The 144,179-nt window shown below is 35.9% G+C and overlaps 1 protein-coding gene and 1 long non-coding RNA gene across 2 annotated transcripts; one reads left to right on the top strand and one right to left on the bottom strand.

The window, feature by feature from the left end:
- Positions 1-53,242: 53,242 nt before the first annotated feature.
- LOC128225160 (uncharacterized) lies at positions 53,243-56,747 on the bottom strand. The gene is made up of 3 exons (XR_008259616.1): positions 56,605-56,747; positions 54,536-54,738; positions 53,243-53,377 (listed from the first exon to the last, which is right to left on the bottom strand). It is a non-coding gene; the product is annotated as an uncharacterized LOC128225160 (long non-coding RNA).
- Positions 56,748-86,899: 30,152 nt separating this feature from the next.
- LOC128219679 (coagulation factor XI-like) lies at positions 86,900-141,361 on the top strand. Its single transcript, XM_052927579.1, has 4 exons — positions 86,900-87,459; positions 131,330-131,888; positions 133,535-133,665; positions 140,000-141,361. The coding sequence occupies exons 1-4, from the start codon at positions 87,331-87,333 to the stop codon at positions 140,711-140,713; spliced, it is 1,533 nt and encodes a 510-aa protein (XP_052783539.1). The 5' UTR covers positions 86,900-87,330; the 3' UTR covers positions 140,714-141,361.
- Positions 141,362-144,179: the final 2,818 nt, after the last annotated feature.

The raw sequence follows: 144,179 nt of genomic DNA, 5'->3' as shown, positions 1-144,179 counted from the left end.
TGAAACCAGTTTATTTCGACCAGTTTACAAAATCCACAATGGTCTATGTCTTGGCTGGTATCTTACAATCGTGCACAAAACCCCCATCAGGCAGCCCAATCCAGAAATCGTTCCGGATCAAGTACCAGTGAGTCAAGTTAAAACACATTAACACCAAACAAACTTACCTTATCGGATAACGTTAAATGGCCACATATATCATCTTCAGTATCCGGGCCTGGCAGCGAATTGGAATCCTAAGTTCCTTGAAATTTCATTTATCTCGCCAAAGTCTGCAACGCATGTACATATCTTTAATCAGGCCGCTTTTTGAATACAGTGATGTGACATGGTGTAACTGCTCCAGTGACCTAAAGAATAACATGGAATCAATTCAGAACGAAGGTGCAAGAATATTCAGATGAGTTACAAAAATCTGCAATATTGAGCGAATTCTCAAAGAGTAAAACTTGGGTAGAATAACTGAAAGAAGGCGCCAACATAGATTTCTTACATATGTTCAAGATGAAAAATGGCCTTACCCCGTCATATCTCTCTGATCTTATTCAAGCTCATATCAACCAAGCTTGCATGTTGCGTTCTTTGAATGATGTTCATATAGTTCATTGTCGTACCCAATCCTACGGTTCCTCCTTCTTACCCATACTTTTCGGGATTGGAACAATGTTAATCTAAGCATACGAACTGCTTCCACACTCCAGGCTTTTAAAAGTAAACTTCAAAACAGAAGGGTTTAATTGTCAACGTATCTCTTAAGCATCAGAAGCAGAATATGTCAGATACATCATACTCGCCTTCGACCTGGATGCAGCAATCTGTATTTTGAACTTCATCGCAGCAATCTCTTTTAGAATCACCACTATGTATCTGTGGGGCAACCGAAACTCGGACTCACTACTATATCCAGTGTCCGAGATACCAACGAACCAGTCTACTTTACTTCTGACCTGCTCTGCGCATCAACAACCAATAATCTGCTGTACGGCAACGAGCATCATGAAAACAAACTTCTTTCACCCGTGTCAAGAACTTAATTGCTGCAACTTAGGGTGTTGACTTGTATTGTTTTACAGATGTATCCTTGTTGACGGGCTGCCGGCTAATATATTTGAGACAACATTTTTCTACGTTTATAACATTCCCTTTGTTCAAATCAACTCACTAAATACGCATAGCCTTAACTAAATGTTTGTTTATTTTTATCGAATAAATACGTTTTATTTACTTAGTGTTAGTTTCTCATGGTAATCTAGTCCCTAACCTTATGCTATATTACCGAACATTTTTGTAAATGTAAATGACAATCATAGATAATAAAGCACATTTCACAATAGACATAATTAGTGAACGTAACCGTTTCCCAAAACTGAATGCCTGTTTAATCGTATGCGCTAGAACATTTCGTGCTTATAATTGCCACATGGCAATTATTACAAAATTAACGTGTTTTTTTCTTACTCGTTTTACTCCAACGATGAAAACTATATTTCCATGAATACCATCCATTTATCTTTTTTAACAATAAAAACAAAAACATTTCAACGTTCTTGTTTTTAAAAATCTCATAAAGAATTACTTGAAGACATTACGTTACGAACTGAAATATATTTACAGAAAACATGAATTCTTTTTTCTAAATACTTGACACATTATACGTACAGCTATATAAACTTCTCATATGTTTTTTTTTTAAATTGAGATTTAGGGATATTTTGACATCATTACCTGAAATGTTTTTGAATTTATAACAAAATTGCGACAAACAAAGCTTCAAATATGTATCTTCCAAATGCAACATGACCTTTCACAGTGGCTTGCAATGGAATTCAATTATAATACTTAAATTAGAAGTTCATAACCTAAAGGGACCAAACTGCTTTGCTTAAAGAGTGTCATTTTTGGCAAGATATGTATTTCATATGTATTTCATTTCACTATTTCAGGAATAGTATCACTTTTATCACTACATAAATACAATTACCTTGTCCGGTTGATCAAACTAGGTGATCCCAATGAGTTGTCTGCATTCCTGCGAGCACGCAAAATGTCAGAATTTGATAAAAATTGACGAAGAGAAATCAAAGTATGCAAATATGTGTAGAACTGCACCAGGTTCAAGCGAAATACATAAGCAATGGCTTTTTGGCCAAAACGCATTTAAATTACAGACGAACAGCAGCTAAATGACAGACAGTGAAACTGGGAAACCTGAAACATGACTATAGATACGATTGAGCTAGTGTTGTGTGTATTTATGTAAGTAGGACTAATCAAAAGTGAGTTTCATAAGACTGCATATATAACAATGAGTACGGAAGCCCTGGAGGGACATTTTTAGTTTTATTTATTCATTATAATTTATTAATAACTAATTATAATTTGTTATTTATAACTTATTACATATATCTTATTACTTATTCCATTGTACTCTTTATGGCGGGAAATCTCGTAGTGTAGACGGTGCCTGAAGAGGTTAGCAATGAATACGATAGTGACAACTATGGCAGGAGGTTCAACACAGCCAGGAACCCCAATTTATCAAGCTCCGGAGGTTTTGTTACAAAAGAAAAAAGTGGAAATCCCAAGACTGATGTGTGGTCTCTTTGTTGCACCTTGGTAGAAGTATTTTGTGAAATACCTCTTTGGAATTATACTCAACACCCAGAAGCAGACCCTGTAAAGTACATTAAGTAAAGTAAAGAATGAGACTTAAGCCAAGCCAGATGGTTTACAAGGACTTGCTAGTCAAGTGATTACAGCTGTTTGCAGTATGTTATATGAAGGTCTTGGATACCGAGCTTGTGAAACCCCTGAGGCATTGCAGATTGTTAGGGTGTTTTAACAGTAGCAGTGAGAGTGACACATTTTCAATAATGTGGTATCAGTAACTAATTGAATTTTCTGACTTAACAGTTAGCATACTGAAGCAAATTTTCTCAAACACAAAAAAGTGTACATCAGGAAGTTCTAAGGAACATTTACTGTATGAAGTAATGTCTAGGTACTATGCTTGGTAATTTTTTAACTTTGAACATAGAATGTGCATTTTGATGCTATATTTGTTATTAACTCTCATCCAGAGGGACTTTGACTTGTTCTTCATTATAAGGTCTAACAATTAGTTAGTATGCAGCCATTAAGGGAAATACATGTTTTAAAAGCATAACTTGTACTACGGTAATGTATCTCATATTTGTGGGTACCCTGATAAACTTTCACAGACAATGACATTTTACTATTTCTTTGTATCTGAATAAAATTTTCACAGTTATGTGCTAGAAGATTCATTTTTGTGAGCGAGGCATGATAAATGTTTTGAAAATGTTTGTACTTTTAATATGTTCTGTTTTAACCTTTTTCTCTTGCCATAAATAAACAAAGCAGCATGTACATAAATAGCACTTTCAATTTTTGAACATGTTCTTTGTGCTCCAGTTATACATTTTACTAACTCGCCAACATCTGCCGTCATAAATATGGTTAATAACATCTTCATGAAATTCTGTTATATTAACGTCTTAGACAAGCCTCTTGTTTATGGTAAATTTTGGGTATCAAGAGGTGACTGCAATGTTATTGATATGCCCTTTTTTGGATTTAAGAAAAATACTCATATTGATTGTTGTCAATAGCAATATGTGATTTTTCAACAATCAGTCTTATATTTGTATATTAGAGGTCAAGTTTAAAGATCAAACTTTAAGTCCATGCCTAGGCCACATCAAATTGATAATTTGTTCGTCGGATTTGCCGCACCTAGAACTCGAAAAACTAAAAAAAAACTAAAAAAAAAACTTTTTTTTGCGCCCGCACATAATATTTGGCCGCGCGATTTTTTTGTATACTTCTGAATTTCCCCTATTTCTGAATTTCTTTTACTTAAAATTTTAACTTGCAACGTCGACTTTTTAAAGGTTTTTCCATGCTTTACATTCTTCGCGAGCAAACTTTCCTCGTGTCGGGACAAAATCAGGTCCGGGTACCCGCAAAACAGCTGATATTTGTTGACAGTCTTTTTTGTCAGGCATATTTGCAGGACGCACCGTTGTTATTCATTTCCGGTGTTATTTTCAGTTTACTAAATCAGTTTTCGTAATGTACAATACACGTTTTGAGTAAAAATCAGTGTCATAGTCAATGGATTATTCAGTAAACAACCGCAGTTTCACAGCGTTGAAGGCAATACTTATCTATGTGTGTTGATGTAATTCATTGTTTTGCTCTCAAAATTTAGTGCTAAATAATAACACGGACCTATGGTTTATCGGTCCATGATAATAACCATATCAGATTTTGAGTGCAAAACTTATATTCAAATACACGCCGGACACACGACTTACAACCATTGAACATGTTTTCGTGTGCTATTTTTTTAAATTCTAAAATGCATTTCTTAGTATTCATATACTCATTTTATAAGTGTTATTAACAGATAAAAAAGTATGTTTATGTTTAACTTATTGCTACTGAGCTTGTTTCTGTAGCTTTTGCCATAAATATTGTAAATGTTTTAGAAACAGTCTGTATTTACACATACAGTATTATAATAACATTAGTAAAATCAGAAAAAAAACTTTTATAAGCATAATGACTGTTTTATTTTTCTAAATTCTTTGTTCTTATGCACCAGTCAATTGTAGCAACGTCCCCCCCCCCCCAAGTCCAGGGGTATACCGGGGATAGCTGGGGAAATGCGCCGTGTTTTTACCTTCGAGGTTGCCCCGCAGTGCCGGGTGAATGTGGTGTTTTGTTTTTCAGCCAAATATAGAGTGGAATGGGCCTTACCTAGAGTCCCTTGGGTGCATGGGCATTTGGCGCGGGTTTAACGAGCAGTTCGTCCCGGCAGGCCGGGGACTTTGCTCGGGCTTGGCTGGACCGAAAGTCAAAGTCCCCGCTATTCCCCGGACCTGGGTGGGGCCATGGTTACAATTGACTGGTGCATTATCGCTCTTTTTTTCTTTGATCAATTACTGATAAACTGGCCTGTTTTTAACAGGCATTGAAACTATGGAGGCTGTCATGTTATTATTTTTCAAGGCACAGACCTATAAATCATAGGTTCGTGGTCAAGGCGAGGTCTTGAAATGGAAACATCTTTAATCCAACACCTGCACTAAATATAATGGCCAGTGCCACATTTGCAGATTTGTTTGCTACTGCTTCAGCTATATTGTCCCACAGTTCAATTTACAGTGTATATTTTTTTTCCGAAATGTTTTCTGTGTTATTTACATTTTCGATATTCTGCCATGTCAATGTCACTACAATTTTATCGTGTGATTCATGGGGTTCAAATTTAGACTTGACCCAATATTTAGAAATGCCCAAATGATGAATTACTCTTACTTATCTAAAATGTTTTTTGTGATAGTAAGTTAAATCAGTATGGAATGAATAATCAGTATGGAATGAATACAATAGTTGTTCTATTTGGTCTTCAAATAATTGCACATTACTGTGAGCAATGCTGTCTTTACAATAATATCTACATTTAAATAACTGATGCAATGAAAGTTAATAGTAAAGCACTGGAACTAATTGCCATTTGTTAAATATTGAGACCAATTTTCATGTGATACAATCAAAACCTTTTCATTTATAACCGAGAACCTTTTCTTAACATAGCTGTATGATAAATTTGGTAAAAATCATACATTTTTTATTTATTTTTTAATTTTTCGCTTTTCGCTCGCCTCTTAAATTAAAAAAAGTATTTTTATTTTTATTTCGCTCGCTCGCTCCTACTTTTTCTTGGCAAAATCTGTAGAACAAATGATCAATTTGTTGTGGCCCTATTAAAAAGTCTATTATTTCCGACATGCATTTTAAGAAATTTAAACACCTTGGGATACATTTTACCACTAGCACTACGCACGTTTGTCAGTAAATGACCAAGGTCATATTTAAAGCTGCACTCTCACAGATTGACCGTTTCGATAACTTTTTTTTTATTTTTAGCTCGACTATACGAAGAATAAGGAGAGCTATAGTACTCAGCCTGCCGTTGGCGTCGGCGTCAGCGTCACACCTTTGTTAAGGATTGGTTGCAAGTACCAGTCACATTATATCTCAGCAACTACTTGATGAATTGCATTGAAACTTTATACAAGGCTTTCCAACCATCACACCAATTGAAATATGCAAGTTAGATAACTCTATCATGTATTGAATGCCCTTTATTTTTATACTTTGAAATTATGGTTAAAGTTTTGCTTGCAACTACATTAAAGTCCATATTTCAGCAGCCACATGATTAATCACATTGAAATTTTATACAAGGCGTCTCAACCATTACACCAACTGAAATAATTAAGTAAGATAACTCTATCTTGCTTTTAAGGCAAATTATCTCAGTGACCACTTGATGTATTACATTGAAACTTCATGCAAGGCTTCATAACCAATTACACCAACTGAATTTATCAAGTAAGATAACTCTATTTTGCATTTAATGCAAATTATGTGCCTTTTTATTGTATTTTACAGGCACATATTGCATCGTTAATGCATTCATTGCTAAAACAAAGCGGTGTATAGTCTGGCACGCTGTCCAACGACAGCTCTTATTTGTCTTGCAACGAGCCAATTTATAAGTAAATGTCGGGAAACTATTGAAAAATTACTGCTGACCAAAAATCAGATTTACTTTTGAAATTGATGTTTTATGGCTAAAAGCGTTACTTATGCTTTAAGAAAAATATTTTTTTTGGCAGTTTTCCAAACAATTGAGATCTGTTGTGAGATATTTTAATGACTGAATTGAAGGCATTGATGCCAAAATCAGCTGTTTCTGAGACAAAAAAAAGTCAAATCTGTCAATCTGTGAGAGGACAGCTTTAAAGGTCTTAAAAGCATATGCACCATATAATTTCCCTATTTCTATCCACCACTTGTTTTTTATTTGCCCAAACTCTGGTAGCACACACATGTTAAAACTTTGGTTCTTGTTACATTGCAGCATAGTCCTTTCCTTGTCACCTATTTCATATAGTTACCTTCAGTTTTATGCAATTTGTTTTGTTTTTCGTGTACTCATTAAAATTCAGCTTTAGTTGCTGTTAATTTATATAATTATGTTACTTTTTATTTGTGTGTTACTAATTAGAATTAAAACTTTAAACATAATATGCTTTAATTTACCTTTTGATAGTTAAAACATTTACACTATATAAGAGTTTAATTGGCAAGAGAAAGAAGGATGCAAAGTAGCAAGTTTCTGAAACTGAATTAAAGGATGGCTAATAGTAAGAAACACCGACATATGTCATTAAGCTCAGTACTGTCTAGCATGAAAGCTGCAGAATTGCTTTATCATAGTTTTCTTAATTAAACTTACAGTATTGAAAAATTCTCGAAAATACTTTAAATTTTTTATACATAATAGCAAAAATAACAGTATTCTAGATGGAACAATGGTATTATTGGAAACGATGTATGCTCCCCGACGGGGTACATGTTTGGGAAGGGAAATGAACATTTGAACAGAAATACTAACGAGGGAAAAGGTATGATAAATCCCCATGTCCATATTGATAGTAACAGCTGTGTGAAGTTAGCTAAACATACGACATTGGACATTGGACATTCAAAATCGAATGTTGTGCTGGCACGACATTGGACATTCAAAAGTGAAAGTCGTGCTAGCACGACATTGGACATTGGACATTCAGAATCGAATGTTGTGCTAGCACGACATTGGACATTAGACATTCAAAAGTGAAAGTCGTGCTAGCACGACATTGGACATTGGACATTCAAAATCGAATGTTGTGCTGGTACGACATTGGACATTCAAAATCGAATGTTGTGCTGGCACGACATTGGACACTGGACATTCAAAAGTGAAAGTCGTCCTGGCACGACATTGGACATTCAAAATCGAATGTTGTGCTGGCACGACATTGGACATTGGACATTCAAAAGTGAAAGTCGTGCTAGCACGATATTGGACATTGGACATTCAAAAGTGAAAGTCGTGCTAGCACGACATTTGACATTGGACATTCAAAAGTGAAAGTCGTACTAGCACGACATTGGACATTGGACATTCAAAAGTGAAAGTCGTGCTAGCAGGACATTTGACATTGGACATTCAAAAGTGAAAGTCGTGCTAGCACGACATTGGACATTGGACATTCAAAAGTGAAAGTCGTGCTAGCACGACATTTGACAATGGACATTCAAAAGTGAAAGTCGTGCTAGCACGATATTGGACATTGGACATTCAAAAGTGAAAGACGTGCTGGCACGATATTGGACATTGGACATTCGAAATCGAATGTTGTGCTGGCACGACATTGGACATTGGACATTCAAAAGTGAAAGACGTGCTGGTACGATATTGGACATTGGACATTCGAAATCGAATGTTGTGCTGGCACGACATTGGACATTCAAAACCGAATGTTGTGCTAGCACGACATTTGACATTGGACATTCAAAATTGAAAGTCGTGCTGGCACGACATTGGACATTGGACATTCAAAAGTGAAAGTCGTGCTAGCAGCTAGCACATTCAAATCAATATATGACATGTTTTATGAATGAATGTGTGTTTTTTACCGACTTTAAATTAATTTGGATGGCATGCAATTTTCTGATTTTTTGTTTGTTTGAGATATTGTTTTGAATTTTTTTGAAAAGGGTCAGAGATCACCAAGCAATGAACCATTATAAAATTTATTAACACCAAGAGAGCATTGTCATGACGATTCCATCGCAATTTTGAAACTTAAGCATGATTCAGATATATATGATGTCATCTAGTACCATTTATAAACGAAGTGAATATAATTATATTCACAGTATATAATGACATTTGGAAAATATAGACATGCATTGATGATTCCTACAAGTATAAATGTAATCGTCCGTACACCTTTTTTATCTGGTTTTACGTAAACACAAAAAAAATATTGTCAATGAGTCGATAAAGTAACCTATTCCTGCCTGTTGACTTGTTTTTTATCGACTCAGTTAGTCGAACATGCTACGTCGTCTTAATTTGGTAAAGTTTATATGAAATAATTGTGTTCGATAAACCTTTTTGATATTTATAAGTCGACAGTATTACACAAAGCGTTTTATAATCAATCGCATCGACATTAAATAATTCCAAATGACGTCTTCATCACATACGACATAAGTTCTTATAGGTTTTACAGAATATACAATTGATACATGTAAAATGTGACACCAGAGCCATTGGAAATGGCATCTCGGACAGAACTGACAATGGTTGAAATGGTTGAAAGGAAACAAAGCGCAAATAATTATATAAACCCAACAAATGTGCACTTCAGTATGTGTTTATCTACAGAGCTTTAGAATAATTATATTACATTTATGAATGTGTCTGCATTTACATGGGAATATATATGTATATCAATCGAAAGGATTGTTTTAATACAACTCTCAATAACAATGTTGCGGACTTTCAAATACAAGTTTCTTTGTTAAATATGTGTTAGGTACCTCAAAGGTATAATATTGTCGGACATGGATGTGACTTAAGGCAACATACACACAGCTAAACTTGTCAATGCATAAACCATTGGCGATAATGCTACATTTTGATGCATGGGGATCCCATATAATTTTGGTATTATTTTAAAGGGTACTCCTGACAGATAATTAATGAGTAAAAATGACCTATGTCCAACAATTATTATTTGTATACTGGTTGTCGTTTCATTATATTTTTTCTCTTAATATTTACCACTTCCATTGGATGCCTGAATAATATTTGGTCACTATGAATAGACAGATATACGTTATTATAAACCATATTTTAAAAAATAAAAGCCAAGTTGTATGTCGTTATTTAACACAATAATTTGAATGGACAAATTAGAATTGCAGCCTTATCACCAGATTATCACAAGATTCGGATATATATATTTCTGCCACCTCAGAAAAGTAGATTCAAACATTTGTCCATGCGTGAAATTCTTATCTTCCCAACGGGCAAAGATAAACAAGTACCCGTATGAAACTCTTTTTATTGCCTTCACTTTGCTGCATCCAGAACTATTTAAAGAACGATTTGACTATAATCTGAATCACTGCGCGAATATCTATGACAACCAGGAATTGTCATATATCTATGCGCACATTATTTTTACAACGCACAAAAAAGTTCCAGGGATAAAATACATTTTTACATTATTTTGTTTAACTGAGGTGAGAGAAAAAACATCTACCATAGTCGCTCGTGTAAGATAGGTTCATACCAACCCTCGCACATGGTGTTCTGCGGAAACAGGTAAACATCGTTTCCGCAAAAGACCCTACGCTCGGGTTGGGCTGAACCCATCTTGCACTCTCGGCCATGGAAGATACTAATAGGCTACATAATGTGATTCTTGAGAAAAAAAAATAAACTTGAGTGCTTCTACACTTGACAAAAAATAGCGTAAGACGGTGTCCAAGTGTGCAGGTCGTGTGGTTTTGAATGTCCAATGTCCAATGTCGTGCTAGCACAACATTCGATTTTGAATGTCCAATGTCGTACCAGCACAACATTCGATTTTGAATGTCCAATGTCCAATGTCGTGCTAGCACGACTTTCACTTTTGAATATCTAATGTCCAATATCGTACCAGCACAACATTCGATTTTGAATGTCCAATGTCCAATGTCGTGCTAGCACGACTTTCACTTTTGAATGTCCAATGTCCAATGTCGTGCCAGCACAACATTCGATTTTGAATGTCCAATGTCCAATGTCGTGCCAGCACAACATTCGAATTTGAATGTCCAATGTCCAATGTCGTGCTAGCACGACTTTCACTTTTGAATGTCCAATGTCGTGCCAGCACGACTTTCACTTTTGAATGTCCAATGTCGTGCCAGCACAACATTCGATTTTGAATGTCCAATGTCCAATGTCGCGCTAGCACGACTTTCACTTATGAATGTCCAATGTCCAATGTCGTGCCAGCACAACATTCGATTTTGAATGTCCAATGTCCAATGTCGTGCTCCAATGTCCAATGTCGTGCCAGCACAACATTCGATTTTGAATGTCCAATGTCGTGCCAGCACAACATTCGATTTTGAATGTCCAATGTCCAATGTCGTGCCAGCACGACTTTCACTTTTGAATGTCCAATGTCCAATGTCGTGCCAGCACAGCATTCGATTTTGAATGTCCAATGTCCAATGTCGTGCTAGCACGACTTTCACTTTTGAATGTCCAATGTCCAATGTCGTGCCAACACAACATTCGATTTTGAATGTCCAATGTCGTATGTTTAGCTAACTTCACACAGCTGATAGTAACAGCTTCCAATTTAATTTATTGAAATCATGCAAGCGGTTACTGAAAAATAGACCGGACACAAATCGGGGTATGAACGCAATTGGGCTGGTCTAAGTGTGTGGAGTCCGAAGGACTCCACGCTTACTTTGACCAGCCCAATTGCGTTCATACCCCGATAATGACTTCAACCCCACAATTCATTCCTTAAATAGTGTATACATATGTCGTCTCGATGTTTTTACTCTTTAAGAATGAAAAAAAAATATCTTAATTTCATTTAAAAAAAAATTTAGTTATCCTTTCTTACCCATTCTGTATATAGAACAACCCGTCTGTAACCGGAAACATTTTTATCAAATGACGTCACAATAATTTAAATTATTTTAATATTAATATTAATATATAATATGTTAATATTGAATAATTTAAAAGATCAACCACTTAAAATCACTTTCAAACGTAAAATTGAAACACTTATGGCAACAAAACATTTAAAATATAATAAATTAACTCTTTCTATAATGTTGATTTATATTTTACGGGACCTGCTGACACAATACAAACAATAACAAGATTAATAGTTTGCATGTATATTGTTATGCGATGAATTGCGATCCGAACATATCCGAAGATGTTGCGTTCATCGATTGATGAACGCATTTGCCGAAAGGCAGTTCATTTAAGGAATGGAAGTTGAGGTGTAAATATAGATTGTTAAGCTTCCCAGGAATCTTCATTCTAATCATGAGAACGGTTATTGAGAAATAGGCCGAACACAAAGGGTACTTAGGTAATAGAATTAAGAAAAAGAAAGGGCATTTACTCTGTATAATGAGCAAAGCGCACAATGTTTATGATAATCGCACCTTCTCGTTTTAGTGAATTTTTCCATGAAGTTTCATTGAAATCGTGAAAACAGTTTCTGAGATATAGCCCGGACACGAATGATACTATATTAATATTATATAGAATTTGAAAGGGCCATAACTCTGTAAAAAATCGTCGAACCGGAACATACTGACAATAGGCGCATTTCCTTTTGATAGGTGAGCTTCCAATTTAAAAGAAACATAACTCTGTAAAACAAATATAACCGGAACATCCCGACCATATGGGATCTCCTCTTGATGGTAAAGCTTCCCATGATGCATCATTGCAATCATGAAAGTAGTTACTGAGAAATAACCCGGACGCGAATGGTACCATTACTATAATCTCCTATATAGTGTTTAATGGACATGACTCTGTGAAAAATCATCGAACCGGAACATGTTGACGATATGTGCGTCTCCTCTTGATAGTGAAGCTTCCCATTGAGTTTTATTGAAATTATGAAAACTGTTACTGAGAAATAGCCCGGATACGACTGGTACTTAAGTACTATACTATGCTATATAAAAGGCCATTACTATGTGAAAACAATCTAAGAAAAATATTCTTCAGAAGATCACCAGTCTCGACTTAGCATATTTATCACATACAAATATAAGAAGAAAAACGTGAAACGCTGCTAAATGACGAGAGTAGGCTATACAATCGGACGACCAAAAGGTATGGCAAAATAGTCTTGATGCAGCAGTTTTGACTTTTCTTTGCATAGTGCACCAAACCTTTGTACATGAGCGAGACCAAATATCAACTGAAAATCATTTCCAAGCTACAATTTAGGAGCTATTTTATTACATTTCATTGCATTTTGACAGACATTATTTGATGTCTGGATAAAGGTGGAATATTTTTTAAATTGCACATTTTATGCCGTTTTTCCTTTAACCCTATCAGCTAATGTTTCTTTAACCGGGTTGTACAGATGGTTAAGTATCATGCGGTTCAACTTAAATACACATACATTACATTTTTAGCTGCACGATATCGGCTATTTTATAATGCCTGTTCATACAGAGAAATCAAATCGTCATATAATATGAAACCATCGTCTGCGTTACTTGGAATATGAAGGTCTGGTTTTAGACAATAAGCCAGTTCAATGAATTCTGCAGAACAGCTCTGTTTACGAACAGCATACATTTCTTCGCAAAGTTTTAAATCATCATTATCAATCTTTTCCCAAGGTCATTTTCACCATACAGTTCTGGAATGTAATACAAAACATCGGGTTTACCACATGGAAGTGCGTTATAAATCTTCTGTTTGCGTATGTTCTGTAAATACCAGTATTTCCGCTTGCAGAACATCCATAAAGACAAAATCTTACACATTCTACATGAATAAGATTGATTGCATTGAATCTACCACACTCTCGTAAATATTTAAGTTTATTTATCCACCAATGGACACCTTGACGTCTTAGGCTTCCATTTTTTGGTTTGGAGTGCTTTTCCTATACATGGAACTTGATTCCAGCCATGGAGTCTTGGTGGCCAAGACGGAGCAATGGTTGTAAGAAACTGAGATGCGCATTTTCAGTACCACAATCTGCTCTGAGATTCCTCGGGGCGCACTCCATTTTCTCGACTGTTTCCAGATAATAACTTGCAATGCATTTTAGATCCTTGTTACTTGCCCCAACCTCTAGCCACCTTATTCGGCGGCTGTATCCGTCCATTGCTCCGTGAATACATAAACCTAATGGTTTCAGCTTATCATACCCATCTACATGCCAATTTAAATTAGGACCACGCGCACAGTACCGTCTTGTATTCAGCCTATGAGCTTTACTTAAATAAACCCTTCTGGGTCGACTTCTTTCATCAACCTCATAACGTCATTCCTTTTAACTTTTATTTTGTAGTCCTGTGTTAAACGCCGCCTCATACTTCTGTAGCCAATACATTGTCCAATAAGTTGATTTTCTTTCCTAATGAGATCTTCTACGTTTTGTAGTGGTGTATTGACATTTTTTCGACGACGCAAGTTGTTTGTCCTTAATATGCGCTTTAAATGCCGAATACTTATTTTAAGGTTTTGTCGACTACATAAAAGAATAATAATTTCAAAGTACTTAAATCCAGCATAAAAGTACTCTTTAGTTGATTGTTTCGATGGTGCATTGCATCCACTATCCGAAGGCAAATAAGATGGCATTACAGCTCCAGAAGACTCTATTTTCAGCATCAAAACTAGACACGTAGATAAAATAACAACCCTCCAGTGGTTTCACAGCATTGTTCAGTTATCTGCAAATAAAGAAAATACACGGAATTGGTATTCAATAATAGCAAAGGATAATCAGCGTATTGATATTCGTTAACATATATTTTACAGTGCACCTCTAACCTCTTGTGCTATATAACCCCCTTCATTGCACGTTAAAATCCTAATTCAAGCTAATCATGAAAGAACCTCTATCCATTTTAATATAATCATGAAATTTAAATCCTGTAATCAGGGTTGCAAATCATATATACCATTGTATTACTTAAAAACTGCACCCTCACAGATTGACAGTTTTGATTTTTTTTTAATCAGAATCAGCTGATTTTGGCATCAATTCACAATAAACAGATCTTAATTGTTTGGAAAACTGCCAAAATCATCAGTTTTTTTTAAAGCGTTAGTAACGCTTTTAGCCATAAAACATTAAATGTTGAACGAAAACACGAAAAACTGCGATTTGATCTTTTGAAAGGAGTCTTGTATGACTGGTTTCCAAACATTTGCACAAAATTGGACTCATTCCAAAAAAAAAAGTTGTCAAAACGGTCAATCTGTGAGAGTGCAGCTTTTAAGGGTGCTTAATATATGTTGATTTGATTGATTTTGATAGTTCAATGTTAAAAGTAAGACAATTTATTGGTTTTCTTTCATAATATGATATAAAATATGCAATTTCGAGCTTCACAATTCAGGATGGATTGGCAGCTGATTTTTTGTATACATACTCGTTTAAGCTTCTACACTATTGGATGTAAAATACAGCAATTTCTTACAAATACGTCCTTTTAAATGGGAAAATACAATTCTTAAATCAGTAACAAAGCATTTGTTATTCCAAACAATAATTGTTCCTAAACAATTCCTTACCTCTTTACGAATGCACTGTCTGCGCTACGAGATTCCCCGCCATATAGAGTACAATGAAATATGTAATAAGTTATAAGTAATAAGATATAAGTAATAAGTTATAAGTAATAAGTTATAAGTAATAAGATATAAGTAATAAGATATAAGTTATAAGTTATAAGATATAAGTAATAAGTTATAAGTAATAAGTTATAAGTAATAAGATATAAGTAATAAGATATAAGTTATAAGTTATAAGATATAAGTAATAAGTTATAAGTAATAAGATATAAGTAATAAGATATAAGTAATAAGTAATAAGTTATAAGTAATAAGTTATAAGTAATAAGATATAAGTAATAAGTTATAAGTAATAAGATATAAGTTATAAGTTATAAGTAATAAGATATAAGATATAAGATATAAGTAATAAGTTATAAGTAATAAGATATAAGTAATAAGTTATAAGTAATAAGTTATAAGTAATAAGATATAAGTAATAAGTTATAAGTAATAAGATATAAGTAATAAGTTATAAGTAATAAGATATAAGTAATAAGATATAAGTTATAAGTTATAAGATATAAGTAATAAGTTATAAGTAATAAGTTATAAGTAATAAGATATAAGTAATAAGATATAAGTTATAAGATATAAGTTATAAGTTATAAGATATAAGTAATAAGTTATAAGTAATAAGATATAAGTAATAAGATATAAGTAATAAGTAATAAGTTATAAGTAATAAGTTATAAGTAATAAGATATAAGTAATAAGTTATAAGTAATAAGATATCAGTTATAAGTTATAAGTAATAAGATATAAGATATAAGTAATAAGTTATAAGTAATAAGATATAAGTAATAAGTTATAAGTAATAAGTTATAAGTAATAAGATATAAGTAATAAGTTATAAGTAATAAGATATAAGTAATAAGTTATAAGTAATAAGATATAAGATATAAGTAATAAGTTATAAGTAATAAGATATAAGTTATAAGTAATAAGATATAAGTAATAAGATATAAGTAATAAGTTATAAGTAATAAGATATAAGTAATAAGATAACAATGAATTAATAATAACTAAAAAAAATGATTAAATCTTTTATAGGATGTTGTTATTTTGGATAAAACCCTTTTTTTTAAAAAGTAACAATTTTTTCAGCAAATACTTCTATTATCCCACTAAAGCTTAACAAATCATATTGAATGAAAATATGGCATATAATTTCTAAGAACTTTTATGAAAAAACATTAAACTGACCGGACTAAATACGAGGATATTGGCCGGCCTCGGGTAATGGGGTCGGCTCGGACGAGACAAATAGCAACCACAGTTCATAATCAATTTCTGACCAGGATCTCAATGGATCTAAGGCTATTCGGTATCTATTCGGTATCTAAACTGCTTGTCATAGTAGCTTGTCATAGTTTATCCACCCAGTTTTGCAGCGCTTAGCAGCTGTTCTGATGGTATTCATATATTTTAATAAATCTTGTAGGGTTTTTTCAGCATGTGCGGACAAAAATATGCTCGAGAATTTGACAAACGCGTCGGTCCTTGACTCGATTGAAGAAATGTTGCCTTGAGAGACGGGTTTTAGGGTAAGGACGCCCTGGGAAGAAAGTGCTATGCTGTTTTCTGGCGTCTTATTGGGCAGGGGGTCAAGCAAGGAAGATAATTCCGCAAATTGTCCAGCGATAATTTTTGCTTTGACAGGAGCTAGGACAGTATCCCCAAGGGAGGCAGTAATTGCTGGAAGTGGCTGAAAATCTAGCAACTCGTTACCTGATATTGGGGCTCCCTGAGCCACTTCATACGGAAATCCTGGTCCTGGCGTAGGTCCCTCGACCAGGGCCTTGTAACCCGCAAACGTATGTGAAGGCCCGTGGCCTCCCGTTCTGACCGTAGTGGATGACGCTGTTTCCAATGGCAGAGGAGTTGTCGGTGTTGACCTTATTAGTGGTTCCTCGGTAGCCGTCTGTGAAGCCTTCCCGCGTGACTTGGCCGCTAAACGACCCGACCTTTTGGCCTTTGGCGCGGCTGTATTGGATGGCTCCCTTGGTCTTTTCCCTAAGCGCAGCATTGCCGACATCTGTTTTTACTTGTATGGTTTCTCAATGAAAAAAAAAAGATAAACATAAATCAGCAGGAATTTGGGAAATGATTTAATGGAATATTTTAATTATATTATTTATTATATTCTATGACCCTTACGTTTATGAACCTTTTACATTTAGCTTAAAAGTGTTGATGTGGTTCGATAGCCCAACGAGGCGTAGTGTGCAATTCGAAGGATTAGGAATACCGAAATTTTTGATAATTAACGGTTTATATGGCTAACAATATACAGATAATGGTTCGTTTAACGTTTTCATTTACCAATACGGAAGTACTTAATAGAAGATTGATTGCAGAAATTACTAAACAGAATCGATTTTGGGAGGAGGAAAAAATATGTTACCGTTTCAGAGGATTTCAGAAAGGAAAAGGAAGTGACTTCATCCTTTCTTTCAAGACATTATGCGTAGGTCACACACAATTAATAATTGACGTATAGTTAGTAAATGATGCAGCGATAAAACAGGTTACTCAGAGCTGTAACCCTAATTATAAAATTTAATTGAACCAGTAGTATTTAAAAAGTGAGTTTTTTTATTTCGTTGTAAATGCATTGGGATGTTATCATAACCTGAACTACATGTACCAGAATGTCATGGTATTCACTTGGAAAGATTATGGTTCTATGGTGTCAGGGCTAAAAATTAAGTTATATCTGGAATAAAATTGAACTTTTAATATAACATAAACGAATAATTAAAGAAAATGTTTAGAATGGTACACATATTAATCTTCATATTATGTAACAGCGAACTATAAAACAATATAAAAGAAATCAGTTTCTTTTTACCTTGTAATGAACATAACATAATAATATTCTTCTTGTTATTTAATCAATTATGAAAAGATTTACACCTCAACTTTCATTCCTTAAATGAACTGCCTTTTGGCAATTGCGTTTATCAATCGATAAATTTGTTATTTATTTTTATGTATATTTTTAGAATTATTGCTACATGTTTTGTTTTAGTAAATTAATAAATTATTTTATTTCCAGCTTGTTTTTTTTGTCAGTAAAATTTGACGATTTCATTAAAAAAATACAGTCTGTACCAGTGTGCTGTGGTTGTGGCAAGCATGAAGTCGTTCCCCCCGAATGCCATGTATTGACATTTGAACATGAAAACCTTTGAATGATAGCAGCATTTGTAAAAACTTAACAGAGTATTGTGTTATTTGAAACTTATAAGGCAAGGGCTTTATTGATTAACATTATGAATAAACCGATCGCGATTAGAAAAACATTTTTATAACAGGAGTTCTATATTTAGGTACTGTTCCGATTTAGGTTCTGGCACAGAACATAGAAACTTTTGATATTGCTATTGTTTGTATTGTGTCAGCAGATCCTGTAAAATATTAATCAACATTTTAGAAAGTCTTAATTTATTATATTTTAAATGTAATGCTGCCATAAGTGTTTCATTTTACATTAAGAGGTGATTTCAAGTGGTTGATCTTTTCCCGCATTATTGTGTGTGATGTCATTTGAAAAAAATGTTTCCGGTTATAGTCAGGTTGTTCTAATTACGGAATTGGTAAGAAAGGTTTACTGAAAGGTTTTCTTTAATAAAATTTGTTTTAACAATTCTTGAACTAATAATTGGTGTAAATATAAGTAATGAATTGCTGGATTGATGTCATTATCGGGGATATGAACGCAGTTGTGCTGGTCAAAGTACGCGTGGAGTCATTTGGACTGCACACACTTTGGCCAGCCAAATTGCGTTCATACCCCGATAATGACATCAATCCCTCAGTTCATTCCTTAAATTATTACAATAAGAATTTGTTTATATGACAAGTAATATGGAAGGGATTATCCGCCAGTTAATACATGCTGCATTTCTCAATATAAATTGCAATTGCATTCGTCTAAATGACAGGTGCCTTCGTGCAATTGCTTCGTGCCTATTTGTTATTGACAAACGCATTTGTCTATGTATACAACTTAAAGTTGCCTTCACTGTATTGCTTAGTGTTAACGTCTAAACGACAAATGACATGTGTCAAGTTCTTACATTTAAATAACTAAATAACTAAATTGTGTACAAAATTACAACTCAACTATAAATACTAAAAAACTAATAGTATTTATATACTGTAATAAGACAATAGAAAGCTAAATCAATATTCATCAATAGCAGTATGCATTTGTCAATAAGCATATAGACGATAGGCGAATGCATCAAGACGAACGCAACTAAACGAATGTAATTAGAAGGGAACCAGTAAATATTGGTATCCTGCTTCAGCAACATTAAATGGGAATGGAAACCAAATGCTGGTACCCTTCTTATCCACGGGAGAGCACTCTCGCGACTTTTGCTACGGTGGCAGTCAACAGTTTTCGTGCAGGGGCTGTCAAAAATATATATGGAAGAGGCAATGTATAACATAATCTGACCCTAAAATTTTTATACTGCTTGATGCTATTTTCTGCTGATTATTTTTTTCCTGGATGTTTTTATTCGAAATCCAGCAGGATATGGTGTACAGCTAGTGCCTCTGGTTTGTCCAAAATGGCCTACATCTGACTGATTCATTACAAAAACATTCAGCTGGGCACATCTCCACTCTGTAGGAGGGCAATAAATGTGTTAATCATTGGAAAAATAAGCATATGCGTACACAGGCGCATGTAAAATCACGAACTTAGCAGTGCTTTGACACATTAACTAAAATGGCAAGACCTATTTGTATATAATAAATATAAATGACTATTTATACATGTAAGTGACTAAAGAAGTATGATATTAAAAACTGCTAAACTAGAATGAACCTGCAATTCATACACATATACAAGCATGGTCCCATGTTCAATATTACTAACTAAGATACCTGTGTCTGCAACCTGCATCAAACCCAATCAAACTAAATTATTCAACATGTCAGGTCAGCACTTCTTATATTATCTATTTTATATTATTAATCTTATAACAGTCACCATGTCCATTGACCTACTGACCCTCAATTGGGGTCATCTACTGGCCATGGCCAATGTTCATAACAAGTTTGAAGACTCTACAAAATGTAATGCTTCAGTTAGGATAGGAAATGAAAGTGTGACAACGTCGAAGAGTAAAAAGTAATCCCTATATGTCTGCCATGCTTGGCATACGATACAAAAATACTGCAAGTCTCTAGGCTCTTCAATCTAGAACAACATGTGAAGCCTCAATTTATGGCCTTGACATGTGAAGCCTCAATTTAAGGCCCTGCCAGAGGCTAACTACAACTCTCTTCAATATAACTTGTATCATAGTTACCTTGTGATAATTGTGATTGCAGTGTCAGGGTTGAGCTTTTCATCTGGAGTTGTCTTTATAACCAAAGAGCCAAACTTTAAGGCCCTGTCAGAGGCACACTAGAACTGTCTTCAATATAACTTAAATCATAGTTTTTACCTTGCTGACAAATGTTTGCAGTGTCAGTGTGGAGCTCTATTGTCTGGAGTTATCTTTAGAACCAAGGAACCAAAATTAAGACCCTCCTAAGGGCACACTACAACTGCTTCCAATATAACTCATATCATAGTTATACAAGTACAAAAGTTGCTGCAAGATGCAACAATTGGATGTTAGCGCGGGCCAACTATTGGCTATGCAAGTCTTTATGTAGGGTCCGAACGAAGTAAATAAAGTAAGGGCTAACATTGATTGTAGATGTGAAAATAAAACGTAACACAATAACAATTGTACAACTGATGATATATTTATGACAGAAACCGTAATTGTATCAAATAACTTTATTCATGAACTGTATCAATAGACACACATTTATAAAATACAACATGGCCACAGTGGTGGTTTTCTTTTGGAGAGGCTGATATGATAGCTGAAATGTTAAATATGCCAACATGATTTGGTAAATTCTGGGCAAAGTTCGAAACGTTAAGAATTTATACTTTGGTGAAATGTTGACTTTAAACAAGAGTAGCACCAAAGGTTTATCCAAAAAACTAATTAAGGCCATCTGCTTAAAACAATGTTTACTTTTGGCTCATAATTAGCGAAAAAAGTTGACCGGTATAATTAAGTGTTACAAAGCCATTGTTTCTAACTGAAAAACACATAAAACTGTTTGCTTATGTAACAGGTTTCAACACAATTAAAAAATACATTTAACATAAACTAAAAGAAGTTGGTTATCCATGAGCTGAATGAAAGAAATGTGATCATCATTATTAATGTAATTTTCCTTGTTCTGTGGCGTAGATGATTTATAGGCATGCCGGATGGAACAAGAAAGTTGTTCTAAGAAATGTGCGTAGTGTACATGGTAGTGAGTGTGAAAAAAAAACCCACCTTGACGCTGAAATGAACATGCTCTTAAGAATAAAATAAAATAAATAGTGGTTTAAAAGTATGTGGACACAGAGTAATGACTTAGAAAACAGTGATTGAAAAATAATCATATTATAAGCTTTTGTACATACTTAAGAACATATAATATACAGAACATACATAATACACTATCAGTATTTGCATTGTTGGTATTGGTAATAGCCAAAATGACAGAATTGTTTAAATCTAAAGAGAAGATGATACAAGAAGTATTTTTAAGATATTGAAAAGAAATGTATACGGTTGTGAAATGGAAATTAACATTTTTGTCAGCACTCAAGTCACATGTAATAGAAGTATGAACATTTTAAAACAAAAGAAAGGCAATGACACAATAGGAATACAATGATACAACAGGAAGGTAAAGTTTAGGTCAAGACAGTTTTAAGTTTTCCAAAGGAAACAAGTTTTGCATATAAGGATATTTATAAGTAATAACATTATGTAATCAACATGCATTATGCACTTTTAAGGCATAAGATATAAGCAGATGATGAGAAGAATGTGATGCAGGTTGGTAGTGGTATGACTAGGCAGTTGATCACTTAATGTGTATGGAAAAATAACGACGCAAAAGATTTATGAAGATATTGCTGAATATTATAGGTTACAATGAAATGAAGCGAGGAATATGTTTTAATACATGAAAAATGAAGCATTTGTACAAAGTTTGGTGGAAATGTGTTAATGTTATTTCGCCTGTAGAACTTCTCAATTCTTTAAAATATGACATTGAAATATAAGAATAAATACTGCATTGAGTATTATTGAAATGTGAACATATGTACAAACAAGAAAGAACATGAGCAATATGACATTTTATATACATTTTGTATACAACAAAGAGTAATAAGCATGATAACAAAAAATACAGAGTTAGTATGTACACTGGGAATGGTAGAGTTGTACTAAAATGTAATTAACAATAGAAAGAATATTTGTTATAATTTGGTGTAAGTGCGACATATACATTATGACCAATACATGGAATAAGAATGCACACAGACAAATTAATACAATACTAAAATACATGCTGCCACTATTTCACTGAAGTATTCACAATGTACAAGAAGACATGAGCAATGCAAAAGAACAGGTATGAAAGAAAAGAATATAAATGAAAATACAGTATTTGAATGTAACTATTTATAGGGTGATAAATTCTTTTACATGGGGGGGGGGCTTAAAAAGACTCAGTTTCAGTTGTTATGTTGGAATGATTGAAAATAGGTATTAACATTTTGTAACTGTTTAAGTAAGATGTTGAAAATCAGAACATTGTTAAATATATGTACATATAAGACATTAATTTAAACATTAATGGGAATTAAACTTAGCAAAAGCATAGTGATATGCACAGAGCATTATGTCAACATCAGTGTTCAGATAGACAAAACCTTGAGTGAGAAGTCTTATAATACTGTCAAATGTCTCTGATTTTAGGAACATGTTTTGGAAATAATTATTGAAATTGCAGAACATTTAAGAAAACAATGGAAGATAAGTAATCATTATGATGAGGTTATTAAATAATGTAAAGATTCTATAAAGTCATATATGGTGACTTTAAGATATTGGCACTACAGTAACTGAACATATTGACATAATGGTAAAACACAACAATGGCAAAAATGGAAGTTCACTATTTTATAAATATCAAATCTCAAATCCCCCGCCACGGAGTGGGGAGGGGATTATTGGCGGATTATAGAAACACTTCGTCAGTCTGGCTGTAACATTTCGTGTCCGTGCTATAACTTACTTATGCATTGATGGATTACCATAGTACTTGGTACAAATGTTGTCCTCATACTCGTGTCCGTGCTATAAACTCTTCCTGTATATATCAAGTTTGGTCACAGTATGCCAGCCTTAACTGTTAGCCTTAACTGAAACAGTAATCTATTTTAAGCAACAGTGACCTCGACCCTAGGGGGCCAAAAAGCATCCATTAAAGCTCTGCATAAACTTGTCCTATAAACCAAGTTACCATGTCAACCCTTACTTGAGTTATTCAGTACTTACCATATTTCAATTTTGACCTTGACCTAGACCATAACTCTCGGGGTCAAAAACACAATCTCAGGAAAGGTTTCTATAAACTCTTCATATATACCAAATTTGGTACCAATATGAAGAACCTTACTTAAGTAATTCAAAAACAACCCTTTTTCTATTAATAGCAACCTTGACCTTGATAATAGGGGTCTGAAACGCATTCCCCAAAAAAGGTCTCCTTAAACTCTTAGCATATACCAAGTTTGGTCTCTTTATGTCAAACTTAGCTAAATTATTCGATACATAAGGTGACTTTGACGCTGCCCTAACACCAGCCCGCCCGAACAATGACACAGGTCATTCAAATAACTTGTTTTCCCTTTATGAAAATGTGGTTAGGAATATAAAAATGTGCCTTTCAAAAGATATTAATAGAAGAGTTAAAAAGAAAAAAAACATTCAAGGGCAATAATTTGTATTTAGGGCTAACATGAAGTTATGTTCCTTGTTGTAAGATGGTTGTCAATAATTCTGCGAAGTATTAAATGCATTGAATGAAGGTATAGAATTTTTTTTATTAAAATCCCAACTTGCTCTAAAACTTTAACTTGCCCTAAAACGTTAACCTAAGTCAATCAGGGGCCATAACTTGTATTAAGGATAATATGGAGTTATGTAACCTCATTGTGTGATAGTCCTGAACAATTGTGTGAAGTATTAAGTCAATTCAATGAAGGGTATAGAAGTTATCAATAAATATCCCAACCTGCCCTAAAATTTTAACCTAAGTTCCATAGTCTTACCTCATTATGTGATAGAACTGAACAACTGTGTAAAGTATTAAGTCAATTGAATGAAGAGTATTGGACTTATAAGTGAAAATCCCAACTTGTTCTAAAACTTTAACCTGCCCTAAACCTTTAACCTAAGTCAATCAGGGGCTATAACTTAAGTTATTCAAAAACAACCCTTTTTTTTGTTAATAACAACCTTGACCTTGATCATAGGGGCCTGAAACGCATTCCCCAAAAAAGGTCTCCTTAAACTCTTTGCATATACCAAGTTTGGTCTCTTTATGTCAAACCAAGCTAACTTATTCGATACATAAGGTGACTTTGACGCTGCCCTAACACCAGCCTGCACGAACAATGACACAGGTCATTCAAATAACTTGATTTCCCTTTATGAAAATGTGGTTAGGAATATTAAAATGTGCCTTTCAAAAGAAATACAAAGAAGAGTTAAAAAAAATAAAAAATTAAGGGCAATAATTTGTATTTAGGGCTAACATGAAGTTATGTTCCTTGTTGTAAGATGGTTGTCAATAATTCTGCGAAGTATTAAGTGCATTGAATGAAGGTATAGAAGTTTTCTTTATTAAAATCCCAACTTGCTCTAAAACTTTAACTTGCCCTAAAACGTTAACCTAAGTCAATCAGGGGCCATAACTTGTATTAAGGATAATATGGAGTTATGTTACCTCATTGTGTGATAGTCCTGAACAATTGTGTGAAGTATTAAGTCAATTCAATGAAGGGTATAGAAGTTATCAATAAATATCCCAACCTGCCCTAAAATTTTAACCTAAGTTCCATAGTCAATGAGGGGCCATTATTTGTATAAAATATGATATGGAGGTATCTTACCTCATTATGTGATGGAACTGAACAACTGTGTAAAGTATTAAGTCAATTGAATGAAGGATATTGGACTTATAAGTGAAAATCCCAACTTGTTCTAAAACTTTAACCTGCCCTAAACATTTAACTTAAGTCAATCAGGGGCTATAACTTGTATTAAAGATAAAACAGAGTTATGTAACCTCATTGTGTGATGGTCCTGAACAAATGTGTGAAGTATTAAGTTAAATGAACGAATAATATATAATATATTAATAAATATCCCAACCTGCCCTAAAACTTTAACCTAAGTTCGATAGTCAATCAGGGGCCATAATTTGTATAAAGGAGTTATCTCATCTCATTATATGATTGCCCTGAACAACTGTGTGACGTATTAAGTCAATTGAATGAAGGGTATTGGACTTAAAAGTGAAAATCCCAACTTGCCCTAAAACTTTAACCGGAATCCGACGCCAGGGCGAATAGTATAGCCCACCTCATTCTTCAAATAGTTGAGCTAAAAACACAATTGTGTTAATATATTTATAACATGTGTTTTCTGCTCAAAAACAGTAAAACAATGTTATGACACCACCACAAAATATATGTATCACTTTATCGAAAATACTTAAGGCTTGCTATTTCATCAATGTTATGAATCAAGAGTCATTTTCCTTCTTTTTTTAGCCAAAATAACCTTGACATTGATCTTACCTACACTACACACAATATGAATAGCCGTTTATTATATGTTCAAATATTCAAGAATATTTTAGGTAACTGATCAAACAACTTGTATTTCTATATTCCCACTCTTGACCAGTGGTTGTGTACAATTTTGATCAGATTCAACATACTGGTCAGGTTGCGAGAAAAACAAATTGCCTTGTGTTGATTTGATGAAGTGTCAGCCAAAGCGTTGAGGCAGGTTGTTTCGTTAAGAATCAATTGGTCTTTTCACGCTTGCAATGACAAGTTTTCCATTTTCAAACTTTCCTCTAGCGTTTATAGGGAGGAGCTCTGTGAGGTAGAAGTGAAGTGAAGGATCGTCACCGATTGTTTTCAGTTCAGGTATTGTGATGAGGAGTAACTCAACTGTTGAAGATCAAGTTGGAACAGTTTCCGCATTTCATACCTACTGCTGCGTTTGATAACAACCTCAACTGTGCAATAGTAGGCCACTTGTGTAAGGGACTTGCTCTAACATAGAGGACATTTGTCAAGGTCCATTTACTTGTTGCCACACTCTAAAAAAATATGAAAGGAATTTGTTATGATATCATGATAAGTGAATGTAGCACTGAAGACCTGATAACATGAAACATGAGAAATAAAATAACTCTAAACATTAAACTGAGGTGATGTTGTTAGGTTTCAAGGTTGATTTCATAAGCTTTATTCGAAATGTGAATTGACAGGTAATTTGCAATTTGATGTCAATTCTGAATCAGGTTATACAAATCAAAGATTGATACATGAATTGCAGAATAATAATTAAGAACAAGTATTTATATACAAGTAATGATTTCATTCATTTATTCAGCCATTGAGTTAAGCAATTTTGTTAGAAAAAGTGAAAAAAATGTTATTAATTTTAAGGAAGGCTTGTTTATAGGTCATGTATTTTGTGCGAAATAAATATCAAAATGATGTCTAAAAAAAGATTATATTGTGAAATAATGTAAGCCTGTAGAGTTAATTTATTTTAAACATTATATGAAATGGTGAATACTTGTTAATACATTCAATTATTTATTGAAATGCATCGAAACATCCATATGTTTTTGTTGTATTAAAGGTTGAATGTTAATACCAAAAGCAATGCTATTTAAAGTTGCAGTTAAAATCTTAGCAAAAGATTTGCCTAGCTTTAGTTGTGTTACATAACAACACAAAATGCAGAAGGTTTTGGATTTCATGTTTAATATGAATGCTGGCTATTGTTCGGAAACCATAAAGTTAACAGGAAACTAAGAAAGAGAACAAACCTGGTTTTGGGCAGTGGGGCAGCACTGATATTTGTGGGCTGAAGAATACTCATTTCTTGGAACTCCTCAGTCCTGGCCCATTATTGTTGGTGCTGTTTTTTTTGTCATCTTGAAGATGAAGCCCTATCTGTTCAATTTATAACAACTCTTGTGGTAGAAACTGGAATGTAGGATGACAAATATAAATATACATTTTATTGAGACAGAATCCCGTAAAACATGTTTATTATTTTAAACTAATGCACCAGTCAATGTAACTACGGCCCCCAAGGTCCGGGGGTATACCGGGGAAATGGACGATGTTTTTAACTTTCAGGTGGCCCTGCAGTGCCGGGAGAATGGGATGGTTATGTCTTCGCTTTAAATAAAGCGGGGAATGGGCCTAACCTAGGGCCCCTGGGATGCGGGGGCATTTAGCGAGATTTAACCATCTGTTCATCCCCGCAGATGGGATTTTAGCCGGGGTTGGCTGGACCTATGGTCAGGGTCCTCGCTAATCCCCGGACCGGGGGGAGGGCGTGGTTTCAATTGACTGATGCATTAGTCTAAGATAATAACTGGTGCATAATGAAAACGATGCAAAAGTTCAATGACTACAAACAAATCACCTACAACTCGTTACATACAGACTGACATGCAAACTTTGCGCATGCATTACAAAGAGGGGCTTGAAATATCATCCCTACCATTGTGACTCATTGAGTTAGACGCGTAAATGTCCAAATCGAACGTTTTTTGTTGCGGTATTTCACTTCGAATCACCCTCTCGCAATTTTGACATTGACCGCACACTCGCCTATGTCTGAAATGCAAGAAGCGATTTCATTGGACGGCTATCATCCCTGGTTTTAATGACGCAATTTTGAAAAGCCTTCAAAAGTTGTCCAAAATGAAAGTAGAAATACCGCAAAAAAACGTGCTACTGTTTAAATCGTAAGACACGAAACCTGCTTTTAAAATGATAAATATAAAATAACAATAGTTTTTCAGTTCACTACGTAAAAAAGAAAATGATAATACCTTTCCCCAACCGCCAGCGTGTTGACCTCGATATCCCTAGTCTACAGGACGCTTGTGTCTAACCCGTGTCATAACCGGGTAATCAGATAATAGACTGGTTCACCGATTTTCTAAGATTATTGTAAGATACATTCTGCGCATTCGTGGTTTGTTCTTTTATGTAAAAATATTTAAATAAAAAAAGAGAAGTTTTCTCAACAACTTGCATTTATGATATTTTTTCTCTAAAAGAGTTATTTAAAAAAATATCTGGTTTTAATTTGCCATATATTTTCAAAGCTTCACATATTAGAAGATTACCAATCTTTATCTTCTATTGCAAAATCGAACAGGAACTAGTCTAATAGCGAACTGATTCGGAATTATCCGAGAGCGGACGGTAAGAAACGGCGCATGCGCGATCAAAACAATTAAAACGCCTTATGCGCAAGCCCATTGCACCAGGGACACTTCTAAAACCATCAATATATGCGCCGGGCGCCGATGCGCCCGCGCAATAAATACCTTGCTGATGAATGCGCTTGCAGTGTCTGGGTGGAGCTTTTCATCTGGAGTTGTCTTTAGGACCAAGTGAATCCAAATTTTAGGCCCTGCCAGAGGAACACTAGAACTGTCTTCAATATAACTTCTATCATAGTTTTTACCTTGCTGACAAATGTGCTTGCAGTGTCAGGGTGGAGCTCTTTCATCTGGAGTTGTCTTTAGAACCAAGAAACTCAAATTAAGGCCCTGCCAGAGGCTAAATACATCTGTCTCCAATATAACTTATATAATAGGTACCTTGTTGACAAAAGTGCTTGCTGTGTCCGGGTGGAACTCTATTATCTGGAGTTAAGGCCCTACCAGAGGCAAAATAAACTGTCTTCAATATATTTTTATCATAATTACCTTGATGACAAATGTGCTTGTAGTGTCAGGGTTTAGCTCTTTTTATAGTAGTTGTCTTTGGAACCTCTGCCGGGCCTCAAGAGAGCCAAGCATCAAAGCTTGAAGGAGGCACACTACAACTGATTCTGGGAACGCTGACACACAACGATCACCGATGTCAAGGTCACCTGAAAAGAGATAAAAAATGCTTTGAAATCATAGATTTTATCAATTTGCAAATTTTTTAACAAAGGTTTATGCTTTATTGCACTGCACAGCATTCCTATAAGACCACCACAAAATATGTATGCAACAAGTATTTGAAACAGATGGATGGAACAGCACTATGTGCAAGATTTGTTATTGGTAAGAGGAGTTTGATACTTTATGGATTTTTAATATTTTGATTTTTTTTCTGCCGTATTTTATGGTGGACATTCACATTTTGAACAACAATGAAATCAAGAGCAGCCACAGACTGCAATATCCCCTGTGAACTAAGAACAGTATCAACTTTGCCTTATGACAAAAGTATACAATAAAACACAGGACAATAACAAACAATTCTACACCCAGAGTTATGGTTCCTGTGCATTGATATATATCTGTATATGTGACTTTGCCTGTAAAAAGGGGTACAAAGGTGCAAAATTACATTCGGTGATTTAAGTCCAAGAGGCATCAGTGTTATACACAAAAACTCTTCTATTATCAAAATATTCAGAAAATGTAAAACAATAAATAGGTATTGTCGTGTACCTATGCATTTCGTAGCTATGTTCATTATACACCATATAATTTCACTAAAGTACAAATCTTGTAAAAAAAATTGCAACAAATATACACATAATGTTGCCATGGCGACAAAAATACAAACTAGTGTATTTATTGTCTCTGCATATGTTTTTGAATTAGTATTTCTTAAAAAAAATATAAGTTTACCTAATGCAATATTATATTTATATATATATATAATATAACTACTGTAAGAAACAAGTTTTAACCATGGCAACCACAAATATCTATATATTGTTTCATGCATATATCGTGTTTTTTCAATATATTTCCCCGCTAGAGTAAATTTCTGTGGCCTCTTTGCGAAGGGAATATAACTGCGGCATAATCGCTATGTCAAAGTTACCTCCTCTTCGCGCGAGCAGTCCGTCCACTAAAAAAAATTCCACACTTCATGGAAATGGTTGTTGGAATTGAAATTATTTTTAGATAAAACCCTACTTCCATCAACGGATCCTATCATTTTTAACATTTATTGAGGCACAAAACAAGTATTTAAACAAAAGCATTTCGGAAATTAAAAAAAATGTATCGCATAGAAATACAATTCAATGAAACTTGAGCATGTGACATTTTTGTACATTCAAAAACAATTTCAACAGATTTAAATTAAAAGTGATGGACTTATACAAGTGTGTATTCGTAAAAGCAACGGAAGTCTGTGTTTAGTATTTTTCGTAGTGTATATCTAGTCACAGTCGCTCTCAGACTATGGATCTTACGGTATTTATTTTGGGGTGAATTCATGTTCAGTGCAGCCGAAGGATGTTTTGTTGTTGAGACCAAAGGTGCTCGTCACATTGCCTGGATACAGTTATACATTTTTTTTATTTTTTTTTATTTTTAATATTTTTTTTATTATTTATTTTGGTCAAAATAGTGAATATATGTCATTTAAAAAAATATTCCACAATTTTTCATGAAAGAAAATAAGTATAATATATAAATAAATATGTAAGGTAAACATGTGCAAAAAATCATCAATTCCAAACGGACCTAATCAATAGAGCATAGTTCCTAAAATAATTGAGATAATCTAATAATTTTTACTGTTCTGATAAGGTAAGATTCCAATCTACAAGAAAAATATATATTTTATGCTAGTAAGATTGACCTTTACGGCATATTCAAACAAAATGCACCGACCAGAAACTGGAATTCGCCATTACGAAAGAACCTAGTTCTGGCTTCCATAACTTTAATGTTGATATTTATTTTTTGATGTTTACAACACATTAAAGTTATGGCGTAACCCTAGTCATTCTAAAATGCCGTCCAGGCTTTTTTTTTTAATGATGGTTAGCCTGGAACGTCATTCATAACAAAATTCGTAAACATGTAAAAACTGTCTATGAAATGAAATGGTCTTCATTTGTATTCTGTTGCTTAAGACTGCCAATAAATACATTAATTCTTATCAATAACCATATCCATTTTGCAAATTCACAAGCTATTTCTTTAAAAAAGTAATTTAAATACCTGATTTCAGTTGACAGGAGCTTTCTTACTGCCTAAAAGAAAAAAGGTTACACACAACTATACTTTAAGGTTTCAATCTGAAGTAGTATTTTTAGTATGGATTACCTTCCCCTAACACTATCATTATCAGTTACCATACATTTGTACTTAATGAATTTGAAAAACATTTATCGTCACATACAGGATTCAAGATGTATTTACAAACTATTCTATGGGCAATGTGGACAATGCATACTATTACACACATGTATTTAAAATAAGACTAAATATTAAAAAAAAAAACATATCAACGGCATTGTTACACTAAGTGAATCAAAATGTTTTATTGTGTAACCTATTAATCAAAATTTGACTTCAACACGACAATCCAAGTTTACAATTATCAGAGATTTTGCTGACTTATCAATTTATTATGTGTATATATATAGTTTCGCTAGAACATATGTTTCATGATGATATTTATATTAACAAATACCTTATTCCTCACATCAGAAAACCTATACAAAACTCAACTAAAGGGAATCTTCAGGAAATTACTATTTTTAAAGGAATTGATAGAAAAACATAATTACAGAACATTGTTGTTTGCTTTTTTTTCCGACTAGAGTGCGTTTTATCGTCAAGCTTATAAGAAAACAACTAGAGTTAGAATTGTTGTGTGTGTTTTTAAAAGAACTATATTGGTAAACAGAAGTAACACTTATGTGTTTAAGGGGTTAAAACATGACAAAGCCGGGACTCTGCGTGAGAATTGGCCTTCATGCTCTTATAGAATATACCTCGGGTTGTTATGGGACACTTGTGCAATCTTCGCCGACTATACATTTAAAATGTCATCTTATAGAAGGTCATATGCCCAGTTTGTGACATGAACGCGCCAGCGGTTCAAAGAGACGCTATAAAATTTAACAAAGCTTATAAAGGCAAACCGGTAATTTTACCCAGTATTCTAATTTCTGTCATACAAAGTAAAAGCACTCATATAGTATTTATAATGTATGGTCGTTTTTAGACGGGAGGCTAAGTGCTTGGAAAGGGGAAATAAATGTAGAAATGTTTTTATGTCAAAAGATGGCAATCAAAAACCTCCAAATAATTGCAGAATTTCAAACCGTCATGGCAGGTTTTTGTCAACATACATACAAATGGTCGTTCACTCGGGAACACCAGAAAACTTACTCGCCTACTGGTAGGAAAAAGGTAGGGAGGAGAGAGCTCGTACAATCACCAGTTGGTACCTGAGGTTGCTCTTACCACAAGTTTGTGACAAGTAGTACTTAAAAAAGTTTTTTTGTTGTGTGTCAGAATCTGGATGCTTTAAAGAAACCAAACAAAGGAATATTAAGCATACAAAAGTTCAAAGACATCCAAGTGAGGGCAAATGAGGGGTAAATTACAAGAATAGAAAATAATGATACGAACTGAAAAAAATGCCATGCATGCAAATGAAAATTCTTCCCATACTTTGCATGATAACATTCCACAAACTTAATGATATCGCTATTTGATTCATTTTGCAAAAACTAAATGTCCTTGTTCCAATATGCTAACAAAAGTAATAAATGTTTGTAAACACTTCATTCTTAATTTATTTTGAATAATTTACAGGTTTACAATATGTTGCCTTAACAAAACTACTGCCAATGACACTACAGCTCGTACTAAGCTGTACTAAAGTAACTAATAGTCATGTGTAACCTTAAGCAGAGAAAAGAAAATGCATTTGGATATTCTCGGCTACATTCGTTAACAAAAACAATGGTGTTTGGTGAATTTTGATGGTGTTTGAAAATGTATGTTGTTTTAACAATTCGGAACGTGATTATTTTATAATATATAGTGCAATTGATGTAAAAAGGATTAGTTTTAACAGGTAAAATGTTCTTTTTTTGTTTTAATAGACTAAATTGGAATAATTTCAATAAATTTGCGACCAAATTCTGATCGGCATTTTGAACATGTTTACGAATTTTATTATGAATGACGTCCAGGCTAACCATCATTAAAAAAAAAGCCTGGACGGCATTTTAGAATGACTAGGCGTAACCCCCATAGTAAAGTCAACCAGAATCAATTGAGTGTGATGATGCAATGCAATCACATGACAATGATGACGTCGATGGATTCTATTTATAGCATCGGATTCACATTGTTCATTTATTTGAATCCAATTGCAGTAAGGCTGTAAATACCTTTTGATAAGTAAAAACAATTTATTTATTCCAAATTTGTTATTAGTTATTTATTAATTATTCGAAATAGAAAAAATAACAGCAAAATAAACACTAGGTCACATGGGTATTTTCTGAAAATCTTGGTGTCACGTGATTAAATTTGAACACAACTATGACCTAGATAAGGAATGCTTGTAATAGGATTTATTAAAATGCTAAATCAACTATCTTTAAAGCGTTTTTTGGTTTTGAAAATGAGTTTGTGAACTACATTTTACTTCATTAACCTAAGGATACAGCTATTTTGTCTGTACAATGCATACAAGTGAAATAACAGCGTGACATAAAAATGTCACGAATTCTGGTAGGGTTTGGATACGGCGTTCTCTTCAGCGAACACATCCAAAAAGGTAATATATAACGTGTTCGCTGAAGATCTTTAGCTAGAAAGAACCGGGAGGTTGAAAAACAACGGATTTTTCACCCCTAAAACAAGTTAAGATAGACTGACATGCAAACTTTGCGCATGCATTACAAAGAGAAGCTTAAAATATCATTCCTACCGATAAAAACTCGTTGAGTAAGACGCGTATTTATCCAAATAGAACGTTTTTTGTTGCAGTATTTCTACTTTCACTTTGGATAACATTTGAATGTTTTTCCAGTTACGTCATTAAAACAAGGAAAGTCGATGGTAGCCGTCCAATGAAAACGCTTCGTGTATTTAAGTCATAGCCGAGTGCGCGGTCAAGGTCAAAATTGCAAGAAAGTGATTCGAAGTGAAAGTAGAAATACTGCAACAAAAAACTTTCTATTTGGATAAATACGCGTATATATGTATATATATAATGCAAACATGGATGAGTTCACAAACCGTATTCAAATAATGCAGGACATATTCAAGCTTTATTTTACTTTAAGACAGATTTTGAGTTATATACATTGAAACATTTTGTAATGAGAACTTTGTTTGAAGAAATAAAATCAAAGCGCGAGGCGCTGAAAGACTATCTGCGCGCAAATATGTGAGAGTATTTGAACTATGGGAATTGGTGAAGAGCACATACAAAAAAGTGAAAAATGTGCAGACAGCGCTTACAAGTGCCCACACTGGGCGAAGAAACAATCATATCTATATCTTTATGGCGTCTTGTGTCATTTTGTTTTTGTAAATGTCACTTCAATCGTCGTAATCCCCCATCCCCATGTATTTAGTGTTACAATGCATGACCCATTTCAATCGTTTCTAAAGGTTTTTCGTTGCTTTGATTAGATATCATACGATAGGAAAATGCAATACATATATATATATCATTTCCTTTTATTAACATACACGTTTTCTTTAGGGAAAATCGTTTTTACAAACAGCTTCAGCAATAATTCTATTCAAAATGCACAGCTTTATATCAATTCAGTCGACGTATCCCCATGTATTTGAAGTTACAGTAAATGCTCTTTTCAATCGCGTCTAAAGGTTTTTCGGTGCTTTGATTAGATAGCATACGTTAGACAAATTTTATGAACTTACACGTTTTAATTCTTTAAGGAAAATGATTTTATTTTTACGAGCAACTTTAGAAATAATACCTTTTAAAATGCAGAGCTTATCAGATGGTCGTTTTCCCGCGGTGAGGACAAACATGTGGTCAGTTAATGTATTTAGAAACTATGTTTAGAATATAGGTCAGTTAATGAAGTTGAAACTATTTTTAGATTATCGGAACTAGTCAGTTTTTATGAATGAGAATAGGATTGTGCTTTTTAAAGTTTATTGATAAATTTAATGTTATTTATGTTTAATGTAAGTACCTTTGTAGAAACATTTAATACTAGTGCTGTTATGAATGCTTCGTACTCTTTGGATGTTAAACAGGTTTAATCCAAACTACTTTGCTTCACCAAACGTATGCATGACTCACTGTCGTATCAGGGCATGTGTGCTTATATAAATTGAAAGCCTAATGTCTAAAACTATGCCAAGAATACACCGGAACGAAGCTTTTATGCAAAAATGAAAACATCTCATTAGAAATATAAACGCCTAAAATCATAGAATGAATAGTATCTTGTTATTGTGTAGCAGGTAAATTACAATGTATAGTATTTGTTTCTTATATCTTGAAAGTCAAATAAAAAATCACCATTACAAATAAGCGTGCTTCAGGGTCACGTCGGGATTAAACAACAAATCCTACAGGCGATGGGACACTTGCGGTCTGTAATAATTTCTGAAACATCATGGGCTAAACTAGAGCGAATATCAATACTGTATGTTATCTTCCTACCAGAGCCTCCATTATCTTGACCCTCATTAATCTGATAAATAAAACGATCTAAAATAGTTATATTCTGCTAAAAATAAAACGCCGGGATACATAATTACAGCGCGGAAATAGCCGAACAAGCAAAAACTCATACTCGGACTGCAACATGACCAATCCATTTGTATGGTTTTGACGTCATTCTGCTAAACATAGAGCGCATTGAGACAAAAAAATGGGTTAAAACGACATTTGTTCTAGTCATGTTAGTCAGGAAACAATGTAAAATGGGGCAAAATGAACTGAGAAATAAAAAGTGGCATTTTTATTCAAAATTTGAAATTGAAACAATATAAATGCAAGTTAAAAAAGAAGTGACTAGAATTGAGTGTGACATGATAATCAGAATGCAATCAACAATATATGGTTTTGAAACACAGATGTGTCCTTCAAGAATGAAATATGTAACATGAAATACACAGTTTCATTACATATACAGGTACTAATAAAAACCCTGAGAAATAGCAAACTTAAAGTCTTAAAAGGGCTGTACTCCGTATGATAAAATTGCGGGAAAAAGAAAATTGTCGAAAATTGTCATAAACTTGGTATTAATGTATACAATGCATTGAAACTTGCTAACTGAGGTACCACATAGTTTACAATTTATTTAAGGTTAGCAGTTATTTCGTATTTTCCATTAAATTAGCGTGATTGGCTAGTCGGTGTTATCACGTGTTATTACCGAGTTAGGTATATAGCTTAATTATGTCATAAGATCAGAGTAAGCCGTCGTAGCTTAGTGGGTACGACGCGTGATTGCAATTTTGGCGAAGCGGGTTCCAACCCGGTCTCCAACACATTTTTTTTTTACATTTTGGTACCTTTTTTACAATTATGATATCAAAGCGTAACACCTTCTGTTAAATAATTGTCGCGCGATTTGTTACAAAAACACCTTTTTTGGTGCCAATCTGGTGTACAGTCCCTTTGAATGAATAAATTGAAATGGGATAAATGGATGTTAACATATAAACATACTTATATACAACAAAGCACAACACAGTGAAGCAGTCTTTAGAAGAGTCCAATACAAAAGGCAGGATTGGTTTTGAGAAATAAAGATTAAAGTACATTAGTTTTTAAGATGAAGAATTTTAACAACAACATACAAATAGATGATTTCAAAATTTTAAAAGGAAAAACAATTTTACAAAACAAATGTTGGTATTTTTTTAATGTAAATAACATTAACATACAAATGAATGCTTTCAAAGGGTAAAGAAGTAAAACAATTTGTAGGAACAGTTTTATGAAATGAACATTTGTTGCAAATGTGCAAAGTATTTACATTTTATTCTAGCAGTTCGATGATAACAAATGGGAATGATCATGTCAGAATTTTTAAAGCAATAGGAAAGAATTATTAAAAAATCTTATTAATGGAATAAATTTAGTTGTTTCCACAAATCAATGTTATCATTGTGTAACAAAAGTTCAACGCAAACGTTGGTATACAATACAGTGACATTATGAGCATTCATTAATAAACAAAAAAGCATCTTTATACACAGTTTTATACATTGGCAAATAGTTATTCAAAACTAAACAAAATGTTTAAAAAGGACATGTAATAAAATAAATGTGTTAAATGATCATATTCAAAAACACAAAGAAACATGCAACAGCTATTACAGTAAAACATATATCTCACAGGGGAAAATCAATTATTATAATAGTACATGAATGTGTATGTTTGTTCGGTAATTTGACCTTAAAAGGTTTAATTGCTTCTGCAGTATTCAGAAATTAGGAATTAATAGCATGTAAATCAAACCGCTGCCTTCAATCGTCAGATATTATACAAGAGTTTGGCCAAAGTGCTGTTGGAGATCCATACTGAAAAGCAGTTAACAACAGCATGTAAATCAAACTGCGGCCTTCAAAGGTCAGAGATTATACAACAGTTTGGCCAAATTGCTGTTGGAGATCAATACTGAAAATCCTTTAACAATAGCATGTAAATCAAACTGCTGCCTTTAACTGTCAAGACTGGACAACAATTGGCAAAATTTTACTGGTGATAAATATTAAGAAATCAGCAACAATAGCATGTATATCAAATTAACATTTCAAATACTTTATAATGATACTGCATTTTTACAAAAAGAAATGAAACATAATTGTACATAGTAAGCTACATATTTACTGATCGTGTTTAAATTCACACATACAAAGTTAAAAGAAAGTCCATTAAATAACATACATGTATTTAAAAGCAATCTGTGTATTAACGCGCACATCGTGTTAATATTGGTGTCAAAATGCAGAAAGTTTAAAAATGAGGAGTGCAAAAGTTGTTGTGTAAATGGTTGACAAAATAGATTATAATGCACCTGTTCAAAGTTTGTTCAACATGTTCGAAAGTTAAAATACTAAAATGAGCAAAAGTTGGTGTGTCAATAGTCATTATTTAAAGAGTGATTAGCTCCTGTGCAAAGTATTTGTTAGCAAAAATCGAACTTCAAATACAAAGTTGTGCAAAAGTGGTTGAGTCAATAGCCATAACGAGGGATTTGCACTTGTGCAGAGTATTTCTTAGCAAAAAACGAACGTTCAAATACTTAGGTGTGTGCAAAATTTGGTGATTTGCACCTGTGGGAAGTATTTGTAAACAAAAAGCGAAAGTTCAAATACTAACTTAAGGTTTGCAAAAGTTGCAATGTCAATATATAGCCGTAAGAAGTGATTTGCACCTGTGGAAATTGCTCTAACTTCTTCATATTTTGACCAATTTCGATAAAATTTGAAATATAAACTCTTGATGAGGCACTTTCCAATATATATATATACAAAAAAATAAAAAATATTAATTAAAATAAATGAGTTAATTTTATGAGTTTTATGAGTGGATTTCACCTCTCGAAATCTGGATTTCACCTCGATTTCCGATCTATTTATGAAAAATTGCTCTAACTTCTTTATTTTTTTAACAATTTCAATAAAATTTGAAGCATATACCCTTTATGGGGCACAAAATAAATACAACAAAAATAATTTATTCATTAGATTAAATGAGTTATGAATGGATTTCACGTTTTGAGTGATTTCACGAAATCCACTGGATTCCTAAATCACCCCGCACCGCATGCGTAGAATTACTTTGCGCATGCTCAAGAATTGAAAGGAGTTATTGACCTCAGGGCCCTTGTTTATATGCCTCGAAATAGACAATAACATTATTTCGTTACACTTTTTGCCAATAAGGTAAAAGAAAAAAAAAGATAAATAGAAATCACTCCAACAGTAGTCAAAATAATATCATTCTCTAATTCTAAATTTTCAACAACACTTTTCTGTGCATACACTTACAATCGAAAGGCTAAAATCATTCATTTCCGTCTCCAGTGCAATCTCATAAAACCATCACTAACAAGTACAAAAGTTGCTGCAAGATGCAGCAATTGGATGTTAGCGCGGACCAACTATTGGTTATGCAAGTCTTTATGTAGGGTCAGAACGAAGTGAATAAAGTAAGGGCTAACATTGATTGTAGATGTCAGTGAAATAAAGTTGATTAAAAGATGACAGAATTGGGCTGAATATCTGAAATGAAAATAAAACGTAACACAATAACAATTGTACAACTGATGGTATATATATGACAGAAACCATAATTGTATCAAATAACTTTATTCATGAACTTTATCAATATACACACATTTATAAAATACAACATGGCCACAGTGGTGGTTTTCTTTTGGAGTGGCTGATATGATAGCTGAAATGTTAAATATGCCAACATGATTTGGTAAGTTCTGGGCAAGGTTCGAAACGTTAAGAATTAGTATTTTGGTGAAATGTTGACTTTAAACAAGAGTAGCACCAAAGGTTTATAAAAAAAAACTAATTAAGGACATCTGCTTAAAACAATGTTTGCTTTTGGCTAATAATCCGCGAAACAAGTTGACCGGTATAATATTAAGTGTTACAAAGCCACTGTTTCTAACTGAAAAACACATAAAACTGTTTGCTTATGTAGCAGGGTTCAACACAATTAAAAAAAATACATTTAACATAAAATAAAAGAAGTTGGTTATCCATGAGCTGAAAGAAAGACATGTGATCATCATTATTAATGTCATTTTCTTTGTTCTGTGGCGTAGATGATTTATAGGCATGCAAGATGGAACAAGAAAGCTGTTTTAAGAAATGTGCGAAGTGTACATGGTACTAAGTGTGAAAAAAAACCAACCTTGATCCTGAAATGAACACGCTCTTAAGAATAAAATAACATAAATAGTGGTTTAAAAGTATGTGGACACAGAGTAATGACAGAGAAAACAGTGATTGAAAAAATAATCATATTATAAGATTTTGAACATAATTAAGAACATATAATATACAGAACATACATAATACACTATCAGTATTTGAATTGTTGGTATTGGTAATAGCCCAAATGACAGAATTGTTTAAATCTAAAGAGAAGATATTACAAGAAGTATTTTTTAAGATATTGAAAAGAAATGAATAGGGTTCTGAAATGGAAATTAACATTTTTGTCAACACTCAAGTCACATGTAATAGAAGTATGAACATTTTAAAACAAAAGAAAGGCAATGACACAATAGGAATACAATGATACAACAGGAAGGTAAAGTTTAGGTCAAGACAGTTTTAAGTTTCCCAAAGGAAACAAGTTTTGCATATAAGGACATTTATAGGTAATAACATTATGTAATCAACATGCATTATGCACTTTTAAGGCATAAAATATAAGCAGATGATGAGAAGAATGTGATGCAGGTTCATAGTGGTATGACTAGGAAGTTGATCACTTAATGTGTATGGAAATATAATGACGCAAAAGATTTATGAAGAAAGTGCTGAAAATTATAGGTTACAATGAAATGAAGTGAGGAATATGTTTTAATACATGAAAAATGAAGCATTTGTACAAAGTTTGGTGGAAATGTGTTAATGTTATTTCGCCTGTAGAACTTCTCAATTCTTTGAAATATGACATTGAAATATAAGAATAAATACTGCATTGAGTATTATTGAAATGTAAACATATGTACAAACAAGAAAGAACATGAGCAATATGACATTTTATATACATTTTGTATACAACAAAGAGTAATAAGCATGATAACAAAAAAATACAGAGTTAGTATGTATGCTGGGAATGGCAGAGTTGTACTGAAATGTAATAAACAATAGAAAGAATATTTGTTATAATTTGGTGTAAGTGCGACATATACATTATGACCAATACATGGAATAAGAATGCACACAGACAAATTAATACAATACTAAAATACATGCTGCCACTATTTCATAAGCAATGAAATGGAACAGGTATGAAAGAAAAGAATATAAATGAAAATGCATGAAAACCTAGTAATATGTACCTAGTATGCAAATGCATAGAATTTGAATACAACTATTTATAGGGTGATAAATATCTTTTACATGGGGGGGGGTAAAAAGACTCAGTTTCAGTTGTTATGTTGGAATGAATTGGGTTGAAAATAGGTATATTTGTTAAATGATTTACTAACTATTTTGAAAGTTGTCAAACTCAAAACTATAAATGATATGCCTGGAGTTTTATATTATCAGTATAAGCATTGCTGATATGGTTGATAGCCAAAAGGCCATTATTTTTTAAAGTTTGAAAAGCCATAAATCACGAAAATGAAAAACAACAACACACAATAGAATGGTTAAGGGTCATGCAAAAAAAGCAGGGTAAGTTGAGAAGTTGAAACAGGCATACTTTTTTAAGCATTATGAATTCTAATGTTTGTAAATGGAGAGTCAGTGCCTATAAAAGAGACATTGAATGATATATTCATCATAGTTAAAGCTGCACTCTCACAGATTGAACGTTTTGACAACTTTTTCATTTTTTGACTTAGAACGAGCCATATTTTGCGAAAATCCATTGAAACCAGTTATATAAGACTGCTGACAAAAAAAAGATTGCAGATTTTTATACTTAAGTTCAAAAATTGATGTTTTATGCAATTTTCGTAAACTGTTAGTAACAGCTTAAGCCATAAGACATTAATTTTCAAATGGGAATATGAAAATCAGTGATTTGATCTTTTGTCAGTAATCTTAAATCATTTGTTTGCGGATATTTACACAAAATTTGCGCTTTCCAAGACAAACAATAAAAAAAGTTGTACAAATGGTAAATCTGTGAGAGTGCAGCTTTAAGCATAACAGGTAGTAAAGAAGGGTGACATGGCAAAATGACATAGTGATATAAATACAAGTATTTCTTGTAAATTAACATTTTGTAACTGTTTAAGTGAGATGTTGAAAAACAGAACATTGTTAAATATATGTACATATAAGAAATTAATTTAAACATTAATGGGAATTAAACTTAGCAAAAGCAAGGTGATATCTACAGAGCATTATGTCAACATCAGTGTTCAGATAGACAAAACCTTGAATGAGAAGTCTTATAATACTGTCAAATGTCTCTGATTTTAGGAACATGTTTTGTAAATAATTATTGAAATTGCAGAACATTTAAGAAAACAATGAAAGATAAGTAATCATTATGATGAGGTTATTAAATAATGTTACGATTCTGTAAAGTCATATATGGAGACTGTATGATATTGGCACAACTGTTACTTAACATATTGACATAATGGTAAAACACAATGGCAAAAATGGAAGTACACTATTTTATAAATATCAAATCTCAAATCCCCCGCCACGGAGTGGGGAGGGGATTATTGGCGGATTATAGAAACACTTCGTCAGTCTGTCTGTCCGTCTGGCTGTAACATTTGTGTCCGTGCTATAACTTACTTATGCATTGATGAATTATCATATTACTTGGTACAAATGTTGTCCTCATACTCGTGTCCGCGCTATAAACTCTTCCTACATATATCAAGTTTGGTCACAGTATGTCACCCTTAACTGTTAGCCTTAACTGAAACAGTAATCTATTTTCAGTAACATTGACCTCGACCCTAGGGGGGCCAAAAAGCATTCGTTAAAGCTCTGCATAAACTTGTCCTATAAACCAAGTTACCATGTCAACCCTTACTTGAGTTATTCAGTACTTACCATATTTCTATTTTGACCTTGACCTAGACCATAACTCTCGGGGTCAAAAACACAATCTCAGGAAAGGTCTCTATAAACTCTTCCTATATACTATATTTGGTACCAATATGAAGAACCTTACTTAAGTTATTCAAAAACAACCCTTTTTCTATTAATAGCAACCTTGACCTTGATCATAGGGGCCTGAAACGCATTCCCCAAAAAAGGTCTCCTTAAACTCTTTGCATATACCAAGTTTGGTCTCTTTATGTCAAACCTAGCTAACTTATTCGATACATAAGGTGACTTTGACGCTGCCCTAACACCAGCCCGCACGAACAATGACACAGGTCATTCAAATAACTTGATTTCCCTTTATGAAAATGTGGTTAGGAATATAAAAATGTGCCTTTCAAAAGAAATTAAAAAAGGGTTAAAAAAAATAAAAAATAAGGGCAATAATTTGTATTTAGGGCTAACATGAAGTTATGTTCCTTGTTGTAAGATGGTTGTCAATAATTCTGCGAAGTATTAAGTGCATTGAATGAAGGTATAGAATTTTTTTTATTAAAATCCCAACTTGCTCTAAAACTTTAACTTGCCCTAAAACGTTAACCTAAGTCAATCAGGGGCCATAACTTGTATTAAGGATAATATGGAGTTATGTAACCTCATTGTGTGATAGTCCTGAACAATTGTGTGAAGTATTAAGTCAATTCAATGAAGGGTATAGAAGTTATCAATAAATATCCCAACCTGCCCTAAAATTTTAACCTAAGTTCCATAGTCTTACCTCATTATGTGATAGAACTGAACAACTGTGTAAAGTATTAAGTCAATTGAATGAAGAGTATTGGACTTATAAGTGAAAATCCCAACTTGTTCTAAAACTTTAACCTGCCCTAAACCTTTAACCTAAGTCAATCAGGGGCTGTAACTTAAGTTATTCAAAAACAACCCTTTTTCTGTTAATAACAACCTTGACCTTGATCATAGGGGCCTGAAACGCATTCCCCAAAAAAGGTCTCCTTAAACCCTTTGCATATACCAAGTTTGGTCTCTTTATGTCAAACCAAGCTAACTTATTCGATACATAAGGTGACTTTGACAATGCCCTAACACCAGCCCGCACGAACAATGACACAGGTCATTCAAATAACTTGATTTCCCTTTATGAAAATGTGGTTAGGAATATTAAAATGTGCCTTTCAAAAGAAATACAAAGAAGAGTTAAAAAAAATAAAAAATTAAGGGCAATAATTTGTATTTAGGGCTAACATGAAGTTATGTTCCTTGTTGTAAGATGGTTGTCAATAATTCTGCGAAGTATTAAGTGCATTGAATGAAGGTATAGAAGTTTTTTTTATTAAAATCCCAACTTGCTCTAAAACTTTAACTTGCCCTAAAACGTTAACCTAAGTCAATCAGGGGCCATAACTTGTATTAAGGATAATATGGAGTTATGTAACCTCATTGTGTGATAGTCCTGAACAATTGTGTGAAGTATTAAGTCAATTCAATGAAGGGTATAGAAGTTATCAATAAATATCCCAACCTGCCCTAAAATTTTAACCTAAGTTCCATAGTCTTACCTCATTATGTGATAGAACTGAACAACTGTGTAAAGTATTAAGTCAATTGAATGAAGGGTATTGGACTTATAAGTGAAAATCCCAACTTGTTCTAAAACTTAAACCTGCCCTAAACCTTTAACCTAAGTCAATCAGGGGCTATAATTTGTATTAAAGATAATACAGAGTTATGTAACCTCATTGTGTGATGGTCCTGAACAAATGTGTGAAGTATTTAGTTAAATGAAAGAATGGTATAGAAGTTAATAAATATCCCAACCTGCCCTAAAACTTTAACCTAAGTTCGATAGTCAATCATGGGCCATAACTTGTATAATGGAGTTATCTATTCCCATTATATGATTGCCCTGAACAACTGTGTGATGTATTAAGTCAATTGAATGAAGGGTATTGGACTTACATATATATTATCACATTTGTGTTCTTTTAGCTCAACTATTTGAAGAATGAGGTGGGCTATACTATTCGCCCTGGCGTCGGATTCCGGTTAAAGTTTTAGGGCAAGTTGGGATTTTCACTTATAACATGTGTTTTCTCTTTAAAAACAGTAAAACAATGTTATGGCATCACCACAAAATATATGTATCACTTTATCGAAAATACTTGAGGCTTGCTATTTCATCGATGTAATGAATCAAGAGTCATTTTCCTTCTTTTTTTTAGCTAAAATAACATTGACATTGATCTTACCTACACTACACACAATATGAATAGCTTTAACAAATACCCTTTTATTATATGTTCAAATATTCAAGAATATTTTAGGTAACTGATCAAACAACTTGTATTCCTATATTCCCACTCTTGACCAGTGGTTGTGTACAATTTTGATCAGATTCAACATACCGGTCAGGTTGCGAGAAAAACAAATTGCCTTGTGTTGATTTGATGTAGTGTCAGCTAAAGCATTTAGATAGGTTGTTTCGTTAAGAATCAATTGGTCTTTTCACGCTTGCAATGACAAGTTTACCATTTTCAAACTTACCTCTAGCGTTTATAGGGAGGAGCTCTGTGAGGTAGAAGTGAAGTGCAGGATCGTCACCGATTGTTTTTTTCAGTTCAGGTATTGTGATGAGGAGTAACTCAACTGTTGAAGATCAAGTTGGAACAGTTTCCGCATTTCATAACTACTGCTGCATTTGATAACAACCTCAGCTGTGCAATAGTAGGCCACTTGTGTAAGGGACTGGCTCTAACATAGAGGACATTTGTCAAGGTCCATTTTCTTGTTGCCACACTCTAAAAAGATATGAGGAATTTGTTATGATATCATGATAAGTAAATGTAGCACGGAAGACCTGATAACATGAAACATGAGAAATAAAATAACTCTAAACATTAAACTGAGGTTAAGTTGTTTGATTTCATAAGCTTTATTCCAAATGTGAATTGACAGGTTATTTGCAATTTGATGTCAATTTTGAATCAGGTTATACAAATCAAAGATTGATGCATGAATTGCAGAATAATACTAGTCTAAATCTCGTTACATACAGACTGACATGCAAAGTTTGCGCATGCATTACAAAGAGGGGCTTGAAATATCATCCCTACCATTGTGACTCATTGAGTTAGACGCGTAAATGTCCACATCGGACGTTTTTTGTTGCGGTATTTCTCTTCGAATCACCCTCCCGCAATTATGACCTTGACCGCACACTCGCCTATGTCTGAAATGCAAGAAGGGTTTTCATTGGACGGCTACCATCCCTGGTTTTAATGACGCAATTTGGAAAAGCCTTCAAATGCTTCAAATGTCCAAAATGAAAGTAGAAATACCGGAAAAAAAACGTGCTACTGTTTAAATCGATAGACACGAAACCTGTGTGTAAAATGATAATTATAAAAAACAATAGTTTTTCAGTTCACTACGTAAAAAAGAAAATGATAATGTACCTTTCCCCAACCGCCAGCGTGTTGACCTCGATATCCCTAGTCTACTGGACGCTTGCATCTGACCCGTGTCATAACCGGGTAATCAGATAATAGACTGGTTCACCGATTTTCTAAGATTATTGTAAGATACATTCTGCGCATTCGTGGTTTGTTTTTTTATGTAAAAATATTTATATAAAAAAAGAGAAGTTTTCTTAACAACCGTGCATTTATGATATTTTTCTCTAAAACAGTTATTTAAAAAAAATCTCTGGTTTTAATTTGCCATATATTTTCAAAGCTTCACATATTAGAAGATTACCAATCTTTATCTTCTATTGCAAAATCGAACAGGAACTAGTCTAATGGCGAACTGCTTCGGAATTATCCGAGAGCGGACGGTAAGAAACGGCGCATGCGCGATCAAAACAATTAAAACGCCGCATGCGCAAGCCCATTGCACCAGGGACACTTCTAAAACCATCAATATATGCGCCGGGCGCCGATGCGCCCGCGCAATAAAAAGGCTCGCTCTGTGGAACGAGCCTAACGACAACAAACATGTACTTGTGACATACATGTATTTTTTTTAAAGTCAAGGGAAGCAAATCTTATAAAAGATGAAACAAATAGTCCCGGGTTGTCTGTACAGAGTGGAATAAGCAAGGGTTATCATTTCACTGAAGTCAGAGTGAAATGATCAAGTTATCAATCACTAATATTTTTCACTCTTTCATCGGTATGCATGAAATATCACTGTAAAAGGAGAAAAATAAGACCGTCCTTTATTGGGTTAAAGAGTAATTTAAAACTTGCTTGGAATATTTAGGAAAAATCAAATATTAAATATACAGAACTTAGTAATTGGTCAGTTGTAAAATTGTTTATCTAGACCATATAAGTTTTAAAAACAGTAAAAACTAATATACTTTGTACAAGAACATACAGTACTGTTTATATTTTCCTTGTATTTTCTTTACTTTTTTCACCTCTTTTCTTTGTTTATAAATATATATATTTACATATTTATACATTTATATAACTATATGTGTGTTCACCTTGTTAGTTATGTCATACTTGTTTAACATCTGTAATAGAAATAAAAGACAAGGACATACTATAATAATTCAACTTATAGATGATGTTTTGTTTTTAGATGATATCATATTGATATGATTGAAGTTTAATACACCAGTATGTAGAAAATTCCTTATATTTATAAAAGTGTTTTGTGAGGTATGTTCCGGTGGTGTGGAAGTCTCAAACCACAAGGCCTTTGATATGTGTTTGTAGCATCATATGTACGTTGAATGTTAGACTCAAACCACAAGGTCTAGACCTTTGATATGTGTTTGTAGCATCATATGTACGTTGAATGTTAGACTCAAGCCACAAGGCCTAGACCTTTGATATGTGTTTGTAGCATCATATGTACGTTGAATGTTAGACTCAAGCCACAAGGCCTAGAGCTTTGATATGTGTTTGTAGCATCATATGTACGTTGAATGTTAGACTCAAGCCACAAGGCCTAGAGCTTTGATATGTGTTTGTAGCATCATATGTACGTTGAATGTTAGACTCAAGCCACAAGGTCTAGACCTTTGATATGTGTTTGTAGCATCATATGTACGTTGAATGTTAGACCCAAGCCACAAGGCCTAGACCTTTGATATGTGTTTGTAGCATCATATGTACGTTGAATGTTAGACTCAAGCCACAAGGCCTAGAGCTTCTATATGTGTTTGTAGCATCATATGTACGTTGAATGTTAGACTCAAGCCACAAGGCCTAGACCTTTGATATGTGTTTGTAGCATCATATGTACGTTGAATGTTAGACTCAAGCCACAAGGCCTAGAGCTTTGATATGTGTTTGTAGCATCATATGTACGTTGAATGTTAGACTCAAGCCACAAGGCCTAGACCTTTGATATGTGTTTGTAGCATCATATGTACGTTGAATGTTAGACTCAAGCGACAAGGCCTAGACCTTTGATATGTGTTTGTAGCATCATATGTACGTTGAATGTTAGACTCAAGCCACAAGGTCTAGACCTTTGATATGTGTTTGTAGCATCATATGTACGTTGAATGTTAGACTCAAACCACAAGGCCTAGACCTTTGATATGTGTTTGTAGCATCATATGTACGTTGAATGTTAGACTCAAGCCACAAGGCTCAGACCTTTGATATGTGTTTGTAGCATCATGTTCAAGCCACAATGCTCAGACCTTTGATATGTGTTTAGTAGCATCATCTGTACTTTGAACATTCAAATAAAGCCTCTAGGAAAAGATTACCCGACCCCTTGGGACAGACTATGTCTTTGACGCTACAAAGCACGGAAAGGCCCAGAGTTAGGAGGGTTCATTTGTAACATTGTCTAGTGGTAACAATAGTTTAAAACTTTCAATCATGTGAGCAATGGTCACCATGGCATTGTATCTCAATATTACACATACAGTAGTTCAAAACTCATAAGTGCTCGGTTCCTTTTGAAAACCAGCTCGATCCATTCACCAATGTGGGTGGATTATGACCCTTGAAGTGTGTAGCAAGTTTCAAGTTTTATTTTCATCATGGCATATAATATGCATGTGAACAAACATGTCAAACACACAAAAAAGAAACTTTACTAAACAACATCAGTGAAAATATGGAGTAATAAGACACAATGGAATGGTATTGTAATTATGAACAGATCTTTAGTTAATCGGAGTATGGAGTGTGAGTCATCTGAATTTCAGTAAGATGATTTTACAGAACAATGCCAACTTAATTAATTCAGGTGTATTGTTACAGTTCATAAGTTCATCTAATTCAAGAGTTTGGGTGACGAATGTAATAAGAAACAATAAGTTTTTTACGTATAATTGAAAAATGGTTACATTCAAGTAAGAAGTGAAATTCATCACCAATACCATTCTTAGTATGTACTAAGAATAACTGACATAATCTTTGGTTTCTCTCACTGTTCAAATGCCTGCCTTTTTCAATTGGCAAAGAATGGTTTGTGGTCCTAAATTTACAAAGTATTTTACATAGGTTACTAGGTACCAAGTCAAGATAATCTTCAAAACAATGATTACTCTTAAACATTCTATATACAAGACATTTAGAAGAGCTATCAACAGTACTAGTCTAGTTTTGCAAGAATTGGTCATACAGTCTACTTTTAACAATTGACTTAAAATTAACAGGGCTAATGACTGTTTGACTTCTAAAATAATCAGACAAACCAAGTTCGTTTAAGGTATTGCTAACGAAAGATAACCTTATTCAAGTACCTCTAAGGGAGAACACTTTTACCGAAAGTTGTGTTTTAGTGCAGTATTTGTATCCCTTTCCCATTATTCACCGTTTCAGTGTATTGCCTGTTCCAAGAATTTACATGCTTTATATAAGCTACTGTCACTGAGACATATCAGAATAGTTCATCAAATAGATTTCTTACTAAATTTCCTGTCATACATGTTGAACATGCAACGTTTTCAGCTAACCCATACACAATGTTTGCCATGTGAACTTTTGCCTATTATGCACCAGTCAATCGTAACCAAGGTCCCCAGGTCCGAGGAAAATCCCCGTCCTTCGGGGGGCGGACTGCTGGTTAAATCTCCGCCAAATGCCCCCGAACCGCTGGGACCTTAGGTAAGGCCCACTCCTCGCTATTTTTGGCGCTAAGACAAAACCACCGAATTCACCCGGCACTGTGGGGCCACTTGGAAGGTTAAAACACGGCCCATTTCCCCGGATATTCCCGGTATACCCCCCGGACCTGGGGCTCGTGGTTACAATTGATTGGTGCATTTTCCATACATACATGCTATCATCCATCCAGCAGGTCTCACTTTGTTGTTATATCCTACTTAATTTCTTAATCAAACATCAACAACAACCTTTATTGAATTACTACAATTTACTTTATCACGTGACGGTATCAACACAGATGCGACATATATAAATTAATTAACTACATTTCTTACTCACATGTAGTATTGTAAACCCCCTACTGGAACAATGAGAATAACTTTTATTAACGTTGAATTTTAATTATTCATAAGTTTAGATTCAAGACGTCATTCAGGAGTAAAAATTTACATATATTGAAAAAATAAAACAGCACCATATTTGCATTATTTACAGGAGTCGTTTTGTAATTGATTTAGATTTTGAAACACTAGACGGCATTATATAGCGCATATTTTTACAATCAGACATGGTTGTTTTAAATAAACAAAACAGAAAGGACCTCCTACGTATTATACAATCGACTGACATGCTAATCTATGCATGAAAACAAATATAATCAAAGCGCTGAAAGCGCTGCAAGACTGTCGGTGATGTAACTGACGCAAGCAAACACTACCGCAAAGTTCTTTCAAATGAAACGTGATCAAATGATTTTATACAAATGATGAACACTCTTTAAGGTAGATGAAGAAGGATAAATGTGATTATAATAAGCACAAATATATTGGCCCTACTTAATCATGTATCCAATGGCCTACAAGATTCTTAATTCAAATTTCCTAATTTTGAACCGCTTTAAATTAGTTAAATGCATATTCATTATATTAAAATTGCTTCAATTTATGACGTCGCTTATAACAGTTTCAGTAAGCAATTACATTCCTTTCATTTCATTAGGGTCTGTATTTAGGCAAATACAATAAAAACTAAACCCAAGATTCAAGAGACATAATAAAAATATAACTTTAAAATGATGCTCTTTCAAGCCTAAAAATGCCTCCCAGAACTTCTATCAACAGAGTCCACATATCTACAAAATTTGTGCTCGAGTTACTTTCTTTGATATAAAAGTGAAAACAAATCTGCATGGTGCTGTGGCATCATACCATGAAAAAAAACTAATATCTTTAAAATTTGTTTTCTAGTTTGTTTTTATTGTAAGTGTTAATAAATCTGCATGGTGCTAAAGAAAAAAAACTAATGTATTAAATTTCAAACCTGCAGCATTAATTAGCGCCATGTTGTCAAGAATATCTGGACAATTGAATGAAATATGCATGGACCGAAATGACAGCTGGTTTTTCATTGACAAAAGATGCCTTTGAGGCAGTTTTAAGATTATGCTATTCAAAGTATGAGGGTAGTTGGTACAGTTTTCACTCATATTCAGATGATGGCTGATATTTGCTGATAAACATGTATCCTCTTAGCAGCAGGGAATAAGTAAATGACATAGTTTTAATGACCAATATTGGAGATGTGACCTTGACCTCCAAATCCAAAGGGGTCATCTGCTTGTCATCCCAAACCTAAATTTCAAGTTTGAAGGCCATGGTGCAGACTTTGTCGAGTTGTCACACAGGCAAGCTTTTTGCGTTCAATGGTCTGTGACAAATCAATAGGGCTCACCTACTGGTCAGGCCCAACCCCAAAGTCAAGTTGTTCAAGGGCCATGGGTGCAGGCTTTGTCAAGTCATTATTAGTCCAACCTTTTAGCATTCAAGGTCACTGTGACCTTGACTTTTGACCCAATGACCCCTTAAATCAATAGGATCTTCTAATAGTCAGACTTAGCCTCCATGTTGAGTTTGAGGGCCATAGGTACAGGCATTGTCAACTTATCAGTCAGATGTATGGTTTGACACCTTCCTGTTCAAGGTCACTGTGACCTTTGACCATATTACCCCTAAAATCAAAAGGGGTCATCTACTGGTTAAACCAAACTTTCATGTCAAGTTTGACAATAGGTCTAGGAATTGTAGAGTTATCACACGGAAAAGCTTTGGTCTACTGTCAGACAGACGGACGTAGCGGCCAACATGTGCAAAGCAATATACTCCTCTTCTTTGAAAGGGGCATAATAAATTGAAATTTATTAAATATTTTTGTTTATTTTGTTAATTAACTTACACTACATACAACAAGTACCATTTTGATATTTTCGAATGCTCATTTGGGCATGTACATGGGTTTTGATCTGACTATGAACATGAAACTACATAGTGATGTTCCCTCCTATCAATTCTAAATTTAAATAACCATGAGAAAAAAGAATGTGTTCACTGTACCATGAATAAATATGTCAAACAAAATAAATGTCAAGTTATTCAAGATTAATTTAACACTGTTTTTTTGATGATTTCCGTGCATTCCTGACTGCAGGTTTTTCCCATTTTCCCACACAGTTATTTCATGTTGGGTCTTCATTGCTGGACACTATCTCTTTATCTCCACAGAAAACACACTGGTGCAAGTTTCACTGCAACAACTGCACAAAATGTTGTATTATATTCTAACTGAACTCTGCATCAATATTCAATTATTTTTTATTGGATTTAGGAAATGTCTTTGTTTTAAAGGGTTCATATAAATTAATGCATTTTTTTCAATTTAATGCATTATCATGCTGGACTCTTTGACATTGATGGTTAAAACAAAGAAGGCATATGATTTGTGTACAGATTAAACATTATTAATTATAAATGTGTTCTTTAATTAATAGACAAGTGGCAACAATTTCCCCAGTTAAAAAAGCTTACATTTGTATATCTGCAGATTAATCATTTGCATTTCTTTTGCTTTGATCATTTAAGTCAAATGAGTTAGACATGATAATGCATTAAAATAAGAAATATATTTTTGGGCATCAATCTATAGTGTGTGCCTTCAATCTAGAAATAAATTTCTATTCAACAGATGCTAAATTATAAAAAAATATATAAACCAAGATTTTGATTATGACATACCTGCATAGTTAGTGGTCTCCATAACTGCTCAGAAATGCTCCCTATGACAAACTAAGTGCTGGTGTATTGGCTGGGTAATAGTGCTGCTCCAACCAATAGCGCAATTCTTCCTACAGGTGGACCAGCTCCTCAATATGGTTTCTGTCATGGCAGTGATAACAGTATGTAACATGCCCTTTTCTACTTTCCAGAGAATGAATCTTCCAGTCTAAATTACAAATTTAAGAACAAATATATACATATGCACATGTAATGTTGTTAAAAACAAACCATTTAGATGCCACAAAACTATAAGATTTTAGGTGAAAATTGAGCCAAATCAAAACATTTAGTCATTTAAAGCTGCACTCTCACAGATTTACTGTTTTTACAACTTTTGTATTTTTTGTCTAGGAATGACCTATTTTTTTCCTAAAATATCTGCAAACCAGTGATATAAGACTACTGACAAAATATTAGATTGCAGACTTCCATATTTCAGGTCGAAAACAAAGGTTTTATGGCTTAAAGCGTTACTAACGGTTTAAGAAAAATGCATAAAACATTTTGAACTAAAATATAAACATTTTCTGACAAATTTATTGTCAGCAATCTTATATGAATGGTTAACATGCATTTTCACATAAATTGGCCCGTTCCAAGACAAAAAATAAATAAAGTAGTCAAAACATTCAATCTGTAAGAGTGCTGCACTCTCAGTCACAGATTGAAGGTTGACAACTTCTTTTACTTTTTGGCTTGGAATAAGCTAATGAAAAGCAGTATGAAAACTGATGAAATAAGACTGCTGACAAAAGATAAGATCATGTTTTTTTATATTTACATTTGTAACTATTGGTTTTATGGTTAAAAGCATTACTAACGCTTTACTAATAATGAGATTTTTGGCACAGAACATCATCTTTTGACCGTATTAAAATAAGAAAACAGCGTTCCAATATTTTCAGTTGTCTTTTTTGACCGAATTAATATAAGAAAGCAGCGATCCCCTTTTTCCAGTTGTCTGTTATGTCCAGTGTTCAGAAATTCGCATAAAATAATTCATTACAAGACCAAGAAGTAAAAAAAGAGTTGGTAAAACACACAATCTGTGAGAGTGCAGCTTAAACATATGATATGCATTATCAGCCAAGTGCACATCCTGGCTACACAACCAGTACATTCATCAGCTTTACTGATTCAAACCAGGCACATTTATATTGGTAGACTAGCATTTTACCACTCTGTGCTGGCCAGTAAAGTTCTCATTTGAACTAGAATTCAAAATGTATATACCTTTGTTCATTTTTTTGCCAACTCTGTTTCAACTGAACTTCCTAAATGAATGAGAAGTTTCAAAAAATAATTACAATATCTCAGTAAATACCTGCATTTATGTGTTTCTTGTGCAATCTGTCAGCTTTGGTAGGCTCAGGTTTCATTTTGTCCACCTCAATACTTGTAATCTTCTAGTCTGATGTACTGCCATCCAATTTTTAAGTCAGGTCAGGCAGCCATTTCAGCTTTGTTCCAGTTGATTGTATCAAATGATGTTAACAATACTAGCCTTGTATCCAGGCACTTCTCAATCTGAAAGTTTACAAAAGAACATGGCCTGTAATATTTAATACAACAATCATAATTGTTAACTCCTGGATGATGGGTTCTAAAGTAAACCTTTGAGAAAAGATGCTACTGGTATGGTGCTTGAACCCACGACCATGTGAACACTTGCATGGAGATCTGTCAAACTGAGCTAACTGGGTAACTGATTTTTAGGCAGCTCTACAATTGACAGGTGCATTATACATTATAGAGACAATAAATCAAACACTTGAAACACTAGTCCAAATAATATTAACTTAACTGATCTTTTTACAAATTTTGAAATGGCATATCCTTCACATACAATTTTTTTGTTACCAAAAGTGGGTAGCTATTCCGATTGGGATTCCGGGTCAGATAATTATATATATCTAAAATATGAGTTATGTACACAAAAAATAAAAGCTGACGAATTATTATGAGTTTGATGAGTGTTTTTCTTCATTTCATACTGTCAAAACATAATGATATAAACTGTTATACATGAAGATCACCTGCAAGGCTGCGGTGCATAGATTTACATAGATGTAAAATGGTTGTGTTTAAATGCATTAAATGCTTGTTTTGTGAAAAAAATCTTTGCACTTACATGGTAATAACTAAAATACGAATATAAACCTTTAATATCTATTTCAAACATATAATACTTATCTAACTACGATTTCAATATCTTTTAACCCCCACCATGTTTTGCACAAACCCGATTAGACGTAAGGGATTGGAAGAATCCCATATAACACGTCTATTTTTTTAGACTATTGAAGCATATATGTTCTTTTTTGATGGTTGAGACGTTTCAGGTTAAACAACAATTAAAAATGCGAAATAATTTTAGTGAATAATCAACTCTGAATTGAAAGTAACATGAAGATGTTGTAGTAAAGGATTTGCCATATATATATATATATATATATATATATATATATATATATATATATATATATATATATATATATATATATATATATATATATATATACATTGTTTTTTAATCGTAAAAAGAGTCCGTCAACGTACAAATATTTAGACTAAAAGATGTAGATCAGCTAGATGTACCTTCTAGTCCAAATAATTGTACGTTGACAGATTTTTTTACGATTTTTGATACAACAAATCCTTCACGTACAAATTGTTTTGTACGAAAAGTGGGTAGTTATTCCGATCGGGATTCCGGGTTAAAGCATATTGCATCTATAACATATCATAAAAACAAGAAATATTACCAGATAATGTTATTTTATATAAATTCCGTAACCAAAAAGTAATATCAAGCAAATAATTATGAGTTTGATGGTTTTTTCTTCATTTCATTCTGTCAAAACATAACAATATATACATGAAGGGCACCTGCAAGGCTGCGGTTCACAATTTTACAACAATCGGAACATTTCGGCCATCAATTGTAACAACTCGCCATCTTCGGTAAGCTTCGAGATAGTCAATCCCTGTTGGATACTGGCTGAGGTGTTCAGATTGTTCGGCCAAGGCCGAGTTGTTACGATTGTATTATCTCGAAGCTTGTCGGAGGTGGCCGAATTATTACGATTGGGTCAAGTTGTTCCACTTGGCATAATTGTTGTCTGTGTCAGTCAACTTTCCTTTTAATGAAAAGGTGAATAATGTGTTTTAATGCATTAAATGCTTGTTTTTTGCAAAATAGCTTTGCACTTCCATGGTAAAATATGAATATAAATCTTTACTTTATTATCCATTTCAACCGTAAAATACTTCACTTAATACAATTTCAATATTTTTCAAACACCCCCGCTTTTTGCACAAAACCGTTTAGACGTTAGGGATTGGAAGAATCCCGTATAACACGTCTATTATTTCAGATTAATGTACATGTACCTTCGTGTCCGAAATCGATCACTTCCTGGCAGCTCATTTCTGGATTGTCTCCATCTAAATTTAACATTTTTAGACGCATACATTGATGCCATTTTTGCTTCGATTGATGTTAAAGCAATAGCACTAAATACAGGTCGGTTATTTTGTAGAAGAACTTGTTCGAAGTAACATTCAATTTCATTTCCACATAATCGCCGCCATATTGTGTATGACTTTAAAAACTACACCCAAAATAACAATAGGCATAACGTTGACACACTGTGATAGGTATAATCCAAATAATTTACTCAAACAAATACAATAGTTCGATTGCTGCTGAAAAAAATCATTTGAAACATAAAAGCTATTTCACAAACTATTACATGACATGAACTCTTTAACCGCGTATGATTTATTTCTTAATAGCTTTCATTCATAAAATAAGTTCTTTGCCGGGGTTTGCCGGGTCAGTCTTGAATGCCGGGATATGTGTGACGTCACACGGGGTGCAACATGTGGTGTAGCTTACTATTGGATGTAGGGTAAAATGACTTCGTATGTAAATGCTATACTTTCATTATTTTTCATTATTTTGTTCAATAAAACTTACCAAATTGCAACGGTACAACTATACTAAGAGTAACACGCAATGTTTGTCATAAAAAAGGCAATAACGCGTTAAATACACATAAGCAGGTACTCGACGCCCCACATTCACGTAAGTAGTTCTGTTGCTACGCAGGTGGTGTGTATTCATATATTCATGTTCAATATGTCGTGTCAGGCGACTAGTCGCGTTTCTGAAATACCGCTCTCTAAACTACATACTGAAAACCATTTATTTCGCCTCAATGATGTGTAAAAAGTTAATCGTGACAAAATAAGCACGAGGACAAGGGCTTACTATCAATATTTAATTAATGAGATTTGTGGGACACAGTGACTTGTCAGTTTAGGAGGTAAGAGTGCAGCTTTAACCACTCCTAGACATGTTTTTAAGCCTGTCCGAGGTGTTTCCTGGGAATGGGGCACACATCGCAAGGTCTGGCACTACGGTGATCCCAGAAGTGCCATCAGCAGAGTGGGATACGGCCGAATTGCACAAGGTGTTTAGTTTATTCTGTTTATCCTCCATATCTGGAGAGAAGTATAGCTTATACACGTATACGAAATATACAATGCAATACAAAGTGTAGGCATAGAAAAATAATAATACACAGACGTTATGGACACATATAAAGCATAAGGTTATTTACAGTATACACAAACAATACATTGGCTCTGACATTCGACAGGAACAGACGCGTATCGTCTGTTTGGATTAAGTATGTTTATCATTGTGTTGTGGTTACAATGGCAAATATTGTCAATCTAAATTCCTTGCAAAATTTGCCACATTACAAACGCATCAAGTGGTCGTGGGTTCGAACTAAATCCACTCGCTTACATAGGGTGTATCTGGTGTCACTATGTTGTGAATGATGCAAGTATGACAAAAAAGGTAAGTTAATGTTTATGAAATATAGCGCGGATCTAGGATTCCACATAAGAGGAGGGGGTGTAACTAAGTGGCGTAACCTTTTAAAATGTGCTTCTACCTAAGAACAGAAATTAATTTTGGTTTGTAGTGTTGGTATGGGGATGGGGTTACTCCCGTTAAAAAATCCAGCGATTTCTAGACCGAAATTGTTTATTTTAGACATATTTCATTAATTTTAATCTCCTTTATTTCAATAAAAAGTAAACTTGGACGATTTTAGGAGCTTTGGGCGCCGTGTGCGCCCCTCCCTCAGGATCTGCTAGTGAGATCCTTAATGTTTGTTAACTTGTTTAAACTCATAGAGATCACTATTAAAACTAAAACATATAGGGGTGCGCCGTTCGCCCATACTTCCTAGGGGAGATCACTGCGTGAAAGATTGCCAAAAAAAGGTTTGGAGACTTAGTAATGTTTGACCTTTAAATCAGAAAAATATAGTTACTACCCCTTGTTGCACATAGTTCATTTTTCGTGCTGTATCACGTGATAACCGGAAGTCAACTTTTTGAAAAGCATCATGGCTATGAAGAATTTGACCAATTTTTCCCTCCATTACCAATATCGCATGAAATTACAAATTATACGGTAGGTTTCGTTTTTTGGTGCTTCCGTCGGTCCGAAATGTTATTATATAAAGGTGATGACACACACAGCTAAAGAAACAGAAGTGTGTTTTCTCCCCAAAATTACGTTGTTGTTTACACTTCATGTACGTTAGAGGTCATGAACTACTGTTTTTTTTAAATGTTGGAAAATTGTAATGTAATTTTGCATATGGGTGCTTTTCAAAATAATGAGGCAAAAGTGTGACATAGGGGTTGAAAATTCAAACCCAGTATTCATGACGAACATTCAATTGTCTTATAACTTTTTACTAATGTAACGGTGTGGCAATAACAATTTGAAAACAAATAGCAATCTTAAAGAATTGCGTATTTTGAGTATTATATCAGTCGATACAATTTGTACGGTACTGTATTATGCAGCGACTAATCCCTTAGCAAATTTCAACTTCGCCGTTTTTAGCTCACCAGAGAACTAAGTGCTCAAGGTGAACTATTGTGATCAGCGTCCGTCCGTCAGTCCGTCCGTCCGTCAGCCAGTCAGTCAGTCAGTCCGTCAATAATTGCTTAAAAAACTTCTCCTCTGAAACTACCTGGCCAAATTCAATGAAAATTCACAGGAAGCTTCCTTGGGTGACCATCTACAAAAATACAACAAGGTATCACGTTTGATCAACAACAACAAAATGGCCGACTTCCTGTTATGCTTTAAAAAAACATCCCCTCTGAAACAACCACTCCAAATTCAATGAAACTTTACAGGAAGCTTCCTTGGGTGACCATCTATAACAAAACAACAAGGAGTCATGATTGATCAACAACAACAACAACAACAACAACAACAGCAACAACAACAAAATGGCTCACTTCCTGTTATGCTTTAAAAACATCTTCTCTTAAACTACCTGTCTAAATTCAATGAACTTTACAGGAAGCTTCCTTGGGTGACCCTCTACAAAAATTCAACAAGGGGTCATGATTGATCAACAACAACAACCACAACAGCAACAACAACAAAATGGCCAACTTCCTATTTTGCTTTAAAAAGCATCTCCTCTAAAACTACCGGTCCAAATTCAATTAAACTTTAAAGAAAGCTTCCTTGAGTGACCCTCTACAAAAATACAACAAGGGGTCATTATTGATCAACAACAACAACAACAACAACAACAAAGTGGCCAAAATGTTAAAATTTGAAAGTTATGTGAAGTTTACTCTTGAAGCAAGGGCAGCAAGTCTTGCTATATGGTCTCCCTTTTTGTTGGAGATTCCACTACTTTCTATTTTTTAGTAACAAGGGAATAGATCTTAAATTTTATTAAGTCTTCAACATAGTCACTTCTTAGGTAATAATTGTTCTTTTTTAGGTTCATAGATTCAGATAATTATTATACACTTTATTCTTTAGAAGAAATTTCATTTTTACTTAATGATAAATTTAATAATCAGACTTTTCCATTGAACATGTATATTATTGTAAACTTCATGTAAATTATTTTAAGCTACAATCTTATCTTCTGTGTGGAAAGTGAATAAGCCTCCCCTTTGGAAAGTCGTTCGCCACACAGGGATTTCTTAGGTGATGTTGACCTAGATGAAAGAAGCAATGATATATCTAAAATGGCTGAAGCGGGGGGCTAGCGATAGGCCGATACACACCACGTGACCACTGGTCACGGCTATGACCACTGATAAGCAACGCACACACTTCCTGACCACTGGTCACGGCGTGGAACGCTGATAAGCCACGCTTAAGATGTAAAAGGTTCAAAACTAGCTAGGGGAGATTCAGTTCAACCCGCAGATCCATAAAATATTTTATGTCGGCATAAAATTATATTTATGTATTGCTACTAAACAAGTTCAACTAAATGGGAGACGTGAATAATAAACCATAGTGAGTGAAAAGGACATTTATTCAATGTCAAAATTAAATCATAAATAAGAGTTTGACATCCTCGTAACATATTATTCACGAATAGCATATTGGGCGTCGAAACAACCACCATAAGTGTAACAACACGACGCCCAAAGAGAGGAACTTGGCATGGCAATGCGTTGTAGATGCTGTTAAGGATGATTTGCTTATGACAATGGGAACCTTACCGGTGTGAATTCAATTCTATCATTTTACGAAAAAAACAAGTGTTCCTATATAACGTGAAAAATACAACAACGTAATTGAAATAAAACTCAAACAAAACAACAATTAAACAACATACTTGTTACAAAGGCTACGGCATAGGCGCGTTAGATAACATAACAACACTATACATATATGTACAAGTTACAAGCATAAACACGTGAATACAACCATGAATGTAATAAAAAATTGCTAGTAAAATTGAGCGAAATATCATACACAACATAACGGAAATAGGACCTCCGCTTCATAACGGTAGGTAACACTATTAATAAACATATTGAAATATGACCTCAGCTTCGTAACGGTAGGAAAACTTAATAAACATATTGAAATATGACCTCCGCTTCGTAACGGTAGGAAAACTTAATAAACATATTGAAATATGACCTCCGCTTCGTAACGGTAGGAAAACTTAATAAACATATTGAAATATGACCTCAGCTTTGTAACGGTAGGAAAACTTAATAAACATATTGAAATATGACCTCAGCTTCGTAACGGTAGGAAAACTTAATAAACATATTGAAATATGACCTCCGCTTCGTCACGGTAGGCAGCACTGTTAATAAACATATTGAAATATGACCTCCGCTTCGTAACGGTAGGCAGCACTGTTAATAAACATATTGAAATATGACCTCCGCTTCGTAACGGTAGGCAGCACTGTTAATAAACATGCTGATATATGACCTCCGCTTCGTAACGGTAGGCAGCACTGTAAATAAACATATTGAAATATGACCTCCGCTTCGTCACGGTAGGTAACACTTTATAAACATATCATAACGGTAGGTAACAGTGTAAATAAACATATTGAAATAGGACCTCCGCTTCGTCACGGTAGGTAACACTTTATAAACATATTGAACTAGGATCTCCGGTTCATAACGGTAGGAAACACTGTTAATAAACGTATTAAAATATGACCTCCGCTTCATAACGGTAGGTAACACTGTTAATAAGCATATTAAAATATAACCTTATATGCACAGTGCTCTGTTCAGAATTTTAAAAAGGAGAGAGTGCTAAGTCAGAACGGGAAATAGCTAATGTTCAACTGATAATGTGTATGTGTTGTTACTATTTTCAGTACTAATATTTTGCTATAAATACCTATGCGGTTTTGTTAAGTGTCAAAATCATGTATGTTCATTATTTTATTTCTTTCTTCTGAAAATTGACTTGACAATACATGGATTTTTGGTACAATTTACTGCTTCCTAATGGATGTTTCCCCTTGCGAAAAAGTGTTCATTTTCTCCAAAATGTTATGACATTTTCAAAATAATTAAATACGGATCCCGTGAATGAATGAATTTCTTTAAGGGAATAAAAAAGATTAAGCTCTTTTAAGGCATAATGTTTGCATAAAAGGTAAAAACAAGTGTATTAGCTATTTTAGCATGACTTTGTATTTTTCCAAAAGTGAAATGAAATCCCAGTTTAAAAGGAACAGGCTGTAAAGATAATTCGAAAAAAAAACCACTGCAACATGACAAATAAATATCAAATATAGTGAAAACTGTTGTTTTTAAATTTAGTAATCATCAAAAGACAGCCCTGTCAACCTAAAGGGCATGGTGAGGTGTGATAAAAAGGCGGGGGTGGGGGGGCAAAAAGGACAGCAGGGCTCTCCCCCTGCTATTAAAGCCCAGCTGGAGAACTGTATACATGACCCCGATACATACATGCACTGTATTGAGCAACACATGATGGTATATGATTCAACGATGAAGCCTGCGAAATGATTTCGACAAAAAATCTATAAGCATTGCGGTTACTATTGATATTTTATCAGATTTGTCTAAGGTTACCCTTTTCAATATATCAGGATTTGGCCATATACTCTCATCTTGTAAGAAAACAAAGTAAGCATTGTCAAAATGCCATTAACACGGAGTTTGAGTTAGTGTAGAATCTTGAATCCACATTTGAAGCACTTAGAAGCTGAATTCTGGCGTAAACTGGCAAATATTGATTCTAGGCGTTTTCTCCCATCAAGAGTGTTTTGGCATAGATAATTGTGTGTAGCCCATGTCCAACTCGGGAGTTTGATGGCTGTCCATCTGCGAAAAGTCTATACCAAACCTGAAATAATAAATTGAAATATGACTTATACATGTTTTTTATTTAAATATGACTTGGCCTAGAATAGCGGTTGACTGGCTGTTTGAAAAACACTCATTGGTTAATCAATTAAGCCTAATTAAAGATAAGCGAGGAGCAGTACCCGGCATTTGCTATGTACTATCCTATTGTTTTAGCGAGGATTTGAAAAGGCCAGAGTGCTGCAGAAATGGGTGCTACTTCAGGGTAAGACGGAGGTGAGTGGGACTATTAGGAACTTGAACATTATGCATTTGGCAGAAAATGTTTAAATTTGTGTTTTATTGAAGTAATATAAGATTTTAACTGCAAGATATGAAAAGTGTGTGTGTATTTATAATCGTATTATAAGTTTTAGACAATACAAACAAAACGTATGAAAATCTTGAGCATTTAATTCTATTCAGGCAAAAATACCCACGCTGGTCTTCATGAGGACAGAAGAGTGCCACTTCAAAAAGACAGGTGCAGCTCCCTTCCATGTATTCACTCAAGCTTAAACCCAATTCCTAATTAATGCTGTGTCATTCAGAATGGAATGTTTTCCAGATATAAGCATAAATTTATAGTAAGAAATAGATGATTATAATGTATTTGATGAACATTTTACAATGCAAAGGAATAGATAACATGATGGCCGATTTCAAACACAATTCTGCCGATTCCTTGTTGAAATATAAAATGCAGCACTTTTTCCTCAATTTAAACTTATGGTCCTATTTTGATTTTCCCCTGAGGAACCTCGCCGAACCAATAAATCTAGTCAGGAATGTATTCCCTTGACAAACGAAATCTTCATTAAAAGTCAAGGTCAATTTTGAATTTAGGAAGGGACATCGATGTTGCATGTATACCATTTTTTCAATAAAGCGATTAAATTAAGTATTATTCATGGAGTTTGTTGCACAGAAATTGGTACAATTCAGACAATGCATGTATTTGGGGAAAACCGATGGCTAGAAATAAATATTCAAATCGGTCACCATGCAAACACAGTCAATCTCAAGTAACCATGTCGCATGGGAAAAATTGTGGATTTTATCATATGTTTATATTTTTACAAAATAAGACCTACCATTGTCATAAAAAATCAATGAAAGGAGAAAACAAAGTAAAACAAAAAGAGATCATATTTTCTATAAGAATTACACAGGTCCGATGAACTCTAGAGTTCTCTCTGGGGATTTTATTATTCATCGTTTGCATATATCCTTCCTTGTACAAAAATATAATAAAAATAGTTACGATCTCTTACCAAATCCTGAACAGGTGGACTACATTATGAATCTTCCTAGATATCTCTCAACCGCTCCTGTTTGTTGTTGTTTTATCGAATTTTTGGCTTGTTGTCGCCGATGATCTCCTTGTACTTCGACGAATTCATTCGCCGCTATCATTTCATGGTACTACTTCTCATTGTACTTTCACTCTTGCTACTGATTCTCTTTTGTAAACGTTACTTAATGTGGAAAGCTACTTGAGTTTGTTTTCTTTGTTGTTGTTTTTATTACATCCTATTTGTTTTCGTCAAATAGACTGCTAAGGTCTCGACTAAAGCTTCTTTTGCTTCCAAAGAAATGTCCTCAATCTTTCCTGCAATGTCAGCTAATGTGATCACACCACAGTCATTCCAAAACGATTCAGATGCTCTTTCCATCTTCCTTCTAGAGCATTGACGTATGTAGTGGTCCACTGTTTCTTGAAACTGACAAGTGTCACAGTTTCGGTCGTTACTGTTTGTAATCATCGGCGACAAAAAGCCCAATGGTTTTTGAAATGGCTGTGTCCACTCTGAAGCTGGTTAATATTACTAAAAGTATTCCTGTTTCTGTCTCCTATGCATTTCCTCCGTCCTGGTATTGAAAAGATGTCCGGTAGTTTTTCTGCCCTTTCTGAGTGTGTATACTGACTTTCCCATTGTGCTTGGATGTTTCTTTCATTTGCCTTATAACATCTCAGGAGTCCCTTTTCTCTTGAAATGCTTTTTCTCTGTATGTTTGGCTTCTCTGGCAGCTTCCTTGGCCAGGCGGTCTGCTATCACGTTACCAACAACATTATTGTGATCTGGTACCCAGTGTATGGTAATTTTGTTTTCTCTTTCTTCTAGAGTAGCAACTGCAGTTTTTATGTTGAGTATTGTTTCGATTTTGGTCTTTGAAATTTCTTTTGAAAAAGCTGACCTTTAAGCTGATTGAGTGTCGGTGAAGATATGGATGTTTTTTTCTTTCTACAGTGGTCAGTTCACTGGCAAAAGTAAAGGCTGTCTCCAACTATCTCCCCGGCACAGTTAATGCTCAACTCTGAGACATGTATCTTGATCTGTATTGGTGCTGAATTGTAGCCATCCATATATATCTGCACCTGCTCTGTAGGTCTTTGATTGCCTAGTGTCGACCCAACAGTAAACATCAGCATGTCGTCTTTAAATTCTTCAAGTATTTTTTTATGTTTACTACTTGGTTTTCCTTTCTCTGTGAATTCTTCCAATATGATTTTTTCCTTTGTTCGACATAACCCGATGAAGGATTCGCTATACTCAAATACCTTTTCAATGTCGATGAACTCGATCTGGCCCTTGAATTCCCCGAACCTACTCATGAGCATGGATAAACATGCTTTTCTCTCTTGGTTCCTTTGTTGTTCAACCATCTGTTAAAGTCCGCCTATAGTGGATCATAGTGGTCCCTTCTCTGCTATCCGAACTGCTTCCTCTGCCGGTTTTCTTTAAATGTTGATGTTTTGAGGTAGAGTGTTTGTCAGGATTTCAAGTTTCTCTTTACTAGTTGAATGGATGCATCACTTTCCTTCAACATAGCCCCTCTCTAGACCCCTTCTTATGGCTTTAATTTCATTTCTGGTAAAGTTGCAAGTACCTGAGCACCAAAATCCATAACTGGGAGGACTAGTGACCTTTATAACTTCATGTAAGTTGCCTGGCTGCATCCTTAGTTGCCTTCCAAGAATCTATTCAGCGACCTGGGTGCTTTAAAACCAAATGCAGCTCTTTCTTTTACATGCTTTTCAAAACTCATTGCATCATCTATTGTAATACAAAAAAATATTTTCCTTTACAGTTTCAATTTCATGACTGCCTGTCACTAATTTCTCGGTGAGGTTAGATGTATTACCAATCACTAGGGCTCGTTTTTCCTCTGGAGCTATGTTCATGTTCCACTTTTGGCACCAGTTGGTAATACTCTCTCTTTGTGTTTTCATTCGTTTTTTAACCGCTTCATTTGCACTCTCTTGTTATTATCTTTTTTGTTCGGTTTCGAAAGCATAAGATTAGACTGGATTACGCTTAAAGCCTTCATGTAGAGCTGCATTTTGCAAGCATTTTGGAACAGATACAGTAAACCTTGCTTCATGATATCTCCGCCTATTTAAGCATGATGCCAACAACTTTCTCTTCAGGACTTGGTGCACGTTGTATGTTTATTTCCTTTAAAACTGAGTCAACCTCTTCCCATGTTATGTATTTTTGTTCAAATCTGTCATGGGCTACATTTGCTAGGACAGCTTTTTCTCTTCCATCTATCATTTTTATTTCCTTTTCTACCTCAGCAAACCATTGTGGTAAGTTTTCTTTAAAATCTTTGGTTCCACTGTCATATCTCTGTTTCGTCTCAATGAAATGTCTTCATCTGACACTGCAAGAGTATTGTCATGCCTTAGTATTGGTTGCACAGCTGCTCTGTCATTATCTTTCCTTACTCTATTTATTATTTCCCAAAACATTTATGGTTATTTTGAGTTTAATTGGTTAGCAAGGTCCTTTATGTATTTTCTCTGAGCCTGTTCAACTGTTTCTTTAAATTTGTTCCTTGCATTCATCACCTCTTGCTCGTTAGCCGGATAAGCTCTTTTTTATATTTTCTTTTTGCCTTTTTGTTACTCATACCAGCTTCTGTTGGTCACGGCACCAGTATCCTTTGCTGTATGGGCATACCACTTTTGTTTTTATTGTTTTGTCAGTACTCTTCAAAACAGGTTCAATTAATGATTCATAATCGCCATCTGAGCTAGTGTTTGGTAGTCCATGATTGTATGTCTTCATCACATATTTTTCATATTCAGACCAGTTTGTATATTTAAAGTCTCATTTTTAACTGGTTTCCAGATTTATTTACCATTGAATTCAAATGAGATAAGGTTATCGTCTGAGTTCAGGTAAACTTCTTCTTGCACTTTCCAATTTGAAATTTTATTTTGAACAGAAGCTGTGGTGATACGATAGACACTGATGTAATGTATATGGATCCGACAATAAATGAAGACTTTTTTGTGTATAATTCAGCCCAAACTGCCTCAACTTCACATGATCTCAAATCTTTTCTCTCAGATAGTTTTGGTTACTTTTGACTTTTTTCTATCATAAGACTGAATTCACCTCCTTGGTTATTCTTCTTTCAAAAGTAATCCAGTGCCACTTCCTTTTTACTGATTCTTTAATGTTGTTTCCTAGGTGTAACATTTCTGGCAGGTGTAATATTTGTAATTTGTCTATCTGTCCCAGCTGATTTCTGTTTCGGCTGAATCTTCTCTTGTATATGTGTTTTGTCTGATTTGGCACTAACTTTGATAGGGCTGTCAACAGATATAATGTTCGGTGCAGGCACCCTCAGAAAAGAACATTCCAGGAGCAACCAAGAATTGCAGACGTCACACTGGATCCAGTGTTTTTCCGGATAGCGTTTGATTTGTTCGGAAAACTCTACGCTTCTAAAGGTACAACAAATCGTGTTTTGGTTAGTTTCACTCTTTCCAGATACAGGCCTCACAGGCGAGGGCGATTTTTGTGTATTTGTTTTCTTTTTAGTACCTGTCTTTCTTTTTCCAGCCATTTTCCATATCTCAATAGTTGTGTTATATGTTTTACTTTTAAATTGCATAAACGATTTTACCTGAGAAAGTCTGCAAAATGAAACTTTAGCCAGCAAACCAGTATCTCGACCTTGATTTTGTTTAAAAATCGCCGGAAGTCCCGATCAGCTGATTTGGTAACTGTCAAACCCTTTCAAGCCTTTAAGTCCGGTCGACAATTATATCAAACTACTCGTTTGACTTATTCTGAGATTTTCTAATTCAACCATTTGACACACGGATCCGAAAATATTAAAATTCTTGATTTGTTTTTAATTTTCCCGTAAAAGTAAACAACTTTCAGTTAAGAGACGTCAAGCCTTTTGACGCAAAAAATTTAGACCGCAAAGTCGTTTGTGTCGACATTTTTTGGCAAACAGTGGAATTTAGAAATGGCAATGCATGTTTTCAACAATTTGCCTACATCAATAATTAAACATCTCGCTTGTTGTTTCCGCATCCTATAATAATCCATTAATTCATTCTTCTACCTTTGTAAGGCATAATTATTGAATGTCCAGAGTCAAGATCATTTAAAAGAACTTTAGAACCAATTAGTTGAGCTAGCAGCCAATAAGTTCTTGTACCACGAAACTAAAAATGCTGAACGAATAGCAATACAATTTATTTGTTGAAACGCTAATCGTGACGGATGTCAAACCAAACTACTGTTTATACATCATCTTGTATATTTACCAAATTGTTTCAAGCATAATTTTTAGTATTATCATAAATTTTAGTATAAAACAGAATAACATTCAATCATTGCTAGGTGTCGAGAAATGCATTTCATTTTGTCTTAACCCGTTTGTTTTCTTTTTCTTGCGCTATCTCAGTGTACGATTGGTTTCATGATAGGTCCATGATTCCACGTGATAAGTTGTACCAGGAACGTCATAAATGCTTTGTGCGGAAGACAATATTTTGCTAAGAATGAAGACATGAAACAAAGATAACTTTACAATGTCATCACCATTTTAAACGAAGCATAACACAGTCTATAAAGATCACAGAGCCCCGCCTTTGGTGTTTTTTTAGATAGTTTGATAGAGAGTTTAGTTTCTTAAAACACTTCGACAAACACGTCGCCTGATGAAGAACTGTCAAAACATTTTTTTTTTTAAAAAGAGTTTTGTCAACGTGTTTAGGAAACTAGGATTCCCAGACATTATCAAGCTCCGATGTCAAAACGAAAGTGGGCTTTTAAATAAGCGACATAGACTGCTCTTTATTTCATTGAAATGGTGCAAAAAGTAAAGTTATCTTTGTTTTAGTATTCATTCGAAGAAAAATGTTGCTTTCTGACCTAGCATTTATGACGTATTTTTTCGCGTGGTATACACACACTGTATCTGGAACAAAAATCTTTCACTTTATTTCCCCAGATGCTGTGTTAAATGTATTTGGTTTTCTATATTTTGATGCATCTATCTCAACGTAAACACAAACACTTATTGCCTGCTAGTTGCCACGAAGGAGTTACACCACAATCTCCTTCAATATTGTCGTTTTGGTGTCTTTATGTTCATATAATATACAAGATAAGGAGATAAATCCATGTCATCTCAATAACAAAGTCGTAAGGAAGGAAGGACGCACCGTTGTTATTCTTAACCGGTATCCACAAAGGGAAACTTGGTTTACGAATGACGAGCATCGTTGTTCGAGCGGGCCGTTGGGAGGCCGGCGTCAAACTCACATAATAGTATGGAATAATTTTAGTTAAGTTTGACATAAAGTGTCCTATCTTGGTATATAGGAAGAGTTTATGGAGACCCTTCAGTGATTTGCGTTTAGGGTCCCTATGCTCAAGAGTTAATTTAGAAACCTTTTTTATGGGATAGTGTTTGGGGCCCGAGAGTTATGGTCAACGTAAAGGTCACTGTCACAGTAATGTAAACTTCTCAAAATGTATGTACATGCGTGTATACAAACGATTTTCTTAACATTTTTGACATGTTTTAACCCCAAATTTGTTAAAAAATTCATTTGAGGCAAAAAGAAATATGCCATAAAAGCGAGTGAGTAGTTTAACAATAGCGCATATGACGCCAATACGTAATACGATTACAAAAGTTGCAAGTCACATAAACTTTTTAGAAGAGTATCCTATTGCTTTTTTTACAAAGAATTTTCGTGTTTTAACTAAGAAGTAATTTACACTGTCATTTTCATAGAATATTTCAATCGAAAGCTAAATTATATTAATTTGAAGAAAGGTATACAAGTATACGACCATGCTTATTGCATATTGATTGTATCATGAATTCATTAAACGAAATGATCAAAGTATATTGATATGATTGGTGCAAAATATCACTGAAAATCTTAGCAAAAATCTAGATAAAAATAAACAATTTATAAGCATCATATGTTATTCATGAACAACACAAACTATCGGATATGCATAATAAGAAAGCTTAAAATACAACGTCGTCCAAATTATTTATGAAGCATTAATAATTATTCAGAACAGTGTATTAAGAAAAGTCCCATTGTATGAATAACATATTGCCGAAAACGTAAGTCTAAAATATAATTTCAATGAAACAAATCAACCGTATTTAATACTTTAATATTGTTTAAATATTTACTTCACGCTTTATTTGCATCAACATTATGTCAGATAATTAAAACATATATATTGATTGATTTGAAATATTTTTGTTGTCTATTATTTTACAAATGTTCAAGTAAAAAACTTGCACGTCGATGTTTCTATAATGGATTTCACGATTTTGCCAAATGCCGAATTGCTTTTTATAAAATACATCAGGATATATTCGAGTTTATTGCAATATATAACAATTCGGCATTTGGCAAAATTATGGTTATTATGTTTGCAATAATACACTTCACTGGCAATCCATTTTACAGTTAATTAATGATATAATTCAAAAATTTACTAACTACTGCTATTGATACATCGATCCGAGGATGTTTTCGAGAAAAATGGCCGAGGAGTTGTTTTCGAGAAAAATGGCCGTGGAGTTTCGAATGAAGTGTGAGTCAACATAAAACCCACTATGTGGCGTCATTCTCCGCGTGCTTCAATTTGATCTTATTGGGTTAGAATAATGGATGGGATTTTCAGGGAAATAAACAAGACGAACTTTCGTAAGCGTTGCTAAGGCAAGCTAGAAGACAGAAGTATCACTATATATCGTTGCAGCCCTAATTTCTATCAAAGGATGGTAGCCTATAGGTTGTAGTCAGTTGTGCTCAAGGTGCACCGTATCCGTCCAAAACTGACAGACCATGCCAATCCAATTCTTTAAAGTACTGTTCACATCCCATCATGTTTGTATTTCATTGTCAAAATAATGGAAACAAGAGTTTCGAAGGAAGCGATGGATGCTCCCAATACGCACATTTTCTATCAAAAGTCAGAAATTGTATTACAGTAGCTTGATAAAGGTGAATGGTTGCACCATTATTATTTATATATTGGATCTGACACGAATTGTCATTTAATACAAGAATTTATTAAACGAGTTCATGAAATTTGTTATTTTAAAGCGAGCCTTTGGTGAGCATACTTACACATTTCATTGGCAAGTTAAATAAAATATTGTATTAAAGGACAACGAGTATAATATCTTGTTGTATCACATGCGTAAAACGACGTTTTTTGCGAAGATATTACCAATTAAGTTCCACCTTCTTAACCCATTGTTCGACAGCCAAAGTACTCAGAAAAAGAGGAATGTCATCGATGCGCCATAGAAATAGTTTCAAATGAACATGACAAAAATAGCAAGCAATTTTAATTCTGATAAAGCCCTTAACAGTTCACAAAGATAAAAATGTATAGTAAAATATCCAACAGCATAAATAACGAACAATTTTGACAAAAAACATGAATTATACAATTTGATGACGTCACACTGACAGTACATGCATTTACGCGGTTTATGTGACCTACATAGGTCTTTCAAGTTTTACTGTGCGCGGATTTAAAAGTAATTCGCTGTCGCTTTCTACGCCGAATATGCGGTGTTTTCTTTTTGCAAATGGAGTATCACAACATGCAGATGGTGATGGTGAAGCGTTACTCGGTACTTCCTGGATGTTGATGTTGAAAGTTCCACCAATAATTTTTCAGCAAACATGTTGTTCAAGCCGCCATGGAATGTGAACTGAGGAGCTTGTGCTGCGGAATTCGTATTTGTGTTTTTGAAAAACGACAGCTGATTAAACTGGCAAGGAAATGGCATTTGTTGCATATTGCCTGTGTTTGTCAAGATGTTTGAAATGTTCTTGTGATGTTGGTCTCTAATGAGGCTGTAATTGTTGACTAATTGGATATGTATGTGACTAAGTGATCTGCATCTGGTTTGGCGGAACATTGTTCTCAGAAAGTTTCTAAACAAGATGTTATCTGACACTATGATTTGTTAGCAAATTTCAAGAACTCAACATAACCACCCTTGTAAACTAGAAATAGAACTTAAAAGCTTATAATTAAGCTTATTATTGAATCAAATGATCGAAACCCCGACATTGATATATCCCCAAGTATCACCTTACTTGAGAGAAAAATAAATAGTATTTATATATAAACCAAGCCACAGGCGCCCAAATTCGTTCAAAAGTAGATTTCATTGATAAGGGGGAAACTAATTCTAACTATTTCTTAAACCTTGAAAAATCAAGCCAAAGTATCATCAAAATTATTAATGATAGACGGAGCCAGACTACATCAAACTCAAGACATACTTAAAGCTGAAGTTAACTTTTATAAAGATTTGTATACATCAGGGTTTAAAAAAGAACAGCTTTATGAACAGTGTGTAAATGAGGTCGACTAAGAATTTACTTTAGATTTAAAATTAGCTGAAAATCGTGAGGGAGAATTTTCTTATGAAGAATCTACAAAAACACTCAATGATATAAAACCAAACAAGAGTCCTGGACTCTATGGCCTTACAATAGAGTTTTACCAGCAAAAACAAAGTGTTGTTTCTTTAAAATATAAAAAGGGAGATCCTGAAAATCTGGAAAATTGGCGACCTATATCTTTGTTAAATATTGATTATAAGATTGTAGCAAAAATCCTAGCAAAACGTCTACAATCTGTTTGCCTAGTATAATTAGGCAAGATCAACAAGGATACGTAAAAAACAGAAATATATGTTTCAACATCAGGCAAATAGACGATATAATTGATTACACGCATTTATACGTGTATATTATACATTAGATTTTAAAAAGGCATTTGACACAGTTGAGTTTTATTTCCGGTTCGATATTTTGTATAAATTTGGATTTAAACTGTCAATTCTAAAATGGATGAAAACGCTATGTAGTAAAATTACGTAACAAAAAATTCAAATAATGGATGGATCTCAGATTCATTTCAACTACAACGTGGTATACGGCAGGGCTGTCCTCTCTCTGTATTACTCTTTATTAAAGTTGCTGAAGTGCTGTCAACTAAATTGAAATAAATTAAAAACTACGAAGGTATAAATTAACAAGGAAAACATCTAAAAGTTACTCAACTTGCGGACGACACGACTGCTCTTTTAAAGAACCAAAATGAAATACTAACTGTTCTTGATATAATTGATGAATTTGAAAAATATAAAAGACTAGAATAAAATCAGGCAAAAACACAAGGTCTTTGGATTGGCAAATGCAAACGGAACGAAGCGAATAGTAGTTATTATATTAAGTTCACATCGAGTAATGTTAAATCACTTGGTGTATGTTTTGGAAATGATAAAAATGAATGTACGAACTTTAGCTGGAATGAAAAATTAGAAAAATGTACACAATTGATAAATAATTGGAATAAACGAAAACTCACATTTTTGGCAAAAAGTCATAAAGTCTTTATTTTTCCAAAAGTTGTGTATCTAGCTCAAAACATTGTAACACCTGATTCAATAATAAAGATTGTTAATTCCTTTGAAATTCTTTGGAGCAGTAAAAGAGACAAAATTAAACGCACAACAATTATTGAAAACAAATTTGAAGGAGGTTTAGACATGCCCGATTTTGGATACTTTTCTAAAACAATGAAATTAAAATGGATAAACTATCTAACTTATACAGTAAATGCAAACTGGAAAATTATACCATCATTAATAGGTGATCAATTTGGGGAAAAGGTTCTTATATTCCATATGAATGTAAACAGTACAAAATCCCAGCCGAATATAAACAAAATAACTTTGTTTTATAAATAGTTGCTTATATTATGGTTCCAGTTTAAGCAATTGCCAACTTATCAAACTGAAAGGTCAGACACTTACTACAATATTAGAAAAGAAATAATATGGGGTAATAAATTCCTAAAATTTAAAAATAAAAGTCTTCTATTTAAGAAGTGGGTCGATTCAAACATACTTTACATAAATGACATTATACCAAATTCGGGCAACATCGACACAAATTCTATTCTAAAGCATTAATATAATTGGATAGCAGAAGTAAATATATTAAAACAAGCAATATCTAACACTTTGAAAGAAACCTTAAGAACAATTGCATCTACAAGGACTATGGTTAAAACAAAACTTTTAATTTCTAAGCAAATCGAATCAGCAGATATATCAGATATATATTAAACAGTTCTATGAAAAGCCATATATTCATGGTTATTGGGAAAGACGATTACAAGAGCATATTTGCTGGATCTCTTGGTAAATCATAGTTCATAAACCCATCGTGTACAATAAAGTCAAACAATTTAAAAGTTATAACATAATATTATTGCAACAAAATTAAATGTATATACCTTGAAAAATTTTCCTTTATGCATATATTGCAATGAAGTAGAAGATTACGAGCACTTCTTTGTTCCATCTAAGGCATTGTCAACTTTTTGGAATGATATTCAGACAGTCTTTAAAATATGTGGAATAAAGAAACATATTAAAAATAGTAAACACTAGTGCCGGCGTATAAAATTAGTAAAAAAAAAATATAATATTGTTAACATTTTTATAAGTCAGGTTTCTTATTGTATTTACAAGCATTACTATATGTGTGAAAGAAGAACGAAAAAGATTAATATAATTCACCATTTATATAATGTGCGTGAAGTTAGCACCGCAGCACCGCGGTGATATCACCGCAACCACGGTGCTAGCACCGAATCACCGGAATTTTATCAAAGCATATTCATAAGTGTTATTTAAGTAAAGCAGGAGTTTCTCTTGGTCATGGCATAGGCTGCGATTTTAGGCAGGCTCTTGGTTTTTGATACTTTCAGGCTAATACCCTAGTAATTTTTCGTCAAATTTTCAATAATGTGTGAGAAAGGAGACCACTGACACCTATACCAGAGTACAGCCTAGGCATAAACCTAGGTCATGGCATATGTCAATTGACTGCGATTTTAGGTAGGCTCTGGGTTTTTGATACTTTTAGGCTAACACCCTAGGTATCTTCCATCAAAATTTCAATTATGTGTAGCGGCGATACCTTTGAAATGAGAAAGGGGACCACTGACACCTATACCACAGTGAAGCCTAGGAATAAACCTTGGTCATGGCATAGGTCATTGGGCTGCGATTTTAGGCAGGGTCTCCGTTTTTGATCATTTTAGACTTATACCCAATGAATTTTACATCAAATTTTCAATATTTGTTGCGGTGATTCCTTAGAAATGCGAAAGGGAACCTCTCTCACTTATACCGGAGGATAGCCTAGGCATAAACCTAGGTAATGGCATGGGTCAATGGGTGCGATTTTAGGCAACCCTACGTTCAAAGTGTTATAAAATCAGAGCGAATTGATTACACTTTCAACGGAACACAAAGGGTAAGCATGTGATGAAAGTTTTTATAATACCAATGTCATCTACCTATATACCAAGTTTTAATCCCTTTAGAACATTCCAAGCACTGACATTGCCATCTATTCATATAACAAGTTTCATTTTCTCCCGAGTACATTCCAAAATATGGCCAGGATAAACACCTATTTTGGAGAATATCAGGAAAAGGAAAGAAAACTAAATAATTATTAAGGATAGGATTACAATTCTTAAGAATTGCACTTCCTCTTATTTCAATCTATCTACGTACCAAAATCCATTTCAATCCTTTTAGTACTTTGAGTACTTTCCGACAAACACCCATTATCGAAAAGTAGCAGGGTAAGATGAGGTACATAAGGGAATATAACAAAAAAAATAGTCAAATTACAGAGCAAGGTTATGGTTCTTGGGTACTGCACTTCCTCTTATTATTCAAGTTTCATTTCAATCCCTTGATTATTTTCTTAGACATGGACCGGACAATAAGCCATTTTCGAAATATTTCCGGTGGAGAGGAGATAAATAAAAATATGCATGACAGGACTATGGTTCTTGTGCACTGTACTTCTTCTCATTACCATCTATCAATATTTGATGTTTCATATCCATCCCTGATTTGGCCCGGACATAAAAAAATGTTAACGGGACATACCTTAATACAATATGCATGATGTGAATCATGTTTCTTGTGCATTGCACTTTTCCTCATTGTCATCTATCTATATACCAAGTTTTATTTCAATCCCATCAGTAGGTTTGATGTTATTGTAAAACAAGAGTGTGCCAGAATGACGGATGGACAAAGCAGCTACTGTACATGTATCCCCTTCCTTCGGTGAGCGTAACACTAATGATAACGCAGTGTCAAACCGTATTTTGTTAGCGACGAAATTTGTTTATGACTACCCATTTTCGTTAAAACAATGACGGGTCTTGTACTTGAACATATTTTGGTATGATGATTTGCATTTTCATATTGCAAGTCACCTAGAATCTTTGTAATTATCATCAACCATACGCCGTCGTCCGTGTAAACTGTTGCCTACAAATCAAAATCGTTAAAATAGCAATCTTTTTCCTTCATGTTTCTTAACAATTTTGTCAATGTCAGTAATGATAATATACATGTCATAGTTTAAGTTACTAATAATATATGGCGAGTTTTTCTAATTTGTTCCTTAGTCCTTGTATAATCAAAGCACTGAAAATGCTGATGAACGGTGCCATCGTTCGGTCTGCTGCAAGTATAGAACTAAGTCCTTTCTCTTATTAATTCAGGAAATCATCGGGACCCAATCTTGAACTTAGGAGCATCATTTAAACACACTTAGGTGAGGACAATTAGTCAATGCTTCAAACCAAATATCTAAGCTTGATATTTATTTTCAATACATACACATTTTATTGCTGTAGCTTTAAAAAGTTGATGAAAAGGTCACCTGGCAATATCAATTTTAATATTTGTTTGCAGAACTGCATCATGGTCCAAATTTCATACCAGTTGCATGAAATACGCCAAAAGGACACAATCAAGATAACCCAAACACAACATTTACAAATGTTTTCAAAACAGTACACATGGTCCAAAGTTCAATGTTGTACTCAAAATTAAAAAAAAAACGTAGGCCTTAGTTAAGTATGATGAATTGTTTTCCCAACATGGCAAAATTTTAAGATAAAATAATTGCAGTGGCCACAAAAGTAAAAACAAGTAAGTGAAATGCGACAATCATGGTAATCCTACATTTCTACAAGCAGTACATTTTGTCCAATCTGTAAACATATGAAAGAGGGTCAAAAGGTCACAGTAAAGGACATCTGTCTTTCTGAGGACAACATTGATCTTGAAAACTTACTGAACTTTCGTTGCAGTACCTTAGAATAGAAAAGAGGGTCAAACAGTAAAATCAAGGTTAACTAAGCACAATTATGATATTTGTTTTCAAAGTCGTACACATGGTCTAAATTTCATTGTGGTTGCTTCAAAAATAAAATGTATGTCAAAACAAATAACATTCTATGTCATCAAAGCACAACATTGCTTTTTGTTTTGAAAACTGTACTAATAAACTTTCATTGAAGTAGCTTAAAATAGGAAAGTATGTCGAAAGGACAACGTTATCCAAGCACAATTTTGATTTTTGTTTTCGAATAAATGGTCTTAATTTCTAATTTCTAAATTAAATGTGTGTTAAAAGGCCACAGGCTAGGTCATCAAAACACAACATTAATTATTGTTTCAAAACTGTCTAAATTGCTATAGCTCTAAAAAAAATAGTTATGTCAAAAATGTCCCAGTCAGGGTCATCCGAGGACGACATATATAAATATATGCTTGTTTTCAAAACAGTACATATTGACAACATTTCATTGATGTAGCTTTGAAAAAGCATAAATATGTCAAAAGGTCTGGTCTTTCATAGACAACGTTTATATTTTGACCTTATGGGCTCTATATGAATAATCTTAGTTTACGTTTTTTTGTCAAGAAGTGTTGTTTTCTTTTTCCTTTTGGTTGCAACCAAGAGTTCTATTTTGAATTCATTTTTAAAAACCTTGAAAGGGTACCACCCAAGGAACACCCCCCTTGAATTGTATCATACTTGCCCAGGTGGTTGAAAAATCTAGTTCCAAGCAATACACATGAAGCAACCTGCCAGTCAAACTACTCAAACGATACACGGCTGACAAATCAGCTTCAAGATAAGGCGGGGCCTTTCAATTGCCTGTTGCTACCCGCCATGACCTTCTACAACCTGCTCTTATTAACAGTACTCTAATACACTGCTTTTTCATTCAAATGTCACAAATGAAAGTGTGAAAAGTATATTCAGTATGGCTATGATCATTTGTAACTCGTTGCTTGTTATAACAATTTTGCATTTAATTTAATTTAGAAATTAATACATTGCAAAGAAATAACCAGGTTAATATAATAGTATTAATAAATCATTAAACTATTATAAAATGAGTTATTCATTATGGAGTAAAAAAGGAAATCCAGAGTTTTGAGATTTTTCTTAAAACAAATGAATGCACTCTTTGTTAATAAACCTAAATTTAAATTAAAAATAGACAGTTTTTCCATCGCAAAAAATTCAAGTTGTTATTTATCAAAAAGTTCTTTCATTCAAATTTACTTTGGATTTAATAGTCTGCTTCTGCATACTTGTCGGAGCTTACAAATGAGTCTCTTGACATGGTGAAGCCTAATCGCTATAGATTGTTGATGACATACTATGCATAATAGTAACTGGATATAAAGATCACAATAGCTCTGAGCATTTTGAAAGTAACAGCAGGACACAGGAACATCATAGAAAATACATGTACTATTGAGATTGTAATGTATTTCAAAGTATTGAATCATCCATGGTCATTTTATACATATTTAAATGATATACAAATAGGCACCCACATACAATGTAAAAATATGTGCATATTCTAGTTTTGTGTATTATATATATTTACAACCTTGGTGAAAATAGATACAGGGAAGCACGTACAGTCAGCATAAATAAAACTGAGGATATGTTTAATGTATCAGTCAATTGTAACCATGCCCCTCCCCAGGTCCAGGGAATAGCAGGGACATTGACTTTCGGTCCAGCCAACCCCTGCCAAAATCCTCGCCCTGCGGGGACGTACAGATGGTAAAATCACCGCCGAATGCCCCCGCAACCAGGGACCCTAGGTAAGGCCCATTCCCCTCTATATTTTGCGCGAAGACAAAACCACCGCAATCACCCATCACTGCGGTGCCACCAGAAAGGTAAAAACACGGCCCATTTCCCCGGCTATCCCCAGTATTCCACCGGACCTGTGGGGGCCGGGGTTACAATTGACTGGTGCATAATGTCAACATAAATTACAAGAGAGAGAACATGCCAGGGCATTATCATGTAGGAAATGTCAAGATGAAAAATTCTCAAATGTTCATAGAAATTTCTTTAATATAACGACAATGCATTTTAAAGTCTAATTCAAAATTTATACATACACATGTATAACTGATAATATTTAATAAACATATAATTTAAGAAATAAACCTTTAACTACTTCCTAAATAATGCATTCATGGAAAATATTAAATACTGAACTTGCTGAATATGCAATAATTTTAAATGATTGGTGAATGCTAAAAAATACACCTCGATCTATTTTTGATAATTGTACCAAAATCACAGAGGTTTTACTCTTTATGGAAATATGCATACCTGTTTATGAAATTCTATGGCTTAATCTCGATGATCAAAATTCCTAGTTTCAAATGTGGATCAGGAGTCATTACAAAATACACAACAAGTTCAGGAAATGTGTAAATAAGTAAGCCTTTGTCGAGCTTACTAACATATTACCTTGACGAGTTGAATAATACAGTCTATTATATGATGACGAGTGTCGGAATCTTTTTATCAAAATATTCTTCAAGTAAAGACAGCAAAAACAACCAACCTGTTTTACTTCTCTAGTAAAAAAACAGGATACCATAAAGTGATGCTATTCCCTGCACTACATAAGTGTCATGGTCAGTAGGTAACCCGATATGGGATATTCGTGGCAAAGGAAACCATGTTGCGGTGGAGTGAAGCTAGAACCTAAATATGAATTCTTGATCCCCATATATCCAATACTATTTCACCTACTAACCCTGTAACGTATGTATCACGTCGACAACCTGTTTACCTGTTTAAATGTTTTATTTATTCATTACAATATTCATCAAAATCCGAATATAGACGCCATTTTGGTTTAATATAAATATGGAAAATGGAAAAATGTGGTGCCACAGCGTGACCGGTCTTTGACCAACAGCGTTGTGTCATTAATGTTGGAGTCGTGATATTTTTTCTGGCCAATAGAAATAGACCAATGTTAAATTAATATACCTCATGTGTGTTTAGGACATAAAAAATATGTGATGGCCGGATATAAGGTATACAAGTAACAGAAAACATGAACAAAATCTTAATGACAAGACATTATTAAGAATGGGCGGAGTGATTGCAGATAATGAGCCCTTCTTAATCATTAAGCTAATTACTTCAGGTCATCTAACTGACTTAGAATATAACCTCATTGTCTAATACATTGTCAACGTAAAATCTAATGCAGTGATTGTGCATCAGGTGAGTGACAGTAGGCTGAGGTAAAACCAAACTCGAAGAATGAAATTGTTAATGATTAAGTCTAGCACTTTATTTATGCCTATCTGAAATTTCATTTTCTTAAGTGTAGGTTTATTTTTTTTATTGTTAAAGCTGCACTCTCACAGATTAAACGTTTTGACAACTTCTTTATTTTTTTTGTCTTGGAACGAGCCATTTTTTGCAAAAATCCATGGAAACCAGTTATATCAGACTGCTGACAAAAAATCAGATCGCAGAATTTTATATTTCAGTTCAAAAATTAATGTTTGATTAAATTCCTTTAAACCGTTAGTAACGGTTTAAGCTATTAAACATCAATTTTGGAACGGAAATATAAAAATCTCCTTCTGATATTTTGTCAGAAATCTTATATCATTGGTTTGCGCAAAAACAAAAACAAAGAAGTTGTAAAAATGGTCAATCTGTGAGAGTGCAGCTTTAAGGGCTCATTATTTCTTAGTCTTATCCGGTAACTGATAGATGTTCAAAATAAGATTCTTCTTATCCATAAACAGCTATTAAAACAAGTTTTTAAAAAATAGGGTGTTTTGAAAATATCAAAATTGAAGTAAGGAAAAGACTTTTATTTTTGTCAGGTTTTAACTGATATTTCCAAATGCTTTATTTTTTGGAACAGTCTATGCGGTAACTAAGAAATAAGTAAAGTCCAAGATATACATATTGCCACAAAATCAAACAAGCACAATTTTGATCACAAGTCACTCACTTTGCAAGACTGTCAAAACATGGCTATGTTAAAATTTTCCTTCGGATTGAAAAAAAATTCAGAGGCTGTCACACTGAATTACTGACATTCCTTTTTTATATATATTTTTTCATGCTGTCTTCAGAAATAAATTGAAATAACAAATAAGGGTAATGTAACGTTCCACTGTAGGCGGAAGTGCATTCATAGTATGTGGATGTCCTTGATTAAATATGCAAAGTTGCATAACCAGGTCTCCGTGTGGAGGGAGAATATATGTATATAAAAGGGTTAAGCATGCTTTTCTCTGAAGGGATCTGTTGGCCTCGCACATTACAGTAATATGGCTTGTTTTTATCGATCTTTTATAGACATGTATGTACATGTATGATGCTTGATAGGAATACCAATGAGAATGAATTGCCCAAAATTGCAACAGAACAATTTTATAATTGCCAAAAAATGTCAAAATCCTGTCTACATTCTAGTATTTTGATTATTTTTTTCTGTGAATAAGAACTTTTTGGGCTACTTCAACACTGTAAATATATGTTAAGCTATATACATGTATACAATATTGATATCCCCAGCATGCACAATTAAGTTATCTTTTTCAATTGTTAATTTTAACATACAAGAAAATACTGTAAATTACACTTACCTGAAAAATTTCTAGTCAATGATAGAGAATAATAAGTAGCAGATTTCAAATCTAAGCGTTTAAGGCTCACCTGGGGCTTAGCACCGTCCAGATAATACAGCCGGGCTAGCTCCGTGTCCTCATGCCAGGATCATTTATAGTAACTTTATCTTGTTGAAAATGTTAATACTTGACTAGTCCAAATCATGAAACATTCACTTCAGAGTCTTTGACAATTTTTGTTTTGGCGACTCTTCATGTCCACATCCAACTTGTTTTCCTAGCCAAGAATGACATTTCAAGCACAAAGTTTATTTAGTTCAATTAATTGTACATTGAAAGATTTTTGACGGGCGGACTACTCTCACGGTTTGGACAATGTGTACATATATTGTTTAGTAACAACACACCGATTTCATACACATGATATTTAACATATAACAGAACTGTTAAACGTACCCTCGTATTGTCAAGACGACTAACATGTTTCTGTTTTAAACCATAAATAGCATGCATTCTTGATATGAGAAAAATACATTGTATGGATACTTACTTAATTGGCATTATTATGGCACATATTAAAACATTACGGAATTTGATGCGAGACATCTAAGACGTTACTGAATAGATTTAACTGTGCATATGTGTCATTGTATCACTATTCGAATGTGGGTAAAAGTTAGTTTAAACATTCTAATATGTGATTTAAATAAGCAGGGATGACGTTAATGATTAAATATTTACACCTCAACTTCCATTCCTTAAATGAACTGCCTTTCGGCAATTGCGTTCTGACATCAATCGATGAACGCAACATCTTCGGATATGTTCGGATCGTAATTCATTGCATAACAATATACATGAAAGCTATTGATCTTGTTATTGGTTGTATTGTGTCTGCAGGTGACGTAAAATATAGATCAACATTTTTAAAAGTGTTAGTTTATTATATTTTAAATATATTGGTACAAGAAGTGTTTCAATTTAACGTTTTAAAGTGATTTCAAGTGCTTGATCTTTTCCCGCGTTATTGTGACGTCATTTGAAAAATAATGTTCCTTCGGACTCCACACACATTGACCAACCCAATTGCGTTCATACCCCGATAATGACATCAACCCCGCAATTCATTCCTTAAATAGAATATGTATCACCCACCATCCAAATGGCAGCCAATTAGTCATTTCGCATTGCCTGCAGGACAATTTTAAAAGATACGTTCGCTCGCCCTATAATGGCTTCATTATGGCTTAATCAGCGTAATCACCTGCAGGAATCGACTATTTCAGTAATAAACCGACTTGTAGCCTGTGTTTCTCGTCGTTAAAATTTTCGACATGCGTATATGCGTGTGATTATGTAGCATTTTTTCAAGCGATGTGTTTCCATTGACAAGCGGAAATAACCACTGCGTATGACCAGTTACTAGTCTAAATAAAAAAGTCAACAAAAACTTTGGTAAATTTTCGTTATAGCCGTCTCGCTAACATTTCTTTAAAAAAAACATGTTTTTTATCAATAGTTAACTACTGACGAACATCAAAATTTACAATATAGCTTAAGGAAAATTCAAAGAAATGTGTTACTGATAAATATTATCTTTCCAGTCTAAACAGTCTAAAAATGACTGCCCATTGAAAAATGTTAGCATGTATACGGGCCGCGTATAATTATACTCATTTTAAAAACAGTCATCATAAAGTCTTTTATTGAAAGGAAGAAGACATTTTTGTTAAGTATGATATGCTTGTATTGATATGTTGCTGTGGCGTTTCGTATCGTTTTATTTTGTACATTATGTAATTTGGGGAAATTTTCATCAATTGAAATTTAAAGAATTGACTATACTCGAGAATAATTATTTTTCATATTTCTATTCGAAAAAGTTTTAGATGTGCGTGCGTGCGTGCGTGCGTGTGTTTTAGTTACCCTTAAACATGACCGATGCTCATATCTACTGTCTTTGCAAATATCTATTGGAAGACATGTTTTAATTGGGCTCACTTTTCATTACCATTTGTTTCATGGCATTGTTACACGGACATACCATATGCTACAGTCTGCCACAAAGGTGTTTCACTTACCCGAGTATTAGAAAATTGGCTACATTATATTACTTATATTATTTAGAAATTTGTTTTTAATTGTCGGGGCATGAAAAAAGGTCATAATTCGTGTTAGACTCCGGCACTTGACTTATCATGAGATTTACAAAATGTATGTTATGATAAGTTTCATGAATCAGCAAGTTTTTTTATGTGGTCGGTGGTCAATTGCAAATTAAGATATGTTTATTGGTTTATTGTAAGTATTGAGTATTTTGGTTAACCAAACCAAACCAAAAAAATAAAGTTTTATACACTTGGCTGCTATCCTTAAATTGTGACTTTGTCCTTGAACTAAAGCTCCTGGAACATTAGTTTTGCATTTCGTCTTGATTCGTTGAGTATTTGAGACACACACTCCTTTTATCTTGAACGGTGACCATGACCTTCAGTCGGCGAGGCTGAAAATGAGAAATGCTTGTTGTCCGGATGAGGTGAACATTTACCCAGTAAGAAACTTAACTTTCCGGTTATCCTCTTACAAATTATGACTCGACACAAACGGTACCATCACTACACTTGACATGAAGAAAATGTTCAAAAGTGCGCTGTGACCCTGCCATTGAGCCATGGTACTGGGTCGTTCACGCAACACATTCCCTTCATGTGGTTTACTCTTGTGATCAGTTTGGAATCGATCTTTGCATCATAAAGTAATTGACCGGACATGAGTAACGACGGACAGACGGACGGAATCGAGACATCCAATAGTCACCAAAGCAAAATTGATCGTATATGCATAGAGTAGTCCACCTAAATGGCCTTCAACGATTCTTTTGACGATTTCTTTACTATGGCAGACTCGTGACGTCCACCATCCCAGCAAAAAGTAGCAAACGGTCCTTGCGCAGAGATTCCTCGCGGCCACAATTTTGAAATTATCTTTGTTATAAATTCAAATTTCTACGAAAATACTATTGTCTACTATTAAACACAGTTATTCATCTCAGTATGCCAAATAACATGTTCAGATATCATAAAACACTTACATGTGTCGTTTGTTTATCATCTGTAAATCTGGGGGAAATCTGACAGGTTGTGTATAGTTTAGAACGGTATTTGTGACCCAGAATATATTTATGTGAAAATAACGACTCTAATGACAAATTCAATCCAGTTTAGATAACTGTCGGGTATATATTGAACAATTTTGTCATTATCATTTAATATCGATACATAACATTACTATATATTATTTCGCCCGGTGTTAAATGGTAGAGAGTTGTAGCGTTACAGGGATACATAAGAAATGTCAAAATAATAAAAAAAAAGTATCCCTGGTCGCTCATTATTGTAGCTAATGCATAGAGAACACTCATGATTTGCGTCAAACATATATCAAAATGTTTAATGTTAAATGATAACATGTTTATGACCCCGTGTGACACTGTCCACGTGAGACATGAAACTCTGTGTGTGTGTGTGTGTGTGTGTGCGTGTGCGTGTGCGTGTGTGTGCGTGCGTGCGTGCGTGTGTGCGTGCGTGTGTGCGCGCGTGCGTGCGTGTATGTATGTACGTGTGTGTGTGCGTGCGTGTGTGTGTGCACGCGTGCGTGCGTGTATCTGTGTACGTGTGTGTGCGTGCGTGCGTGCGTGTGCATGTGAAATGTTTTAATAAAATTATAATATTTCATTTTTTCCTTTTATCATTTCTTTGCGATTGTAATTCATTCATTGGTAAGTTTTCTATGTTTAAAATAGTCTAAATTGGCTCTTACTTGAATTAACATGTCCAATTCATTTTGTTGGATGAAGTTCGTTTCGCGTATATACCCTGGTAGTAGATTAAATACGACGCTGTCACTTTGAAGTGTAGATTGTACTCAAAAATGCCTATATGCTTTATCCGTGCCAGTACATCGTTTAAATGTCGAAACCAACGTTCCAGGTAAGGTCTAATATGCAATTGAGTATAACTCCATACTTAAGTAATTATTTGGGTATTCCACATATTAAATGACTATTTCAAGTAATTGATACTCAATGGTTTGATTCAATTGAGTATCAGCATACAATCTTAACGTCTTTGCGAAGGAATTCATGAGCATGCATATTCTGTCTTAAGAAGTTTATGTTAATTTGTTTTACAATTACATGACTATACTCACAAAACGAAGCAGGTGAAAGCCTTTAAGCGCTTTAAGCGCTTTGATTATTAACACATGGCAGTGCATCGAGATTCAAAAGTTACAAAGATGGAAAGTAGCGATACAACAATGTTTTGATAATGGTTTGCAATGCTTAAGGTGTTATATCTTATTGATTTAGTTGTTATTGTTAACCTTTCCACCGCATTGTTAATATGTCTGTACTCCTACGCGAGATCGAATACATACTGGTAACGTTTAGCCTAATTTAATTTTCTTATAAGACACGTAACTTTAAAGGAAATGTTGTACAATATTTGGTCTTCGCCAAATGCATTTTGACACAGTTTCGATAACAGTTGGATGTCTAAGACAATGAAATCGTGAGTGCAATATTGCAAACATAGCATTTTCTTAATTAATTGTTATAAACATTGTTATCAGCAATTAGCTCTTACATGTATTTACATGCTCTGTCCTTTAAAAAAAACATTAACAAAATAAACAATACTCATGTATACACGTGATGTCACGGCACCATGTTGTTGAACCATGCTGTGGAAGTTAAATACATTTTTGCAAGCTTGTATCGGAAATATGAAGCAAAGTAAAGCTTATGAATGAAACACAGCGGCTGTATGTATGAAAGCAATGCGAGAGTACAGTGAGTTGTGTAGGAATACCAGCCTTGAAAGGGATTTCATGTATGAAAGTTGATAATATTGCCTTTCAACTAGAATAAGACTTACTTGTTTGATAATGGATTGAGTGTGGTGCTGATGTACGTTCAAATAAGTTGACAGGTCACGAACTTTACAATTGAAATAATGACATTCCTTAACGTATAATTTATGGACTAGTTGTAGTACAGGGAAGAAGGCAATTTACTATCGGTATTGTATGTTTTATTTACAACTGGCTAGCTTTAAAGGAATATAAAGCGTTGCTAAAGTGACTATATATTTATACAATCGGCATAAGATGTGTTTCAAGCTGGTAATTGCATTCGTGTGTGTTTCTTAAAAGTATCATTGGATTTATGATAAGCCAGTTTGACCTAAAGTTGTCTAGATGATGAAGTTAAAGACAGTAAGTGGTAATGTGACCGCGAACTTCTGTACCATCACCCTGTGTCTGCTGGCGGCTATGGTCTCGCTTCTACCTCCCGTGGCACTAGTGTGCCTCACCTCCGACATCAAGGTAATATTCCGACGTCAATTCAGTGTCTTAATTTCCGATTAGTGTAGTTATAAATATTATAAATATAATATATGCACCCGTTGAACTTATATTTGATAAAAAATATATGGAACAACAGCTTTCTGGCCGTTCCGAATCACTGTGCACCGGTACAATCAAGGAAAAGTATAAAGCTGATAACAAATCCTCAGGCCCACAAGGACTCATACACAAACATAAGAGGATACTATAACCTTAAAGCCTTTTGTTGAATCGCGTTACAAACGCTATTCAAAATCGCGGATTTCAAAGACAATAATTGAGCATGTGTTGAAGAGTTCAAGTCGTCAGTATCTTAGTTTTAACACTCCTTATGATTTGCCACACTTTTGTCACATCGAAGTGCATTTTACAAAAAAAGAGCGAGTACATGTACTTTCTTAATACGACTAATACGTAAAATCCCTTATGTGCATGCTTCTTTTATGACAGAACATATTCAAACATTTAAATAACAGACACCTTAATCAAAATAATTCTCTTCTGCACGTTCTAATAAATAGATAAGCTGGTGAACAGGCCAAGTTCGAATTTTATTTTGGCAATAAAAGATTTCAAAATAGGTCAGTTCACGACAGTTGCCGCGAGTTGAAATTCAGTACAAAACATGAACAGCAATAACTTTACCAGTAATCAGCAAGCAATACAATTTCAAATGAAATGAAAATTAAATGTGGTCAACAGACATCAGGATTTAACATGTCAGTGGCTCGATAAAACGAAAAATATCATTGTTCATCGGATACACTAATTACGCCCAAAATGTTCTTTTTACGAAATTAAGTCACGAACGTCAACTCCATTTACGGTCGCTAATTTTATCATGGTGTACAACAGGAATGTCGTCGTGTCATTACGCACGCGAGGTTTGTTCAAAGAAATGCAACTTTTCGCCGGTGAATCCTTTTAGCTTTTTTTCTTGTAACGTGACAGCCTCTCGACCAATGAAAAGAGCAGAAAAAATACACAGCATGATATAATATATTTTGACCTATTCTATAGGTGTAAAATATATATACGAGAACATCTACTTGTCATCCACATAAATGCAATATATTTAAAACACTCACTCTTTGATTTTTTAAATGATTCTATGTGACATAAGCACCTGCAGATATACAAAACCCTTAATCTTCTACCTCTATTTAATTTTTTAGACCGAGCAATGAGGATCATATTTTGTATGCGGAGCGTAAATCGTTGCGGTACATGGGCAGGTATGATAGACTGAATGCTGAGCAAAATATCTGTTAAACCTGTTCTCCGCACTTTCTTAGATATTTCAAAATCTTCACTTACCTGACCTCGAACTTGTTCATGGATGACCTAGATGTTTTAATTGCGCATTTTATACACTAAGAGTAGCTAAACGGAGACCTCTTAGTTTATGTTCGCGAAAATGTCAGTCTGGAAACAGATAATATTGCCTCAGTCAAATATTTTATTTGCAGGCTGCGTATATATTTGGTATAAAACTAATCGCGTGGAAAACAATTTATCATATAGAATGGAGTAGCGTAGTTTGCCTATTTGGACGAGGAGAGTATTGGCAAATGGTATCTACTGTTATAATATATATTATATAAACGACGTAACTGACAACTCGTTGTTGTTTTGAGAGCATTAATTGCATGATAAGTATTTGACAGCAACAAGAACATGTTGATAAAAGGTGGTGGTGTATTTACACGTGATAAGGAATTTTACTTATAATGGAGTAAGTTGCCGTACAGATTTTGTACGTGTTTAACAAACTAGAAATTTTCAGACATTTATATATGAAATGTTCAATTCAATTCAATATTATATTTTATTTCATGCATAAGGGTTAATAACTTGAAAATATTGGTGTATGAAAAACTATCATTTCACTCATGCTTGAGTTAAATGTGAACATTAAATCCCTTTCACTCTGGCTTGTGAAGAATTACTTTTTCATTAATCCGGTGAACAGTTGACAATCATCTTTAAATGGTTTTGTGTTTACTGAAACAAAGTTAGTGTGTATTAATGCGAAATACAGGTTGATTTAAAAACATTGTAATATCTACCGTATCATGCTTCCATGATAGTAACATTACAAACTTATAAATAAAGCCAAATTAAAATTACATTTTTACAAACCTAATATGCTGTATTTATTTTGGTAATCCTCCATTCAGTTTGCATTTTTTGTTCATTAATGATTATTTTCACCAAATGGTTACGTTATTCAGCACTTTTTCTGAGTCGGCTTATCTGTGGAACTATATAATATTATATTCTTCATAACGTCTAGTTCCACAGATAAGCAGGGTTCAGAAAAAAAAGTAATGAATAAGCTGTTTTGTTATATTTTTGAACGCTGCCTTTTATATGTGCGTGAAGTTAGCACCGTAGCAAAGCAACACCGCAGCACCGCGGTGCTATCACCGCAACCACGGTGCTAGCACCGAATCACCGGAATTTTATAAGAAATGTCTAAGCTGCAGAGTAGTATAGGTGTCAGTGGTCTTCTATATCATTTTTAAGATCTCACCCAAATAATCATTTTAAATTTTGATAGAAACTTTCTCGTATGTAAGCTTATAAGAATCAAACACTCAGAACCTGCCTTAAATTGCAGCCTTGTGACCTATGCCATGACCTATCTAAAGGTCTAGGCAACACTTTAAGATGAAAGTGTCCCCTTTCCCATTTTAATGTATCACCTCTATAAACTTATGAAATCTTGATGAACATTTATAGGGTTTTTACATTTAAATATTAAAAACATACAGTTTTGCTAAAACCGTAGACCAATGACCTCTGTCATGACCTAGGTTGAGGCCTAGGCTACTCTGTGGTATAGGTGTCATTGGTCCCCTTTCCCATTTTTATGGTATCAACGCTAAACATAATTGAAATGTTGATGGAAAATGCCTAATTGACCTATGCCATTATTTAGGTTGGGGCCTAGGCTACACTGTGGTATAGGTGTTAGTGGTCCCCTTTCTCATTGTTAAGCTATCACCGCTACACATAATAGAAATTTTGATGAAAAATGCCCAGGGTATTAGCCTAAAAGTATCAAAAACAGAGACCCTGCCTAGAATCGCAGTCGATTGACCTATGCCATGACATAGGTTTATGCCTAGGCTACACTGTGGTATATGAGTCAGTGGTCCCCTTTCTCATTTTTAAGCTATCACCGCTACACATATTTGAAATTTTGATGGAAAATGCATAGGGTATTAGCCTTAAAGTATTAAAAAAAAACCAGAGCCTGCCTAAAATCGCAGCCAATTGCCCTATGCCATGACCTAGGATGAGGCCTAGGCTACACTGTGGTATAGGTGTCAGTGGTCCCCTTTCTCATTTTTAAGGTATCACCGCTACACATAATTGAAATTATCATGGAAAAAGCCTAGGGTATTAACTTAAAAGTATTAAAAACCCAAAGCCTGCCTAAAATCGCCGCTAATTGACCTATGCCATGACCTAGGTTAAGGCCTAGGCTACACTTGGTATAGGTGTAACTGGTCCCCTTTCTCATTTTTAAGGTATCACCGCAACAAATATTGAAAAATTGATGTAAAATTATTATTGTTTAAGCCTAAATGTACCAAAAACCCTTAGCCTGCCTATAATCGCAGCCCATTGACCTATACCATGACCAGGTTAAAGCCTAGACTACACTGTGGTATAGGTGTCAGTGGTCCCCTTTCTCATTTTTAAGGTATCACCGCTACACATAATTGAAACATCAACGATGCCGTTTATTTGTCTAAAACTTTAAATATATCCGGTTTTCTTTTACTTCCAGAACGGGTATGCATCCATTAATTGTGTGGATTTATTAAATAACATAAATGTAATTTGGAAACATGACATCTCAATGGACGTGGGGATATGTTATGGTTATGTACTGTTATGTTTATGCACAGTTATGTTTATGTACCGACTGTTCGTTTAAGAGCAAACTCCACGAAGTGGTTATTTCCCTTCGTGGGAATTTATCTTCAAACAAGAGTGTCTCCTAGTGGGGAAATAAATTAAAACGACGCGAGAAATGTATGAAATAACATTGGAATAAAAATATCATGGCAAAAAATATTCATAACTAAATTTGACAATTTAATGATAAAATAAAATGTTTAATAGTTCAATAACAATAGTAACAATACAATTTGTCTTCGGTGTGCATAATCCCTTTAAAGGTCCATCCTGCAAGGGTTCAAAGGCATGTGATTTTATGAAAACCTATCGTTGGGCTGTTTTCAGCATTTGAAATGATGTTTCACATCCTGTGTCACATATTGAAGTTTATCTCGACATCTAATTTAAGTTCCAAATAAATGAATGTATATCACGTGTGTGTAATTTTTAGTCCTTGCAGTCCAGGATATTTTTCATTCACATTGATACACCTCATTTATTTTATGTCTGTTTTTGAATGGAATCTGTCGCATGTGTTTTGCAAAACAATAGGAAGACATTCACAGCTTCACCATTTTTTTGTAACTTTCACAAAAAAATAACAAAATAAGGTTATGCAAGCATTTACACGAATTAGCATATTCAACCTTAAGATGGCTCCTTTACAGGCATTCGGAACTCCTCGGCCTTTTTATCGAAAACAACCTCGGATGTATGCCGGTACATCAGTTGAAGTAGTTCGTATTTTTTTTAATTATATCATTAATTAAATGTGTGTTTTTTTGGATTGTACTTATTGATCTAAGTTTAAATTGATTGCCAGTGAAATGACTTATTGCAAACATCATTAAGATTCCTACGAGTAGTCATAAAGATTAACTGCTAAATAAAATTACTACGCGATCTACTTGCAGCGGACTTAAAAGTGCCACTTTTTGAGTATGTAAACCGTCCAAATACATCCGAGGTTCTTTTCGATAAAAATGGCCGAGGAGCTCCGAATGCTTTACAGATTGCTGATCGTTAGAAGTGGATCAACTTTCCGAAAGGTTAAACTATTCATATATATATATATATATATATATATATATATATATATATATATATATATATATATATATATATATACCTGATCAATCTTGTCATTATAGGAACGCGACTTTGGTATAAAAAGATGGCAGCGCATGCGCAGCTGACAAATACTTCATCACTTTCAGTTCTGATTATGTTTGCTGAAATATTGGTACATTTTGTCAATATCAACAATATTTTGAATAAATCAGGTATTAATCTTAAGTGGTTTATTGTTGATATAATATATAATGCATTTCATTCATATCTATAAGAGTCCCGTTATTTTACAAAGTCAAATATCCTCTTTGTAAACTAGTGCATGGGTTATAACATTCAGTAGGTTTCCTGCTTGAGTGTGCTTCGTAGTTGAAAGGGAATTCTTATAGATACATACCAACATGCATTATGTAATGGTTGAAGACTTTAAGATTGTTAGTATACATGTACTTACAAAAATAATGATTTGATGAAACCTGAAACTGTAGACCAGTTCGTATTGTACTGCATAAACTGTTAGCAAATTGCGTCAAGACTATGTTTTTCGAATCTTCAATGCCCCCTTTCCCTTAAAAATAACCTTCTATAACCTATGATGCAAAAATAATGTCATCTTAACGGTTTACCAGTTTATCGCGACGACACTTCGTTTCTGGCGGTGACAAGCCCGACTTGAATGGACGGAGGTCTCACGTCCCGGCCTTATTTTTCATACCTTTTAATTTTCATCTACATAAATTAACACATCTTTCCGTCTGTATTCCTTTTTGAGACTTGCATTTTTACCATGCCACGTTTCCTTAATACAAAAATCGATTTTTGTGTTTTACTCATTTCATTTCATTTCATTTTGTATATTTTCTTCCAAAGTTTTTTCGTGACAACTGTTACTTATGCATTTTTCATCAGAGAGAGGTATTTACATGCGTTTTCTTATCCCTTATTCATTATTGTACTTGTTGGTCATATGCGAATATATCAAAATACACATATAGGTGTGTTTAAACCAAATTGTTCGGTGTGACAGTCTTTAAGGTTTTAGTGGTCTACATTGTATTGTGTAAACTACCCAGGGGTTAGTCAATGTTTATATCTACCACTTCATCTGATAAGAATCGATAATGGCTGACTAGCTTAAAGATGCACTATTACTCCCAAATGGGATTTACCATATTTAATACAAATGTTTTAATTTACCAAAAGTATTTATAAAAAGTCGAAAACAATGGTTCTTATGAAGGATACTGTGTTTAATTTGAAAGAAATATGCAGAATACACGGAATTTCTACCTTATGAGATGATATTAGATCACAGTAAATCTTTTAGTATTCACCAGTCATTTAATATTTTTGTGTTTTCAGCTATTAAATACACAGTTATAAATTTGTTATCAGTAATTGATATTTTCCATAAATGCATTATTTAGTAAGTAGTTGAAGGTTTATCACTCAAAATTAATGTTTGTTATACATGTGTATGTATTGATTTTGAATACGAGTGTCACTTTAAATATATGTATTCGAAAACTTCACATTGGACAAAAACAATGTAATTCTTAGCAAGGTTATGTAATTTTTCACTTATATTATCTGGTTATGTTTTAAAAGAGTTGAGTAAAGCTTATCACTAAAAAGACTGATTCTTATTACTAATAGATGTAAATCTACGTCTTTATCTCAGTAAATCTTAGAAATGTTTCATATGTGTTGGGTTTCTTTTTCAATATAAATGTTACGTGACAAAAGACATCGTGTGGTTTTGAATTATGGAATCAAAATACGCTAAAATATTACGATTACGGAAATGCCTTCAGCAAAAAGTCGGCATTGCAAAGGATTTTAAGAATAATGTTTTTTTAGTGTTCTTGGAAAAAAGATAACCGTCCACTCAAAACCGACACTGATGCCAATAAATTCGCTTGTGTATGCATTGCTGCCACCTTGGTAACCAATATTTCGTCGTCTGACAACTCAACTCGGGACTCGACATTCAATTAGCCCAATCCCAGTGTCTAGAAAGGAGAATAACCAATTCCGATAGTTGGCACGTCGCAGACAATTCAATTTAAAGAAAATTCGACGCGAGGAGTACAATCTTTATGTCCTACGTACATTGGACTCAACATCAGACAGACGTACTTAAAGTGTCCATAGAAACAGAACGTAATGTGAATCTGAGCAATAATATCATTGATCATTGTCAAGGTGCAAAATTGTAAGATCTTCTTGACATATAAATCGCATTTAATCCCGATTTCGAGCTTAGAATAAAAAGAAACGGTGAGGTTTGAACGTTCTACTTGTGGATCATTTTATTACGGGTTTTGACCGTTCCGTGGGAAGAACATGCATAACAAACTATCTGTTATCTCTCCGCGTGATTTTGAACTACTCACTGCGTCAGTTCTTCAAATCAAAGAATTAAATCACTTATAACCCCTATGCATGTAAAATTGTATAAAGCTAACTGCGGCACATGTCCGTTTTTCTTCAAACTTTATGAATCACTTGTTTACTTAGATGGTTTCGGTTTCAGACTTTTCAAGAACATACACAGTTTCGGGGGGAAAGCAATAAAGCTAGGTGTAAAATTCATATATCCTAGACTAACCTAGCCTATATGTAAAATACTGCAATCCTAGACAAAAACGTATCAGATATGTAAAAAAATCCTTGGCAAATACCATTGCCTTGCGAAAATCTATCCTATATGTGAAATACAAATATCCTAGAGAAATACACAGCTTATATCTTAAATACATAAATCGTTAACAAAAAGCTAGACTTTATGTAAAAAACATATATCCTAGACCAATACCTAGCCTTTACGTAAATTACATATAACTTAGACAAATACCTAGCCTATAATAAAATACATATATCCTAGACAAATACCTAGCCTATAATAAAATACATATATCCTCGACATCTACCCAGCATAAATCTAATATACATATATTGTAGGCATATACCTTGCCTTTATTTAAAATACATATATTGTACAAATATTCTAGGCATATACCCTGCTATATCTAAAATACATATATTCTAGGCATATACCCTGCTATATCTAAAATACATATATTCTAGGCATATACCCTGCTATATCTAAAATACATATATTCTAGGCATATACCCTGCTATATCTAAAATAAAATACATTTATTCTAGACATATACCGTGCCTAAATCTAAAATACATATATTCTAGATATATACCTTATCTATGTCTAAAGTACATATATTCTAGACATAGACATATATAAGTCATAGCCAGACTATAAAGTAATATGTAAAGTTCATCAAACAGATACATAGGCTATATGTAAAATTACGGCAATCCTAGACAGATACCTAGTCTATGTGTAAAGTACGATAATTCTAGACTTTGTGAAAATCCAGACGTCCTTGACAGCCTATTTTAAAATACAGAAATCAGACAATACCTTGTCTATATGTAAATAGCCGACGTCCTAGACAGATACCTAGAGTTTGTGTAAAAAACGTAAATCCGGGACTAATAACTAGTGTGCAAGTGAAATGCGGAAATCCAAGACCGACAACTAGTGTGTATGTAAAATGCGGAAATCCCAGACCGACAACTAGTGTGTATGTAAAATGCGGAAATCCCAGACAGATAACTAGTGTGTATATAAAATGCGGAAATTCCAGACAAAAAACTTGTGTGGATGTTAAATGCGAAAATCCCAGACAGATAACTATAGTGTGTTTGTCAAATACAGAAATCCTAGACATATAACTAGTGTGTATATAAAATGCGGATATCCCAGACAGATAACTAGCATGGATGTAAAATACAGACCTCCTGGACTGATACCTATCCTTTGTGTAAAGTGCGAAAATCCCAGACAGATACCTAGCCTTTGTGTAAAATACGCAGATCCCAGACAGATGCCTAGCCTTTGTGTAAAATAAGGAAATCCCAGACAGATACCTAGCCTTTGTGTAAAATACGCAGATCCCAGACAGATACCTAGCCTTTGTGTAAAATGCGGAGATCCAAGACAGATACCTAGCCTTTGCGAAATGCAGACATCACAGAGAGATACCTAGCCTTTGTGTAAAATGCAGAAGATCAAAGACAAATACCTAGCCTTTGTGTAAAATGCGGATATCCCTGACAGAAACCTAGCCTTTGTGTAAAGTGCGAAAATCCCAGACAGATACCTAGCATTTGTGTAAAGTGCGGAAATCCCAGACAGATACCTAGCCTTTGTGTAAAGTGCGGAAATCCCAGACAGATACCTAGCCTTTGTGTAAAATACTGAGTTCCCAGACAGATACCTAGCCTTTGTGTAAAATACTGAGATCCCAGACAGATACCTAGCCTTTGTGTAAAATACTGAGATCCCAGACAGATACCTAGCCTTTGTGTAAAATACTGAGATCCCAGACAGATACCTAGCCTTTGTGTAAAATACTGAGATCCCAGACAGATACCTAGCCTTTGTGTAAAATACTGAGTTCCCAGACAGATACCTAGCCTTTGTGTAAAATACTGAGTTCCCAGACAGATACCTAGCCTTTGTGTAAAATACTGAGATCCCAGACAGATACCTAGCCTTTGTGTAAAATACTGAGATCCCAGACAGATACCTAGCCTTTGTGTAAAATACTGAGATCCCAGACAGATACCTAGCCTTTGTGTAAAATACTGAGATCCCAGACATTTACCTAGCCTTTGTGTAAAATACTGAGATCCCAGACAGATACCTAGCCTTTGTGTAAAATACTGAGATCCCAGACAGATACCTAGCCTTTGTGTAAAATACTGAGATCCCAGACAGATACCTAGCCTTTGTGTTAATTACGAAAATCTCAGACAGATAACTAGTATTTATGTGAAATACGGAACTCGCAGACAGATTACTTGTGTGTATGTAAAATACGGAACTCCCAGACAGATTACTAGTGTGTATGTAAAGTACGGAACTCCCAGACAGATAACTAGTGTGTATGTAAAATACAGAAATTTCAGACAGATAACTAGTATTTATGTGAAATACGGAACTCCCAGACAGATAACTAGTGTGTATGTAAAGTACGGAACTCCCAGACAGATAACTAGTGTGTATGTAAAATACGGAACTCCCAGACAGATAACTAGTCTCCCAGACAGATTACTAGTGTGTTTGTAAAATACGGAACTCCCAGACAGATTACTAGTGTGTATGTAAAATACGGAACTCCCAGACAGATAACTAGTGTGTATGTGAAATACAGAAATTCCAGACAGATTACTAGTGTGTATGTAAAATACGGAACTCCCAGATAGATAACTAGTGTGTATGCAAAATACAGAAATCTCAGACAGATTACTAGTGTGTATGTAAAATACGGAACTCCCAGACAGATTACTAGTGTGTATGTGGTAAATACGGAACTCCCAGACAGATTACTAGTGTGTATGTGAAATACAGAAATCTCAGACAGATTACTAGTGTGTATGTAAAATATGGAACTCCCAGACAGATAACTAGTGTGTATGTAAAATACAGAAATCTCAGACAGATTACTAGTGTGGATGTAAAATACGGAACTTCCAGATAGATAACTAGTGTGTATGTAAAATACAGAAATCTCAGACAGATTACTAGTGTGTATGTGAAATACAGAAATCTCAGACAGATTACTAGTGTGTATGTAAAATACAGAACTCCCAGACAGATAACTAGTGTGTATGTAAAATACGGAACTTCCAGATAGATAACTAGTGTGTATGTAAAATACGGAACTTCCAGATAGATAACTAGTGTGTATGTGAAATACAGAAATCTCAGACAGATTACTAGTGTGTATGTGAAATACAGAAATCTCAGACAGATTACTAGTGTGTATGTAAAATACGGAACTTCCAGATAGATAACTAGTGTGTATGTAAAATACAGAAATCTCAGACAGATTACTAGTGTGTATGTAAAATACGGAACTTCCAGACAGATTACTAGTGTGTATGTAAAATACGGAACTTCCAGATAGATAACTAGTGTGTATGTAAAATACGGAACTTCCAGACAGATTACTAGTGTGTATGTAAAATACAGAACTCCCAGACAGATAACTAGTGTGTATGTAAAATACGGAACTTCCAGATAGATAACTAGTGTGTATGTAAAATACGGAACTTTCAGATAGATAACTAGTGTGTATGTAAAATACGGAACTTCCAGATAGATAACTAGTGTGTATGTGAAATACAGAAATCTCAGACAGATTACTAGTGTGTATGTGAAATACAGAAATCTCAGACAGATTACTAGTGTGTATGTAAAATACGGAACTTCTAGACAGATTACTAGTGTGTATGTAAAATACAGAAATCCCAGATAGATAACTAGTGTGTATGTAAAATACGGAACTTCCAGATAGATAACTAGTGTGTATGTGAAATACAGAAATCTCAGACAGATAACTAGTGTGTATGTGAAATACAGAAACCTCAGACAGATTACTAGTGTGTATGTAAAATACGGAACTTCCAGACAGATTACTAGTGTGTATGTAAAATACGGAACTTCCAGATAGATAACTAGTGTGTTTGTAAAATACGGAACTTCCAGATAGATAACTAGTGTGTATGTGAAATACAGAACTCCCAGATAGATAACTAGTGTGTATGTGAAATACAGAACTCCCAGATAGATAACTAGTGTGTATGTAAAATACGGAACTCCCAGATAGATAACTAGTGTGTATGTGAAATACAGAACTCCCAGATAGATAACTAGTGTGTATGTAAAATACGGAACTCCCAGACAGATAACTAGTGTGTATGTAAAATACGGAACTTCCAGATAGATAACTAGTGTGTATGTGAAATACAGAAATCTCAGACAGATTACTAGTGTGTATGTGAAATACAGAAATCTCAGACAGATTACTAGTGTGTATGTAAAATACAGAACTTCCAGATAGATAACTAGTGTGTATGTAAAATACGGAACTTCCAGATAGATAACTAGTGTGTATGTGAAATACAGAACTCCCAGATAGATAACTAGTGTGTATGTGAAATACAGAACTCCCAGATAGATAACTAGTGTGTATGTAAAATACGGAACTTCCAGATAGATAACTAGTGTGTATGTGAAATACAGAACTCCCAGATAGATAACTAGTGTGTATGTAAAATACGGAACTCCCAGACAGATAACTAGTGTGTATGTAAAATACGGAACTTCCAGATAGATAACTAGTGTGTATGTGAAATACAGAAATCTCAGACAGATTACTAGTGTGTATGTGAAATACAGAAATCTCAGACAGATTACTAGTGTGTATGTAAAATACAGAACTCCCAGACAGATTACTAGTGTGTATGTAAAATACGGAACTTCCAGATAGATAACTAGTGTGTATGTAAAATACGGAACTTCCAGATAGATAACTAGTGTGTATGTGAAATACAGAAATCTCAGACAGATTACTAGTGTGTATGTAAAATACAGAAATCTCAGACAGATTACTAGTGTGGATGTAAAATACGGAACTTCCAGATAGATAACTAGTGTGGATGTAAAATACAGAAATCTCAGACAGATTACTAGTGTGTATGTGAAATACAGAAATCTCAGACAGATTACTAGTGTGTATGTGAAATACAGAACTCCCAGACAGATTACTAGTGTGTATGTGAAATACAGAAATCTCAGACAGATTACTAGTGTGTATGTAAAATACGGAACTCCCAGACAGATAACTAGTGTGTATGTAAAATACAGAAATCTCAGACAGATTACTAGTGTGTATGTAAAATACGGAACTCCCAGACAGATAACTAGTGTGTATGTGAAATACGGAACTCCCAGATAGATAACTAGTGTGTATGTGAAATACAGAAATCTCAGACAGATTACTAGTGTGTATGTAAAATACAGAAATCTCAGACAGATTACTAGTGTGTATGTTAAATACGGAACTCTGATGATATGGCATTCGTAGACATTATATAAAATAAAGAAGGCCTTAACAAATAATACCTAGTGTTTATGCAAAACACTGAACTCCTAGAGAAACTAAGAGACTATGTAAAATACAGAAAACTTGGGTAGATACCTAGCCTTTATTTAAAATAACGATGTTTTAGAGATGACTAGCTTATTCGTAAAACACATTAAATAGAAATCTTAGCTTACACCGTTCTACGGCCTAAAATAATGAACCTTATACACTATCGTTTACCATCAGGCTAAGGTGCACCTTTCTGTTTGAAAATGAAATAAATATAACAAAACGTGATTTCTAGAAATCTAGGACTTGTAGCCCGTGGTTTCTATGTGGTTAAGAAGCGTACTCGAAAGTTGGAGCTGAGCCAGCATCCAGCTGCACTAGTATATTTCAACGCATTGAAAATAGACTAAATATTTGAAATATATTAACGTTGCATGTCTCTTATGAAGTAGCAAACTTACTCTGTCATCATTATATCTACCGCAGTTACCAACGCCAAGAACACATCATACTGTTCTTGTTACGTATCCGCACAAACCTCTTTAAAGAACAAATCGAAACAATATAATATAGATTATAGAAATATCAGTCTAGGTTCACGTATTTTTTTTATATTAATGCAATTAATGCACCTACTCTCAACAAGGATCAGTAATGTTGGGGGTCCGGGGTACCTAGGGTACTGTTAATCGGGCTGGCTTGAATTAAGGACGGGGACAAACAATGGCTAGACAAATCGTGTTAAACTGTAACACTGGTACTATTCAGTAAATACACCAAGTATATATTACGTTGTTTCTCTTTAAAACTGTGATACACCGTTTATGTTCATAGTCGTTCCCCTGACATTACTTTATACGCTTGACACCTTAAATTGGCTTTATGACATTCCTTCAGTTTATAATACGTGCAACACAAAGAAAGACACTTTAAGGTGGAACGCGACTATGAATTTTTTTTCGAGTTACTGTCTGAAAATTGGTATACGAATAGAAGAGCATATGCCCAGTTAGGGACTGTTTTTACTTTTTCAATATTCGGAACAGTTTTGAATCTACGAGTTTTCAAAATATGCCACTGACGTCAATTTTGAGACGTCTCTCATATTTTTGCGTTCCAGCTACAATAACCGATATTTTCATCAATTCTTCGTATACAGCTATGAAATTTCAACGTCAAGTGCGTCATGTGAAAACGTTCACGCTCATATATTTTTCTTTCTCTTGTTGAACGTTATTGTTTCTAAATTCGTCTATAACGTCATTTTTCGCGGGAAAAACGGCGTCGTATTTCGCTAAAAAAGTGCGCCTTTCTTTAATTCTAGAAAAAACTGCTCGTTTAATTTTTGATTTTTTTAAATACATGTATTCAATGTTTTATTACAATTCGCCTGATATCAAGAAAAGGGTACCTCACCGATTTCGTTTTTGCGCAGTATCAAATAATCTAACCCCTATACCTGTTTCTTTTTCAATACGTAGTGTATTTAAACGTTTAGCATGACGTTAATCTAATTGTTTTTGTTTATTAAATGGAAAGATTAGAAATCTTAGAGTGTCTGATCAGTTTTATGTTAGGGATATTTGTTATCGTTGTTGTGCAAAATATCTAATTCCACACAAGACGGGCGCTGAATAACCAGCTTTATACATCAATGACTTAAATCTGGCGGCTGTTTTAATGAGAGGCTTTCTTAATTATTAAGCAATCTCATTTGGCGAATTATAATATTTTGATAATACACATCAATAATCTTTCCAGTCACTATGCTATGAGATGTGACTAGTGCGTTGTTGTTTTTTTATATATACATCTACAGTAATAACACAACAATAAACGGTTCTACTACTTTATTAGTTACCAATTTCTTTTATAAGTATTAGTAGATATCTGCAGTTATAAGGCTCTAAACTAAGCAAAAGCATAGTAAATCCAGTGTGTGACACTCATTTCATACACAAAATATAACTAACAAAGCAAACAATGATAATCGACAGAAATCTGCATTGTAATAAGCACAAACGGATCCCGGCAGTAAAGGGGGTGCAGCCCCGCCCCCCTTAAAATCATCCAAGTTTTCTTCTGTATGTCACTATCTGAGAAAATGTAATAGTATACAGATCTATAAAATACAAAATATTATTAACTGATTACAAGATTGTAACTGTTTATTTATTAGTAAAGCGCAAAAATGATTCATTTGTTTGGTGAATGCTAAAGGATTTACTATGGTCTCATATTTCTTTCAAATTAAACTCGGTATTCTTCATAAGAACCATTGTTTTTGATATGTATTTATTCTTAAAGGCATATTAAAACAATAGTATTAGTTGTGGTAAATCGTATTTGTGTTTAATACTTGTGTTTGCACTGATTGCAAATGATCACCTTGAATTGTTTCTATTATCTCATCTTATTAAGGGTTGTTATAGTTCACACAAATGCACTCACATGAATGCACGTATTCGCCCACATACTCGTACATGCAGGCACGCCCATACACACGAACACGCACACACACACACACGCACACGCACACTATGATAAAATATATGTTCCAAATGGCTCAAATGATGATCTTCGAGTTAATGTTTTTAGTGCAGTAAAATGTTTAATTTTGTTAATCAATGCCCCATAACGCGTTATTTTGTTTTCCTGACTTTACCACGCAATCAAAGCTTCTCGTGCGTACAATAAATAATAAATTTTAATGATACGATTTGTTAACCTTTAGGTACAAATTGATGTATTGTTCGGCATTGATCTTATAATTAATGTATTATATTCATGTTTCTTTATGTTTTCGTATAATATTTTAATATGTACCCTTTTGAAATAACATAAATTTATGCTTGCGTTTTCATTCTAAGCATTTATGTGTGTGTGCGTGTGTATGTTCTTTCAGAAGGCCACATTGTAAATAAGTCGTGTGTTATGTTTGTTTATAATATGATGCCTATGTCTTAATGTGTTACCTTCTTTAAATAAAGTTATTATTATTATTATTATTATTATTATTATTATTATTATTATTATTATTATTATTATTATACAAGCAAATTCATGAGACAACTTTCGGCGATGCATTCAATGCCCATGATACAGAAGCCAACACAGTTACCTTATCCCGCACTCAATGACGTCAGTGGTATATTTTGAGGAGTTATAGTTTCAAAACCGTTCCGAATAATGAAAAAGTAAAAGCAGTCCCTAATTGGGCATATGCTCTTCTATTCGTATACCAATTTTCAGACAGTAACTCGAAAAAAAAATCATAGTCGCGTTCCACCTTAAGCGTTTATAAGTTTTATTTTTATTGACGGAGAAATAATGTTTTCAAATAACTCCAACACAATATACCCCTCGATTATCGCGTTAAACTGTAATTATATGTCGCTGCATATAGTTTAAATTATACAGTACAATAAATATTTATTTAAGTCAGACTTAAAACAATAGAATTCTTTAACCTTTATTAATGATATCGTTGAATGTGATTTCTGTGAAACTACCATAAATGTCAACGGGTGGAGTTATGCAATAAGATGTTTTCATGTCTGTAAAGTTTGTGCTACCCCACCTAAGTTTCAAAGTAATCGAGGATATTGATTATATCATATATCACAGGTAAGTCCCATTTTTACCTTAAAAATTCAAATAAATTGTAAAATGTAACTTGTTATTGTTAATGTTAATGATATTTTTAAAAATCAAATAAATGAGTTGGCCTTGGGCCTATCAGTAATGCACTTACTCTCAACAAGTGTCATTAATGCGCCAACTCTCAACAAGGCTCAGTAATGCACCTACTCTCAACAATGGTCAGTAATGCACCTACTCCCAACAAGGGTCAGTAAAAACACCTACTCTCAACAAGGGTCAGTAATGCACCTACTCTCAACAAGGGTCAGTAATGCACCTACTCTCAATGAGGGTCAGTAATGCACCTACTCTCAATGAGGGTCAGTAATGCACCTACTCTCAACAAGGGTCAGTAATGCACTTACTCTCAACAAGGGTCAGTAATGCACCTACTCTCAATGAGGGTCAGTAATGCACCTACTCTCAATGAGGGTCAGTAAAAACAACTACTTTCAACAAGGGTCAGTAATGCACTTACTCTCAACAAGGGTCAGTAATGCACCTACTCTCAATGAGGGTCAGTAAAAACAACTACTCTCAACAAGGGTCAGTAATGCACCTACTCTCAATGAAGGTCAGTAAAAACACCTACTCTCAACAAGGGTCAGTAATGCACCTACTCTCAACAAGGGTCAGTAATGCACCTACTCTCAATGAGGGTCAGTAAAAACAACTACTCTCAACAAGTGTCAGTAATGCACTTACTCTCAACAAGGGTCAGTAATGACACCTACTCTCAACGAGGGTCAGTAAAAACTCCTATTCCCAACAATGGTCAGTAATGCACTTACTCTCAACAAAGGTCAGTAAAAACACCTACTCTCAACAAGGGTCAGTAATGCACCTACTCTCAACAAGGGTCAGTAATGCACCTACTCCCAACAAGGGTCAGTAAAAACACCTACTCTCAACAAGGGTCAGTAATGCACTTACTCTCAACAAGGGTCAGTAATGCACCTGCTCTCAACGAGGGTCAGTAAAAACACGTACTCTCAACAAGGGTCAGTAATGCAATTACTCTCAACAAACGTCAGAAATGCACTTACTCTCAACAAGAGTCAGTAATGCACCTACTCTAAACAAGGGTCATTAATGCACCTACCCTCAACAATTGTCATTAATGCACCTTCTCTCAACAAGGGTCAGTAATGAACCTACTCTCAATGAGGGTCAGTAAAAACAACTACTCTCAACAAGTGTCAGTAATGCACTTACTCTCACAAAGTGTCAGTAATGACACCTACTCTCAACGAGGGTCAGTAAAAACACCTATTCCCAACAATGGTCGGTAATGCACTTACTCTCAACAAAGGTCAGTAAAAACACCTACTCTCAACAAGGGTCAGTAATGCACCTACTCTCAACAAGGGTCAGTAATGCACCTACTCCCAACAAGGGTCAGTAAAAACACGTAATCTCAACAAGGGTCAGTAATGCACCTACTCTCAACAAGGGTCAGTAATGCACCTGCTCTCAACGAGGGTCAGTAAAAACACGTACTCTCAACAAGGTTCAGTAATGCACTTACTCTCAACAAGAGTCAGTAATGCACCTACTCTAAACAAGGGTCATTAATGCACCTACCCTCAACAATTGTCATTAATGCACCTTCTCTCAACAAGGGTCAGTAATGAACCTACTCTGAACAAGGGTCATTAATGCACTTACTCTGAACAAGGGTCATTAATGCACCTTCTCTCAACATGGGTCATAAATGCACCTTCTCTCAATAAAGGCCAGTAAAGCACTTACTCTGAACAAGGGTCAGTAATGCACCTACTCCTTTAAGGGTCAATAATGCAACTACTTTCAACGAGGGTCAGTAATGCGTCTACTCTCAACTAGGGTCATTAATGCACCTACTCTCAACAAGGGTCAGTAATGCACCTACACTCAACAAGGGTCAGTAATGCACCAACTCTCAACAAGGGTCAGTATTGCACCTAGTCTCAACAAGGGTCAGTAATGCGCCTACTCTCAACAAGTGTCAGTAAACCACATACTCTCAACAAGTGTCAGTAAATCACCTACTCTCAACAAGGGTCAGTAAACCACCTACTCTCAACAAGGGTCATTAATGCACCTACTCTCAACAAGGGTCAGTAATGCGCCTACTCTCAACAAGGGTCAGTAATGCACCTACTATCAACAAGGGTCAGTAATGCGCCTACTCTCAACAAGGGTCAGTAATGCACCTACTCTCAACAACGGTAAGTATAACAACTACTTTTAACAAGTGTTAGTAATGCATCTTCTCTCAACAAAGAAAAGTAATGCACCTACTCTCAACAAGTGCCAATTATGCACCTACTTTCAACAAGTGTAAGTAATGCATCTACTCTCAACAAGTGTCCATTATGCACCTACTCTCAACAAGTGTCAGTAATGCACCTTCTCTCAACAAGGATAAGTAATGCATTTACTCTCAACAAGTGTCAATTATGCACCTACTCTCAACAAGTGTAAGTAATGCACCTTCTCTCAACAAGTGTAAGTAATGCATCTACTCTCAACAAGGGTCAATTATGCATCTTCTCTCAACAAGTGTCAGTAATGCACCTTCTCTCAACAAGGATAAGTAATGCATCTACTCTCAACAAGTGTCAATTATGCACCTACTCTCAACAAGTGTAAGCAATGCACCTTCTCTCAACAAGTGTCAGTAAATCACCTACTCTCAACAAGGGTCAGTAATGCACCTACTCTCAACAAGTGTAAGTAATGCACCTACTCTCAACAAGTGTCAGTAATGCACCTACTCTCAACAAGTGTAAGTAATGCACCTACTCTCAACAAGTGTCAGTAATGCACCTACTCTCAACAAGTGTCAGTAATGCACCTTCTCTCAACAACGATAAGTAATGCATCTACTCTCAACAAGTGTCAATTATGCACCTACTCTCAACAAGTGTAAGTAATGCACCTTCTCTCAACAAGTGTAAGTAATGCATCTACTCTCAACAAGGGTCAATTATGCATCTTCTCTCAACAAGGGTCAGTAATGCACCTTCTCTCAACAAGGATAAGTAATGCATCTACTCTCAACAAGTGTCAATAATCAACCTACTCTCAACAAGATTAAGTAATGCACCTTCTCTCAACAAGTGTAAGTAATGCATCTACTCTCAACAAGTGTTAATTATGCACCTACTCTCAACAAGTGTAAATAATGCACCTTCTCTCAACAAGGATAAGTAATGCATCTACTCTCAACAAGTGTCAATTATGCACCTACTCTCAACAAGTGTTAGTAATGCACCTTCTCTCAACAAGGATAAGTAATGCAACTACTCCCAAAAAGGGTCAATTATGCATCTTCTCTCAATATGTGTCAGTAATGCACCTACTCTCAACAAGGGTCAGTAATGCACCTACTCTCCACCAGGGTCAGTAAAACACCTACTATTAACAATGGTCAGTGATACAACTACTCTCAACAAGTGTCAAGTATGCACTTACTCTCACCAGGGATTAGTAATGCACCTACTCTCAACAAGTGTCAATTATGCACCTACTCTCAACAAGTGTCAGTAATGCACCTACTCTCAATAAGGGTCAGTAATGCACCTACTCTCAACAAGGGTCAGTAATACGCCTACTCTCAACAAGGGTCAGTAATGCACCTACTCTCAACAAGGGTCAGTAATGCACCTACTCCCAACAAGGGTCAGTAAAACACCTACTCTTAACAATGATCAGTAAAACAACTACTCTTAACAAGGGTCAGTAATGCACCTACTCTCAACAAGGGTCAGTAAAACACCTTCTCTCAACAAGGGTCAGTAATGCACCTACTCTCAACAACGGTCAGTAAAACACCTACTCTCAACAAGGGTCAGTAATGCCCATACTCTCAACAAGGATCAGTAATGCACCTACTCTCAACAAGGGTCAGTGAAACACCTACTCTTAACAATGGTCAGTGATGCAACTATTCTAAACAAGTGTCAATAATGCACTTACTCTCAACAAGTGTCAGTTATGCACCTACTCTCAATAAGGGTCAGTAATGCACCTACTCTCAACAAGGGTCTGTAATGCGCCTACTCTCAACAAGTTTCAGTAATGCACCTACTCTCATCAAGGGTCATTAATGCACCTACTCTCAACAAGGGTCAGTAATACACATACACTGAACAAGGGCCAGTAATGCAACTACTCTCAACAAGGGTCAGTAATGCACCTTCTCTCAACAAGGGTCAGTAATGCGCCTACTCTTAACAAGTTTCAGTAATGCACCTACTCTCATCAAGATTCAGTAAAACACCTACTCTCAACAAGGGTCAGTAATGCACCTACTCTCAACAAGGGTCAGGAATGCGCCTACTCTCATCAAGAGTCAGTAAAACACCTACTCTCAACAAGGGTCAGTAATGCACCTACTCTCAAAAAGGGTCAGTTATGCGCCTACTTTCAACGCGGGTCAATTATGCACCTTCTCTCAACAAGAGTGAGTAATGCATCTACTCTCATCAAGGGTCAGTAATGCGCCTACTCTCACCACGGGTTAGTAATGCGCCTACTCTCATGAAGGGTCAGTAATGCACCTATTCTTAACAAGGGTCAGTAATGCACGTACTCTCAACAAATGTAAAAAAAGTACCAACTTTCAACAAGTGTCAGAAGTGCACCTACTCTCATTTAGGGTCAGTAATTCACCTACTCTCAACAATGGTCAGTATAACACCTACTCTCAACAAGGTTCAGTAATGCGCCTACTCTTAACAAGGGTCAGTAATGCACCTACTCTTAACGAGGGTCAGTAATGCGCCTACTCTCAACAAGGTTCAGTAATGCACCTACTCTCAACAATGGTTAATTATAAACCTACTCTCAACAACTGTCAGTAATGCACCAAATCTCAACAAGGTCCAATAATACATCTACTCTCAACGAGGGTCAGTAAAACGCCTTCTCTCAACAAGGGTCATTAATGCACCTACTCTCAACAAGGGTCAATAATACATCTACTCTCAACGAGGGTTAGTAAATCGCCTACCCTCAACGAGGGTCAGTAAAAACACTAACCCTCAACAAGGATCAGTAATGCGCCTACTCTCAACGAGGGTCAGTAAAACGCCTACTCTCAACAAGGTTAAGTAAAACACCTACCCTCAACAAGGGTCTGTAATGCGCCTACTCTTAACAAGGGTCATTAATGCACCTACTCTCAACAAGGGTCAATAATACATCTACTCTCAACGAGGGTCAGTAAAACGCCTTCTCTCAACGAGTGTCAGTAAAACGCCTTCTCTCAACGAGGGTCAGTAATGCACCTACTCTCAACAAGGGTCAGTTATGCACCTACTCTCAACAAGTGTCAGTAAACCACCTACTCTCAACAAGGGTCAGTAATGCACCTACTCTCAACAAGGGTCAGTAATGCACCTACTCTCAACAAGGGTCAGTAAAACGCCTTCTCTCAACAAGGGTCAGTAATGCACCTACTCTCAACAAGGGTCAATAATACACCTACTCTCAACAAGGTTCAGTAAAGCGCCTGCTCTCAACGAGCGACAGTAAAACACCTTCCCTCAACAAGGGTCAGTAAAACGCCTTCTCTCAACAAGTGTCAGTAATTCGCCTACTATCAACGAGAGTCATTAAAACACATTCTCTCAACAAGGGTCAGTAAAACGCCTTCTCGCAACAAGGGCCAGTAATGCGCCTACTCTCCACGAGGGTCAGTAAAACACCTTATCTCAACGAGGTTCAGTAAAAACACGTACTCTCAACAAGGGTCAGTAATGCACTTACTCTCAACAAGGGTCAGAAATGCGCTTTCTCTCAACAAGGGTTAGAAATGCACTCACTCTCAACAAGGGTCAGTAATGCACTTACTCTGAACAAGGGTCAGTAATGCACCTACTCTGAACAAAGGTCATTAATGCACCTACCCTTAACAAATGTTATTAATGCACCTTCTCTCAACAAGGGTCAGTAATGCACCTACTCTGAACAAGGGTCATTAATGCACTTACTCTGAACAAGGGTCATTAATGCAGCTTCTCTCAACAAGGGTCATAATTGCACCTTCTCTCAATAAAGGCCAGTAAAGCACTTACTCTGAACAATGGTTAGTAATGCTACTACTCCTTCAAGGTCAATAATGCAACTACTTTCAACGAGGGTCAGTAATGCGCCTACTCTCAACAAGGGTCATTAATGCACCTACTCTCAACAAGGGTCAGTAATGCACCTACTCTCAACAAGGGTCAGTAATGCACCTACTCTCAACAAGGGTCAGTAATGCACCTACTCTCAACAAGTGTCAGTAATGCACCTACTCTCAACAAGTGTCAGTAAACCACCTACTCTCAACAAGTGTTAGTAAACCACCTACTCTCAACAAGTGTCAGTAAACCACCCACTCTCAACAAGTGTCAGTAAACCACCCACTCTCAACAAGGGTCATTAATGCACCTACTCTCAACAAGGGTCAGTAATGCACCTACTCTCAACAAGGGTCAGTAATGCGCCTACTCTCAACAAGTGTCAGTAAACCACCTACTCTCAACAAGTGTCAGTAAACCACCTACTCTCAACAAGTGTTAGTAAACCACCTACTCTCAACAAGGGTCAGTAAACCACCTACTCTCAACAAGTGTCAGTAAACCACCTACTCTCAACAAGTGTCAGTAAACCACCTACTCTCAACAAGTGTCAGTAAACCACCTACTCTCAACAAGTGTCAGTAAATCACCTACTCTCAAAAAGGGTCAGTAAACCACCCACTCTCAACATGGGTCATTAATGCACCTACTCTCAACAGAGGTCAATATTACACCTTCTCTTAACAAGGGTCAGTAATCCACCTACTATCAACAAGGGTCAGTAATGCGCCTACTCTCAACAAGGGTCAGTAATGCACCTACTCTCAACAACGGTAAGTATAACACCTACTTTTAACAAGTGTTAGTAACGCATCTTCTGTCAACAAAGGAAAGTAATGCACCTTCTCTCATCAACTGTCAATTATGCACCTACTTTCAACAAGTGTCAGTAATGCATCTTCTCTCAACAAGTGTCAATTAATTATGCACCTACTCTCAACAAGTGTCAATTATGCACCTACTCTCAACAAGTGTAAGTATTGCATCTTCTCTCAACAAGTGTCAATTAATTATGCACCTACTCTCAACAAGTGTCAGTAATGCACCTTCTCTCAACAAGGATAAGTAATGCATTTTCTCTCATCAAGTGTCAATTATGCACCTACTCTCAACGAGTGTAAGTAATGCACTTTCTCTCAACAAGTGTAAGTAATGCATCTACTCTCAACAAGTGTCAATTATGCACCTACTCTCAACAAGTTTAAGTAATGCACCTTCTCTTAACAAGGATAAATAATGCATCCACTCTCATCAAGTGTCAATTATGCATCTACTCTCAACAAGTGTTAGTAATGCACCTTCTCTCAACAAGTGTAAGTAATGCATCTACTCTCAACAAGTGTCAATTATACACCTACTCTCAACAAGTGTTAGTAATGCACCTTCTCTCAACAAGGAAAAGTAATGCATCTACTCTCAACAAGTGTCAATTATACACCTTCTCTCAACAAGTGTTAGTAATGCACCTTCTCTCAACAAGTGTTAGTAATGCACCTTCTCTCAACAAGTGTAAGTAATGCATCTACTCTCAACAAGTGTCAATTATGCACCTACTCTCAACAAGTGTTAGTAATGCATCTACTCTCAACAAGTGTAAGTAATGCACCTTCTCTCAACAAGTGTAAATAATGCATCTACTCTCAACAAGTGTTAGTAATGCACCTACTCTCAACAAGTGTCAATTATGCACCTTCTCTCAACAATTGTTAGTAATGCACCTTCTCTCAACAAGGATAAGTAATGCATCTACTCTCAACAAGGGTCAATTATGCATCTTCTCTCAATATGTGTCAGTAATGCACCTACTCTCAACAAGGGTCAGTAATGCACCTACTTTCAACAAGGGACAGTAGAACACCTACTCTTAACAATGATCAGTGATGCAACTACTCTCAACAAGTGTCAAGTATGCACCGACTTTCAACAAGTGTCAGTAATGCATATACTCTCAACAAGTGTCAATTATGCACCTACTCTCAACAAGTGTCATTAATGCACCTACTCTCAGTAAGGGTCAGTAATGCACCTACTCTCAACAAGGGTCAGTAATGCACCTACTCTCAAAAAGGGTTAGTTATGCGCCTACTCTCAACGCGGATCAGTTATGCGCCTTCTCTCAACAAGAGTGAGTAATGCACCTACTCTCATCAAGGGTCAGTAATGGGCCTACTCTCACCAGGGATTAGTAATGCGCCTACTCTCAACAAGGGTCAGTAATGCACCTATTCTCAACAAGGGTCAGTAATGCACGTACTCTCAACAAGTGTAAAAATGCACCAACTCTCAACAAGTGTCAGAAATACACCTACTCTCGTTTAGGGTCAGTAATTCACCTACTCTCAACAACGGTCAGTATAACAACTACTTTCAACAAGGTTCAGTAATGCGCCTACTCTTAACAAGGGTCAGTAATGCACCTACTCTCAACAAGGATCAGTAATGCACTTACTCTCAACAATGGTCAGTTATGCACCTACTCTCAACAAGGGTCAGTAATGCACCTACTCTCAACAAGGGTCAGTAATGCACCTACTCTCAACAAGGGTCAGTAAAACACCTACTCTCAACAAGGGTCAGTAATGCACCTACCTTCAACAAGGGTCAGTAAAACACCTACTATCAACAAGGGTCAGTAATGCACCTACTCTCAACAAGGATCAGTAATGCACCTACTCTAAACAATGGTCAGTAATGCACCTTCTCTCAACAAGGGTCAGTAATGCGCCAACTCTGAACAAGGGTCAGTAATACACCTACTCTCAACAAGGGTCAGTAATGCAGCTACTCCCAACAAGGGTCAGTAAAACACCTACTCTTAACAATGGTCAGTAAAACACCTACTCTTAACAAGGGTCAATAATGCACCTACTCTCAACAAGGGTCATTAAAACACCTACTCTCAACAAGGGTCAGTAATGCACCTACTCTCAACAAGGGTCAGTAAAAGACCTACTATCAACAAGGGTCAGTAATGCACCTACTCTCAACAAGGATCAGTAATGCACCTACTCTCAGCAAGGGTCAGTAAAACACCTACTCTTAACAATGGTCAGTGATGGAACTTCTCTAAACAAGTGTCAATTATGCACCTACTCTCAACAAGTGTCAGTAATGCACAGACTCTCAACAAGTGTCAACTATGCACCTACTCTCAACAAGTGTCAGTAATGCACCTACTCTCAATAAGGATCAGTAATGCACCTACTCCCAACAATGGTCAGTAATGCACCTACTCTCAAAAAGGGTCAGTAAAATACCTACTCTTAACAGTGGTCAGTGATGCAACTACTCTCAGCAAGTGTCAATTATGCACCTACTCTCAACAAGTGTAAGTATTGCATCTTCTCTCAACAAGTGTCAATTAATTATGCACCTACTCTCAACAAGTGTCAGTAATGCACCTTCTCTCAACAAGGATAAGTAATGCATTTTCTCTCATCAAGTGTCAATTATGCACCTACTCTCAACGAGTGTAAGTAATGCACTTTCTCTCAACAAGTGTAAGAAATGCATCTACTCTCAACAAGTGTCAATTATGCACCTACTCTCAACAAGTTTAAGTAATGCACCTTCTCTTAACAAGGATAAATAATGCATCTACTCTCATCAAGTGTCAATTATGCATCTACTCTCAACAAGTGTTAGTAATGCACCTTCTCTCAACAAGTGTTAGTAATGCATATACTCTCAACAAGTGTCAATTATGCACCTACTCTCAACAAGTGTCATTAATGCACCTACTCTCAATAAGGGTCATTAATGCACCTACTCTCAATAAGGGTCAGTAATGCACCTACTCTCAACAAGGGTCAGTAATGCACCTACTCTCAAAAAGGGTTAGTTATGCGCCTACTCTCAACGCGGATCAGTTATGCGCCTTCTCTCAACAAGAGTGAGTAATTCACCTACTCTCATCAAGGGTCAGTAATGGGCCTACTCTCACCAGGGATTAGTAATGCACCTACTCTCAACAAGGGTCAGTAATGCACGTACTCTCAACAAGTGTAAAAATGCACCAACTCTCAACAAGTGTCAGAAATGCACCTACTCTCGTTTAGGGTCAGTAATTCACCTACTCTCAACAACGGTCAGTATAACAACTACTTTCAACAAGGTTCAGTAATGCGCCTACTCTTAACAAGGGTCAGTAAGGCACCTACTCTTAACAAGGGTCAGTAATGCGCCTACTCTCAACAAAGTTCAGTAATGCACCTACTCTCAACAATGGTTAATTATACACCTACTCTCAACAACTGTCAGTAATGCACCAAATCTCAACAAGGGTCAATAATAAATCTACTCTCAACGAGGGTCAGTAAAACGCCTACTCTCAACAAGGGTCATTAATGCACCTACTCTCAACAAGGGTCAATAATACATCAACTCTCAACGAGGGTCAGTAAAACGCCTTTTCTCAACAAGGGTCATTAATGCCCCTACTCTCAACAAGGGTCAATAATACATCTACTCTCAACGAGGGTTAGTAAAACGACTACCCTCAACGAGGGTCAGTAAAAACACTTAGCCTCAACAATGATCAGTAATGCGCCTATTCCCAACGAGGGTCAGTAAAACGCCTACTCTCAACAAGATTAAGTAAAAACACCTACCCTCAACAAGGGTCTGTAATGCGCCTACTCTTAACAAGGGTCATTAATGCACATACTCTCAACAAGGGTCAATAATACATCTACTCCCAACGATGATCAGTAAAATGCCTTCCCTCAACGAGGGTCAGTAAAACGCCTTCTCTCAACGAGGGTCAGTAATGCACCTACTCTCAACAAGGGACAGTAATGCGCCTACTCTCAACGAGGGTCAGTAAAACGCCTACTCTCATCAAGGGTCAGTAATGCACCTATTCTCAACGAGGGTCAGTAATGCGCCTACTCTCAACGAGGGTCAGTAAAAATACCTACTCTCAACAAGGGTCAGTAATGCACCTACTCTCAACAAGTGTCAGTAAACCACCTTCTCTCAACGAGGGTCAGTAAAACGCCTACTCTCAACAAGGGTCACTAAAACGCCTTCTCTCAGCGAGAGTCAGTAATGCACCATCTCTCAACAAGGGTAAGTAAAACGCCTACTCTCAACAAGGGTCAGTAAAACACCTTCTCTAAACGAGGTTCAGTAAAAACACCTACCCTCAACAAGGGAAAGTAATGCGCCAACTCTCAACGAGGGTCAGTAAAACGCCTACTCTCAACAAGGGTCATTAAAACGCCTACTTTAAACAAGGGTCAGTAAAACGCCTACTCCCAACAAGGGTCAGTAATGCACCTACTCTCAACAAGGGTCAGTAATGCATCTACCTCTCAACAAGGGTCAGTAATGCACCTACTCTCAACAAAGGTCAGTAATGCGCCTACTCTCAACAAGGTTCAGTGATGCGCCTACTCTCAACAAAGGTCAGTAATGCGCCTACTCTCAACAAGGGTCAGTAATGCACCTACTCTCAACAAAGGTCAGTAATGCGCCTACTCTCAACAAGGGTCAGTAATGCACCAAAATTTCAACAAGGGTCAGTAATACACCTTCTCTCAATAAGGGTCATTAATGCGCCTACTCTCAACAAGTGTCAGTAAACCACCTACTCTCAACAAGTGTCAGTAAACCACCTACTCTCAACAAGGGTCAGTAAAACACTTACTCTCAACAAGGGTCAGTAAAACAGAGTAGCTGCATTACTTACACTTGTTTAGAGTAGATGTATTATTGACCCTTGTTTAAAGTAGATGCATTAATGACCCTTGTTAAGAGTAGGCGCATTACTGACCCTTGTTGAGAGTAGGAGTATTACTGAACCTCGTTGTGAGTAAGTGCATTACTGACCCTTCTTTAGAGTAGGTGTTTAACTGACCCTTGTTAAGAGTAGGCACATTACTGACCCTTGTTGAGAATATGTGCATTACTGACCCTTGTTTAGAGTAGATGCATTAATGACCCTTGTTAAGAGTAGACGCATTAGTGACACTTGTTGAGAGAAGGTGTTTTACTGACCCTTGTTGAGAGTAGGCGCATTACTGACCCTTGTTGAGAGAATGCGTTTTACTGACCCTTGTTGAGAGAATGTTGTTTTACTGACCCTCGTTGAGATAAGGGGTTTTACTGACCCTCGTTGAGATAAGGTGTTTTACTGATCTTCGTTGAGAGTAGGCGCATTACTGACCCTTGTTGAGAGAAGGTGTTTTACTGACCCTCGTTGAGAGTAGGCGCATTACTGACCCTTGTTGAGAGCAGGTGTTTTACTGACCCTCGTTGAGAGTAGGCGCATTACTGAACCTTGTTGAGAGAAGGCGTTTTACTGACCCTTGTTGAGAGAAGGCGTTTTACTGACCCTTGTTGAGAGAAGGTGTTTTGCTGACCCTTGTTGAGAGTAGGCGCATTACTGACCCTTGTTGAGAGTATGCGTTTTACTGACCCTTGTTGAGAGAAGGTTGTTTTACTGACCCTCGTTGAGATAAGGTGTTTTACTGACCCTCGTTGTGAGAACGCGTTTTACTGACCCTTGTTGAGAGAAGGTGTTTTACTGAACCTCGTAGAGATAAGGTGTTTTACTGACCCTCGTTGAGAGTAGGCGCATTACTGACCCTTGTTTAGAGAAGGCGTTTTACTGACCCTTGTTGAGAGAATGTGTTTTACTGGCCCTAAAAAAATGACAAATTTATGGTTTCTATTCACAAATCACCATCCTTTAGCGAATATCTGCATTTCGCCCAAAACTCGATCAAGCTGCCTAAAAAATCCATTATAGCGAATATCAGCATTTTTATTTTTTTGTATTTAAACCATAGATTTATCATTGTTTTGGAAGAAAACGCATATATACATACTTTGAAATAGGAAACCAATTTAGGCCGCTAGGCCGCTGGGCCGCTAACTTCACGCCGCTGGGCCGCTGAACTGTTCGCTCGACTTTTTTGAAAAAATGTTTATAATTGCTTAAGATTGATAATTTGGGCTTAAAAACAGAATATGTATTAAAAATAAATTAGAAGGAGAGGATTGTTCACATGCTTTGAAAAGCTGACTGCTTGATTGACTTTTTGAAAAAAAAAATGTTGATAATCGCCTCAGAGTGATAGTGTGTGTATAAAACAGTTAATATATCATTGTGTTAGAAGAAAAGGCATGAATACATGCTTTGAAATAGGATATAATTTTAGGCCGCTAGGCCGCCAGGCCACCAGGACTCCAAGACCGCTAACTTTACGCCGCTAGGCCGCTGAACTGCTTGAACGACTTTTTGGAAAAATGTTGATAATCGCTTGGGATTGATAATTTGTGCATTAAAACAGTCAATATATCATTGTTTTAAAAGAACAGGCATGTTAACATGCAGTGAAATAGCTGACTGCTTGATCGAATTTTTTGGGGGGAAATGTTGAATTTCGCTTCAGAGTGATAACTTGTGCATTAAAACATGCTATTTAAAAGGATTCCATTTTAGGCCGCTAGGCCGCTAGGCCGCCAGGCCGCCAGGCCGCTAACTTCACGCCGCAAGGCCGCAAGACCACTGAACTGCTTTAACAACTTTTTGGAAAAATGTTGAAAATCGCTTGAAAATGATATTTTGTGCATAAAAACAGTTAATATATCATTGTTTTAAAAGAAAAGACATGTACACATGCTTTGAAATAGGATATAATTTTAGGCCGCTAGGCCGCTAGGCCGCTAGGCCGCCAGGCCGCCAGGCCTTCAAGGCCGCTAACTTTACGCCGCTAGGCCGCTGAACTGCTTGAACGACTTTTTGGAAAAATGTTGATAATCGCTTGGGATTGATAATTTGTGCATTAAAACAGTTAATTTATCATTGTTTAAGAAGAAAACGCATATAAAAATGCTCTGAATTGAAAACAATGTATGGCCGCTATGTTAATATATGAATAAAAAACATTGATTTATCATTGTTTTCCAAAAAAAAAAACGCATGAACAATTGCTTTAAATATGGAAAAATTAGGCCGTTAGGCCGCTAATTTCACGCCGCCAGGCCGCTAGGCCGCTAACTTCACGCCGCTAGGCCGCATTCTTCACGCCGCTAGGCCGCGTACTTCACGTATATCAACCAGCACAGGTATATTCAATCCATATGTGTGAATTGTTGCACTCAAAATTGTTTACAAAGCATGTTCACTGCTGAAATGTCACCTTCGAATAATTTCCATTGTGAAAACAGGGAGTTAGTTTGTTAAAATCGGTCGAAGAGAAAATAAAACTTTTGTTACAGGAGATAGGGGTCATCGCCATGTACATTTCTCTTTTTTAAAATGGGGAAGTATTATAGTTTTACCTGCGGCGGGCGGGCGGTGTCCATTATGTCGTCCGGTCAAAAAATATCGGATCTATCTGTAAATTGTGTGAATTCTCCAGGAAGCTCATTTTACTTACTACAACGGTTAACAGTTCAAAATACATTTGAACGAGGATATAAAATTATATTTATGTTTGAACAGTTGTTTTTGTCTGTAATTTGTTTGGTATGAAAGCAAATGTTCGAACATTCAGCTTCAAAGATCAGTAAAATGTTTGATAAACGGGATAACGGGTAATAAATGGTAAGTTGTTAATTTCCAATTATATATTTATTTAAATTTATAAAATATTTCTTTCTTTTTTTAACATTTTTTGACATAATTATGATAATTTACTGAAGTCCAATGTTCTGTTTTGATCAAGGCAAGTACATGTAACAACAAAGGAATTTAAAAGTTGTTCTGAAAGTTGATATTTTCACTCCTTATTTTGCAGTGAAAATATCAAATTGATATTTTTTTACTGTTGTTATTTCACTGTTAAAACCCCATATTTCATCGTAAAGCATGAAAAAATATGTCTCATTTTCCATCTTTGAAATAAAATAAAAACTTGCATATTTCTCCTAACCCATTTCCATTATCATTATTATTTTGTTTAAAACATGTTTTAATGTGCATAGTGTTTATTTCATTGTTTTGTCAGATGCTCAAAATGAGCATTGACTAATAAAACTTTCAAACTTCAAACAATTCCGCTTTAATTAAAAAAACTTGGTTATCTTTTACTCTGACGGACCAAAACTCGATTACGGTGACGCATGAGTAAGGTTCTTAGTAGAAGAACTTATTCATTATAGCGGCATAAGCCCGTGTAACGAAAAAGTAATGCACTCCCCCATTGTATACATAAACATTGGCCCACTATAAACGAACACCCACACATCAACCACTCACTTACAATATAAGTTGACAGGTTTCTTTCCGAAAGGTGTTAAATTATGTGAGCCCCTTTAATGCAAAACTATTACAGAACTATTATTAGGCAAATATTACTACTACTTCTATTGTTGCTGCTGCTGCTGCTGCTACTGCTGCTGTTATTATTTCTACTGTTTCGATTGCATATGTTGATACACGTGTCTTCAGACGTGGGGTCAAAAATCTATACCTTGGGTAACATTGTTCTATATCTCGAGTGCAAACAATTCTCGGGCGAGCCACTTGTTTAATGTCGCTGTTACGCAGCGGGCCTAAACCGGCGTATGTCGATTGAGCGGATGAGAATGATCGTCAAACAACAAACGTTATAACATTAAACGATGAATATTTGACTCATATTTTTATCATGACTATCAAAAGAAAAGAACGAATGCATGTGAAGTAGTTCGGACATCACAAATAAACCGAAAGTGGCCAAACAGAGAGGCCCGTCAAAGGACGCAACCTTTTCATTCGGTGAGATATTTGGGAAGGCTGGTGTTGGATACAAACGCTTTTTCGTTTAAAAGAGCATTGGCGTTGGAAAACTACTTGGCAAAGTCTATGTGGCGAATTTGGGCAAAGGGAGTAACAACATGGCGGAAGACGGTCGAGAACCCACAAGCAAATGCGTGTTAGGCTGTATGAAGGCAATGTACGAAATATTAAATGGCACGTGGAAGTAATAAAATTCAGTTGAAACCTAAGATAATGGATTTGGGCATGAGTTGTGGAAAATATTTTAGCCCTCGTTGACCGTGTGAAGCGTACGAATGAACGGGTCAACACGCTGGAGGACAATGCAAAGTCGGTTGACGCTGAGTAGGAGGTAATGGAGGGCGGGATTTTCGTGTTCGAAACGGGGTAACTTCGGGACGATGCACCGTACTTAAAGACACAACCAATGAGGAATAATTAAGTGTTTACTTCTAACCATAGGCTAATTCTGTAGGAAACGAGCCAGCCGACGTTATCGAAACAAAGCTTTGCATGCACCTTCAAGGGACCCTCAAGATCGGCTGAGTGTATTTTATTAGAGCGTGTTCACCGATCCCAAAGGTCGACAACATCGTTGCAAAATTCACCTTCTTCAATGAGAGCAAGCGGGCGTGGACTGAGTATGAGTGCAAATTTGTTTATATTTTGGAATAACACGATATTTGTGTTCTATAAGAATCATGTTGGGATTCCCTACTGCTTATTTAAGGATTGATTCTTATTGTATGTGCGTTCATGTAGTATGAACGCTCGGCTGCGATTTTGCATATCCATAAACCGCGCTAGTTTTACTAGGATTAACTTTTAAATCCCACATATTACAATATTCTAGCATGGCATTCAATGCCGCTTGCAAATCGGCGTGAGATTCGGTGAGAATAACTGTGTCATCAGCATAAAGTAATATATAAAGACGTAGGTAAACATCTACATGTACATCATCATCACTTAAACATTCAAAGGTACTTTTAGAAAAGGTTTCAAGCCCTTCAAACCTACTTGACATAAACTGAATCAAATCAATAAGAAACAGAGAAAATAGTATCGGGGAAAAGTTCTCACCTTGCCTAACACCAGCTTGACTACCAAAAAACTCTGATCATGAATTACCAACTTTAACACATGACTAAGCAATGTCATACATACTATTAATTATCTTTATACATTTACCATCTATATTATTTCCTAAGAGTTTATGCCACAACGCTATTCTATTAACACTATCAAATGCTTTCTTGTAATCAATAAAGGCACAGTAAAGTTTTCTACATTTCATTTAATAAAAATCAATCAAGATGTTCAAAGAAAAAACATGATCGATGGTACTATAATTTTTCCTGAAACCAGCTTGCTGCTCACAGAGCAAATTGTGGTTAACCAGGAAAGAGTTTAATCTGTTATTTAGGACAGTCGTAAATAATTTTCCCATGCAACTTAAAATTGTCACAATGAAGACGTTTGTTCGAACTCGCGAAAATACATGACACTTTGACAGTCTCCAATAATTTCATGTATTTAAATGTAGACGAAGATATCGCCTTATTTTATCGTAGAAAATTATTCATTGTCTGAATCCGATAATGGATCATACATTTGTTCTAGAAAGAACATCAAAAGAAACATGACAACAAGCCGGCATTCAACAGAACATGTGCCCTGCTATATTTAGCAATAAAGTAGATCGTAGTAAGATCATCACACGCGGTGATTTGACGGGTAATGCCCCTGACAAGACATAGGAAAAATTGCCGTATTACTATGCATTATAAATGTTTATATATTTGCTATATATTTCTAAGAGGAAAGCCCCTGACTGGTATGTCATTTGTATAATTTTGCTAGGAAGAATGACATTGACTACACCTTGGTAGAACTTTTCTAGGGAGAAAGACCCTGGACTACATCATGATAGAACTTTGCTAGGGGGGAATGCCCCTGACAAGACCTTGATAGAACTTTGCTTTGGAGAATGACCGTGACTAGAACTTTTTTAGGGAGAAAGACCATGACAACATCATGATAGAACTTCGCTAGGGGGGTGACTCTGACAAGACCTTGATAGAACTTTTTAAGGATGAATACACCATGAACGAACTTTGATAGGGAAAATGACATTGACTACACCATGGTAGAGTTTTGCTAGGGAGAATGATCTTGACTACACCATGGTACAGCTTTGCTAATGGAGTATGACCTTGACAAGACCTTGATATACTTTTTCAAGGGGAAAAGGCCCCTGACTACATCATGATCGAATTTTGCTAGGAATAATGGCCTTGACTACAAGAATGTCCCTCACTAACCTTGATAGAACTTTGCCAGAGGGAATGACCCTGACTTACACCACGGTAGAACTTTAGTAGGGAGAAAGCCCCTGACTTCACCATGATATAACTTTGCTAGGGGGAATAACCTTGACTACACCATGGTTTAGCTTTGCTATGGATAATGCCCCTGACTACACCAAGGTACAGCTTTGCTAGGGAGAAAGGCACTGACTTCACAATGAAATACTTTTGCCCTTGACTAGACTTCATAGAACTTTGCTAGGGTGAATGACTTTGACTTGCGCCATGGTAGAACTTTCTAGGAAGAATGACCCGAACTACACCATGGTAGAACTTTTCTAGGGAGAAAGATATTGACTACACCATGGTATGACTTTGCAGGGGGAATGCCACCAACAAGACCTTGATAAAAAAATTCTAGCGGGAATACCCCTGACCAGACCATGGGTAGAACCTTGCTTAGGAGAAAGGTGTATAACTTGCTTGTTTGAATGACCCTGTCTACACCTTGATAGAACATTGCTAGGAGGAATGCCCTTAACTAGACCAACGTAGAACCTTGCTAGGGTAAAAGGCCCTAATACTGAGGTATTACTTTGCAGGGGGAATGCCACCGACAAGACCTTGATAGAATTTGTCTAGCGGGAATACCCCTGACTAGACCATGGTAGAACTTTGCTAGGGACAAAGGCTCTGTCAACACCATGATAGAACTTTGATAGGAGAATGCCTCTAACCAGACCTTGATTGAACATTTTTAAGGAGAATACCCTGACTAGACCTTCATAGAACTTTGCCATAGAGAATGACTTTAACTAGACCATGATAGAACTTTGCTTCAGAGAAGCCCCCTGACTAGACCTTGATAGAACTTTGCAAGGGATAATGAACTTGACTAGACCTTGTTTGAAAATTGCTATGGAGAATGACCCTGACTGGACCTTGGTAGAACTTTGCTTGTGGGAATGCCGTTAATGTGACCTTGATAGAACTTTACTAGGGAAAATGACCCTGACTTAACTTTGTAGGATGTTTTCTAGGGAGTATGACCTTGACTTGCTCTAGATAGAACATTCCTAGGGGGGTGTCAGTGACTACACCATGATTAAACTTTGCTTGACTACACCATGGTAAAACCTTGCTAGGGAGAAAGGCCCTGACTACACCATGATAAAACTTTGTTAGGGGAAATGCCCATGACAAGACCTTGATAGATTTCTAGGGATAATACCTCTGACAGAACTTTGCTAGGAAGAAAGGCCATGACTACACCATGATTGACTTTGCTAGGGAGAATGCCCCTGACTTGACAATGGTATTACTTTACTAGGGAAAATGCTCCTGACTACACCATGATAGAACTTTGCTAAGGGGAGTACACGTTACAAGAATATGGTAGCACTTTGCAAGGGAGACCCTGACTAGACCTTGCGGAACTTTGCTAGTGGGAATGCCGTTGACTTTACCTTGGTATAGCTTTACTATGTATAATGACCCTGACTTGACCTTGGTGGGTGTTTGCGAGGGATAATGACCCTGATCTGGTTTAGATAAAACGTATCTAGGGGATTGCCCCTTGACTAGACCATGGTACAACTTTGCTAGGGAGAATGACCCTGACAAGACCTTGGTAAAAATTGGCTTTGAGGAATGACCCTGACTTGACCTTGATAGGTGTTTTCAGGGGCAATGCCTGTAACTTCGCAATGATAGAACTTTGCTTGCTGGAATGCACTTGACTTGACCTTAATATAACGTTGCTAGGTAGAATGACTCTGACCTGATCTTGGTAAAACTTGGCTTGGGGAATGACCCCTGACTTCACACCTTGATAGATTTTTTCAGGGGAAATGCCTGTAACTTCGCAATGATAGAAATTTGCTTGGTGGAATGCACTTGACTTGACCTTAATAGAACTTTGCTATGTAGAATGACTCTGACCTGACCTTGGTAAAACTTGGCTTGGGGAATGACCCCTGACTACACACTTTGATAGATTTTTTCTAGTGGGAATGCCATTGACTTGACGTAGGTAAAACTTATTCTTGGGATAATGATCCTGATTACAAAATGGTAAAACTTTTCCTGGGGAATGACCATGACTTGACCTTGGTATGACTTTGCTAGGGAGAATGGCCCTGATTAGTCCTTGGTAGAACTTTGCTTAGGAGAATGCCATTGACTAGACTTTGATAGAACTTTGCCCTTAACTTGACCTTGATAGTACCTTGATAGGGGGAATGACCCTGACTAGTCCATTGTAAAACTTGGCTTTTGGGAATGCCCCTGACTGGCCATTGTAAAACTTGGCTTTGGGATATGACCCTGACTAGTCCATTGTAAAACTTGGCTTTGGTGAATGACCCTGACTAGGCCTTTGTAAAACTTGGCTTTGGATAATGACCCTGACCAGGCCTTTGTAAAACCTGGCTTGGGGAATGACCCTGACTAGTCCATTGTAAAACTTAGCCTTTGGGAATGTCCCTGACTATGCCTTTGTAAAACTTGGCTTCGGAGAATGACCCTGACTATGCCTTTGTAAAACTTGGCTTTGGGGAATTACCCTGACTAGGCCTTTGTAAAACTTGGCGTTTGGGAATGACCCTGACTAGGCCTTGTATAACTTCGCTTTGGGGAATGACCCTGACTAGGCCTTTGTGAAATTTGGCTTTTGGGAATGAACCTGACTTGGCCTTTGTAAAACTTGGCTTTGGGAATTATCCTGACTGGCCATTGTAAAACTTGGCTTTGGGGAATAAACCTGACTGGCCATTGTAAAACTTGGCTTTGGGGAATTACCCTGACTAGTCCATTGTAAAACTTGGCTTTGGGGAATGACCTTGACTAGGCCTTTGTAAAACTTGGCTTTGGATAATGACCCTGACTAGGCCTTTGTAAAACTTGGCTTTGGGAATTATCCTGACTAGTCCTTTGTTAAACTTGGCTTTTGGGAATGACCATGTCTAGACCCTTGTAAAACTTCGCTTTGGGGAATGACCCTGACTAGCCATTTGTAAAACTTTGCTTTTGGGAATGACCCGGACTAGGCCTTTGTAAAACTTGGCGGTGAAGAATGACCCTGACTTTACCTTTATAGACCTTTGCTAGGGGCAGTGCCCTAACTACACAATGTTAGAACTTTGCTTGGGGGGTTTCCCATGACTTAACCTGTATTTATCTTGGCTTGAGGGAATGACAGTGATAGACCTTTGCTAGAGGGGATTCCCCTTAATGGATCTTGGTAGAACCTTTCTCGGGAGAATGACCCTGACTTCAACTTGATAGAAGTTTACTAGTGATAATGACCCTGGTTTAACCATGGTAGAAGCTTTCAAGGGAGAATGACCCTGGCTAGACCTTGTTAGAACTTTGCTTGTGGAAATGACCCTGGATTGACCGTTATAGAACTTTGCTACTTGGAATGCCCCTAAACGGATCTTGGTAGAACATTTATTGGGAGAATGACACTGACTACAACAAGATAAAAGTTTGCTAGTGACAATGACCCTGACTTAACCACGGTAGAATTTTGTTATGGGGAATGCCGTTGACTTGATATTGATAGAACTTCGTTAGTGATAATGACCCTGACTTCACTTTGGTTTAACTTTATTACGGAAAGAAAACCTGATTTAACCTTGGTACAACTTTGCTTTGGATAATGCTAGATCTAATTGGACTTCCCAAGAGTGAATGACGCTGACTACACATTGATATAACTGTACTTAGGGGATTGCCCTTGGTTAGACCTTGATCGAACTTTGCTAGGGGGAATGGCCTTGACTAGACTTTGATATAATTTTGCTAGGGAGTATGCCTCTTACTTGACCTTATCTAGGGGGAATACCCCAGACTACGACATGGTAGATTTGCTAAAAGGAAAGTCCTAACTAGCCCTTGATAAGAACGTTTCAAGGGAGAATTACTCTGACTAAAAATGGTAGACCTTTGCTAGGGATAATATCCCTGACTAACACCATGGTATAACTTGGCAAGGGAGAATTGACTTGACTAGACCTCTATAGAACTTTGTTTGGGAGAGTGGCCCTGACTAAACCTGGTAGAATTTGGCAAGTGAGGATGACCCTGGCGACACCATGGAAGAACTTTGCAAGTCTCAATGACCCTAACTAGACTTTGATATAACTTTCCCATGGATAACGACCGTCACAATTTCTTGATAGAACTTTGTAAGGGGAGAGGATTCTGACTAGACCTTGGAAGAACTTCACTTGTGACCTTGGTAGAACTTTGCTATGGATAATGACACTGGCTTCACCTTTGTAGATCTTTTCAATGGAGAATGACCCTAATAAGACCTTTGTAGAACTTTGCTATGGAGAATGACATTGACTAGACCTTGAATGACCCTGAATTGACCTTGGTATAACTTTGCTTAGTGGAATGATCCTGACTTGACTTTGGTAGAACTTTGCGACGGAGAATGACCCGGACTTGACCTTGTTAGAATTGTGTTAAAAAGCATGGCCCTGACACGACCTTGGTAGATTTTAGCTAGAGAAAATGGCTCTGAATTGACCTTAGTAAATCTTGGCTAGGCAGAATGACATTGACTTCACCTCGATAGCATTTTTCTAGGAGGAATGCCCTTGACATGACCTTGGTACAATTTGCTAGGGAGAATGCACATGACTTCACAATGGTGGAACTTTGCTAAGGAGAATGCACCTGACTTCACAAGGGTAAAATGGCCCTGACTTATTCCATTGTAAACTTTTGCAAGGGAGAAGGATCCTTACTAGAGCTTGATTGAATATTTTTGTTAGAATGACCCTGGTAGAACTTTGCTAGAGGAAATGCCCCTGATTCGACCTTGACTTGCAAAAATCTACCAGGGTGTAAGTCAGGGTCAACCTCCCTAGCAAAGTTCAACCAAGGTTTAGACAGGGTCATTTCCCCTCGCAAAGTTAGGTTAGCAAAGTTCCTAGGGGAAATAATCCTGACTTTACCTCGCTTAAACATTTCTAGGTTGGATATTCTTGTTTAGAACTATATAGAAATAGAACGCCCTTGCCCACCCTTGGGAACATGAATTGCTGGACGGATTGTTAAATTTTATTTTAATGTTTGAACGGATTTCCTTCAGTTACTTTTTTGTATTTTATGCATAAATGTTTCTATATATTTTGGTGTGTTTGCCTGTTTCGGTCATCTTTTGTTCTCTTCTTGTGTCCACTTCAAGGACGATAACAAAATTAATGAAACTGTTCTTTGGTAAAACTATACTAGGAAAAAGAATGTCCCTGATAATACCTAATTAGAACTTTGCAATAAGAAATATTTTTGAATAGGGAACACCACTGTGAATGAGTCGGTAGAACTTTGCAAGGCATTGATTGGACATTTGAAGACTTCGCTTATGGGGAACGTCCTTGCCTAGACCTTGGAAAAACATGCCGGGGGAATGCCGCTGACTTGACCTTGGAAAAACATTTCTAGGGAGAATGTTTCTGACTAAACCTTGTAAGAAGGATGTTGACTTGACCTTGGTCCACCTTTCCAAAGGTGATTGCCTCTGATGAGACATTGGTTTTAAGATTTAAGAAATACAGAAAATATATTGAAGCACATGTTATAAAGTATCACCGTAAGGATTGAGGAGATAGCTGTAAGATAAATTATCACCTGTTTAAACCTTGGAATAAGTTTTAGCGTGGTTGACCTTGATTAGACCTTTTAGAATTTCACTAGGAGGAAAGCCCCTTTCATGACTTTAGTAGAACTTTGGTAGGTGAATATCCTTGACCAAACATAGGTATAACTTTGTTCGGTAGACCTGAGACTAGACCTCGGTAGGACGTTCGCTGTTTGAACGCCTCAGACTTATCCTTTGAAGAACATTGATAGGGGGAATGTCCATACCTAGACACTTGAATAACTTTGCTAGGGACAATAAACAAATTTGGACTTTGGCAGAACTTCCCTAAAAAGGATGACTTGTCCCTAAAAAACTTTACCAGGGAGAAAGCCCTGACCTGTCCCTGAAAGAACTTTGCAAGGAAAAATAACCATGACTTTTCCCTTAAAGAACTAATGACCCTGACTAGCCCCTCAAACGAAATTTGCTTGATATAATGACAATGACTTGTCCCTGAAATAATTTTACTAGGGATAATGACCCTGACGTAGATCCTGAAAGAACTTTCTAGGGAGAATGACCCTGACTAGTCCCTGAAAGAATTTTGCTAGGGAGAATGATCCTAACTAGTCCCTGAAAGAACTTTGCTAAGGAGGATGACCCTGACTAGTGCCTGAAAGACTTTTGCTATGGCAAATGTCCCTGACTAGTCCCTGAAAAAACTTTTCCTAGGGAGAATGACATGTGTCTGAAAGACTTATGCGTGGGAGAATGATCCTGACTAATCCATGAAAGACAGTGTAAGGGAGAACGACCCTGACTAGTCCTTCAAAGACTTTTCTTAGTTAGAATGACCCTGACTAGACACTGAAAGAGTTTTGTATGAGAAACCTTCCCTGACTAGTCTCTGAAAGAAATTTACTAGTTAGGATGGCCCTGACTAGTCCCTGAAAGAACTTTACTAGGCAGAATGACACCGACTAGTCCCTGAAAGAACTTTATTGGGGAAGGATGACCCTGACTAGTCCCTGAAAGACTTTTGCTAGTGAGGAATACCCTGACTTGTTCCTGAAAAAACTTTACTAGGTAGGACGACCCTGACTAGTCCCTGAAAGAACGTTACTAGGTAGGACGACCCTGACTAGTCCCTGAAAGAACGTTACTAGGTAGGACGACCCTGGATAGTCCCTGAAATAACGTTACTAGGTAAGACGACCCTGGCTAGTCCCTGAAAGAACGTTACTAGGTAGGACGACCCTGGCTAGTCCCTGAAAAAACGTTACTAGGTAGGACGACCCTGGCTAGTCCCTGAAAGAACGTTACTAGGTAGGACGACCCTGGCTAGTCCCTGAAAGAACGTTACTAGGTAGGACGAGCCTGGCTAGTCCCTCAAAGACTTTTGCTAGTGAGGATAACCCTGACTTGTCCCTAAATTACTTTACTAGGTAGGACGACTCTGGATAGTCCCTGAAATAACGTTACTAGGTAAGACGACCCTGGCTAGTCCCTGAAAGAACGTTACTAGGTAGGACGACCCTGGGTAGTCCCTGAAAGAACGTTACTAGGTAGGACGACCCTGGCTAGTCCCTGAAAGAACGTTACTAGGTAGGACGAGCCAGGCTAGTCCCTCAAAGACTTTTGCTAGTGAGGATAACCCTGACTTGTCCCTAAATTACTTTACTAGGTAGGACGACCCTGGATAGTCCCTGAAACAACGTTACTAGGTAGGACGACCCTGGCTAGTCCCTGAAAGAACGTTACTAGGTAGGACGACCCTGGCTAGTCCCTGAAAGAACGTTACTAGGTAGGACGACCCTGAATAGTCCCTGAAAGAACGTTACTAGGTAGGACGAGCCTGGCTAGTCCCTGAAAGAACGTTACTAGGTAGGACGAGCCTGGCTAGTCCCTCAAAGACTTTTGCTAGTGAGGATAACCCTGACTTGTCCCTAAATAACTTTACTAGGTATGATGACCCTGACTAGTCCCTGAAAGAACTTTACTAGGTATGACGACCCTGGCTAGTCCCTGAAAGAACGTTACTAGGTAGGACGACCCTGGCTAGTCCCTGAAAGAACGTTACTAGGTAGGATGACCCTGGCTAGTCCCTGAAAGAACTTTTAACCTTGACTAATACCTCGAACACTTTTGCTAGAGAAAATGACCCTGACTAGATCATAAAAGAACTTTTCTACATAGAATGACCCCGACTTGTTCCTGAAAGATCTTTACTAGGGAGGTGACCCTAACGACTAGTCCCTGAAATAACTTTGCCGTTGAGAATTACTCTGACTTTACTAGGTAGGATGACCCTGACTTGTCCCTTAGATAACTTTTCTAGGGAAAATTACCCTGACTGGTCCCTGAAAAACTAATGCTTAAAAAAGTTATCTTGACTAGTTCCTGAAAGAACTTCACTCGGCAGAATGACCCTGACTTGTCCCTGAAAGAACTTTACTAGGTTGGATTTTTACTAGCCCCTGAAAGAACTAGTACTTTGTTGATCTTTATGTAGGAATAATTGTTCTTGTGGGAATGACCCTGACTATACCTCATTAAAACTTTTCAATGGGTAATATATCCTTGACTAGACTTTTGTAGATGTCTGTTCTTGTATTTTCATTTCATTCAGATAATTACAAAAGGAACGGATCATTTTGTGGATGCTACTTACATAATACATACACTTTTATTTTATTAACTAGTAATATTTCATAAGTCGTTGTACACAACCAAATAGTGGGCCATTTAATTAACAGTACCTAATTCGTATCGTTGTACCCATACTACTGATAAAAATATATCCTACGTTCTTAACCGCACCTAGGGTGTTTCATGAAAGGCCCTCCACGTCTTCATTTTACCATCTGGAAGGAAGGTCACGGATATCCGTTCCTTGCATTAAGTGACAGAATTGTGGTCAACCACAAACTCTACATGAACTTACTAGTAATTGGAAAACAGTTTGTTGTTCTTGAAATCTTGGAAACTTCATATTTAAAGAAAAACATACAATGTACATATGCATACTATATCAGGCAGTGCTATACACTGATGTTAAACTTCCAGAAACAGATACAGCATATACGGTAAACATCGTATTTTTCTTTATTTTTTTAAACTTACGTATTCAAAAAGGATGTGTCCTAGAATTTGACTTTGCAATAGGCATACAATGTTTTTGTTTTATTTGCAGCATTTGACTGTGAAATATATAATCTAAATTTACCTGACAGCTATGTTAATATTTCTTGATATCTCCGTTACTTTATCTTTTTTTTCTTGCAATAGAATCAATTTTATTAGATGTTGTATCGGACGGGTAAAAATTAAGTATAACTTTATCGATAAAAACCGTTTGAAGGATGACTTCCGAATCTGATCCTTTTAATATGGAAAGCGAGAAATTTTAATGCCGTTTTGTTCAAAGTATGATCGGCGATATGACCTAGCTGAGCGTAGATCGTTTTTTAGCATAGCGCCTCACGTGTTTCTAATTACTTATTTCTACTTTCTTTTAGCAGTCCGAGAACGGAAGTCTTACCTCACAGGAAGGTCCACAATCAGTGTACAACCCTGATAACCTCCTAACAAACGTCTTCCATCCCTGGACGGCCTGGAGCGAGTGCAACCGGAAGTGCCATCAAACACGGAAACGACACTGTAAAAAGCCGCGACATTGTGGAAAAAGTTATATCAAAGAAAAGCAAAACTGTTTCAGTGATCTATGTCAAACGAAAAAAGTTTCGAAAAATCGAATGAAACTTTTACGTCTACGTAAAAATGGTAAATTTGTAAAACAAATTTTATATAAATATTTGTACGGCACGTGGACAAAATGGACAGTGTGCTCAAGAAATTGTATGAAGGAGCGATACCGGAAGTGCAAGCAGCCGGCCATGTGCGGGGACAGCTTTATTCAAGAGGAAAGGCAGTGCCGGAGGGCAACGTTAACGTGTCGCAAGCAGTACGTACTCAGGACGTTTGTAACGGTAAACGAGCTCAGCAAACCGAAAGGAGACAAGCTTGAGGAAGAGATAAAAAAAATCGTAAATGTGTCTGGCACACCACACCTTCCAGGTGAGTACCGACTAATTTAAGTGTCATCTCAATTTAAAGTGTGATAATTGAGCCAAAAACAAGCAAAATATTTACAAGGGCGAACGTTTCTATATTTAGACAGTTCTATAATTGGCTACAAATGCGGGTGCATGTGCCCTTTCTTCTCATTTACATTCTCCAGGTTTTTTAACCGTTCCGTTAATGTTTCTTTAGGTATAAAAACACTTTCTTAACAAGTCGAATGCAGTAGATATTATAAAAAATGGAGGTCACGATAGGGTATACTAGTATACGATTCCCCACAAGTATAAACATAGAATGGGTAAAGTAGAATATGTATTCGCATTTTGGACAGAGAAAGCATTCATATATTTCATCTAATGCCTACTTGTGTTATATTTCATAAACTTATGTATCACGTCTATATACCTATTAAATCTGAATATAATAAAACGCCAAAAGCGGAAAGTGTTAATAAGGCAATGCATCAGATGATCGTACAATTCGGACGGTTGCTGTTTGTCATGAAGTCGGTCGAATTCTTTTCAAACATGTGCATTTGTGTGCGTATTAGCTTTTTTTTAAACTATTTGTAGCATCAAGTCGATCGGACGGAAAATACATCATTCCAATTTAGATATAAATTGAGAAGACAGCAAAGTTTGCATGCCGACAAAAGAATGTGGGAATCGCAGTGGCACGTCAGTTCATTGTACAATGTTCGATGTCGAACTGCCATGTCACATTCCGCGCGTGATGGACGTCACTCACAGTCATTTCTCGCTCGCATAACATTTACGTTGTTACAGCCAGTTTTGCTTATTTACTATACAGATGGAAAGAAGAGTATATACTTTTAACTATGCGATAATTGTAATTGCAGCATTTCACGACCGTCAGAAATATGTCAATGAATCGCTCTGAACTGAATCAGTGATGTGGTTATAAACCTAGGGGATTTTTTTTTTTGACAAATGCATACATGTCCGTCTCAAAAATTTTTTTATCGTGAATTCATTCGAGTCAAGGAGCATGTTGACTATCACCTATTAACTATACTGACTTATAATAGTGTCTGTTGTACTCGTACGTCTATGAAGCATATATGACGTTTTCACTAATATGTACTTGTTTCATATCAAACTCTTGAGACGCTACTGAAATGATACAGCTTATTTAATAACTATACCAAGACAAAAATAATAATTCTCTGATAAAAAAAATCCAAACTGCATCCGACTTTCACTGTTCTTATGTATTAAATTTGCCTGAAAGATGCACTCTTACTCCCAAATAGGTTTACCACTATCAAAAATATTGTTTTAATATTCCAAAAAGGACAAATAAATGTCGAAAACAATGGTTCTTATGAAGGATCCCGAATTGAATTTGAATAAAATGAGCATAAAACACGGTATTTCTACCTTATAAGACTATAGTAGACCACACTAAATCATTTAATATTTTTGTGCTTTCTGCTATTGAAACCATGGTAACAATCTTGTTATCAGTAATTAATATTTTCAATCAATGCATCATTTAGTTATTAATTAAAGCTTTATCACTAAAAATCGATGTTTGTTATACATGTGTATGTATTGATTTTGAATAAGAGAGTCACATTTAAGGGGCACTGTTTTCAGCTTTCATGCTCATTGTTTCAGGAGAAAACAGAAAGAATATGAAATCCAGTGTGTTGTCAAACCTGGCTTCGACGTGCGGTTTAAGGGCGATGGAAGGGTCGTACAGAATTGTGCAAGGACATGAGGCCAGAAAACACGCCTGGCCCTGGCAGGTAATTTACACTAGACACATTTAGGCTCGCAGTTATTGTAATGGTGGAGATATCATTACTCGTATATATAACTAGTGGTATTAACTGTACTCGTTAAATGGCAGTAACAGCATCCTTAGTTATATAAGGAGGTTTTATCATTCTAAAGTTAGAATACCAATCCACAATCAACCCGTTACTTGCTTAATAAATAAATATTATAAACACTATTTCATACAGTTGTCTTTCACAGGGATATTTTTCAAAATTGTTTTGTTCAGGAAGTGTAAACCTGAAGTGCTAAGGCTCGTGACGAGCTTATCAAGTACAGGTACTTGATAAGACAGCTCGTGACCAACAGAGTATAGACTTGATCAGACTGCTGGTGACGAGTATAGTGTACAGCATAAGTGTAGACCTGATCAAACTACTCGTGAGGAGTATAGTGTACACCAAATCAGACTGCTCGTTACTAACATTGAGTACACATGAAGAGACTGCTGGTGACCAGCGTAGAGTTCACCTGCTCAAACTGCTCGTGACCAGCATATTGTTCACCTGCTCAGACTGCTCGTGACCAGCGTAGAGTTCACATGCTCAGACTGCCCGTGACCAGCATAGTGTCCCCCTGCTCAGACTGCTCATGACCAGCATAGAGTTCACCTGCTCAGACTGCTCGTGACCAGCATAGAGTACACCTGCTCAGACTGCTCGTGATCAGCATAGAGTTCACCTGCTCAGACTGCTCGTGACCAGCATATAGTTCACCTGCTCAGACTGCTCGTGACCAGCATAGAGTTCACCTGCTCAGACTGCTCGTGACCAGCGTAGAGTTCACCTGCTCAGACTGCCCGTGACCAGCATAGTGTCCCCCTACTCAGACTGCTCATGACCAGCATAGAGTTCACCTGCTCAGACTTCTCGTGACCAGCGTAGAGTTCACCTGCTCAGACTGCCCGTGACCAGCATAGAGTTCACCTGCTCAGACTGCTCGTGACCAGCATAGAGTTCACCTGTTCAGACTGCTCATGACCAGCGTAGAGTTCACCTGCTCAGACTGCCCGTGACCAGCATAGTGTCCCCCTGCTCAGACTGCTCATGACAAGCATAGTGTTCACCTGCTTAGACTGCTCGTTACCAGCATAGAGTTCAGCTGCTCACACTATTCGTGACCAGCTTAGTGTTCACCTGCTCAGACTGCCCGTCCCCAGCATATAATTCATCTGGTTAGACTGCTCGTGACCAGCATAGTGTAGACGTACCTGCTCAGACTACTCATGACCAACATAGAGTTCACCTGCTCAGTCTGCTCGTGACCAGCATCGAGATCACCTGCTCAGACTGCTCAGACTGCTCGTGACCGGCATAGAGATCAACTGTTCAGACTGCTCATGACCAGCATATAATTCACCTGTTTAGATTGCTCGTGACCAGCATAGTGTAGACGAACCTGCTCAGACTGCTCGTGACCAGCATAGAGTTCACCTGCTCATACTGCTCATGACCAGCATAGAGTATACCTGCTCAGACTGATCGTGACCAGCATGGTGTCCCCCTGCTCAGACTGCTCGTGACCAGCATAGAGTTCACCTGCTCAGACTGCTCATGACCAGCATAGAGTACACCTGCTCAGACTGCTCGTGACCAGCATAGAGTTCACCTGCTCAGACTGCTCGTGACCAGCATAGAGTTCACCTGCTCAGACTGCTCATGACCAGCATAGAGTACACCTGCTCAGACTGATCGTGACCAGCATGGTGTCCCCCTGCTCAGACTGCTCGTGACCAGCATAGAGTTCACCTGCTCAGACTGCTCATGACCAGCATAGAGTTCACCTGCTCAGACTGCTCATGACCAGCATAGAGTTCACCTGATCAGACTACTCATGATCAACATAAAGTTCACCTGCTCAGACTGCTCATTACCAGCATCGAGTTCACCTGCTCAGACTGCCCCGTGACCAGCATAGAGTTCACCTGCTCAGCCTGCTCATGACCAGCATCGAGTTCACCTGCTCAGTCTGCCCGTGACCAGCATAGAGTTCACCTCCTCAGACTGCTCGTGACCAGCATAGAGTTCACCTGATCAGACTGCCCGTGACCAGCATAGAGTCCACCTGTTCAGACTGCCCGTGACCAGCATAGAGTTCACCTGTTCAGACTGCTCGTGACCAGCATAGAGTACACCTGCTCAGACTGCTCGTGACCAGCATAGAGTTCACCTGCTCAGACTGCCCGTGACCAGCATACAGTTCACCTGCTCAGACTGCTCGTAACCAGCACTATATGCGATTGTGGTTTTATGTGTTTTGTGTGATCCATAAACGTAAAAGAAATAAATTTGACACAAATAAGTCTTCTTTTGTTTCACTTTATTTTGCTGTTTTCACGACGGAAATATGTAACAAGACCGTTCAATTGTGGATGTAAACATCGGTCATCAATCTAACTCGCACGTGTTGGGATTGGTGATATTTTTTTTAATTCGGATGAGTCGATTTTTCGTTATCTCGACTTTTTTCACTAGGTCCCGAAAAAGTCGACATAACGAGTTTCGACTGTACGTCTAAACTATGCCGGTCTCGATCAGTCTCATCTTGTACGTCAATAATATTTTGATCACAAGCACTACCAGATGTAAAAAAAATTCTGATCAGGTATATACTGATCACCAGCAGTCTGATCAGGTGAACTCTATGCTGGTCACGAGCAGTCTGAGCAGGTGAAATTTATGCTGGTCACGAGCAGTCTGAGCAGGTGATCTCTATGCTGGTCACGAGCTGTCTGAGCAGGTGAACTTTATGTTGGTCATGAGTAGTCTGATCAGGTACGTCTACACTATGCTGGTCACGAGCAGTCTGAGCAGATGAACTCTATGCTGGTCATGAGCAGTCTGAACAGGTGAACTCTATGCTGGTCACGGGCAGTCTGATCAGGTGAACTCTATGCTGGTCACGAGCAGTCTGAGATGGTGAACTCTATGCTGGTCACGGGCAGACCGAGCAGGTGAACTCTATGCTGGTCATGAGCAGTCTGAGCAGGTGAACTCTATGCTGATCACGAGCAGTCTGAGCAGGGGGACACTATGCTGGTCACGATCAGTCTGAGCAGGTGTACTCCCTGCTGGTCATGAGCAGTCTGAGCAGGTGAACTCTATGCTGGTCACGAGCAGTCTGAGCAGGTTCGTCTACACTATGCTGGTCACGAGCAGTCTAACCAGGTGAATTCTATGCTGGTCATGAGCAGTCTGAACAGGTGAACTCTATGCTGGTCACGAGCAGTCTGAGCAGTCTGAGCAGTCTGAGCAGGTGAACTCTATGCTGGTCACGAGCAGTCTAACCAGATGAATTCTATGCTGGTGATGGGCAGTCTGAGCAGGTGAACACTTAAGCTGGTCACGAATAGTGTGAGCAGCTGAACTCTATGCTGGTCACGAGCAGTCTAAGCAGGTGAACACTATGCTGATCATGAGCAGTCTGAGCAGGGGGACACTATGCTGGTCACGGGCAGTCTGAGTACGTGAACTCTACGCTGGTCGCGAGCAGTCTGAGCAGGTGAACTCTATGCTAGTCACGAGAAGTCTGAGCAGGTGAACTCTATGCTGGTCACGAGCAGTCTGAGCAGGTGAACTCTATGCTGGTCATGGGCAGTCTGAGCAGGTGAACTCTACGCTGGTCACGAGCAGTCTGAGCAGGTGAACTCTATGCTGGTCAAGACCAGTCTGAGCAGTCTGATCAGGTGAACTCTATGCTGGTCACGGGCAGTCTGAGCAGGTGAACTCTACGCTGGTCACGGGCAGTCTGAGCACGTGAACTCTATGCTGGTCATGAGCAGTCTAAGCAGGGGGACACTATGCTGGTCACGGAAAATTTGAAATGATTGATGCGTTTATTCTTAAAATCATATAAAGTGATGTATTATCGGTCATATCATGACTTCGTAATTGACAATTTCGTTTTTAGCTCTACTGGCCAAAGGGCAAAAGAGCCTATGCGATGGTAATGTGTACGCAGTATGTGCATCCGTGCGTCCGTGCGTCTGTAAACAATTGCTTGTGGACACGATACAGTCTTCATTTTTGATTGGATCTCGATGAAACGTGTACAGTATCTAGATATCCATTAGAGCTCAGTTCCTTTCGAAAACCAACAAGATCTGCCCATGCATGCCTAGATTATGGCCCTTGATAGTAGAACAAAATGCTATTGTGTAAACACTAGCTTGTGAACACGATACAGTCTTCAGTTTTTATTGTTTCTCGATGAAACTTGTACAGTATTTAGATATCCATTAGAGCTCGGTTCCTTTCGAAAACCAGCCAGATCCGACCATGCATGCCTAGATTATGGGCCTTGAAAGTATTTAAAAATCAGTTCGTCTGTAAACAATTGCTTGTGAACATGATACAGTCTTCAGTTTGGATTGTATCTCGATGAAACTTGTACAGTATTTAGATATCCATTAGAACTTGGTTCCTTTTGAAAACCAGCCAGATCTACCCATGCATTCCTGGATTATGGATCTTGAAAGTATAAAAAATGCTATTTTAAGCTAAGTCTATTTTTAGCCAAGTCTACATGAGCGAAGTCTATTTTTAGCCAGGTTTACATGTAAAGTCACAATTGCTTGTGAAGGTTTGTTCAAATTATGCCCCTGGGGTCATTACTGCCCCCCCCCCCCCCCTCACGGAAATTGTCACGCAAGGGACCAGTGCGGCAAATGCAAACGACCTCGGCGACGTTGGCGGAGGCCCAGGGTAGAGTTCTCTTTTTTTGTAAGGGACGGACTCCCCCCCCCCTCCCCCCCCTTAAATTGGGAAACATTAAAAACCTTTTTGTCTGAAACCACTATGCAAATCCTTGCCATTTTGAACAAGGCTTTATATAGTGGTCCACTACCATGGTTGTTCAAATTATGCCCCTTGGGTCAAAACAGAAATATTTTCAATATCTTATTGTTTCAAACCACAAGGCCCATACCTTTGATATTTGTTGTGGAGCATCATATGATGCAATTGGAAACATTTAAAATAATGCCCCTTGGGCAAATGCTGCCCCCACCCCTTTTGACTTACTTATTAATTTTTAAAGCTACAGTAATGAAATTTTGACCATGTGAACAGGTTTGCAAACAAACATTAATCTTGACCTCGGATGTCCTTGACTTTGACCTTTGACCGAGTTTTTATTTTTAAAGCTACAGAAATGAAATTTTGACAATGAGTTTTGAAAGCAAATATTTTTTACCCTCAGATTATCTTTACTTGGCACATATTAAAATAGTTCATGCAACTAATCTGCTTACAACACTTCCTGTCCTCAGATGTTGAACGTGCAGCGTTTTCAGCTAACCCAAACACTAAAAGTGAACTATATATTTGTTGCCTATTACTCAAACGTACATGCTCTGGATTGAAAATAACCATAAGAGCCTTGTCAGTAGAGCATAGGCCCTTTTGGGCCTCTTGTTGGAGAATCCTGATCGCCTTTATATGCCGTTTTAAGTTAAGGTTTTTCCTAGGGCTTTTTCGATAAGGAATACAGCCTCAAGTTTGAATAATGGAAAGGAAAAAGAAACTTTTCAAAATATACATACTAAATTGTCTTAAATCTTTCGGGGCGTTTAAAGGGGCTGTACTCTGTATGATAAAATAGCGGGGGGGGGGGGGGAGAAAATTGTCGAAAACTGACATAAACTTGGCATCGATGTGTCCATTGCACAATGCATTGAAACTTATTAACTGAAGTACCACATAGTTTACAATTTATATAAGTTTAGCAGTTATTTCGTATTTTTCCATTAAAAAAGATTACAAGGTATTCCTTATGCGTGATTGGCTTGTCGGTGTTATCACGTCATATTACCGAGGTAGGTGTATTATCTTAATTATGTCACCTTATTAGAGGAAGCCGTTGTAGCTCAGTGGATACACGCTGGATTGCAATTTTGCCGACGCGGGTTCGAACCCGGTCACCGACACATTTTTTTTTGTTTACATCTTGGTACTTTTTTTACAATTATGATATCAAAGCGTAACACATTCTATTCGATAGTTGTCCTGAGATTCGTTACAGAAAATACGTTTTTTTGGTGCCAATCTGGTGTACAGTCCTTTTAACAATAAACTTTTCTCAAAAGAAATATAAAAATAAATAATAAAGAACACGCAGTATATACGACGCATTTCCAAAAAGGTATAAATGATATCGTGTAAATTGTTGAAATTACAGATCAGACAAATTGTTCAAAACCATGTGAGTCTGTATTTTAATCAATATGTTAAAATATTAGCACAAACGTGCGGAAAGTGTTGCTTATTTGTGTCATGTGCTTTAAAACCAGTATGTCTGTTGCAGATTTCTATCCTGGAGAAGACAGAGGAGCAGTTTTGTGGCGGGACTTTGATCGCTCCACAGTGGGTCCTTACGGCAGCGCACTGTGTCAGGAAAAAAAAACGCAAGAGGAAGATTTTTGTTCGTGTAGGCGATCATCATATATTTGAACATGACAAAGGGGAGAAAAAAATGAAAATTGAAGATTTTGTACACCCAAGGTATAATTATAACACAATTACTAATGACATAGCACTTTTAAAACTTGAAAAGCCAATGGCGCCATCTGATACCGTCGGTTTCGCATGCCTACCAAACAAAGGCGACGCCATTGAGAAGCGTATAAAAAAAGCGGATCATTCTGAACTGTGTTATATAATTGGATGGGGTAAAGCTAAAAGCACTGATTTGTACGGGTCTACTAGATTATTAGAAGCACAAATTCCACTTGTAGATAGAGACACTTGTCAAAAAGCATTTGACTATGTTATACATAGGACTCAGCTGTGTGCGGGAAGTAGGAGAGGGGGCGTGGACTCCTGCGCCGGTGATAGCGGAGGTCCATTATTGTGCGCACGTAAGACAGAAAACCCCAATGGTGTATCTAAAAATAGATGGACGGTTTACGGTGTAACAAGCTATGGGGAAGGGTGTGGTGAAAAGAAAAAATACGGAATATACACAAATGTGAGAAGATATCTGGATTGGATAACAGAAACGATTGAAACAAACAGCTAGTAGCTCTTCAATTCAAAAACCATTTTCTTATTTTTTGTCGTAATTTAATGAAATTGGTCAATTACCATAATAATACATAAAACATACCATATTAATCTATACCTATCTCAGAGTAAGGGGTGTCTTACTCTGGGACAATCGTATGTTATAATTTGGGAGTCTTAGATTTTGCTTCAAAGCACTGAACACAAGAGGTACTTTTGTAGTAAGGTCAAGTTTGAGCAACAGGTGTTTTATCGACCTAGCTCATTATGCACCAGTCAATTGTAACCACGCCCCCGCCCCCAGGTCCGGAGAATAGCGGGGACTTTGACTTTCGGACCAGCCAACCCCGGCTAAAATCCCCACCCTGTGGGGACGAACAGATGGTAAAATCCCCGCCAAATGCCCCAGCACCCCAGGGACCCTAGGTAAGGCCCATTCCCCGCTTTATTTAAACTGCGAAGACAAAACCACCGCATTCACCCGGCACTGCGGTGCCACCTGAAAGGTAAAAACACGGCCCATTTCCCCGGCTATCCCCGGTATACCCCCTGACCTGGTGGGCCGTGGTTACAATTGACTGGTGCATTAACAAACAATGCAGTGATTAGCCAATTTATTTGTCTATAGTTATGAATTAAGAAATAAATGTCAGGGCATCTTTAACGCTTTATTGTTAATGTTACCCTGGGGCTGCATTCATTAAGCAGCATAGTTACAATTTTCAACTTGCTTATTAAATACGGCCCCTGATTACATTGTTCTAAAGTATTTTCCTAAAACAAACATTTCGTTGTTGACACTATTTTATGGCTCAGAAGATTGGGTCCAAGAAAAGCAAACTTGGGTGTTGCAATTAACATTGATAGTTTACCTCCTGTGTCAGACAAGGTGAACATGGTGTCTTTTTTTAATGTGAGTTTTAAAGTCAACGCTATTTTTTGTTTTATATTTGAGCCAACCGATTGTTGAAAAAATCTTAGTTTTAAAGGTTTATACTGCGATAATGACCGAAGCATTGCAATGTAACATCAGTTAAATTTTGTTTTTGCGAATATTCTGCACTCCATATTTATTAAGACAAGTTAATCGATAATGAACAATCGCCTCTTATAACCTACTACAATATCGCTAGGGTGGAGATTAGAGACACGCTCAAGTTTTTTCGTCATCACAAGAACTGTTTGAGTACTGTATTATTCGAATAAAACGCTAAACAATAGTTTTTGCAGAAAATAATAATAATATTCTAATCGTTTGGGCGCAAATATCTCTATACTAGCAAGAACGAACCGCTATACTTATTAACATGATAATTGATGAATTGTAATTGATAATTGTAATGAAAGGATGACAATATCCTAGTTATAAGAACCACCACTTCGACCTTTTTCCAACTGCAAAAATAAATGTACAACTTCGTAATCTAACTATTAGGATATTTTGTTTTAATAAATTTTGGAAAAAAAGTCTCATTGTTGGGTAAAAAAAATGCTCATTTTGCCATGTACATGCGTTTATGTCTAATTATGCTGATAAGCATTTGTTTTCATTTCACATTGCATAAATGTCACATGGAAGAAATTTTAATCAATTTTAAATTTAATAAATACGTTTTTATGAAAGACACTTTAAAAAAACGCAAGGTGATTTTCCATATGCAAGTTATTGCAGTTCGGTGTCCGACACAAATGCATATTCCTGTGTCAGAACAGAAATTATTCTCGGACAAAGACCGTGCGTGAATAGCGCATCACAAAACACATAGTTCAATTTCTTCTTCCACAAGAAACAGCGCCAAAATAAGGTTCCTGTCGAGGCTGTTTTGACATTATACAACGCACCTTTATCCACATTTCGGACCGAGAATGAAGCTTTGGACTTGGGCTGAAAATACAAAACAAGATATTTACAACAAAGTAGCATCGACATTAAAAAATGTACTACTTTCGAGCTGTCGAAAAATCCTAATTACAGATTCACATTATGCTTGCTAAATATTGAACCCCAAAACTAAATAAATCTGTTTACAAAGCATATTGCCTTTTTTATTTTGTTCTTTGAAGTCAAATGAGTTCATTATGAACCCCTCGGGATCGCGTGACACCAACAGGGGCAAACAAAAACATTAGCAACAGTGCTCCCAGTAAAGCGCCTACAAAAAAACACAGGCTACCCACGATGCACCGCCGGAAACAGCAGACCGGCATAAGACTGGAAAGGTCCGGTGACTCTATCGTGTTGTAAAATCTATCTTTAACTTAGGCTGCCTTGAATGTTTGTTGTTATATACTGAGGTTAAATTATCCAGAATTTGAAGAATTGTTAAAAGATTATGACATATTTTGTTGTACTGAGACAATGTATGCAAATAATGATGTTATAGTTTTGCATCACAGGCAAGAAAACAAAAGATTTTCAAACGATCCGGAGGAATCGGAGTATTTTGTAAGAGCCATTTATCTTAACCTATTTCTGTCGTGGAAACTGAATGTGATTATGTTTTGTGGATCCATATAAAAATACATTATTGAAGTACGTCATAATTGATTTTTCATGTCCAAGGAAAGACAGCTAATAACAGACCTTTGATATAATGATGTATAATTTCATTAAAATGCCCTTTACCAAGCTTGTTTAAATTATGGAGATTGAGTTGAATCTTGTCCCGGCCCCACGCCCAAGTTTTTTTCAATATATATAAATACTTAAGCTTCAAAACATGTTCTTCTCCCAATGATTTAGTTTAGAAACTTCATTGTTAATGTCAACTTTCGAGGATCTAAGTTTCGTTTTATGTTTATTAAACAAACTTGACTGTCAGTTTAATTAAGGCAAGACCTCGTTCAACGCTCTTGGTGCTTTGATGTATGCATGAGTTTTGAGATATATGTAAATCTAATGCCAGAACATACATAAATTATAATGCTTATTGTTTCGGAAATATAGCATACATTGGTTATGTTTTTTGGCGTTTTTAAAACGTCCAGAGCTTGAAAAGAATACTCCTAAATATTTAGTAACCGTTACTATTTATGATTATAGCGGGTCGATCTTTTAGTGCCGAAAACAACTACCTTTGTTTTACCGATGCTGGCCTGTAAACAAATGTATTGCAATAATTATCAAAATCATCAATCATTTTTTTGTAAATCTGTTTCAGTTTCGCTAAGCACTTTATCGTCAGCGTAAAGTAGAGCAAGTATTTTTAGATAGGTGACCAAGCTTTATAGTAATAGCACAAGTAAATTCATGCACTAAATGGAATATGCTATTTGATTCCACATACAATGAATTAAACACTAGCATGTTCTTTAAAACCATTTTCATATATATATATATATATGTTATGTTCTGAAATAATCCATTGTCAATTTGGTAATTTGAAAACACATGAAATTTGATCTGTTCAGGGTTTGACATTGTCCTTCTTGACAGCTAGACAAGTCTTCCATTTATTTTGAAAACCTTCAAAATTTAAACT

Source organism: Mya arenaria, chromosome 2 (assembly GCF_026914265.1).
Source record: "Mya arenaria isolate MELC-2E11 chromosome 2, ASM2691426v1".
NCBI lineage: Eukaryota > Metazoa > Mollusca > Bivalvia > Myida > Myidae > Mya > Mya arenaria.
This window is presented reverse-complemented; position numbering and strand designations above follow the sequence as displayed.

Coding starts and splice junctions, on each gene's coding strand:
- LOC128219679 (XM_052927579.1), top strand. CDS start 87,331: ATGATGAAGTTAAAGACAGTAAGTGGTAATGTGACCGCGAACTTCTGT. Junction 87,460..131,329: donor GCCTCACCTCCGACATCAAG/GTAATATTCCGA, acceptor ACTTTCTTTTAG/CAGTCCGAGAACGGAAGTCT. Junction 133,666..139,999: donor AACACGCCTGGCCCTGGCAG/GTAATTTACACT, acceptor TGTCTGTTGCAG/ATTTCTATCCTGGAGAAGAC.